The 144,179-nt window shown below is 42.5% G+C and overlaps 3 protein-coding genes across 4 annotated transcripts; 1 reads left to right on the top strand and 2 right to left on the bottom strand.

The window, feature by feature from the left end:
- Nucleotides 1-3,123: 3,123 nt before the first annotated feature.
- Nucleotides 3,124-17,544, bottom strand: LOC121532958 (alanine aminotransferase 2-like). Its single transcript, XM_041838736.1, has 11 exons — nucleotides 17,440-17,544; nucleotides 14,796-14,885; nucleotides 14,485-14,593; nucleotides 14,165-14,298; nucleotides 13,704-13,947; nucleotides 12,948-13,027; nucleotides 11,132-11,268; nucleotides 10,666-10,840; nucleotides 10,340-10,495; nucleotides 7,963-8,075; nucleotides 3,124-3,384 (listed from the first exon to the last, which is right to left on the bottom strand). The coding sequence occupies exons 1-11, from the start codon at nucleotides 17,542-17,544 to the stop codon at nucleotides 3,285-3,287; spliced, it is 1,443 nt and encodes a 480-aa protein (XP_041694670.1). The 3' UTR covers nucleotides 3,124-3,284.
- Nucleotides 17,545-31,374: 13,830 nt separating this feature from the next.
- On the top strand, nucleotides 31,375-83,185 carry LOC121533858 (cytochrome P450 2J2). 2 transcript variants are annotated; one of them, XM_041840164.2, is made up of 9 exons: nucleotides 31,375-31,683; nucleotides 31,894-32,086; nucleotides 34,174-34,323; nucleotides 34,677-34,837; nucleotides 42,118-42,294; nucleotides 45,702-45,843; nucleotides 46,043-46,230; nucleotides 82,140-82,281; nucleotides 82,584-83,185. In XM_041840164.2, the coding sequence occupies exons 1-9, from the start codon at nucleotides 31,483-31,485 to the stop codon at nucleotides 82,757-82,759; spliced, it is 1,530 nt and encodes a 509-aa protein (XP_041696098.1). In that variant the 5' UTR covers nucleotides 31,375-31,482; the 3' UTR covers nucleotides 82,760-83,185. The 2 variants fall into 2 exon arrangements, with proteins under 2 accessions (XP_041696098.1, XP_041696099.1); XM_041840165.2 differs by having other exon boundaries at nucleotides 31,591-32,086.
- A 3,417-nt stretch (nucleotides 83,186-86,602) lies between these two features.
- Nucleotides 86,603-115,527, bottom strand: LOC121532799. Its single transcript, XM_041838591.2, has 2 exons — nucleotides 114,866-115,527; nucleotides 86,603-87,348 (listed from the first exon to the last, which is right to left on the bottom strand). The coding sequence occupies exons 1-2, from the start codon at nucleotides 115,257-115,259 to the stop codon at nucleotides 87,113-87,115; spliced, it is 630 nt and encodes a 209-aa protein (XP_041694525.1). The 5' UTR covers nucleotides 115,260-115,527; the 3' UTR covers nucleotides 86,603-87,112.
- Between the last annotated feature and the right edge of the window lie 28,652 nt (nucleotides 115,528-144,179).

Below are 144,179 nucleotides of genomic sequence, written 5' to 3'. Positions count from 1 at the left end.
GGAAGGAGGGAATCCCTAACTCCACACAGAATTTACGATCTACAAAATTCCCAGCTGCGCCTGAATCTACTAGTGCCTTATGCTGGGAACGAGGTGCAACCTGTGGAAAACAAACAGGTATAGTTATGTGTACGACAGAAAGCTCTGGGTAAGTGGGGCGCCTACTCACCTGGGAGGACTCCCCAATGTGTGTTCTGCCGTCTCCTCCACCAGGGGACCCTCCCCAGCACCTAGCCGCGGTGTGCCCTCCACGGCCACAGTTGGTGCAGGGGACGGCCCCCCTCGGGCTCCTTCTTCTCCCTCCTCTAGCGCCAGCACCTCCGAAGCTCCATCGGGCTCGGCTCGGAGGCGCTGGAGGGTGGAATGGGCGACCCCCACCTGGGACGTCCGCGGGTAGCGAGCAGGGTGTCCAGCCGAATGGCCATGTCAACCAACTGGTCAAATGAGAGTGTAGTATCCCTGCACGCCAACTCTCTGCGGACGTCCTCCCGGAGGCTGCAACGAAAGTGGTCTATGAGGGCCCGCTCATTCCACCCTGCATCTGCCGCTAGAGTCCGGAACTCCAGCGCAAACTCTTGAGCGCTCCTCATCCCCTGCCGGAGGTAGAATAGACGCTCCCCCGCCGCCTTCCCCTCTGGTGGATGGTCGAAGACCGCACGGAAGCGGCGGGAGAACTCCGCATAGGTGATAGTGGCGGCGTCTATTCTCCTCCATTCGGCGTTGGCCCACTCCAACGCCTTGCCGGTGAGACAGGAGATGAGGGCGGAAACGCTCTCGTGTCCCGAGGGCGCCGGGTGTACGGTGGAAAGGTAGAGTTCCACTTGTAACAGGAACCCCTGACACCCGGCAGCGGTGCCGTCGTACGCCCTCGGGAGCGAGAGCCGAATCCCACTGGGTTCCGGTAGTTGGACGGGCGGGCTGACCGATGGTGATGGTGCGGTAGGTGGGGGGTGTGGGTACCCCGCTGGTCTCCCATCGATGGAGGGTGTTCATCCTCGGTCCAGGGCGTGCCCGATTTGGTTGATCCCATCTTCTTGACCACGAAGGCGCTCCTCCATGATCTCGGTGGGATGCGGGTGCTCCTGCTGATTCCATAAGATGGTGTGTAATTCTGTCAGGAGTGGAGTGTAGTGGGATGTGGAATCACACGCAGGACACAGAGATATAAATCCAAAGGTCTTTAGTGAAGTCCGTAGTACACGCCAAACACGGCAACAGGCCACAGGCGAAAACAAACGCACACTAGACTGACCAAGGTAAATATGCACAACGTGCAGGACTCTCTAATACAACACGAAAATAAGAGAGAACAAAATACAGAGGACCAAACAACCACACGACAGCAGAAACAATTACACACAACACCTGACCTAACACAAGGGAACTAAATAGGGTGCCTAATGAACACTAAACAATAAACAGGTGTGACAAACAGACAAAACCAATCAAACATGAAACATCGAACGGTGGCAGCTAGTACTCCGGAGACGACGACCGCCGAAGCCTGCCTGAACAAGGAGAAGGGGCCGCCTCGGCCGAAACCGTGACAGGGGCTGAAGGTAGTAGGTAGGTTACTCACCGTAGGCAGCCAGCTGCAGGACTAGACCCAGTTTTATCATCTTCCTTCCAGAGTAGGGAGCAGGGTCTGGCCCTGGGGTTTTATACCCTCACCTAACATTGTCCACACACCAGACCTGGGCTCAAATACTATAAGAAATCTTTCAAATACTTTGAGTATTTGCTTTAGCCTGCCGGTAGTGCCAATAGCGCGGGGTTTGCACTTTTGGGACATGTCTATTGGTTCCATTGCAACAAGCAGCCTCAATCAAGCACATCTTAAGTATTTGAAATAGTTTTAAACAGTATTTGAACCCAGGTCTGCCCCATACTTAAATCTGTTCGCTCCCGTCAACTCACACACCCAGCCCTGCCTCCACAACCAGCACACACAGCCCTGCCTCCACAACCAGCACACACAGCCCTGCCTCCACACCCAGCACACACAGCCCTGCCTCCACACACAGCACACACAGCCCTGCCTCCACAACCAGCACACACAGCCCTGCCTCCACACCCAGCACACACAGCCCTGCCTCCACACACAGCACACACAGCCCTGCCTCCACACCCAGCACACACAGCCCTGCCTCCACACACAGCACACACAGCCCTGCCTCCACACCTAGCACACACAGCCCTGCCTCCACACCCAGCACACACAGCCCTGCCTCCACACCCAGCACACACAGCCCTGCCTCCACACACAGCACACACAGCCCTGCCTCCACACCCAGCACACACAGCCCTGCCTCCACACCCAGCACACACAGCCCTGCCTCCACACCCAGCACACACAGCCCTGCCTCCACACCCAGCACACACAGCCCTGCCTCCACACCAGCACACACAGCCCTGCCTCCACACCCAGCACACACAGCCCTGCCTCCACACCAGCACACACAGCCCTGCCTCCACACCCAGCACACACAGCCCTGCCTCCACAGCCCTTTGGGGCAGCCCTTCTAACCTGGGAATCGACGCCCACTGCCCCACCTATGGGAACACTATCATCACTTTTGTTTTGGAAATGTATTGCTGTGTTTCCATTTTCCAAAAATGCATCTCATGCATGTGCATGTGAACCTCAAACACAAAATGTCAAGGCATTTTGTTCTTACACAGTTACTGTTTTGTTAGCAAGTTTATATTTATTGTCATAAGTCTTGCCCTGGAGGCAGCTCTGCAGAGTGGTCACTAGCTCGCACAGCAGTCACTAGCTGGCCAGCCACAAAGTCATAAAATCTGATATTAAACCTAACCCTAACCTTAACCCTTAATCTTAACCACACTGCTAACTAATGCCTAACCCTAACCTGAAATTAATATTGAAAAGCTCATTTTTGCGATATAGCCAATTTTGACTTTGCTCAGTTGACTCATGACAATAATCGTCATCCTGCGTTTTGCTACTCAGAGGCACCTACTGAAACACTGAAGAAGGCTGTTAAGCCAAAACGTCTGTGTATGCTATCTCTGATGCAGTGAAAATAATTGACAAAATAAAAATATGAAGTAAGCTTTATGTGACATCTTTTTAAACTTCATGCACAATAGAGCCCTGACCTATTACATTTTTGTTTACTTCTAGGTTCACCATGGTCAATCATTTATAGGGCCTTTGTCTCTCTCTTTGGTAGATGTCCAGTAGAGTGTGTTCAGAATGTTCAGTTCAGTCCAGTTCCCTGTCCTGGAGAGAGTCTGTGGCAGACTGTGACTGCCGCTCCCTAAGCATGCTGGGAGAACTGGTCCAGGAAGTGCAGGTGGAATGAGCCGAGGCGTGCCAGGACCTTCTCTAGAGTGGCAGAGGGGGTCAGCAGGCAAAGTCTGGGAGGGATGATACACACACACATATATTACATGCACGCACGCATGCACAGACACACATATGTATGTGTACACACACACTACATTTTTATTTACTAAATTCCCTCTCTCTCATACACACACACACTCAGAGGTGTCCTGCACACCAAAAATATGAGAGGGCAAATCTTAGGCAACAAGTTCTCATTTACAACTGCGACCTGGCCAAGATAAAGCAAAGCAGTGCGATAAAAACAACAACACAGAGTTACATATGGGGTAAACAAAACATAAAGTCAGAAATACAACAGAAAATATATATACAGTGTGTGCGAATGTAGTAAGTTATGGAGGTAAGGCAATAAATAGGCCATAGTGCAAAATAGTTACAATTTCGTATTAACACTGGAATGATAGATGTGCAAATAGAGATACTGGGGTGCAAATTAGCAAAATAAATAACAATATGGGGATGAGGTAGTTGGGTGGGCTAATTTCAGAATGGCTGTGTATAGGTGCAGTGATCGGTAAGCTGCTCTGACAACTGACGCTTAAAATTAGTGAGGGAGATAAGAGTCTCCAGCTTCAGAGAATTTTGCAGTTCGTTCCAGTCATTGGCAGCAGAGAACTGGAAGGAATGGCGGCCAAAGGAGGTGTTGGCTTTGGGGATGACCAGTGAGCTAAGATAAGACAGGGATTTGCCTAGCAGTGATTTATAGATGACCTGGAGCCAGTGGGTTTGGCGACGAATATGTAGTGAGGGCCAGCCAACAAGAGCATACAGGTCACAATGGTGGGTAGTATATGTGGCTTTGGTGACAAAACGGATGGCACTGTGATAGACTACATCCAATTTGCTGAGTAGAGTGTTGGAGGCTATTTTGTTAAATGACATCGCTGAAGTCAAGGATCGGTAGGATAGTCAGTTTTACGAGGGCATGTTTGGCAGCATGAGTGAAGGAGGCTTTGTTGCGAAATAGGAAGCCGAATATAGATCTAACTTTTGATTGGAGATGCTTAATGTGAGTCTGGAAGGAGAGTTTACAGTCTAACCAGACACCTACAGTGGGGGAAAAAAGTATTTAGTCAGCCACCAATTGTGCAAGTTCTCCCACTTAAAAAGATGAGAGAGGCCTGTAATTTTCATCATAGGTACACGTCAACTATGACAGACAAATTGAGAAAAAAAAATCCAGAAAATCACATTGTAGGATTTTTAATGAATTTATTTGCAAATTATGGTGGAAAATAAGTATTTGGTCACCTACAAACAAGCAAGATTTCTGTCTCTCACAGACCTGTAACTTCTTCTTTAAGAGGCTCCTCTGTCCTCCACTCGTTACCTGTATTAATGGCACCTGTTTGAACTTGTTATCAGTATAAAAGACACCTGTCCACAACCTCAAACAGTCACACTCCAAACTCCACCATGACCAAGACCAAAGAGCTGTCAAAGGACACCAGAAACAAAATTGTAGACCTGCACCAGGCTGGGAAGACTGAATCTGCAATAGGTAAGCAGCTTGGTTTGAAGAAATCAACTGTGGGAGCAATTATTAGGAAATGGAAGATATACAAGACCACTGATAATCTCCCTCGATCTGGGGCTCCACGCAAGATCTCACCCCGTGGGAGTCAAAATGATCACAAGAACGGTGAGCAAAAATCCCAGAACCACATGGGGGACCTAGTGAATGACCTGCAGAGAGCTGGGACCAAAGTAACAAAGCCTACCATCAGTAACACACTACGCCGCCAGGGACTCAAATCCTGCAGTGCCAGACGTGTCCCCCTGCTTAAGCCAGTACATGTCCAGGCCCATCTGAAGTTTGCTAGAGTGCATTTGGATGATCCAGAAGAGGATTGGGAGAATGTCATATGGTCAGATGAAACCAAAATAGAACTTTTTGGTAAAAACTCAACTCGTCGTGTTTGGAGGACAAATAATGCTGAGTTGCATCCAAAGAACACCATACCTACTGTGAAGCATGGGGGTGGAAACATCATGCTTTGGGGCTGTTTTTCTGTAAAGGGACCAGGACGACTGATCCGTGTAAAGGAAAGAATGAATGGGGACATGTATCGCGAGATTTTGAGTGAAAACCTCCTTCCATCAGCAAGGGCATTGAAGATGAAACGTGGCTGGGTCTTTCAGCATGACAATGATCCCAAACACACCGCCCGGGCAACGAAGGAGTGGCTTCGTAAGAAGCATTTCAAGGTCCTGGAGTGGCCTAGCTAGTCTCCAGATCTCAACCCCATAGAAAATCTTTGGAGGGAGTTGAACGTTTTTGTTGCCCAGCGACAGCCCCAAAACATCACTGCTCTAGAGGATATCTGCATGGAGGAATGGGCCAAAATACCAGCAACAGTGTGTGAAAACCTTGTGAAGACTTACAGAAAACGTTTGACCTGTGTCATTGCCAACAAAGGGTATAAAACAAAGTATTGAGAAACTTTTGTTATTGACCAAATACTTATTTTCCACCATAATTTTCAAATAAATTCATAAAAAATCCTACAATGTGATTTTCTGGATTTTTTTTCTCATTTTGTCTGTCATAGTTGACGTGTACCTATGATGAAAATTACAGGCCTCTCTCATCTTTTTAAGTGGGAGAACTTGCACAATTGGTGGCTGACTAAATACTTTTTTTCCCCACTGTAGGTATTTGTAGTTGTCCACATACTCGACCCGCCGAGAGTAGTGATTCTAGTCGGGTGGGCGGGTGCAAGCAGCGTTCGGTTGAAGAGCATGCATTTAGTTTTACTAGTGTTTAAGAGCAGTTGGAGGCTACGTAAGGAGTGTTGTATGGCGTTGAAGCTCGTTTGGAGGTTTGTTAACACAGTGTCCAATGAAGGGCCAGATGTATACAAAATGGTGTCGTCCGCATAGAGGTGGATCCGAGCGTCACCAGCAGCAAGAGCGACATCATTGATATACACAGAGAATAGAGTCGGCCCGAGAATTGAACCCTATGGCACCCCCATAGAGACTGCCAGAAGTCCAGACAACAGGCCCTCCGATTTCACACATTGAACTTTATCTGAGAAGTAGTTGGTGAACCAGGCGAGGCAGTCATTTTTCTGCATATCGAAGCATACCTCTTGAGCTCTCTGTAGATTTGAGATTCTTCAAATAGCCACCCTTTTCCTTGATGACAGCTTTGCACACTCTTGGCATTCTCTCAACCAGCTTCATGAGATAGTCACCTGGAATGCATTTCAATTAACAGGTGTGCCTTGTTAAAAGTGGAATTGATTTCCTTCTTAATGCGTTTGAGCCAATCAGTTGTGTTGTGACAAGGTAGTGGGGTATACAGAAGATAGCCCTATTTGGTAAAAGACCAAGTCCATATTATGTCAAGAACAGCTCAAATAAGCAAAAATAAACGACAGTCCATCATTACGTTAAGACATGAAGATCAGTCTATACGGAACATTTCAAGAACTTTGAAAGTTTCTTTAAGTGCAGTGGCAAAAACCATCAAGCGCTATGATGAAACTGGCTCTAATGAGGACCGCCACAGGAATGGAAGACCAAGAGTTACCTCTGCTGCAGAGGATAAGTTCATTAGAGTTACCAGCCTCAGAAATTGCAGCACAAATAAATGCTTCACAGAGTTCAAGTCACAGACACATTTCAACATCAACTGTTCAGAGGGGACTGCGTGAATCAAGCCTTCATGGTCGAATTGCTGCAAAGAAACCACTACTAAAGGACACCAATAAGAAGAAGAGACCTGCTTGGGCCAAGAAACATGAGCAATGGACATTAGACCGGTGGAAATGTGTCCTTTGGTCTGGAGTCCAAATTGGAGATTTTTGGTTCCAACCGCCGTGTCTTTGTGAGACGCGGTAAGGGGTGAACGGATTATCTATGCATGTGTAGTTCCCACCGTAAAGCATTGAGGAGGAGGTATTATGGTGTGTGGGTGCTTTGCTGGTGACATTGTCTGTGATTTATTTAGAATTCAAGGCACACTTAATTAGCATGGCTACCACAGCATTCTGCAGCGATATGCCATCGCATCTGATTTGGGCTTAGTGGGACTATCATTTGTTTTTTAACAGGACAATGACCCAACACACCTCCAAGCTGTGTAAGTGCTATTTTACAAAGAAGGAGAGTGATGGATTGCTGCATCAGATGACCTGGCCTCCACAATCCCCCGACCTCAACCCAATTGAGATGTTTTGGGATGAGTCGGACGCAGAGTGAAGGAAAAGCAGCCAACAAGTGCTCAGCATATGTGGGAACTCCTTCAAGAGTGTTGGAAAAGCATTCCAGGTTAAGCTGGTTGAGAGAATGCCAAGAGTGTGCAAAGCTGTCATCAAGGCAAAGGGTGGCAATTTGAAGAATCTCAAATATAACACACAGTATCTTTTGATTTGTTTAACACTGCTTGGTTACTACATGATTCCATTTGTGTTATTTAATAGTTTTGATGTCTTCACAATTATTCTACAATGTAGAAAATAGTAAAAATAAAGAAAAACCCTTGAATGAGTAGGTGTGTCCAAACTTTTGACTGGTACTGTATATAATAATAATTATTATTATATCCCCCCTATGGGCATGACGCCTCTTCACATTACCTGATGTGGTATTTGTCCTCTCTCTGCCCATGCTCACACCCTGCTCCCACACACACACCCTCCTCATCCAGTAGGCTCTGACAGTACAGCACGTCTGCCTCCAGTCCGTCAGACTATAGAGAGAGGGAGGGGAGCGAGAACAGAGAGAGCAGAGAAGGCGCAGAGAGAAGAGTGGGAGCGGAGAGTGAAGAGAGGGAGTAGAGACAGAAGAGAGGGGGCAGAGAGAGGAGAGAGGGAGTGGAGAGAGAAGAGAGGGAGCGGAGAGAGAAGGGAGGGAGCGGACAGAGAAGAGAGGGAGCGGAGAGTGAAGAGAGGGAGCAGAGAGAGGAGAGAGGGAGCGGAGAGAGAAGAGAAGAGAGGGAGCGGAGAGAGAAGAGAGGGAGCGGAGAGTGAAGAGAAGAGAGGGAGCGGAGAGAGAAGAGAGGGAGTGGAGAGAGAAGAGAGGGAGAGAAGAGAGGGAGCAGAGAGAGAGCGGAGAGAGAAGAGAGGGAGCGGAGAGAGAAGAGAGGGAGCGGAGAGCGAAGAGTTGGAGCGGATGGAGAAGAGAGAGAGCGGAGAGTGAAGAGAGGGAGCGGAGAGAGAAGAGAGGGAGTGGAGAGAGAAGAGATGGAGAGAAGAGAGGGAGCAGAGAGAGAGCGGAGAGTGAAGAGAGGGAGCGGAGAGAGAAGAGAGGGAGCGGAGAGAGAAGAGAAGAGAGGGAGCGGAGAGAGAAGAGAAGGAGAGAAGAGAAGGAGCGGAGAGAAGAGAGGGAGTGGAGAGAGTAGAGAGGGAGCGGAGAGAGAAGAGAGGGAGCGGAGAGAAGAAAGGGAGTGGAGAGAGAAGAGAAGGAGCGGAGAGAAAAGAGAGGGAGCGGAGAGTGAAGAGAGGGAGCAGAGAGTGGAGAGAGGGAGCGGAGAGAGAAGAGAGGGAGCGGAAAGAGAAGAGAGGGAGCGGAGAGTGAAGAGAGGGAGCAGAGAGACAAGAGAGGGAGCGAAGAGAGAAGAGAAGAGAGGGAGCGGAGAGAGAAGAGAGGGAGTGGAGAGAGAAGAGAGGGAGAGAAGAGAGGGAGCAGAGAGAGAGCAGAGAGAGAAGAGAGGGAGCGGAGAGAGAAGAGAGGGAGTGGAGAGAGAAGAGAGGGAGAGAAGAGAGGGAGCAGAGAGAGAGCGGAGAGAGAAGAGAGGGAGCGGAGTGTGAAGAGAGGGAGCAGAGTGAAGAGAGGGAGCGGAGAGAGAAGAGAGGGAGCAGAGACAGAAGAGAGGGAGCGGAGAGAGAAGAGAGGGAGCGGAGAGAGAAGAGAGGGAGCGGAGAGAGAAGAGAGGGAGCGGAGAGAGGAGAGAGGGAGCGGAGAGAGAAGAGAGGGAGAGGAGAGAGAAGAGAGGGAGCGGAGAGAGAAGAAAGGGAGCGGAGAGAGAAGAGAGGGAGCGGAGAGAGGGAAGAGGGAGAGGAGAGAGAAGAGAGGGAGCGGAGAGAGAAGAGAGGGAGCGGAGAGAGAAGATGGGGAGCGGAAAGAGAAGAGAGGGAGCGGAGAGTGAAGAGAGGGAGCGGAGAGAGAAGAGAGGGAGCGGAGAGACAAGAGAGGGAGCGGAGAGAGAAGAGAGGGAGCGGAGAGAGAAGAGAGGGAGTGGAGAGTGAAGAGAGGGAGCAGAGAGACAAGAGAGGGAGCGAAGAGAGAAGAGAAGAGAGGGAGCGGAGAGAGAAGAGAGGGAGTGGAGAGAGAAGAGAGGGAGAGAAGAGAGGGAGCAGAGAGAGAGCGGAGAGAGAAGAGAGGGAGTGAAGAGAGAAGAGAGGGAGCGGAAAGAGAAGAGAGGGAGCGGAGAGAGAAGAGAGGGAGCGGAGAGAGAAGAGAGGGAGCGGAGAGAGAAGAGAGGGAGCGGAGAGTGAAGAGAGGGAGCGGAGAGAGAAGAGAGGGAGCGGAGAGAGAAGAGAGGGAGCGGAGAGTGAAGAGAGGGAGCAGAGAGAGAAGAGAGGGAGCAGAGAGACAAAGAGGGAGCGAAGAGAGAAGAGAAGAGAGGGAGCGGAGAGAGAAGAGAGGGAGTGGAGAGAGAAGAGAGGGAGAGAAGAGAGGGAGCAGAGAGAGAGTGGAGAGAGAAGAGAGGGAGCGGAGAGAGAAGAGAGGGAGCGGAGAGAGGAGAGAGGGAGCGGAGACAGAAGAGAGGGAGCGGAGAGAGAAGATAGGGAGCGGAGAGAGAAAAAGAGAAAAGAAAGGAGGAGGTAAATGTAGACTTCTACCTGTAATCAATCACTTTAAGAATAATTTGACACTTGATAAAAGACAGCTAATCTAACATAATTTGACTACCTGCAGGTTAATACTGCAACATTAGTTTTACTAGTGTCATGTGTAGGTCAGAGGTGTAGGGGTGCTACAGAGGGGTATAGAGGAAGTCTGTTTGCCCACCTTGGCCTGTTCCACTACCTCAGGGGGAAGGCTCAGACGGGGGTAGATAAAGATACCTCCCATCACTGGTTGACAGCTCACCCCCGGAAGGCCAATCAGAAACTCCCAAGCCCGCTGAGCATTCTGGGCCAGGGTGATCCGATTGATCAGAATCTCCTTTGGTGGAGACAGAGAGAGCAGTAACTAATACAACACACTTTAACACAGCTAATGTAGAATACTGAACCTGTGTAATGATTACCTCCTTTCTAACGTTTGAGTGAATATGAGACTAAGTATAGGAGACTACTGTGAATGTAATGCAGGAATTCCTTACTCATAAGTACCTGTGTATACTTGTGATGGGAGGGGTCTCCAGGTCTAGGAGGGTTAACCATTATTTCTAGGGCGATCTGTCCTGTGACGGGGGTACTGATGTCAGTACACAGGAGGGTCTCAGCAAACACCATCACTGCTGGGTCCACATTCACCAGCTCCATGTACCCCGCACGCAGCCCACACCTACACACAGCCAGGGGGAACAGGAGGCAAAGGGCATAGGGCACATAGGGGACACAGCAGTTTAACAGGGCAGAAAAGCTACAGTGATTATAAATCATCAGAAGGGTTAGGGTTAGGGTTAGGGTTAGGGTTAGGGTTAGGGTTAGGGTTAGGATTGGGGCTAAGCATTTGCCTTTTGCTTCAACAATTTGTAAACATTTTGGTATTTCATTTAATAATAATCTCCATTGGTGACTTTTTGACATGGCAAACTATAGTATGCGGATGAAGTGGATCTACTGTAAGACTCACTCTCCCATGATGCCATTGGATATGGAGTGGAAGGAGGCCAGCTCTACCATCTCAGAGTACTGCTGACCCATCTCAAACAGGACCCTCTTATAGGACACAAACTCCTTGCCCTCCTCATACACACTGTCCTGATACACCTAGACAGAGCAGGAAGGACAAGTAAAGAGATGAAGGCTGGAAAAGTGAGACAGACACTGAAATAGAGAAAAGCCATCAAGCCAATTCTCTCCCACTGCTCTTCCTAACGTGTAACAGGTGTTCAGGCAACTGTAAAGTAGACCTACCAGTTGTTAATTTCATGCACTACCAAACCAAAAGTGTAGTTCAGATATTTGGACACCCTGTGTAATCTGCACCCACAGCCTAAACCCCTTGGGCCTCATTGATAAACCGTGTGTAAATACAAGAAAGACCCCAAAACATGTTTGCGCCAGTTTTCACAGAAAAGTTGGCATTGATAACAAATTTACTTGATGTGACAATGTGCTCACCTTCCCGCAAACTTTAGACCATGCATACACACAGTTTCTAGTGGTTGAAGTATTGCATTGAAAGCAGGCAAGTAGATGAGTATTTTGTGAAAATGGGGCATAGCCTATGATGGACACACTTATTCATAACAATATACAGGTTAATAACAAGATGCAATCATTTGCCATTAGTGAGATGAGAGAAAATCTATTTTGTTTATGTTTGCATTTTAAAATAATTAGAAATATGCATCTACTGTATTTCCTAGGCTATTATTTATTTCATTTCCATGATCATTGCATAATAAATGTGTCACCTTTTCTTTGATGGTTTCATACCCACGAGGTAGCATAGGCCTACAACAAGGATGCCATTCGTCCCATCTCTGGTTTAATTGGACCCACTTCACAGTAGCAAATAGATAAGCTATTTCAAGTATTTTACTTTATGCCATCCGATCCAGAGTGCAGTTTATTAAAGGTAGATCAGACGGTTGTAGGTTACTTCTGTAGCTTACGTCTGAATACTGTCATTTCAAATTTCTCCAGTAAACAATATTGCATTTATACACATAATACATATTTTGATAACCATTGCAGAATAAATTCTTCACCTTTTCCCGAAGTAGCCATAGCCTATAACAAATTACATTTAATTGGGCCTATTAGATCTGCTATTATTTCAAGTATTTTGCTCTATACATCAGAAAGGAGAGCGTGGTTTATAACATACAGTAGTATTTAACAGGTGAAAGTTGATATTTTGCATTGACATGTGTATGGCTACTACTGTAAGTAGACAATGTTTCAGAATTAGCGCACTGCAGCATAGGTTTGAGAAAAAGCAAATGCAAAACATTAGGCCCTATTTAATTCAAACGGCCTGTTTACAGGTCCACAGCAATTTGCAATTGTGGTTGTCTTTCATAAACTTTTTGTCTGTCAGATAGCCTAGGCCTACAGCAAATGTCACTGCAAAAGTTGAACATTCTGCCATCACCTCCAAATAAATGTAGGCTATTTGATCAAGTTCGCTATTGCTATTTCCTTTAGAAAACTGCATCGGCCTAATTCGAATACTTCCAAAGTATACAGCAAATAAGGGCATTATTGTTACCATAAAAGGTGAATGATCTGCGTTTTAATGCTCGTTAACGCGCCACAGTTTCAGGACAGGTCTGATTTATGACAGTAACATGCGTATGTATGGCCTGCACCAAGTTTATAATTCTCAATATTTTTGTACTTGCGCAGTCTTTTCAGAATTGGTGCATACAGATATTTAGTGTGGAATTTACGCAACAGCTATAAATAAACCCCTGATCTCCAATAATTATCAATATCACCTCATTGACCAATAGGAAGAGCCTCTCTTCTGCAGCAAACTGAATCACCCATTCTATAGATTTCCTGCTCTGTACATGACCTGTTAGGAGGGAAAAAGACAGTATGGTGACATAGTGATAATATCATCATAAAGATAAAATGTCACAGCCCTTTTCATGGGCATTTTGCCAATGGAAACACCTGGCTGGCACACAATACCAGGGCCGGCTCCAGGCATAAGGGACATAAGCGGTCGCTTAGGGACCCTGGCCCCCTCCATGGGGCCCTCATTGATTTTGTTAGTCACTCTCACTCAGATATCATGGCATAAGTCATGGCAAAATGTGTAGAACTGCAGGAAATTATCTTTAAAATGGCAAAAATGTATCTCTGCCCCATTGCAAAATGAGTAGAATTGCATCAAATTTGTTATAAAATTGCAAAAAACCTATCTATTTGTAGAACTGCTGAAAACATACTTTAAAACTGCAAAAATGTGTCTAAACCCCATGGCAAAATATATAGAACTACAGGAAATTAACTTTAAAACTTACATTTTTCTCTCCACCGTCAACCAAATCTCGCTTAAGGCCTCCAAAAGGCTAGAGCCGGCCCTGCGTGCTACGATTAAAATGTGATCTATAGAAAGACCTATGGACTCAAGACTTAGTTTAACTAATAGTTTGAAGTTTAACAAAGTGAAGTTAATAGTTTATAATTTAACAAAATCTATTTGAAAGCATTACACACAATGTCATCCAAACTTGACTACAGACCAGTTGGGTTGCCAGGGTTGCTGATGTAGAGCGCCCTGGGCCTGCAGTGCCCTCTAGATGCGGTGAGGGCTCGGTGCAGCTCCTCCGGCTCCAGGGCCCAGCCCTGCTCCTCTCTCAGCTGGTAGGGCACCAGGACAGCCCCTACCTCCTCCAGCAGCATGGGCAGGGTGTGGTGGCAGGGCTGGGGGGTCAACACACCCGTTTGGGACACCCCCTCCCCTCTCACCAACAGTTTTACCATCACCTGAAGAAGGGTCGTGGGGTGGAGGGGGAATTATAAGGGAGTCATACATGCACACCACAAATCTTACTATGCATTATAACTGCATCATAGTGCATTATACCTGCAGGCTGTAAAATCTTACCAATATATATATATTGAAAATAAAAGTCTACAGTAGACATCTGGTTGTTATGGTCGTATAGTTTACAGTGAAGATCTATGGTTGTTATATTCTTACTTTCAGAGCTGTCTGCGAGCCAGCAGAGATGAAGATGTTACGGGGATAGGAGGGCACTCCTCTGTCTCGACCAGTGATGAACTCTGCAACGCTGCGCTGAACATGAGGCAGCCCACAGGAGTCTGTGTATGAACCTATTACAAAACATCTAATTAATCAATCAATCAATCCACCAATCAACCAATCAGATCAATCACTAAAACAAATATAACCTTTTAAACATAATATAAACCAGATGTACCATAAATAGGCCTACTGCTGTATTCACTGCCTAAGTGATGAGATGAGATCAGAGTATGACGCATAAACAACCAACTTACCCACACTGCCCCCATCACACTCTCCCAGCAACCTCTGGGCTCTCTGCCTGACGTCCCCAGGAAGTGTGTCATCATGCAGGAGCTCAGGGTACAGACAGACAGATAGGACCTGAATCACAGACACACCACATCAGACACAGAGCTGAAGACAGAGACTGCAAGATACTTGGTTATAGACAGATATTCACAGCGAGAGCAGAAAAGAGTAAGCGTGAGTGAGCGAGAGTGAGCGAAAGAGATAGAGAGCGCGGAAGAGCGAGAGTGTGCATGAGAGAGAGAGACGTAGAGAGAGAAAGATAGAGAGACCACACCTGTCGCACAAAGGAGATCGGTTTTATCCCGGTCCTGTGGGAGTCACCTGAGCTAATGTCAATAACTTCCTTGAATGGTTTCTGCTCTCCCTGTAGAGAAGACAGAAAGCGGACTTATCTACACTGAACAAAAATATAAACGCAACATGTAAAGTGTTGGTCCCCTGTTTCATGAGCTGAAATAAAAAATGAAATACGCACAATAAGCTCATTTCTTTACATCCCTGTTAGTGAGCATTTCTCCATTGCCAATATAATCCATCCACCTGACACATGTGGCATATCAAGAAGCTGATTAAACAGCATGATCAGTACATTTGTGCACCTTGTGCTGGGGACAATAAAAGGCCACTTTAAAATGTGCAGTTTTGTCACACAACACAATGCCACATATGTCTCAAGTTTTGAGGGAGCATGCAATTGGCATGCTGACTGCAGGAGGGTCCACTAGAGGTGTTGCCAGAGAATTGATGTCGTTTTAGAGAACTTGGCAGTACAACCGGCCTCACAACCGCAGACCAGGCATAACCACGCTAGACGAGGACCTCCACATCCGGCTTATTCACCTGCTAGATCGTCTGAGACCAGCCAACCGGACAGCTGACGCAACTGTGGGTTTGCACAACCGAAGAATTTCTGCACAAACTGTCAAAAAACATCTCTGGGAAGCTCATCTGTGTGCTCGTCGTCCTCACCAGGGTCTTGACCTGACTGCAGTTCGTCGTTGTAAGCGACTTCAGTGGGCAAATGATCACCTTCGATGGCCAATGGTGGCGTTGGGGTTATGGTATGGGCAAGCATAAGCTACGGACAGCGAACACGAGGCAAATTGTAAAAAGGTATTTATGACCATCACATGCATATATGTATTCCCAGTCATGTGAAATCCATAGATTAGGGCCCAATGAATTTATTTCAATTCACTGATTTCCTTATATGAACTGTAACTAAGTAAATTCTTTGAAATTGTTTCATATTGCGTTTATATTTTTGTTCAGTTTACAACAGTTTGACATTACTTATAAATCTATCCTTCAACACTATATATACAGTATAACCATTTTGGAGAATAAAACAAACATTAACAGAAATTAACAACCCACTTCCTGGTTTGATAACATGAAAAAAAGAAAGATATATGGTGTGTGTGTGTGAGAGAGAGAGAGTGTGCGTGTGTGTGTGAGTGTGCGTGTGCATGAGCGTACGTGAGTGTGTGAGCGTGCGTGTGCGTGTGTGTGAGTGTGCGTGTGCGTGAGTGTGTGTGTGCGTGAGCGTGAGCGTACGTGAGTGTGTGAGTGTGCGTGTGTGAGTGTGTGTGTGCGTGAGTGTGCGTGTGCTTGAGTGTGTATGTGTGTGTGTGCCTGAGTGTGCAGGGCCGGCCCCAGGCATAAGCAACATAAGCGGTCGCCTAGGGCCCCTGGCCACTAGGGAGCCCCCAACCCCAACAAAAAAAGAACTCAGTCGGGGTCTCAACTTACTGTTGAGAGTTAGAGTAGTAAGTCACTTTCACTTAGATATCATTAATATGGCATAAGTCATGTCAAAATGGGTAGGAAACTGCAAATTGGTTCTCTCTTCCCCATAACAAAATGAATAGAATTGCATTACGTTTGTTATACAACAGCAACATTTTCTCTCCGCCCCATGGCAAAATGTGAAGAATTGCAGAAAACTTGCTTTCAACTGAAAAATATCAAATTCATTTTCGTCATTTAGCAGACTTACAGTTAGTGAGTGCATAAATGTTTTCATACTGGCCCCGTGGGAAACAAACCCACAACCCTGGCGTTGCAAACGCCATGCTCTACCAACTGAGCTACACGGGGCCCAACACAGTGACACCTCGACATCGCCTAAATAATAACAATGCAGCTGCTGCAAATTCAAGTGTGTGTGTGTGTTTGTCTGGGTGTGTTGTCTGGGTGGGTGGGTGGGTGGGTGGGTGGGTGCGCGTGATGCACATAAAAACAACTTTTGTGGTTAAATTACCATGTAGTGAAAATTATTTTAATGGGTTTCCATCACATTTTCAACTCTACTGATGATTTTGTCACAAAAACTGTTGTGTTAAATAGCAAATGTGCCCAACTCTGGTCTTGGCATGTGTGCTCTAGCCAACCGCTGGCAGATACAATGCGGGTAGACTAGTCTACACGATGAGATTGTTATGGATAAGAGCAAGATTATTTTCATTTCTCAAACGGCAACCAAGCATAGATCATCATGTCACCAGAATAAGACCCTTGATATTTATTGGAAAGGAATATCAAACTCATCACCGTGCACTTTCACCACCCTGTTGAAGTTCATCATAACTTATTTAATCTCTAGCCTAATAAACTGCGTGCTTTCCCGAGTCGTAGTGGGAGGCCCACACAACATATCATCGCGTGATTCCAAGTTTACTTCGATATGATGGTTATTATATCAATATTTGCGCATAAAGGCGTTTCCATCGACCATTTATCGCATAACACAGTTTACAGACACAAACGATTCCACCATGTGGAACAAATAAATAGTTTGTCGAACTTTATGACATTTTACCGACATTTCCTGTTTCAGCCCTGTCGTGATATTTTTAATGCTTCAAGTAATTCATCACTCATTAAATGATTGGATGGAAACCTGGTTAGTGACTCACCTGTTGGAGCAGTGCAGTGATCTGTTCTGAACGTCTCTGTAGCGCCCCCTGTGGTGAGACTCTGATCCCTCTCACCATGGGGTTCACCTCTCTCAGGGAAAACATCTCTCAACAGACAGGACCTCCAAACCCTCAACTAGTCTATGTAGACCTCCAAGCACCCAACTAGCACTGTCTATAGACCACCAAACCCTCAGCTAGCACTGTCTACATAGACCACCAAACACTCAACTAGCACTTTCTACATAGACCACCAAGCACTCAACTAGCACTTTCTACATAGACCACCAAGCACTCAACTAGCACTTTCTACATAGACCACCAAGCACTCAACTAGCACTTTCTACATAGACCACCAAACTTCAACTAGCACAGTCTATAGAGCACCAAACCCTCAACTAGCACTTTATACATAGACCTCCAAGCACTCAACTAGCACTTTCTACATAGACCTCCAAGCACTCAACTAGCACTTTCTACATAGACCACCAAGCGCTCAACTAGCACTTTCTACATAGACCACCAAGCACTCAACTAGCACTTTCTACATTGACAGAAAAAAAAACTCAAGTAGTCTCGCACTGTCTATGTAGACCCCAAAACACTGAACTAGTCTACAACTGTCTGTGTAGTACTCCAAGCACTCAAGTAGCACTGTCTATGTAGACATCCAAGCACCCACTGTCTATAGACTTCCAAACCCTCAACTTGTCTAGAACGGTCTATACAAGCTGAAACCTGGGAGCACAGTGTCTGTGTTTAGTTTCTGGATAATGTTTTATTTTCAAGTCTAATTTTCACTTTAGGATTGAGACATATGTATACAACAACCATATAAAGACATAGCACTTACTCTTGGAAATAATACATTAACCAAGCTCCTTCAGTTAGTTTCAGCTGCAACAGAACCATTTCATTACACCTTGTTTGGAATGATTAATAAGGTTCTGGGTATTTTGGTCATTCTCAGATACATTTTTCCATTATAACACACCTCAGAAACAGCACAGGGGATAGGTTATCCCAATTCAGAGCTATCCCTAGTCTGGTCTTTGGGTGTATGTCTCGGGTCAGTGAGCTCGGGTAGTCTGACAGACTGTCTGGCTGGATGGTTAGCTTCAAAGGTTTTGAAATTTCTGAAAATAATTACCTAGAAGTACACAAACATCTTTAGCATGAAATGAATTGAATGTGGTTTTGGAGGAAGGTCATATGAAACAGAACCTATGTAAAATAATCATATTTCCCCCAAATGAATAGTGAGTTAGCCCATATGCTCTTATACAGTAACATAAGCAAACATATTGCCCCACAGAGTATAGTGTTGTGGGCACACAGAAGGATGGCATAGACAAATATAGACAATAAATTGTCCAAACAGTTCCACAATAATTACAACAGTAAAACATTATCCAACAGATTTTTATTTAACTTTTTGTCAGATACATTGTTGTCTCTTTTCACCATATCACTCCTGTAGATGGGCCTAACCCAGCATTCTGCCTTAATTGACCCTTCACTAAGCCCCACCCCCCTTTGGTACTGTTGCAACCTCTGACAACATTTTCCTGGGAAGACCAATTCCCCCTACTAACCACTGGCGAAATCTCCTCACAATGATCTCAACTGTGTTTTTAATACACAATTAAATTAAACACAGACTACCCCTTGGTAATCAGTAAACTCTCAGGTATGTTGTGGTGGCCTGCCATTACAATAATTTCACGGGAACCTGGTAAAATTATGTATGTAGTGTGGATAGCCACTGAATGGCTTTAAATGAATTGTCTCAAATCATATCCTGATATTGACAGCAGATGGGAGTTGTATTAATAACATGGTTAGTTTAGCTAGCTAACATACAATTAGAGAAAACAAGTTATATTAACCTCTTAAGGATCGGACTCTTTTTTTCAATTTTCGCCTAAAATGACATACCCAAATCTAACTGCCTGTAGCTCAGGACCTGAAGCAAGGATATGCATATTCTTGATACCATTTGAAAGGAAACACTTTGAAGTTTGTGGAAATGTGAAATTAATGTTGGAGAGTATAACACATTAGATCTGGTAAAAGATCATACAAACAAAAAAAACATGCATTTTCTTTTTTGTTCCATCATCTTTGAAATGCAAGAGGGCGGCAGGTATCTTAGTGGGTAAGAGCGTTGTGCCAGTAACCGAAAGGTCGCTGGTTCTAATCCCCGAGCCGACTAGGTGAAAAATCTGTCAATGTGCCCTTAAGCAAGGCACTTAACCCTAATTGCTCATGTAAGTCGCTCTGGATAAGAGTGTCTGCTAAATGACTTAAATGTAAGAGAAAAGCCACAATATAATATTGCAGTTTAGGCGCAATTTAGATTTTGGCCACTAGATAGCAGCAGTGTGTATGCAAAGTTTCAGATTGATCCAGTGAAGGATTGCAATACTGGACTATTTTGTATCAAGTCTGCCCAAATGTGCCGATTTGGTCAATTGATACAAGTACATAAATATAGAGAACATACAAAAATGATATGGTAATACAAAATGTAAGTTTACACACTCCCAGGAATGTCATACATGATGGATCATTAGCTTATACACTAACTTTCACACTCTAGATGGCTGGGCGCGGTGGGTGTGGAGCCAGAGACAGCAAGGATTCAAACTGTAGAACCCAGCTCCTACATTTGAATATAAAATTGATTTTATCAAACAAAACTATGCTACATTTTACCTCTGGCACCCTCAGGATGACAAATCAGAGCAAGATTACTGAATGTAAGTACATTATTTACCTTCAGAGGTGAATGTATAAAACCAGTTGCCATTTTTTGTTGTTGTGCACATTTTTTCAATGTAATAGCTACTGTAAATTGGACCGTGCAGTTAGACTAACAATGATTTAAGCTTTCTGTCCATATCAGACATGTCTATGTCCTGGAAAGTTTGCTCTTACTTACAACAGTCATGCTAATCACATTAGCGCACGCTAGCTCAACCGTTCCTATACGGGATTCCGTAGAGGTTAAAGGTCTGCAACAATTTTTATCTCAATATCAAACAATTTCTGGGTAAAAATGAAGTACCTTACTGGGATTGTTTCAATTAAAATAGTCTAAAATAAACAAAAATAGCTTCTTAGCAAAGAGCAATTTCTCAAGCAAGAATTCCAAGCTTTGAAACTCTTTTTTATTGGTATATTAACCAATTTACTGCCTGGTGATGTCACCAGGCAGGCCAAAACTCTGTCCCACCAAAACAGGCTTACATTTCAGGTGGTCTTTTCAAACAGCTCTTACACTAAAAGGGCACAATTTCACAGTATTTTTCCAACCTCATAGTGTGGAAATATATATAAAACACAGGAAAATCAAGTTGACTGTATTGGGCCTTAAGTGTCTAGCTAGATAGCTAACGTTAGCAACGTTTGGTGGTCAATGAGACTGAGAGCTAGCTAACAAGCTGAGCTAAAGAACAATGTAACAAAGTATAATTTCGGATTCTAAAAATACTCCATCAACAGGCTCTGCATTTCAGTAATCACACTGGTCAAGTACCCCTTGTGCACTGTTCAATTATTTAGCCATCAAAATGTTTTCTTTTTAAAGACAATTATGTTTTGTCACTGGCTTTCATCTGTTTCAAATGTGTGCTTGTCCAAGGTGTCGGACTCGACTACAGTTGCTATCCATTGGAGCGCTGCGATTGGTTGTCCAACATTCTGGGGCGGGGCAATTCTCAGCCACTAGATGAGGATGGCAAAGGGGAGACTCAGCAGCAGAGGGAGGAAGCTCAGTCCCAAAGCTCTGTTACACAGGCTCTTCTCACAGCAGCCGGGGTAAACATTACAGTAGTTACTGATCAGACACCAAAGGCCACGCACGAACAAACTATTTACTTTAGGACAGAGTACAAGCAAAACAAATAATGTTAAATATATACTATGATGATTGATGATATGATGATTTTGTATTGTATATCAGTGTCATAGACCATGACGTGCCCAGCCCATATGGGCTTACAAGACACTAGTCATCAAATACTATGGGATTTGGTGTGGCTGAAGATGACCTTTTTCACCTCAGCAGCGGTCTTCAGTTCCAACACATGACACAACTCTGTCACAGACAATGTCCTCTCCACTATTGCAGGTGTAACATAGTAGTTCATTGGGTTTGTCACCAAATACTGGAACATAAGTGACTAAAAAATTGTTAGTTGTTGCAAATGTCATTCCATGGTGACAACTAAACTTATTTGCAATTAATAAAATTGAGTTTTTTAATGTACCTTATAACTGCATGGTTCCAAGAAAATATACACTCTTACCGTATGTTCTGCATGCACTCATTTGCTTATACTGGCACGGTTGAGGTTCCTCTGAATTTGTGCTGCCTCGCAACCATAGTATTTTCTGATCAGTCACTGATAATACAGACAGTATGGACATTCCTGAATTTGACTGATTTTTTCTTACCATGGGAGGGTGTCTTTGTTGCAGCCTTTAGAGTTTCAGTAGAAGTGCCAGATGAGCGAAAGTATCCCATGTGTAATTAGTCATAGAATGTTTAATTGATTGTGGTTAACTGAAGATCCTAATTCTAATTAAGAGATGACATATGAAAGACCAAATGGAATTAATACTGTATTAAACACATGTATCAGGTTTGACATAGATAACTCGTTTTTTTTTCATTCTTCAATACATTTCTGGGATACTGTAATATACTGTAAGTTTATGTTAATATACTAAATATTTGAAGTACTTGACAGCACAAAAAATAATTAAATTAAATAAATCAATTTATTCATAAATCAATTTATCTGGAGGAAATTCAACACTTGTAGTAGTTTAACATACAGTGCATTCAGAAAGTATTCAGACCCCTTGACTTTTTCCACATTTTGTTACTGTCTACTCCCGCTCCCTCCCTCCCGCGCTCGACGTCGCCGGTCTACTAACCACCGGTCCTGGCAATCCATCACTACGCACACCTGGCAACCTTCATTACGCACACCTGGCAACCCATCACTACGCACACCTGGCAACCTTCATTACGCACACCTGCGCCTCATCATTAGGCACACCTGGACTTTTGGCAAACTCCAAGCGTGCTTTTTACTGGGGAGTGGCTTCCGTCTGGCCACTCTACCATATATGCCTGATTGGTGGAGTTCTGCAGAGATGGTTGTCCTTCTGGAAGGTTCTCCCATCTCCAAAGAGGAACTCTGGAGCTCTGTCAGAGTGACCATCGCGTTCTTGGTCACCTCCCTGAACAAGGCCCTTCTCCCCCGATTGCTCAGTTTGGCCAGGCGACCAGCTCTAGGAAGAGCGTTTTGGTTCCAAACTTCTTCCATTTAAGAATGATGGAGGCCACTGTGTTCTTGGGGACCTTCAATGCTGCAGACATTTTTTGGTACCCTTCCCCAGATCTTTACCTCGACACAATCTTGTCTCGGAGCTCTACGGACAATTCCTTCGACCTCATGGCTTGGTTTTTGCTCTGACATGCACTGTCAACTGTGGGACCTTATATAGACAGGTGTGTGCCTTTCCAAATCATGTACAATCAATTCAATTTACCACAGGTGGACTCCAATCAAGTTGTAGAAACATCTCAAAGATGATTAATGGAAACGGGATGCACCAGAGCTCAATTTCTAGTCTCATTGCAAAGGGTTTGAATACTTATGTAAATAAGGTATTTCTGTTTTTTATTTTTAAAACATTTACATACATTTCTAAAAATCTGTTTTCACTTTGTCATTATGGGGTATTGTGTGTAGATTGATGAGGAAATTTTTTTATTTAATCCATTTTACAATAAGTCAAGGGGCCTGAATACTTTCCGAACAGTATACACCGAGTACACAAAACATTAAGAACACCTGCTCTTTCCATGACATAGACTGACCAGGTGAATCCAGGTGAAAGCTATGATCCCTTATTGATGTAACTTGTTAAATTCACTTCAAGCAGTGTAAATGAAGGGAAAGAGACAGGTTAAAGTATTTTTAAGCCTTGAGACAATTGAAACATGGGTTGTGTATGTGTGCCATTCAGAGGGTGAACGGGCAAGACAAAACATTTAAATGCCTTTGAACGGGGTATGGTAGTAGTTGCCAGGCGCACCGGTTTTCGTCAAGAACTGCAACGCTGCTTGGTTTTTCTTGCTTAACAGTTTCCCGTGTGTATCAAGAATGGTGAGAGAGCCTAAGGACATCCAGCCAAATTGACACAACTGTGGGAAGCATTGGAGTCAACATGGGCCAGCATCCCTATGGAATGCTTTAGACACTTTGTAGTCCATGCCCTGACGTTGTTCTTAATGTTTGTATATCCTGCACTACAGTTCTGCAAGGTTGGGTTTGTATACTTTGAGTCTGATTCTGTTTCATCCTCACAGTAGTAGCAAATCAGCATGTCCGCTGTAAAACATGCAAATAATTAAAGCACACAAAGAAAAAATTATACAACATCCTGAAACAAAGAAAAGTGAAAAAGAATGAAAGTTATGCATGTGCCCACATGATTTAACATTAATATAATTCAAACATTATTATACTTATACTTGAAACATCACTGTAACATTTTGGCCCCAAAGGCCTTCGTCAGAATGAAAGTAATTAGAATGTGTTACCTGTGTGGAGCAGTGCATAGGTGAAAGAGAAAGTCAGGATGAGCCTCATGTTGATAAACAGCCAGGTAAACAGCCAGGTGAATGGCCAGCTAAGCAGGTAGACAGCCAGGTGAACAGTAAAAACGTACAGCTCCTTAGAAAACCTGTTGCCCAGAGAGAGAGTCTGTCAGCTCTTTCAAATGATATGAGGATTGGTGGCTTGGTGATTGGGCAGGCTACTGAAGACATTTTTATTATCAAGAAATTGATTGGCCTGAAACCTCCTTAATTAATTATTTTATCAGCATATCTAACGTCCCCTATTCCCTTATCTCCTATAGTGAGGGAGTGGTATTCTCACTGCAGGTAGTACTATATATACTGAACAAAAATATAAACGCAACATGTAAAGTGTTGGTCCCATGGTCCATGCGCTGAAATAAAAGATCCCATAAATTGTACATATGCACAAAAAGCTTATTTCTCTCAAATGTTGTGCACAAATTTGTTTACATCCCTGTCAGTGAGCATTTCTCCTTTGCCAAGATAATCCATCCACCTGACACGTGTGGCATATCAAGAAGCTGATTAAACAGCATGATCATTACACAGGTGCACCTTGTGCTGGGACAATAAAAGGCCACTCTAAAATGTGCAGTTTTGTCACACAACACAATGCCACGTATGTCTCAAGTTCTGAGGCAGCGTGCAATTGGCATGCTGACTGCAGGAATGTCCACCAGAGCTGTTGCCAGATAATTTACTGTTAATTTCTCTACCATAAGCAGCCTCCAATGTCGTTTTAGAGAATTTGGTAGTACGTCCAACCGGCTTCTCAACCGCAGACCACATGTAACCACGCCAGCCCAGGACCTCCATATCCGGCTTCTTCACCTGCGGGATCATCTGAGACCAGCCACCCGGACAGCTGATAAAACGGAGGAGTATTTATGTCTGTAATAAAGCCTTTTTGTGGGAAAAAACTCATTCTGATTGTCTGATTGCCCTCCCAGGCCCACCCATGGTTGCACCCCTGCCCAGTCATGTGAAATCCATAGATTAGGCTTAGTGAATTTATTTCAATTGACCGATTAAATTGTATGAACTGTAACTCAGTAAAACCGTTGAAATTGTTGCATGTTGCGTTCATATTTTTGTTCATTATAGTTTATACTGTCCACTGTCAAACCAAATGTACAGTTGGCTTGGCAAACTATATCTGCTGGTGCCATTTACCAGCATAACCTTTAATGTATATTTTATTTATGCCAAAAGCATGTGTATGTGTTATTTACGCAAACCTTGCTTTCAAATAATTTTAAAAGCCTGAAAAGGTAGTGGAATGGGATTAGTGTGGTGTGTGAAGAATCCAATACTTTACCTTGTATGTGGTACAAATCACATTATTGTGGAAGCACCTCCTCTAAGAGTATGGATTAGGCTGTTTGAGAAGGTTTGAATCCTAAGAAACCTGCCCACACATTGTTTGAAGTACAATAGACCAACATAGCTACTGTAGTAGGTCAAATCTGTGTGCTGGAAAACCTTGGTAGAGCAAGGGCATTGTGGTGCTCGTGAATTTACTTTACGGCTACAGATCAATGCCTACTTTTCACTTATATATACAGTTGAAGTTGGACGTTTATATACACTTAGGTTGGAGTCATTAAAACTCGTTTTACAAACACTCCACAAATTTCTTGTTAACAAACTATAGTTTTGGCAAGTCGGTTAGGACATCTACTTTGTGCATGACACAAGTAATTTTTCCAACAATTGTTTACAGACAGATTATTTCACTTATAATTCACTGTATCACAATTCCAGTGGGTCAGAAGTTTACATACACTAAGTTGACTGTGCCTTTAAACAGCTTGGAAAATTCCAGAAAATTATGTAATGAGTTTAGAAGCTTCTGATTGGCTAATTGACATCATTTGAGTCAATTGGAGGTGTACCTGTGGATGTATTTCAAGGCCTATCTTCAAACTCAGTGCCTCTTTGCTTGACATCATGGGAAAATCAAAAGAAAACAGCCAAGACCTCAGAAAAAAATTGTAGACCTCCACAAGTCTGGTTCATCCTTGGGAGCAATTTCCAAACTCCTGAAGGTACCACGTTCATCTGTACAAACAATAGTACGCAAGTATACACACCATGGGACCACGCAGCCGTCATACCGCTCAGGAAGGAGACGTTCTGTCTCCTAGAGATGAACGTACTTTGGTGCAAAAAGTGCAAATCAATCCCAGAACAACAGCAAAGGACCTTGTGAAGATGCTGGAGGAAACAGGTACAAAAGTATCTATATCCACAGTAAAACAGGTTCTATATCAACATAACCTGAAAGGTCGCTCAGCAAGGAAGAAGCCACTGCTCCAAAACAGCCATAAAAAAGCCAGACTACAGTTTGCAACTGCACATGGGGACAAAGATCATACTTTTTGGAGATATGTCCTCTGGTGTGATGAAACAAAAATAGAACTGTTTGGCCATAATGACCATCGTTATGTTTGGAGGAAAAAGGGGGACGCTTGAACGCCGAAGAAAACCATCCCAACCGTGAAGCACGGGGGTGGCAGCATCATGCTGTGGGGGTGCTTTGCTGCAGGAGGGACTGGTGCACTTCACAAAATAGATGGCATCATGAGGAAGGAAAATTATGTGGATATATTGAAGCAACATCTCAAGACATCAGTAAGGAAGTTAAAGCTTTGTCGCAAATGGCTCTTCCAAATGGACAATGACCCCAAGCATACTTCCAAAGTTGTGGCAAAATGGCTTAAGGACAACAAAGTCAAGGTATTGGAGTGGCCATCACAAAGCCCTGACCTCAATCCTATAGAATATTTGTGGGCAGACCTGAAAAAGCAAGGAGGCCTACAAACCTGACTCAGTTACACCAGCTCTGTCAGGAGGAATGGGCCAAAATTTACCCAACTTATTGTGGGAAGCTTGTGGAAGGCTACCCGAAATGTTTGACCCAAGTTAAACAATTTAAAGGCAATGCTACCAAATACTAATTGAGTGTATGTAAAGTTCTGACCCACTAGATTTTTATTTGGATTTCATGTAATGGACATACACAAAATAGTCCAAATTGGTGAAGTGGAATGAAAAAAATTACTTGTTTCAGAATATTCTACAAAATATAGAATGGAAAAGTGGTGCGTGCATATGTATTCACCCCCTTTGCTATGAAGCCCCTAAATAAGATCTGTTGCGAGATCCCAATTACCTTCAGAAGTCACATAATTAGTTAGATTGCACACAGGTGGACTTTATTTAACTAACTTCCACCTGTTTGCATTCTAAGTGTCACATGATCTGTCACATGATCTCAGTATATATACACCTGTTCTGAAAGGCCCCAGAGTCTGCAATACCACTAAGCAAGAGGCACCACCAAGCAAGCGGCACCGTGAAGAGTTGTGGAGAAGTACAGATCAGGGTTGGGTTATAAAAAAATATCAGAAACTTTTAACATCCCACGGAGCGGTACACTCCACAGAGCTGGGCTTTACGGAAGAGTGGCCGGAAAAAAGCCATTGCTTAAAGAAAAAAATAAGCAAACACATTTGGTGTTCGCCAAAAGGCATGTGGGAGACTCCCCAAACATATTGAAGAAGGTACTTTGGTCAGATGAGACTAAAATTGAGCTTGTTGGCCATCAAGGAAAACACTATGTCTAGTGCAAATCCAACACCTCTCATCACCCCGAGAACACCATCCCCAAAGTGAAGCATGGTGGTGGCAGCATCATGCGGTGGGGATGGTTTTAATCGGCAGGGACTGGGAAACTGGTCAGACTTGAAGGAATGATGGTTGGCGCTAAATACAGGGAAAGTCTTGAGGGAAACCTGTTTCAGTCTTCCAGAGATTTGAGACTGGGACGGAGGTTCACCTTCCAGCAGGACAATGACCCTAAGCATACTGTTAAAGCAACACTCGAGTGGTTTAAGGGGAACATTTAAATGTCTTGGAATGGCCTAGTCAAAGCCCAGACCTCAATCCAATTGAGAATCTGTGGTATGACTTAAAGATTGCTGTACACCAGCGGAACCGATCCAATTTGAAGGAGCTGGAGCAGTTTTGCCTTGAAGAATGGGCAAAAATCCCAGTGGCTAGATGTGCCAGGCTTATAGAGACATACCCCAAGAGACTTGCAGCTGTAATTGCTGCAAAAGATGGCTTTATAAAGTATTTACTTTAGGGGGGTGAATAGTTATGCACGCTTAAGTTTTCTTTTCTTTTTTTTCACAAGAAAATATATTTTGCATTTTCAAAGTGGTAGGCATGTTGTGTAAATCAAATGATGCAAAATCAATTTTAATTCCAGGTTGTAAGGCAACAAAATAGGAAAATTGCCAAAGAGGGTTAATACTTTTGCAAGCCAATGTATAAATATATATATATATATATATATATACATACATTTTATATTTTACCCCCTTTTTTCAATACGATCTTGTCTCATCGCTGCAACTCCCCAACAGGCTCAGGAGAGGCGAAGGTCAAGTCATGACCCACAAAACCGCACTCCTTAACTCGGAAGCCAGCTGCACCAATGTGTCAGAGGAAACACCATTCAACTGACAACTGAAGTCAGCCTGCAGGTGCCCGCCCCACCTCAAGGAGTCACTAGAGCGCAATGAGCCAAGTAAAGCCCCCCCCCCCAGCCAAACCCAAACCCAGCCGACGCTGGGCCAATTTTGCGTCGCCCTATAGGACTCCCCGTCACGGCCGGTTGTGACACAGCCTGGAATCAAACCCGGGTCTGTAGTGACACCTCAAGCACTGCAATGCAGTGCCTTAGACCGCTGCGCCACTCAGGAGGCCCATTGTTTTTTTTGTTTAGTTTAATTATTTGTTTCCTGATTTCCGTTAGATTGAATATCCTGCATTATTTTATAAGATGCATAATTCGGGATCATCATGTTATACGGAGATTCAGGAATGAGTCTCTAGTGACCTCTAATGGTGAGGGCACACAGGTCAATGACCAAATCAGTTCACAGCACCTCATCTTTGCATGAACCTACTGAGACCATGGTCCTTTATGGTGAGATCTGTTCATTAATTATCTGAAATCTTTAAAAATATATTGTGCAAGGAGCAGCATGACTTGTTTACAGGGACGGCTTGTTCAATAGGGCGATATGGGCGACGCACTGCCAAACGGGAAAAGGAAGGGATTTTTTTTCTAATCAATTATATCACGGCAACAGCAGTTATCAGTGTTCACGTCTGATCTGCCAGCCACTAAATGTCAAATCAGGCTAAAGTCGTGCTTCAAATGGCCCCGCCCGTTTTTTGGGCGATTTCAGTCAGGTTGAAAATCGCCCAGAAGTCTCTCATAGCCTGTCATGTAAAATCTATTTTTTTCACATTTCAAAGCTTTCAATACATTCTCTGTGGGTGTCTGTGGGCATGCACTTACGCGCTTTCGTCATACGTGACGTAACGTTGAACGTAACTAAGACAATGGCGGCTAGCAGCGTCTATGTTGCGACCTGCAGTGTGGCGTTATTTTATGTTTTTAATTTGTAGACTTAGTTTACAAACATTCTGCAAACATTCTGCTTTGGACTGATCTTCGGTTTTGGACTGATCTTGTTGATCGTGTACATACCCGCTACGAACGGACTAAATAATGAAAACGCTGCTGGCAGCGGAATCCCAATACAGCTGGGAGACTTGGCTGGATGACAGAGTCCCGGACAGAGAGGTGGAGCCGGCCGGCTTCACCCTGGTCAGAGCGGACCGCGATCCTGGTAAGAGAGCGACTCTGTACCCCGACATTGAACTGCTTTCTGTGTCATTGAACCTTACTATTGTTGATAAAACAAGTTTACTGGAGAACGGAGACCAAGTAGAGACTTTTGGACAAGGTGGATAATTGTATAATATAAGGCAGTTTATTCAGAGGTAAAGATATCTGGAATCGCGTGCACGGACCCGTTCGTCAAACTCGTAGGGAGTTTATCAGAAGAGCCCCTAAACATTGTGTGCTGACATTTTATACAATAAAATGAAGTAGGTTGAATCTAGTAGTTCTGATCTTCTGATTGGTCCTGATGAGTTGGGCGAGGTCACCTCCAGGCTAGTGTCACTGTTGCATTGGCTCTGAGTCGGGTTCTCTGTCTTCAGATGTTCAGCCTAAGAGAAGAGGATTTGTGTGTGTGTGTGTGTGTGTTTGTTATCAGTGTGTGTGTGTGTGTGTGTGTGTGTGTGTGTGTGTTTGTTATCAGTGATGATGTGTGTGTGTGTGTGTTTATCAGTGATGATGTGTGTGTGTGTGTGTGTGTGTGTGGGTGTGTGGGTGTGTGTGTGTGTGTCCTCAGGGCAAGAACTCGTGAGTTGGAAGAACTGAGAGACCTATGGCGTGGGTGTTATCCTTAGCCACCTGCTGACAAGGCTGACAAGATAGGACTCTTGTTCATTGTATTGAATACAAAGGCCCAACACAAAATGGGTCATGCACAAGATTTTAGTCAGACCAAGCTATAACATTATATATTTACTACGACAGTACATTCAACCAAAAGCTAATATAACAAAGGCATCAGAGATTATTTATAATCTGTCACAGAAACTGGAATCCATCTCCCCAGATCAGTCAATAAATGCTTCTGGTATTGACTTATATGCTGCCCCTGTCTTCATGTTGTTGCTGGACATATCTTTTTTAAAATGTGTGTAGGTCACCTAAATCATCAGAAAAATTGCCCCTCCTGAGAATTTTTTCAGGAGCCGCCACTGCTTGTTTATCTGAAAATATCTGATGTTGTGTACAGACTGGGTGTAGAAGAGATGTGTAACAGGCATGATACTTCACCACCACTAGAGAGCACTATGTTATTACAGTAATATCCTGGAGTTCAATCAGCCATCTCCATCTCTCAGGCACGCCTAAAGACACACCTCTTCACCATGGCCTAAATCCCCCCCACACACACACACATACACATACACACATACACACACACACACACACGCACACACACATACACACCACCTAGGAAAAGTAAAGGAAATATGGTAAAGGTAAAAAGTTTATATAAGGGTTATGGTAAAGTAAAGGTAAAGTAAGATTGCTAAGGACTTAAAGAATTAAAGCTAAAACTGATTTAATCTACATCAGTTGAGAGATGTTGCCACAGAAGCTATGGGAGAAATGCTGTGTAGTCATTATGTAATCCTTTTCCCGGGGGAGAGAAAAAAAACTCTGCACAAAGGAGAAGGGTATGAACTCTGGGTTGTTACGTTAGTAGGTCACACCAAGTCACATGGGCAAGCATGAATACACACGACTGTGGTTATCATGACATTACCTTGGAAGCAGAGCGATAGGGAGCAGGTTACAGAGAAACCACTAGCACTTCATTCCTATGTTAAGTTTCTGTGTGCTTTTTTGAGTCAGTGGCACTTGCAGTAAGATGAGCAAATTACTGCACTCTTCTATCTTGGAATGGCTGGACATTAAGACTAGTTTGATTTTCCTCTGTGTTTTTTTGGTACTTGCCGACCTCCTGAAAAACAAAACTCCAAAGAATTTTCCTCCTGGACCTTGGTCATGGCCTTTCATTGGCAACATGTTTCAATTTGATCCTGCTAAGATACACCTTCAGTTGGAAGAAGTGGGTTTACTCAACGCTAGCTCGAGTGCCAGTCTGTTAGTGCTATCATCCCAACTCCTTGTCACACATTGTCATGCCAAAAAATAGTTTGGCTTGACAATGAGCAATGGCGTTGGTAAGAGCATAATCAGATCTGGGACCAGGCTAACTAAATGCTATTTTTGAGTAAACAATTTGACAAACTGTATTTTTGTATAATTCTTCTTGTAGTGTGCAAAAAAATATGGAAAGATTTTCAGCCTTCGAATTCCTTCAACAAACCAAGGGCCAAAGTGGGTTGTTCTGAGTGGATATGAGATGGTGAAAGAGGCCTTGGTCAACCATGGTGACAGTTTTTCAGATCGGCCCTCCCTTCCCTTATTAGAAGATATATATTCTGGAAGTCAAGCATCGGGAAGTAAAGGTAATTAGGTGAAGCGTTTTACACTGCCAATACTGCATACTATGATGATTCAATTATGGTGCTGGATGACTTGTTTTCACTGGAAAGGCAGGACATTGTCCTTATCTTACAGTGCAGTGGGGAGAACAAGTATTTGATACACTGCCGATTTTGCAGGTTTTCCTACTTACAAAGCATGTAGAGGTCTGTAATTTCTATCATAGGTACACTTCAAAAATCCAGAAAATCACATTGTATGATTTTTAAGTAATTAATTTGCATTTTTTTGCATGACATAAGTATTTGATACATCAGAAAAGCAGAACTTAATATTTGGTACAGAAACCTTTGTTTGCAATTACAGAGATCATACGTTTCCTGTAGGTCTTGACCAGGTTTGCACACATTGCAGCAGGGATTTTGGCCCACTCCTCCATACAGACCTTCTCCAGATCCTTCAGGTTTCGGGGCTGTCGCTGGGCAATATGGACTTTCAGCTTCCTCCAAAGATTTTCTATTGGGTTCAGGTCTGGAGACTGGCTAGGCCACTCCAGGACCTTGAGATGCTTCTTACGGAGCCACTCCTTAGTTGCCCTGGCTGTGTGTTTCGGGTCGTTGTCTTGCTGGAAGACCCAGCCACGACCCATCTTCAATGCTCTTACTGAGGGAAGGAGGTTGTTGGCCAAGATCTCGCGATACATGGCCCCATCCATCCTCCCCTCAATACGGTGCAGTCGTCCTGTCCCCTTTGCAGAAAAGCATCCCCAAATAATGATGTTTCCACCTCCATGCTTCACGGTTGGGATGGTGTTCTTGGGGTTGTACTCATCCTTCTTCTTCCTCCAAACACGGCGAGTGGAGTTTAGACCAAAAAGCTCTATTTTTGTCTCATCAGACCACATGACCTTCTCCCATTCCTCCTCTGGATCATCCAGATGGTCATTGGCAAACTTCAGACGGGCCTGGACATGCGCTGGCTTGAGCAGGGGGACCTTGCCTGCGCTGCAGGATTTTAATCCATGACGGCGTAGTGTGGTACTAATGGTTTTCTTTGAGACAGTGGTCCCAGCTCACTTCAGGTCATTGACCAGGTCCTGCCGTGTAGTTCTGGGCTGATCCCTCACCTTCCTCATGATCATTGATGCCCCACAAGGTGAGATCTTGCATGGAGCCCCAGACAGAGGGTGATTGACCGTAATCTTGAACTTCTTCCATTTTCTAATAATTGCGCCAACAGTTGTTGCCTTCTCACCAAGCTGCTTGCCTATTGTCCTGTAGCCCATCCCAGCCTTGTGCAGGTCTACAATTTTATCCCTGATGTCCTTACACAGCTCTCAGGTCTTGGCCATTGTGGAGAGGTTGGATTCTGTTTGATTGAGTGTGTGGACAGGTGTCCTTTATGCAGGTAACGAATTCAAACAGGTGCAGTAAATACAGGTAATGAGTGGAAAACAGGAGGGCTTCTTAAAGAAAAACGAACAGGTCTGTGAGAGCCGGAATTCTTACTGGTTGGTAGGTGATCAAATACTTATGTCATGCAATAAAATGAAAATGAATTACTTAAAAGTCATACAATGTGATTTTCTGGATTTTTGTTTTTAGATTCCGTCTCTCACAGTTGAAGTGTACCTATGATAAAAATTACAGACCTCTACATGCTTTGTAAGTAGGAAAACCTGCAAAATCGGCAGTGTATCAAATACTTGTTCTCCCCACTGTATGTCTATTGACTGATAATTGATAACTGATCATATTGGTAATAATGTAATATTGTGGAAATAGTAAATCCTTGAACCTTTGAGTGTATTAGAGTGTCAGTCCTTAAATAAGAAGTTTGGGGGTTGGATCCCCAGTCTAGTCATACCAAAGGCAAAACATTTGACCTGATGCCTATTTTCTTGGATTGGGGTAAGGAGCCTGCGACAACTAGAATCCTATCCAGGGGGTGTAGCTACTTGAACATCAAGCTGCCTCATGCTACAGAAACAGGGGATGGGGCGTTCTGGCTCAGACAAGGATATTTGTCCAAGGCGTTCTTACTTACCTTTGAGTGTATGGTACAAGGTTTTGATTCTTCACTGATCACTGAAAATGTTTCATACACTTAGGTGTGATTATGTCGAATGGGTATACATGGAAGCAACAGAGGAGGTTTGCTCTCTCTACACTGAGGAACTTTGGACTGGGCAAGAAGAGTCTGGAGCCATCCATCCAGATTGAAGCGCAGTGTTTGAATGAAGCCTTTCAGAGTGAACAAGGTTCTTGATATGGTTACAGTTCAATTCAAATATTATTGTCCCTGCAAGGAAATTCATATACTTTTCAAAACAGATGAGTATACACTACACTGACATTGTTACTGTTAAGTTTACACTTGAGAGGCCTCTGGTTTGGATGTAACAGACACACAGCGATAAATAATGTATTGATTTTTATGGTGACAGATTCTGTTGAGGTCTGGACAAAACTGTATAAACTGTGGTGCTTACCCAGAAACATTTTTGCAGACTGAAGTTCAGTGTAAGGATATGGCTCACACGCAAACAAATAATGTTTGTTCTTACTTAGTCTTTGATTTTGGGGTGAGCCATGTTGCTTTTGTCCCATGCAGGGAAACCCTTCAACCCCCAGATGCTGATTAACAATGCTGTCTCCAATGTGATCTGCTGTCTTGTGTTTGGTGACCGCTTTGAATACAGCGACGACCAATTCCAAACCCTCCTGAAGACTATCAATGAGACTATATATTTGGAAGGAGGCGTTTGGGCTGGAGTAAGTCTCTCTCTCTCTCTCTCGCGCGCTCTCTCACTCTCCTTTTTTGTTTCATTTATTTATATTATATTTAGAATGATCAGTAGATCTGACTGAACTAGACAGGACTTCATATTAGCATTGACCCTAGAAGAGGACTGGCAAACCCTCTGAGCCGGTGTTGTGTCGAGTAAACGCTGCTAATTATGCTGTGAAACCAAGGAGTCCGCTTATACTGTACTTTGATTATACGTTTTATTTATATCACAAGATTTCAGCATACGTTTACAGACGTCTGCATTATCTGGAGAACAGTGTCCCAAAATAATATGTCTGTTCTGATCTTCTTTGTCTCAAACCAGTACTTATAATCTTTACCAGGATATGTGTGGTTTCCCATACTGACCAATCACCTGTCTCCACACAACAGACTTCCTCTGTTCTATGGGGTGTCCCTCTAAAACTGCTCCCCCTAAAACTGAATAAACATCCTCTCAGGTTCCACTTTGAAAACATTAGCAAAGTCATAATCCCTCAGACACTACATATTTCCCCCCTTCGAGACAAATTAAGTCTCGAAAACAAACAGAATAGGATTATGACAAGTAACAATTTATCTTATTGAGTATCTTTAACAATAAACCAAAAACAAATTTTTCTATGGAGTGTAAATACATTTCTATGAAATATGAACAAATCTCTATGGAGTGTGAATACATTTCTATGAAACATGAACAAATCTCTATGGAGTCCTTCTTTCCAATCAAGACAGTAAAATTCTCTCACGGCCCCTCTGCCCCAGGCAACCACCTAAGTACTCCAGATCAATTCATAAATCTTTATCAATGCATTTGAAACTATGATGCAACTAAATACACATGAAAGCATCAGCAAACAAAATACTATCAAAAATGTCCACACTCAGGCTGGTCGACCCATCGGACCCTAATGTGGATTCTCTCTATCCCTGCCTAGACCCAATATCCCTAAGCATCCACGAAATAAACAAAAACATCTGAGATCCCCACATGTACCCAATAACAGCAAATATCATTCTACAAAAATTAATACAGAAAGAATATGACACAAATTATGTATTACACATGCAAATATGTCTATATATCTTTGCAGACACTGGAATGTAGTCCACTACACTTCATCTCCTCAGCAGTGTCGACTTCCAATGCATCGTTGATGATGGAATCGGAACATTTCCACACCTTCCTTGTTCCATCTCCTCCAGTCCCTTCATATTATCCTTTCATATTGTCCTTGTTTGAGCATTTGCATCCCCTCTACATATTACCCCATATGCTTCTGGAAGAAAAGAAAAGACCAAACAGTATATTTTGCAAAACAACACATTCAAATTAAAACATCAATATCAACTAAGAATATAAAAATTATATATAAAATGAATCACATTCTATTTCCCCCCTTTGATTCATAACAAAATACTAAAATCACACTAATATTAAAAAACATTTGAAAAATGATCAGATAATCAAAATGGATATTTATCCATCAATACTCCATCCAGTCCCACTTGTCCATCTTCATCCAGATCAGTAACAGTCAACAACGGCATCTGAGTGTTGTCTCCAGGCATCACAACTCCAACCCATCTCAATATCATAGCCTTCGCAAAAGTCAGTAACAAAGTACAAAAGCAAAACATCACAAACAGTGCTATCAGAGCTGCCACTAAAATCTGAACCATCACTGCTCCCACTGGGCCTAACTGATCTTGCAACCAAGTCTTCGCTGACCATCCAGCTCCTTCAGATCTACCAAACTCATCCCTTATATTCTTCAATGCATCTATAACACTAGTGATATTATCGGAACTATCTGGGATCAAAGTATAACAATCATCCCCCGTCAAATTCATAGCCAAACATAAGCCACCTTGTTTTGCTAAAATATAGTCAAGAGCCATGTCATATTTCAACAGCGTCAGTCTGTGACTTCTTTGTGTATTCGACAGAAGGTTAAACCCTCTTATCGATTCATTTGCAAAACCCTGCAAAGTATAGGTAATATTATCAATATGATCTGCCAAAAATGTTACACCATACCATGGAAAAAGTCCCAGTCCCCACTTCTCTCCTAGACTTATCCTCCAATGGTAGGCTTCCAGACTATGAAATTCCGCCATATCCCTTTTCACCCTATTTCCAAACCTAGACTCAGATTTATCTGTGTCCGGTGCTTCCCCTCTTTCAATGGTAAAAACCTCATATGGAAGCTTCAATGTCGACATGTAACAACATCCTGTCCATCCATAGGGTAAGAATATATATGCTTTATCACCACAAACCCACCAAATATCTCTAAAATCCCCAATAGTCACATTACCATTCAAAACTTCTCTCCACATGAGAGGAATCTCACCTCTACACATTCCTTCTCTCACATCTACAAGGAAGATGAGCTGTATCACTCATCCTGATCCTAATAACAGTCTTTTCCTCTAAAATTGGTGCTGGAGCGATTGGCTCACTTGTAATCAAATGTGATATATTTATAGCTTAAATAACTGTCAATGTTGAAGGAGTTAAATTGCTTCTCACTGTTGTTATAATAGGCTGAAGTGTTGATGTCATTGTTGTTAATTCATCCATTCTCCCTAAGGCTTTGAACTCTTGACTTGTATTTCCATCTATCACCACTAGTGTCACTACATTAACTCTCAGTCCTAACTCTAATCCCTCACTTTCAAACTGTTGATTATATAAAATACACTTATAATCACCTTGATCTTCCTGCTGGGAATTGTAAATATAGATACCGCAATCACCCTCAATCTTCATTCTTCTCTCATCATTCAGCAACGCATACTTTCTCAATGCAACTGCTCCCAACAGATCTAAACTCCTGCCATATCTATCTTCCCACTGAACTCTAAATTTCCCTTCACCACTGTTCTCTCTCTCTTACTACTAACATTGAAGCTTAGCTGACTGTCCTAGAGTTCCTTCAACCCTAGTTTTCTTAACTTTTTTAATCTGACTTTTCATTTCACTGATTTATTCACAAAATCCCTTTCCCTCTAATTTTTCAAAAACCATTTCACTGATTTATCCACAAAATCCCTTCCCACTAATTTTAGGATATGTGATCGGGAAGTCCCCACCTGCTTATGACTTCTTTACACACAGACTTGGCAAACGACTGAGCATCGTTTAGCCTTATTTGACATCTTATGCACCTCTTGGTGTATGAATATAACCAAGAATAACAGTCACACCCTGTAAACATAATTTTTCAGACAGATTGTCCTCCTTCCTCTCCAATTCTTTCACAGTCCAGAAACTATCTATGGATATGAAACAACTGGAACCGCCATTGGTGGCTGATACAATTGCGGTTGGAACTGGTCCTGTTGAAGCTGTGGCAGTGATTGTTGACCTGGTGCACCCTGATTCTGCATAACCAAAGCTTGTTTCTTCTCCTTCTCATTCTCCACCAGTTGTATTTGATTGAGTTTTCTGAGAGTTTCTTGGTCCTGTTCTTTCTGGTTGTGTTCCTTTTTCCTGTACAGATCCACTTGATGGGCTATATGATCTCTATAGACGCCTTTTGTCATGCTTCCAAGTCCAACCACCTCTGCCAGTTTGCTCCTTACTGGTGAGGGCAGTCCCATCTGCAGTTTAGCTCTCAAAATTGACTGCTCAATTTGACTCACATCTGGATCATTTCCAGTAATATTTCTCCACACTTGATGGACTCTTGACACATAGGCTCTCGGATTTTCTTGTTGTCCTAGTGGGTCAATCAGAATGTTATCAGGATGCACATTTGTTGGAAACGTATCTTTCAGTGCTCTCCACAGACGATTCCTACTTGCAGCCAACAATTCAGGGTCGTTCACTGCAGTCCCCACATATCTATTGAGTCCCGCTCTCTGAAAAATGTCTTCCATACCTGGAATCCCAAGGAGATTAGCCAAAAGTCTCTTAATGTCTCCTATAGCAGACTGTGTTCGCACCCTAATTTCTTCCAATTTTGAAATCCAAGGATAGGCTCCATCTTGAAGAGTAGGCAGCTTCTCAAGTATATCTGACATATCGGTATTTTGCAAAGGCTTATATTCTAAGTTTTGACCTCGAATGATCACTGGCATCATCTTCTTACTGGTGCTCCCTTGTCTTGGCCTTAATGTATACCTCTTCTCCAATTCTTGGGATCCTTTTTTCAGCTGTTTTTTCCTCTCTTCTTCTGTATCTTCAGCTTCTTGAGTTGTTGTTCCAGTTCTCGTTGTCTCTTCTAAATTATTCCCCTTATCCAGGCATAATACACATCAGTCCATATCTCTTTCTATTTCTTCTTTGTTAATCATTGTAGAATAAAATCCTCTTGAACATAAAGCACCTGTAATCTCCAAATCTTCATTGCTGTCTTCATCTTCCATCAGGGATCGAATCTCTAGTATCCTTCTTCCTTCCTCTCTTGCCAACTTCCTTCTAATCACAGAGTCATATCCACCCATGATCTCTTCTCAATCACTCTGATCATCATCATCATCATCTTCTTCATCTTCATCTTCAAGTTCCATCTTCCTTAACCTCATTCCACTCTTAGTTTCCAGACCTCTCGGTTTTCTTCCTACTTTTGGAGTTTTCTTTATCGTCGTTTCTGCTTCTCCTCTCTCTATTATTCAATCACTTTCATCATGTTGATGACGTCAGGGTTAAGATTCCCTCCCACTAGCTATGGTTGTTCAATATCAGGCCAACTTTTATTCCCTTTTCCAGATAACCTTTAGTTAATGGTATTGCAAGGTTTACTATTTTCAACTATATCAACAGGTGTAATTACTTTCATAGTTCTGAAGTCCTTTTTCCCCCTTGTAACAACTATTTTATATTCCTTTATTGTGAATTATTTTTATTTTTAGACTATATAGCCTATAGTTCCCTTTTTTTCTTCTTCCCCAAATTAATTAATTCATCAATTAATTTATTCATCAATTAATTTATCTGTTCATTTTATTTTATTTTACCAAATTATTGATTAGTGGCAATCTTACCACATCCAATCAGGAAAGTAAATGAAAGTAGTCAACTTCAGAGCAATCCAAAAAATAAAGACCTCTAATCATACAACACTACAGTACTCATAAACCCCATTGCTTAATAAGCACCCAATTACCTTAATTTTACAGAATAATGTCAGTACTCGATTCCCCCCATATCTAATCAAACCCACTCATGCACAAAAACTCCAATATGCAATTCTTATTTTCATCAATTGATCAGTCCTTTGCCAAGTCCTTGTCAAATTGTCATAACATCAAATATGCTAGGCACACAAAATATCCTGTCTGGGAAGGTAGGTTTTTGTAAATAGAACAGTACTAGCCTTGATTTTGACTTGATCCTGTTGCAGCAGACTCTGTCGCGTCATGTACACATCAGCACTTCCGCTCTCTCTCTCTCTCTCTCTCTCTCTCTCTTCTCCTCTTATCGTCTCTCATTTCACAAAAGAACAAAGAAACAGACAAGAATTTAGTAGTTTATGCACTCACTGAGTTATTACAAGCATTCAATATTCCTCTAGTCACATTCGCGCTAAGAATTAACTCAGGAATCGTATAAATAGCTCAACAAAATTTTTATTTTATTTATTTATTTAATTATTTTTATTTTTAATCCGTCAACATCTCTCTCTCATTTATCAATTCAATAGGTCTCAAGAAAAACAGTTTCATCGTCAAACAACAGCCGATGTAACAACCAGAATACACCATTAGACTCTAAATGTTCTCTCTCTTTGTCTGCTCTCCCCGCAGAGGAGGAGTGATATATTTACCCCTACGTAACTCTAGTCATAAAATCACGCGCATGCGTAGTTCAAACATCAATACGATTTCACAGTGGAAGGAGCTCTCTCCCAGCTCTCTCCAAGCTAGACAACAGAAAGTTAACAGTCCCGCTATACCTCCTCTCTTTTACCCCTCATAGACAAACAATAACACTCAACAGAGCTCACAAACCATAGGACACAAATCCCACACTATTCTAAACACAGTTTTGGAGGCTCGATCCATTCCTATGGACCTCCAAGGTAACAATGTAGCACGCAGCATGTATCATTTAGCATGTAGCATGTAGCATGTATCATTTTACCTCCGCTGCGCCGTAAAATTCCTTTGTTCTCTAAATTTTTGCTACCACGAGTTCCCGCGGAAATCCAATGAGCGGTCACATCAACCAAATGATTCGTCAACCACATGTTGAGAGGTAACATACAATCGAATATATATACCACAGCCTCAAGCCCCATGGACTTACCTAACTTCACCTAACGTGTTATTAGGATTTTTGGCCCATCCTAGTGATCACCTCCTTTAAGAGGGTTTTTCCATAGATTCGCAACGGTTCTAAGTTGTACACATATACCTAGGCCTTATTCTTTTCAATCTATTCTTCTTGAACTTTATTCAAGCAAAATATCCCTATAGACACTCCCCCCTATTTGCGTCGTTTACCAGCGCAAACAAATTTAGAATTCTTAGTACAGACCCCCATCCCACAGCAATAACAGCAACATCAGCACACACAAGTCCTTTACACGGTACATCTCCCCAGCGCACACACCCATAACCAAGCGAACCAAACCGCACACAAGATTGTGAGAAATCTCACCTTATGAGCCGGCGTCTTGAGCGGGAGTCACTTCGCTGCTCATGAATGTAACACAGGAGAGACGCAGACCACCCCAATCACTCGTCGCCATTTTGTTGTGTCGAGTAAACGCTGCTAATTATGCTGTGAAACCAAGGAGTCCGCTTATACTGTACTTTGATTATAAGTTTTATTTATATCACAAGATTTCAGCATAAGTTTACAGACGTCTGCAGCATCTGGAGAACAGTGTCCCAAAATAATATGTCTGTTCTGATCTTCTTTGTCTCAAACCAGTACTTATAATCTTTACCAGGATATGGGTGGTTTCCCATACTGACCAATCACCTGTCTCCACACAACAGACTTCCTCTGTTCTATGGGGTGTCCCTCTAAAACTGCTCCCCCTAAAACTGAATAAACATCCTCTCAGGTTCCACTTTGAAAACATTAGCAAAGTCATAATCCCTCAGACACTACACCGGCTTCCTCTCTAAGTTTCTTTATAGGTTCCTTCCTTCTAGAGTTTTTCCTGGCCACTGTGCTTCTGCTTCTGCATTGATTGCTCTTTGGGGTTTAGGCTGGATATCTGTAAAGCACTTTGTCACAACTGCTGATGTAAAAAAGGCTTTAGAAATAAATGGGATTGATTGATTTATTGTATATCCGCAGATGTATAACATGATGCCGTGGGTCATGCGTTGGGTTCCTGGTCCTCACAGAAGGATCTTCTCTGGCTGGGAGGAGGTCATCTCCTTTATCAAGATCAGGATTCAGGAGCACAAAAAGGACAACGACACCTCATCACCAAGAGACTTCATCGACTGCTTCCTCAACGAGATAGAGAAGGTGATGATGATGATAATGATGACGATGATGATGATTATCACTAATGTAGTGGTAAAAAAAGTATTTGGGTAAACACTGATTGCCGTTTGCGGTGAATATAGTAATGCTTCCTATATTATTATAGATTCTTTTAAATTATAATTGTATTTTGGTTGTTAGAAAAGACACAAATATACATATACAAAGACAATAGACAACTTAACATTTGACAAATATAGATCCACTAAACTAGACATGACGTTGGCTGGGACTTAATGCCCAACCTTCAACATAGAGAAAAAAGACGAATAAAGACAAAAAACACCAACTCAGACGTACATGAAATTCAACAAACATTAATAACATCACATTTACTCAGACCCACATGCTCCCACCGTATTCATACCCATCCTGTCCGTCTCACAATAACATCCTTTCCCATTTCTCATCATTTGGATATCTCCAGTGCTTGTAACACTTTATGCCATATGGATTCAAATTGCACTATTTTGTTTCTCTCTCTAGCCAACATAAAAAAAATATATTTAACCTCTTAAGGATCGGACCCTTTTTTTCAAATTTCGCCTAAAATGACATACCCAAATCTAACTGCCTGTAGCTCAGGACCTGAAGCAAGGATATGCATATTATTGATACCATTTGAAAGGAAACACTTGGAAGTTTGTGGAAATGTGAAACTTATGTAGGAGAATATAACACATTAGACCTGGTAAAAGATAATACAAACGTCGTTTTTTCTTTGAAATGCAAGAGAAAGGCCACAATATAATATTGAAGTTTAGGCACAATTTAGAATTTGGCCACTAGATGGAAGCAGTGTGCGTGCAAAGTTTCAGATTGATCCAGTGAAGCATTGCAATACTGGACTATTTTGTATCAAGTCTGCCCAAATGTGCTGAATTGGTCAATTGATACATTTTCAATTACATAACTATAGAGAACATATGTAAATTTACACACTCCCAGGAATGTCATACATGATGGATCATTAGCTCATAACCTAACTTTCACACATCTAGAATGCCGGGCGGGGTGGGTGTGGCACCAGAGACAGCAGGGGTTCAAACTGTAGAACCCAGTTCCTACAATTGAATATAAAAAGTAATCAAACAAAACTAAGCTACATTTTATCTCTGGGACCCGTAGGATGACAAATCAGAGCAAGATTACTGAATGTAAGTAGATTATTTACCTTCACAGGTGAATGTATCAAACCAGTTGCGGTGATACGTTTTTTGTTGTTGTGCACTCTCCTCAAACAATAGCATGGTATTTTTTCACTGTAATAGCTACTGTAAATTGGACAGCGCAGTTAGATTAAAAATTATTTAAGCTTTCTGCCCATATAAGACATGTCTACAGTGCCTTGCAAAAGTATTCATCCCCTTGGCGTTTTTCCTATTTTGTTGCATTACAACCTGTAATTTAAATTGATTTTTGTTTGGATTTCATGTAATGGACATACACAAAATAGTCCAAATTGGTGAAGTGAAATGAAAAAAATTACTTGTTTCAAAAAATGCTATAAATAACGGAAAAGTGGTGCGTGAATATGTATTCACCCCCTTTGCTATGAAGCTCCTAAATAAGATCTGGTGCAAGAAGTCACATAAATAGTTAAATAAAGTCCACCTGTGTGCAATCTAAGTGTCACATGATCTGTCACCTGATCTCAGTATATATACACCTGTTCTGAAAGGCCCCAGAGTCTGCAACATCACTAAGCAAGAGGCACCACCAAGCAAGCGGCACCATGAAGGTCAAGGAGCACTCCAAACAGGACAGGGACAAAGTTGTGGAGAAGTACAGATCAGGGTTGGGTTATAAAAAAATATCCGAAACTTTGAACATCCCACGGAGCACTGTTAAATCCATTATTCAAAAATTGAAAGAATATGGCACCACAGCAAACCTGTCAAGAGAGGGCCGCCCACCAAAACGAATTGACCAGGCAAGGAGGGCATTAATCAGAGAGGCAACAAAGAGACCAAAGATAACCCTGAAGGAGCTGCAAAGCTCCACAGCGGAGATTGGAGTATCTGTCCATAGGACCACTTTAAGCCGTACACTCCACAGAGCTGGGCTTTACGGAAGAGTGGCCAGAAAAAAGCCATTGCTCTAAGAAAAAAATAAGCAAACACATTTGGTGTTCGCCAAAAGGCATGTGGGAGACTCCCCAAACATGTGGAAGAAGGTACTCTGGTCAGACGAGACTAAAATTGAGCTTTTTGGCCATCAAGGAAAACGCTATGTCTGGCGCAAACCGAACACCTCTCATCACCCTGAGAACACCATCCCCACAGTGAAGCATGGTGGTGGCAGCATCATGCTGTGGGGATGTTTTTCATCGGCAGGGACTGGGAAACTGGTCAAAATTGAAGGAATGATGGCTGGCACTAAATACAGGGAAATTATTGAGGGAAACCTGTTTCAGTCTTCCAGAGATTTGAGACTGGGATGCAGGACAATGACCCTAAGCATACTGCTAAAGCAACACAAGAGTGGTTTAAGGGGAAACATTTAAATGTCTTGGAATGGCCTAGTCAAAGCCCAGACCTCAATCCAATTGATAATCTATGGTATGACTTAAAGATTGCTGTACACCAGCGGAACCGATCCAACTTGAAGGAGCTGGAGCAGTTTTGCCTTGAAGAATCGGCAAAAATCCCAATATTTTGCATCTTCAAATTGGTAGGCATGTTGTGTAAATCAAATGATACAAACCCCTCAAAAATCCATTTCAATTCCAGGTTGTAAGGCAACAAAATAGGAAAAATGTCAAGGGGGGTGAATACTTTCTCAAGCCACTGTATGTCCTGGAAAGTTTGCTGTTACTTACAACAGTCATGCTAATCACATTAGCGCACATTAGCTCAACATTCCGTATACACGTTAAATAATAATGCATTTGATTCATCCAATGTCTTAACGATAGAGGATCATTTGATTTCCAGTTTTGAAGTAAAACATTTTTTAAATGATCAATGAGAAAAGTATGGTTCAACCCATATTTTCTCCCTATATTTTCAATGCATTTTTCCACAATAGGTGGGTAAACTGTGTTTTCATATGTTTACCCTCCACTACACCACTGATGATGATGATGATGATGATGATATGGGACTGGAGAAGAGTTACACTAGAAAATTGTATTAGAGAGTAATTTTAGATAAGGAAGTAGTTTAAATATTATAATTTGTTTTGGATGCAGGCCGGGCACACTCACTATCCAAATCATGGGGATATAAAGCTTTATTTTTATTGCAGTACATGTCCATATTTCTGTATCACATTTTTTTGACACATTGGTGATTTAGCTACAGCATCGTCAATTAGTTAAATTGTTAAATATTTGATAAAGTATCTAGTATGTTGTTGAGGTTGTTTTGTTGGGTTTTGCTCAACAGTGGGAAGACGACACAAGGGCTGGGTTTAACTTGGAGAACTTGTGTTTCTGCACTCTGGATCTATTTGTGGCTGGGACAGAGACCACCTCTACAACCCTTTATTGGGGCCTTCTCTTTATGATCAACTACCCGGAGATACAAGGTTAGCGCTCCCATCGCCATCACAACGACTTAGTTTGACCCCTGTTGCATTTAATCAGTTAATCAAAGCGATTGATCTTGATTGATTGATAAAAGGTAATGCATAAAGATGTGTGCGAGCATTCGCACACACACACACACAATTAATTTGCATAATGACTTTCTTTGCATTGTCTTTTTATCTTTTATCCCTGATGTAGCCAAGGTGCAGGCAGAGATGGATGCAGTTGTTGGGTCGTCACGGCAGCCCTCCATGGAAGACAGTGACAGCATGCCCTACACAAACGCAGTCATCCATGAGACACAGAGGATGGGGAATATCATACCGCTCAATGTATTCCGCATGGCCACTAAAGACACTGAGGTTGGAGGGTACACCATCCCTAAGGTCAGTCATCTCAGGGACCATCTACTGCAACATTCAAGGATTTGTTCCTCTTAACTAAAATACACCTCAATGTATAGTATGTTGCCACAGTGTTGTGTTCTGTTTGTACATTTAGAAGCCTTAAATGTGCTAGGGAGTAGGGACAATAGGGACACTAACTGATAGGGTCACTTATCATAGGGACTTAAAAGTATAGTGTTTATTCCTTATTATACACCTGGTGGTTCAAGCCCTGAATGCTAATTGGCTGACAGCTGTGGTATATCAGACGGTATACCACGGGTATGACAAAATATGTATTTTTACTGCTCTAATTACGTTGGTAACCAGTTTACTCCGCGTTGTGTCGTGCATAACAAGAGCCCTTAGACATGGTATATTGGCCATATATGTCGTCCACACAGTGACCGTATGTACATATCCCAACTAGAAGCCATGTATTATAGGTAACATCCGCATCAAGCTAAAGGCTAGAGCTGCCGCTTTCAGGAGCGGGATACTAATCCGGACGCTTATAAGAAATCACGCTACACCCTCAGATGAACCATCAAACAGGCAAAGCGTCAATACAGGATTAAGATTAAATCCTACTACACCGGCTCTGACGCTCGTCGGATGTGGCAGGGCTTGAAAACTATTACTGACTACAAAAGTAAACCCAGCCGCAAGCTGCCCAGTGACGCGAGCCTACCAGACAAGCTAAATGCCTTTTATGCTCGCTTTGAGGCAAGCAACACTGAAGCATGCATGAGAGCACCAGCTGTTCCGGACGACTGTGTGACAATGCTCTTGGTAGCCGATGTGAGCAAAACCTTTAAACAGGTCAACATTCACAAAGCCGCGGGGCCAGACAGATTACCAGGACGTGTACTCAAAGTATGCACGGACCAACTGGCAAGTGTCTTCACTGATATTTTCAACCTCTCCCTGACCGAGTCTGTAATACCTACATGTTTCAAGCAGACCACCATAGTCCCTGTGCCCAAGGAAGTGAAGGTAACCTGAGTAAATTATTACAACCCCATAGCACTCACGTTGATTGCAGTGGATTCCTTACCAATTGACCATAGCCACTGCCCAAGCCTGAAGCGGGGTTGTTTCGGACGCATACAGTCCACATTCGAAGTTCCCAAACGGCAAAAACATTAAATGAGATCCAGGGATATGGTGCAACAAGAAGGTTTATTCTTCTTATATCTAACAAAAAAAGATTCTCCAGTCAACTTAAAGCACAGATGACTTGGCATGAAAAATACATAATATGGCCTGTCTGTATGGTCAAAAGTCTATACCGCTCCCACGTCTAGCTAGGACTCCCCTCCCCCCGAAGGCCCAACTTCCTGCCTTTATCCTATCACTAACAAACTTACCACAGTACAATGAATGGGCAAGAGGGGGAGCCAAAAACTAACAACAAAGGAATATATCTCCATTAGGTAAATAAATCATGAAGGTACGTACCTAATATTTCATCATATACTGTACATTCATATTTCATATATTTACACACACGTACATGGAGCTCTGTATGTTCTGTATGTCCAAATCGGCTCTAACATATCGGTCCCTAATTGTTAGCTGCACTGAATGCATAACAATGACTTAATATTCAAAAATAGAGCCAAAACACAAAACATACTATACCAGAGCAGTATTACGGTTCATAGCTATATACAAATATACAAGGTCCCATATAGGACAAGAGTCCATTGATCTCAGTCCCCGATTTGAAGTGTTCAAGTGTTGAACATTAAAAAAAAATTAAGTTTGACGTCCAAAAATGTAAGAGTACATCATCCAAGAATCAGAGGTGCACGTGATTCAAATATGGAGCACTGTGTGTGTGTGTGTGTGTGTGTGTGTGTGTGTGTGTGTGTGTGTGTGTGTGTGTGTGTGTGTGTGTGTGTGTGTGTGTGTGTTTGTCTCAGTCAGCCGCCTCCAGGAGCAGACAGAGTTTATTGATAGGTCTCTGTAAGATGTTGGTCTTGGTCTTAATCATGACGCTCCAGACAAGACCTTTGGCCCCTGGCAAAGCCTCCACCACACGCCCCATTAGCCAAGAGTTCCTTGGGGCTGTGTCATCGACGATGACAACAAGGTCACCAGGACTGAAGTTTCTCTTAGTTTTGTTCCACTTGTTCCGCTCCTGCATAAGTGGAAGATACTCCCTTATCCATCTCTTCCAGAAGAGGTCAGTGATATATTGTAATTGCTTCCATCTCCTTCGTGAGTATAGGTCTCCTCACTAGAATAGTCCTGTTGGCAGGACTGGCTTTGCATTCAGATGAGGCAGATGGTTCGGAGTCAGGAGTTCTAGATCATTAGGGTAATTTGTTACAGTTGTGATTGGTCTGTCGTTCATTATCGCCTCAACTTCACACAAGGCTGCCTGCAAAGCCTCATCATTCAGTACTTGCTCTTTAAGGACTGAATATAGGATCTATATCACCAGTTGGATCAACCTCTCCCATACTCCCCCATGGTGGGCTCCAGAGGAAGGGTTGAATGACCATTACATTGACATTTTAGTCATTTAGCAGACGCTCTTATCCAGAGCGACTTACAGTTAGTGAGTGCATACATTTTTCTTATTTTTTTTATGTCACTCCTTCCTTCAGTAATGCAATTTGAATCTTGTTCTGATCCAGCTCTTTCAGAGCTTCTCCTAGCTCTCTGTGTGTTCCAACAAAGTTGGTGCCATTGTCTGTTCTGATACTTGTTACTGGGCCCCTTCGACAGATGAACCTGCGCAGGGCATTGATGCACAAATCAGTATCCAGATAACTAGCAACTTCTAGATGGACAGCTCGACTCACAAGGCAAGTAAAGATCACACCATACCGCTTCACATGAACGTGGCCTCGCTTCACCTCTATGGGGCTGAAGTAATCTATGCCCACATGGGTGAAAGGCGGAAAATCAGGTGACACCCGATGTTGTGGAAGGTCGGCCATCTTCTGTTCTCCAGCTCTAGCTTAAATCAGCCTGCAGAAGACACAGCTCTTAAGGATCTTCCTTGCTAAGGAGTTGGCACAGGGTATCCAATATCACTGGCGAAGTCTGGAAAGCATGTGACCTCTCCCAGAGTGGCCAACCTGCTCATGGATGTGGAGTAAGATCAGTCTGGAGATGTGGGAGTCTTTGGGCAGGATCATAGGATTTTTTAGTTCCGTAGGCATAGCAGCATTGCTTAACCTTCCTCCCACTCTCAGAATGCCATTGTCAACAATTGGATCAAGCTTAAAGATTGAGCCGCTTCCCTTGGCACATTATCTTCCTTTCACAATGAGTGCAATTACTTGTTTAAAGTGCTGTCTTTGCTCAAATCGAATTATGACCTTTTCGGCTTCATCTAGGTCATCGCCAGACAGACTTTATTTTCCAAACATCAATTTGTTCCTTCAGTGAGTTTGTTCATCTCTGATCTGATCCTGGATCTGTTTTGTGAAAACTTACTTTTTCTGGCTTAACTGTAGAAGTCGTCTCTTCAGTTTCAGCATCCAAGCAGCTGCTTTCTTCAAGCTGTTCCATGTTGAATAGTACTCAATCAGTTTTCTGGTCAGATTATTTTCTTCCACACTTCACGATGACGTCTTTTCTCACATTTACATTTTAGTCATTTAGCAGACGCTCTTATCCAGAGCAACTTACAGTTAGTGCATACATTATTATTATTTTTATTCATACTGGCCCCCCGTGGGAATCAAACCCACAACCCTGGCGTTGCAAACGCCATACTCTACCAACTGAGCTAGATCCCTGCCGGCCATTCCCTCCCCTACCCTGGACGACGCTGGGCCAATTGTGCGCCGCCCCATGGGTCTCCCGGTCGCGGCCAGCCACAACAGAGCCTGGATTCGAACCAGGATCTCTAGTGGCACAGCTAGCACTGCGATGCAGTGCCTTAGACCACTGCGCCACTCGGGAGTTTGTATCTCACCTCTGGATCATCCGGAGGGATGGAGCCAAGCTCCTCGGGACTTTCGGGCCATTGTGTTTCTGCTTTCTCCAGGAATTCTGGTCCTTTAAGCCATCTCTTTGAGTTCAGGAAAGTTTCAACATGTAACCCTCTTGAGTCATCGTCGGCTGGGTTGTGTTTGGAGTTCAAATACCTCCACTGTTTTGCTTTCGATAGGTCACGGATCACAGCAACCCTATTAGCCACAAAGGTATAGAATCTCTTGGTATCGTTGCCATGCCATAACTTTGTTCACTTGCGTCACCAAAGTGATGCAGCTGTGCGGTCTTGACTTGACCAAAGTACTAAGGCATCATGCACCTGTCAATCTGGAATGTGGATAGCTGGTCCAGCTCTGTGAGCCATCTGTTCCATGAAATAGAGTGTTCTTCTGGGATGACTTCATCCCATCCACACTTTAGCTTGCAGGGCTCTTGAAGAATTTGCTTTGCTTTTAATATGAATGGGGCAAGGAAACCTAATGGATCATAAACAGAGCTGACAGTTGAGAGAATACCTCTTCTTGTAAGGGGTCTGTTCTTGATAGTGACACGGAAGGTAAACGCATCACTTTCAATGTTCCATCGGATTCCAAGTGCTCTTTCAACAGGCAGCTTTTCTCTGTCCAGGTCCAGTTCTTTTATCTGCTTGGCTTTGTACCCACCCTGACAGCACACATCTCTGAGGTTTTTTGTGAGAGCTATGGCTTGTTCTTCTGTGGCCACTGATTTGAGGCAGTTGTCGTGACGTGACTTACTTTAATGTATGACTGTTATTTATCGAATCACCTAACTATGTTTAATTGTCACTCGATTAAATTAATAATGTAACAATTAACTCATTAGGAATTTGGGTCACCACGAAATAAGTTGTTTAACGAGTTACCATCTCCCAAATTAAACTCTTAGAATACATATGTGTTATATATATTGATAACAGTCACTTATTAAATAATAAGGTCTAGTGCATTAGTCTCATTCTGAACGTCAAAATCCTTGAACCTGCAAGAACCCTAACCTTATTGATGAACCAGCAATACACAAATTGGCTTAATGATTTATTTACTAACTAACTAAATAATAACACAATACAAACACACACACAAACACACACACACACACACACACACACACACACACACACACACACACACACACACACACACACACACAGGTTATTGATTAGTAACGTAATACAATGGAAACAGATCCCTAGTGGACTGGACTAACAATAGCATGAATGCTTGGGTAGAAGGAGGGTCAGAGTGGAAGGGAGAGACAGAGATTCAAACTATCATGGTTACTTTGGAAACTACGCTCACGGAAATCATAATACTTATGCACACTAATAACGCTCATTCAGATTAGAAATACAACATGTATTTACGTATAGCTGTCCTTGATAGTTGAGTTGATGATGTAGGACTCTGGTTTGCCCATCAGAGATCCCAATGTCCTTGGTAGACTTTCTGGCCGTAGTAGTGGTTAGAATGGATACTTCAGATGTACCAGCGGTTGTCTGAGAGGGATTGTCCTCTCCTTTCGTGTCTTTCGTGAAAGTTATCTAGACGACTATACATGCCAGCTGCAGACTGGTCTAGTGCATTGTCTTCTTCTTCACCTCGTGTAGAGGTTGAGAGTTTCAGAGTTTCTCCATTTCAAACGTCTGGACTAACGTCTCACGTTTTCTGGTCTTTCTGGTCTAAAAAATGTTTTACGTGTAGCTTCAGCTTCACGCTTCTTGGTCTTGTAGAAATTCAACCATTTGCAACATCTGGCTTATACCGAAGTATGCTTGGTCGGTGTGCTTCCTGGTCTGGTAGAAATTCAACCATTTGTAACCTTTAGCTCAAGCTTCACGTCTGCTGGTCTTGTAGAGTGTCAACCATTTTAAGCGGTGTGCTTCCTGGTCTGGTAGAAATTCAAGCATTTGCAACGTTTGGCTCACGCTTCAAGTCTGCTGGTCTTGTAGAGTGTCAACCATTTTAAGCCGTGGGCTTCCAGGTCTGGTAGAAATTCAACTATTTGCAACGTTTAGTTCACGCTTCACGTCTGCTGGTCTGAGGTGAATTTCGTCACAAGGCTTTTTATGCACTCGGGGTAAAAGGGGCGTTCCATCATGTTTGTGCTCATCTAGGCGGGGCCACTGACTGAGAACAAATCAATATGGAAAACAATCTTCTCATCTAGAATGCTAAAATCACATTGTTATCTTCACAAAAGTATTATTATACTTAATCATTCGTTTATACAACAATTAGATGCAAACCTCATAACTGGGAAGTGTACCCCCCAGAGATACAGTTATGTTGTTCCACCATCTTTAATCTTGGGCTCCCGAGTGGCGCAGCGGTCTAAGGTACTGCATCTCAGTGCTTGAGGCGTCACTACAGACCCCTGGTTCGATTCCAGGTTGTATCACAACCGGCCGTGATTGGGAGTCCCATAGGGTGGCGCACAATTGGCCCAGCGTCGTCTGGGTTTGGCCGGTGTAGGCCGTCATTGTAAATAAGAATTTGTTCTTAACTGACTTGCCTAGTTAAATAAATAAATAAAATGACATCACAACATAGTAACGAATTTGACATGATTGTTCTTGAAGTTCCCACCAAGCATTTCCCACATTCTTTTAAGTAGGAATATTGTTTCATTATCCACTTTTGGATGTTGGAGTCTTGGCGGGAAGACTTCCTTTGTTAACAAAGGGGTCCTTTCTCCCAATACTTCATGGCAAGGAAGAGAAAGTCTTCATGGTATTTACGACCAGTCATAAAACTGGCCCCCAGGAAAGGGGGTGTTCAAACCTTTGCCTAGCCGGCATGTTTGATCCTCAACCCATGAGGGCAAGTCATGACAGTCCCCATCTGGTGGTTCAATCTTGGTACTATCATGCGAGTTGCAACCCACCATAAAAATGACCAGGGGATGTCCTGGTTTTGGATCATCGTTGCGGTCCCCCTCTGGTGGTTTACCTTGGGAGGATCTCTGCAAGCTGCAGGCCACCACAAGAATGGCTAGGGGATGTCCTGGTTTGGGATCCCCGTTGCGGTCCTCCTCTGGTGGTTTACCCTGGTAGGCTTTCTTCCAACGGAGCAGTCCACCACAAGAATGGGTAGCGGGCGTCCTGGTTAGCATCGCCGTTCCGGACCCGTTGTCCAGTCGTAATTACATTTCTTTCCCAAATGAGCGTCGTTGTGACACTAACTGATGGTTGTATGGGGAACTTGTTTATGGCTCTATCACTTCTTAAGTGTCAAAGAAAATGAGACAAAATGAATAAAAACAAAAGAGATACAAAATATAGTTACCACACCTTAATCATCTAATTGGACTGTATTCTATATACGTCCACGGTCTTGGCTAAATAACTCTATCATGGCATTGTCTCTAATGCCATGTCTAGGGTTTTCCACTTAGTGGTGTGTTGCTTAGGCACTATCCTAAGTTGATAACTATATGATCTAGTCTACAGTTTGTGAGGCACTAGCTTCGGACAGTCTACAGGGATGACCTATGCACTTCTGGGGAGAAACTGGTGAGTACGGTAGCTGTAGAATCAAAGGCCTCAGGGTACATTTTCAACTTTACCCAGGCTGGTGTTTTGCTCGGACCCTTAAGTGATCTTAGCATAAATCCTCATTACATTTTCCATTGTACATGTGCATTTATGCTTACACAAGCGTGCATGCCAAGGGAAAGAAAACCAAGTATCCTAGTAGGCTGCAACCTGTTCAGAATGAGTCTGACGTAATCAGATAATTTTCATGTCAATGCCTGGAGGTCAGTAAGAATCGGTGCCGACCTCAAGCTATACAGTGGGGGAAAAAAGTATTTAGTCAGCCACCAATTGTGCAAGTTCTCCCACTTAAAAAGATGAGAGAGGCCTGTAATTTTCACCATATGTACACGTCAACTATGACAGACAAATTGAGATTTTTTTTCTCCAGAAAATCACATTGTAGGATTTTTTATGAATTTATTTGCAAATTATGGTGGAAAATAAGTATTTGGTCACCTACAAACAAGCAAGATTTCTGGCTCTCACAGACCTGTAACTTCTTCTTTAAGAGGCTCCTCTGTCCTCCACTCGTTGCCTGTATTAATGGCACCTGTTTGAACTTGTTATCAGTATAAAAGACACCTGTCCACAACCTCAAACAGTCACACTCCAAACTCCACTATGGCTAAGACCAAAGAGCTGTCAAAGGACACCAGAAACAAAATTGTAGACCTGCACCAGGCTGGGAAGACTGAATCTGCAATAGGTAAGCAGCTTGGTTTGAAGAAATCAACTGTGGGAGCAATTATTAGGAAATGGAAGACATACAAGACCACTGATAATCTACCTCGATCTGGGGCTCCACGCAAGATCTCACCCCGTGGGGTCAAAATGATCACAAGAACGGTGAGCAAAAATCCCAGAACCACACGGGGGGACCTAGAGAATGATCTGCAGAGAGCTGGGACCAAAGTAACAAAGCCTACCATCAGTAACACACTACGCCGCCAGGGACTCAAATCCTGCAGTGCAAGACGTGTCCCCCTGCTTAAGCCAGTACATGTCCAGGCCCATCTGCAGTTTGCTAGAGTGCATTTGGATGATCCAGAAGAGGATTGGGAGAATGTCATATGGTCAGATGAAACCAAAATAGAACTTTTTGGTAAAAACTCAACTCGTCGTGTTTGGAGGACAAAGAATGCTGAGTTGCATCCAAAGAACACCATGCCTACTGTGAAGCATGGGGGTGGAAACAATATGCTTTTGGGCTGTTTTTCTGCAAAGGGACCAGGACGACTGATCCGTGTAAAGGAAAGAATGAATGGGGCCATGTATCGTGAGATTTTGAGTGAAAACCTCCTTCCATCAGCAAGGGCATTGAAGATGAAACGTGGCTGGGTCTTTCAGCATGACAATGATCCCAAACACACCGCCCGGGCAACGAAGGAGTGGCTTCGTAAGAAGCATTTCAAGGTCCTGGAGTGGCCTAGCCAGTCTCCAGATCTCAACCCCATAGAAAATCTTTGGAGGGAGTTGAAAGTCTGTGTTGCCCAGCGACAGCCCCAAAACATCACTGCTCTAGAGGAGATCTGCATGGAGGAATGGGCCAAAATACCAGCAACAGTGTGTGAAAACCTTGTGAAGACTTACAGAAAACGTTTGACCTGTGTCATTGCCAACAAAGGGTATATAACAAAGTATTTAGAAACTTTTGTTATTGACCAAATACTTATTTTCCACCATCATTTGCAAATAAATTCACAAAAAATGCTACAATGTGATTTTCTGGATTTTTTTTTCTCATTTTGTCTGTCATAGTTGACGTGTACCTATGATGAAAATTACAGGCCTCTCTCATCTTTTTAAGTGGGAGAACTTGCACAATTGGTGGCTGACTAAATACTTTTTTTCCCCACTGTATGCCAAGGGGACCTGTAGTGGTTTTACTCCAGGTCAATGTGTTTTACACCATTGTAGTGACGATAGGTATGAAGGAGTCTATTTCATAGCTATGTTATCCACGGAGGAGCTAACCTCACGACGGAAGTACTCTACAACCACTGAATCAGTCGTACGCGGTGTGATCATGGTTCATGACTTCTAATGACTTTCCTCCTGAATGGAGGGTTCTATATATTAGTGGCATGTGTGTTAACCATCAGAAGAGTGTTTTGGGAGATTCCCTTCCACGTGTTGGAATCTGAGCGACTACTAACTCCTCTGTCGACTTGTTAGGTCTCTAACCTTCTTACTGATTGTGGCTGGACTGACTGTTGCTGGCATTGGTACTGGTACTCAAGGGGACCAGCTATCCTACCGATGTACTCTGAAATGTTATCCTACCGGAATACCTGATTAGAGCATTTTACTAGTTGCATTGTAGTTGAACTACACATGGAAAGGAATGATTATCGTTGCCATTTGTTTTGGAGGTGGAAAGTCCTCTGGACTTCTTTTATTACCAGTGTGGTACACCTAAGTCATATCTCAGATGTGTTCTAAGGTTATCTCCGTCAAGGTGGTTATCCTCTCCTCTATGTTGTCATGGGGAAGTTTACAACTAGATTTGTTTCCTGCTCTGGCTGTCTCGTATAGTGTTGCACATAGTCTCGACCCCCCTACCGGCCTCGACGAGGCTCATCATGGGTCTGGGCTTGTATTCCTCCCCTTTGTGTCTTGGGACCACCCCCACCAGTGGTGGGTGTTGGTGTCCGAGGCACAAACAAAAAGGTTGGACCCTTTGTACGAGTTGTCAGCAGCCGCGTAGTTAGTAGATTGGCTGTAGCCATTCAACCAAATCTCCAGGTGTTTGTGCTTGAAAACGCTCAGTGGCTGTCATGGCCTGTCAGTCACCACAGCGTCCGCGTGTGGCAACCATTCCAATACCTGCGAACTGAGACGAGGATATCTTTCTGCGATATGGCACAGTGTTTCACCAGTGGGAATCATCGGGTCAGTTGCGGGACTGACGCCGTTCGATTCCTTGTAAGGGGTTTCAGTCCCCCTCAAAGCGGAAAATGTATCATCGGAAGCAGAGTACACTCTGCACGTCGATGCTTTTATTCCTGAGACGGCCGCAGTGCTTGCGGAAGTGTCCGTAGGACAAGAGAAGTTAATCTCAGCTACAGTATCGCATGACTCCAAGGAGGAGGGAAGTGGCTCATTCACAGAGACTGCTAGCTTGAAATCATGAAAGGTTTGCTGATTGAATGTGACGAGATATCGTAATATCTCCTTGGGTCAGATGCTTCACAGAGAAGTGTCGAGACATCTTTTTCGAAAGGGGTTCTTTTGATAGATGCTCTTTGTGGATGATTCTGTCATAGTCAGCGGTAGGAGACGACAGTATGGTCAGTGTAGACGGCACGGTTGCCTGTGACCATACTTGGTTGGTCTTCCAATCCATCAGTGGGATCAACCGATCCATAAAGTCTACTCCGAGTTGCAGGGGTTCACTTTCGAGGTTGGTAACATACACAGGGTGAACAAGCGATACGTCTTGGAAGTGTAGTTTCAGCATGAGTCGCATTGTGAGAGGCGAGGTAGTCTGGGTGAAACCTCGAAGTGAAGTATTGCATCGTTCCGTTCTCAACAAACGTTTAGCTGGGTTCAAAGCACTTTTTTGATCATTGAACAACGTTTGAGAAATGAGCGATATTGTCAAGCCGGATCAATTAGCGCACAGGTTAAGCAGTCCTCCAGGACTGTTTCCAGGTATGGGCTGTTTGAGTCGTGTTTTGTGTTCATATATTTTGTGGTTGCTCGAAACAATGTGATGTGTCATTTCTGTTCATGGTGGAAACAGATGGACTTATCGAGTTTCGAGTGGAATTGGCTCTTGTGATGTGTTTTACCTTTTTCTTCGCAACATTTGTATCAGAGACTATAGACAAAGCTTGTGGGCTTGTGTCTTGATCGAGCGGGCCCTGGATAGGGTCTCGATAGGGTCTCGAAGTAATTTGACTGTTAACGTCCTTGCTAAGGGTGTTAATTCTGGCGGACCTGTTGTCCAGCAATTCCATGTCTAGTCATAGTGACTTGTCTTTTTCCTGTATTGGCGTATGCTTCGGTCATCATTGAACCCTTTTTCACCCTTGTTACCCTTGTGCTCTGACACTTTGGGTGGATTGGGTGCAGGAACGTAGCGATCCGGTGGATTGTAGCAGTAGTCGTTTTGCTGGCGACGTACTTTACAGTTATTTCGACCATGCTGTTTTTTTTTTTGGTGGGGGGGTATTAGTATCGTGGTTTCGTGGTAGAAACCGTTGTTGTACGTCATCTCAACGCTTCAATACCTGATAATGCACCCTCTAACTGGAGTGAGCGCTCCTGTTCAAACTCCAAAATTGAGATGTCAGGGTTCTTAACGCTGCACACTTTTGATGCCTCAAAAGCTGTGCTCGCAAGCTCTCTGAGTTCTGAGATTGGCAAACCAATGTGGGCTGTAGGGCCCAGGTAGGTAATGAAGTTGGGATACATGTTTGACAGAAATATTGTTTTGAATGGTAAAAGCTCTTCCATTCCTGTTTCAGTGAGTAGGCCAAAGTAAGTTGAACGAAGCTTATGATAGTAAGCTTGTGGGTGTTCATTCCGAGCTTGCTTGACAGTGTTACCCAGCGAGCTGTCGTGTTTACGAGTCGCAGAACCACTGAATTCTACTTTCAAGGCGGTGGCAAGTTTAGCGTAGTCGTTTTGCACGTGTTGCTGTTGTAGACGAATTAACCTTGTCACATGTCTATTCGATGTTCATTTCAACAAGTAAAGCCTGTCAGCACCCGTAGCGTTCGGGTAGCCATCCAAGGCGTCCTCTATGTCTGCTAGGATCATCTCAGTGTCGTGTGGCTTACCTGGAACAGGGTCAAAGGTTTGGATGTTTTTGACGAGTTTGACAAGGCGTTCGGTGCCAAGTGCGCGGGGAGGGTTGGCTTCATACTGTGGGGAATTGTGGTCCGAAAGGCCAAGAGGAGAAGTGAAGCTTTGACTTTGTTGGCGAGGAGGCGCCTTATTACCCTGTGCCGAATGGCCAAGAGGGGAAGACTGAGGGACATCTGCGAGATTCAAAGTCTGAAAGCTTCTGTCATCTTCACTCCTTTGTTTACCGAGCTCCGGTTGCGAGCTTGGTTGCGTAACTGTTCTGGAATTCCTCCAGATGGTACCTAAGGGTGATATTCTGCTGCATAGCAGAGTCCACTTGGGTGCTTAGAGTACTTATTTCAGACATGTGAGTTTCGCACTTGCTCCGTTCGGCCTCATACTTATCTGACATGGTTTGCAGGTAGAGGACTTGAGTACGGAGCGAGAGATTCAGTGATGAGATTTCCTCCGCTTGCTTAGAAATCAATATTTTCATCTTCATCACCTGAGTTCTCACATCATTCATTTGGTCAGCGACTTCAATGACTTTCGCTGATTTGTTATCCAACTTGGTCATTGTGTTCATGAACTGATCGTCTTTGGTGTGCAGCATTTGGACTAGAATATTATTGCTTTGGGTAACGTTCATCAAAACTGCATGTATGTTATCAAATTGCACGCTCCTGTTTGTAGATAACTCGTCAGATTTATCTAGTTTGGCGTGGACTTCGTCGTATTTAGTTTTGGCTAAATCGAGTTGTTCCTGTAGAAGACGATTTTGTTCCTGTAGAAGACGATTTTGTTGAAGAGTTTGTGCTCGTTCGTTTTTGCAATAACTTTTAATTCTTCAGTTTTCAAACGAAGTTCCTCGGTTAACAGAATGTTTTCCTCATCTGCTTTTGTCATTAGTTTCCCGGTTCTGTCCACCTGTCCCTTCATATCAACCATTTCTTGCTCGTGCTTCAGCTGTGCACTGCAGTATTGGACCGATGCCAATCTCTGATGGCGATACATCAGGGCTAAACTGGAGAGAACCTTTACAAGGCCTGCGCCCGATGGTTGATTTTGGAGAGCGTTTGTCGCAATTTCTACTGTTTTCCTGCTAATGGCATAGTTAGGGTTGGTATCACTGCCGAGGTCAGCGATCAATCCTTTTATGGGTGAGGGTTCACTAATTAGCGGGGGAGTGGGGACTACCCTCTCCAATAGCTTGCAATTCTTTTTTTTTTAATACGTTAATTTTTTTTGTGGGGGGGGGGGGAGTTTTGAGTTGTTGGAAGCTGCAATTTTTTTTTACATCTATTTATAGACATTAATGAACCATCACTACTGCATCAGTACTGTGGGGGTTGGCTTCAATGAGCTTGCAAAAGCAAATTGAATTGATTAATCAATGATAATGATTAATCATACCTGTATAGGCTATCTGGGAATTAAACTTGAATTAACCTGAAAGCGTTGCTTTATCTAGGTTAATATGGAAACATTTAAAATTATCTAATTTGTTTAACCAAATCAATTTGGATCTTATCCAAATGATCAACCTGAAAAGGTATGTTCGGCAATTTAACTTATTAAATTGAATGAGACAATGATATCCAATGAGTTGAGATTTGCTGGATATCATAAATGTAGCCCGTAGCTACACTACAATAAGACGTTTTGCCTCAGATAGAACATTTATTTTTGTGGTCCTCTGTAGCTCAATTGGTAGAGCATGGCGCTTGTAACGCCAGGGTAGTGGGTTTGATCCCCGGGACCACCCATACGTAAAAATGTATGCACACGTGACTGTAAGTCGCTTTGGATAAAAGCGTCAGCGAAATGGCATATTATATTATTATTAAAACAATATCCTTGCGCTTCTTCACCACTAGGGGTCACTGATCGCAGAAAGCTGAACCTGAATGGGAGTACAAAGGTGCGGGACTTCCATCGGCCAAGACGGGGATTTCAACGTGACACAGGAAAAACACAATGGCTGCTCTCCCTTTGTTAGCTTAGCATCTAGTGCACAGCTAAAGTTTATTATATTTGTTTAAGCACACAACAGGATCCCATACACTACGGGAAGGGGTTTATCAGTGACGTCTCACATTCAAACCCATTCGGCATTCTCTTTGCTAGCACTATATTACCGGAACGCGCTGTAACATAAGAGATACGCCTGTGGCCTACCCACGCTACCAAAGCGCGATAGGCATATAGATAATGGCCCGGTCAACAAATATATCTATCCAAATTTCTATCATTGCTGGCCCTATGTCCTCGCTCTAGAAATTAATACTGACCGAGTCAACTCGCTCCTGAGACGCGAGAGACAGAAGAAATAGTACAAGTTTGGCCCAACGAGACAATATCTGAGAATACCTCAATCGGCCGGCCCAATACAGTGCGGAAAAAGTATTTAGTCAGCCACCAATTGTGCTAGTTCTCCCACTTAAAAAGATGAGAGAGGCCTGTAATTTTCATCATAGGTACACGTCAACTATGACAGACAAAATGAGAAAAAAATTCCAGAAAATCACATTGTAGGATTTTTAATGAATTTATTTGCAAATTATGGTGGAAAATAAGTATTTGGTCAATAACAAAAGTTTCTCAATACTTTGTTATATACCCTTTGTTGGCAATGACACAGGTCAAACGTTTTCTGTAAGTCTTCACAAGGTTTTCACACACTGTTGCTGGTATTTTGGCCCATTCCTCCATGCAGATCTCCTCTAGAGCAGTGATGTTTTGGGGCTGTCGCTGGGCAACACAGACTTTCAACTCTCTCCAAAGATTTTCTATGGGGTTGAGATCTGGAGACTGGCTAGGCCACTCCAGGACCTTGAAATGCTTCTTACGAAGCCACTCCTTCGTTGCCCGGGCGGTGTGTTTGGGATCATTGTCATGCTGAAAGACCCAGCCACGTTTCATCTTCAATGCCATTGCTGATGGAAGGAGGTTTTCACTCAAAATCTCACGATACATGGCCCCATTCATTCTTTCCTTTACACGGATCAGTCGTCCTGGTCCCTTTGCAGAAAAACAGCCCCAAAGCATGATGTTTCCACCCCCATGCTTCACAGTAGGTATGGTGTTCTTTGGATGCAACTCAGCATTCTTTGTCCTCCAAACACGACGAGTTGAGTTTTTACCAAAAAGTTATATTTTCGTTTCATCTGACCATATGACATTCTCCCAATCCTCTTCTGGATCATCCAAATGCACTCTAGCAAACTTCAGACGGGCCTGGACATGTACTGGCTTAAGCAGGGGGACACGTCTGGCACTGCAGGATTTGAGTCCCTGGCGGCGTAGTGTGTTACTGATGGTAGGCTTTGTTACTTTGGTCCCAGCTCTCTGCAGGTCATTCACTAGGTCCCCCCGTGTGGTTCTGGGATTTTTGCTCACCGTTCTTGTGATCATTTTGACCCCACGGGGTGAGATCTTGCGTGGAGCCCCAGATCGAGGGAGATTATCAGTGGTCTTGTATGTCTTCCATTTCCTAATAATTGCTCCCACAGTTGATTTCTTCAAACCAAGCTGCTTACCTATTGCAGATTCAGTCTTCCCAGCCTGGTGCAGGTCTACAATTTTGTTTCTGGTGTCCTTTGACAGCTCTTTGGTCTTGGCCATAGTGGAGTTTGGAGTGTGACTGTTTGAGGTTGTGGACAGGTGTCTTTTATACTGATAACAAGTTCAAACAGGTGCCATTAATACAGGTAACGAGTGGAGGACAGAGGAGCCTCTTAAAGAAGAAGTTACAGGTCTGTGAGAGCCAGAAATCTTGCTTGTTTGTAGGTGACCAAATACTTATTTTCCACCATAATTTGCAAATAAATTCATTAAAAATCCTACAATGTGATTTTCTGGATTTTTTTTCCTCGATTTGTCTGTCATAGTTGATGTGTACCTATGATGAAAATTACAGGCCTCTCTAATCTTTTTAAGTGGGAGAACTTGCACAATTGGTGGCTGACTAAATACTTTTTTTCCCCACTCTATGTCCTGGCTCGTAGCATTCAGTAATTCACTCTACACACTGACTTTTCGTCAGATATACAACACCGGAGGCAACCTCTAGCATCTTCTTCAAATGGAAACACTCACACCTCAACAAATCCTGCCTACTGGTTTATAACGTAACCTGGGTGTATAACTTAATGTGCTGCACAATTCATATAGACCAAATTCAACAGTAAAGCCTAATTCTATCTTAGATTCCTCGCACTGGGGCTCCAATATGTTTGTATTCCTCGCACTGGGGCACCAATATGTCGTGGCGTGACTTACTTTAATGTATGACTGTTATTTATAGAATTACCTAACTATGTTTAATTGTCACTCAATTAAATTAATAATGTAACAATTAACTCATTAGGAATTTGGGGCACCACGTAATAAGTTGTTTAACGAGTTACCATCTCCCAAATTAAACTCTTAGAAGATATATGTTACAGTTGAAGTCGGAAGTTTACATAAACTTAGGTTGGAGTCATTAAAATTTGTTTCTCAACCACTCCACAAATTTATTTTTTAACAAACTATAGTTTTGGCAAGTCGGTTAGGACATCTACTTTGTGCATGACACAAGTAATTTTTCCAACAATTGTTTAAAGACAGATTATTTCACCTATAATTCACTGTATCACAATTCCAGTGGGTCAGAAGTTTACATACACTAAGTAGACTGTGTCTTTAAACAGCTTGGAAAATTCCAGAAAATTATGTCATGGCTTTAGAAGCTTCTGATAGGCTAATTGACATCATTTGAGTCAATTGGAGGTGTATAGAATTCGGCAAGAGCACATTGCCATGATGGCAGACAGCGAAGGAATGTTCCATCAAGTACGTGTCCATGAAGATGACTTAGACTTCCTGCGATTCCTATGGTGTCCAGATGGTGATGCTAACAAAAGATTGGAGGAGTACAAAATGACGGTACATATTTTCTGTGCTATATCCTCTCCAAGTTGCACAAACTTTGCACTGCAAAAGACGGCAGAAGACAACTGTGAGAAGTACGATGAAGAGGTGATTCAAGTCAAGTCCAACTTCTATGTTGATGACTGCTTCAAATCAGTGCCCACAGAAGAACAAGTCATAGCTCTCAATAAAAACCTCAGAGAAGTGTGCTCTCAGGGTGGGTTCAAGTTGACCAAGTGCGTCAGCAACAGCCGCGCTGTGCTGGCTTCTATCCCTGATGAACACAAAGCCAAGCAGATAAAATAACTGGACCTGGACAGAGAAAAGCTGCCTGTTGAATGAGCGCTTGGAATCCGATGGAACATTGAAAGTGATGCGTTTACTTTCCGAGTCACTATCAAGAACAGACCCCTTACAAGAAGAGGTATTCTCTCAACTGTCAGCTCTGTTTATGATCCATTAGGTTAACTCGCCCCATTCATATTAAAAGCAAAGCACATTCTTGAAGAGCTCTGCAAGCTAAAGTGTGGATGGGACGAAGTCATCCCGAAGAACACTCTATTTCAAGGAAGAGATGGCTCTCAGAGCTGGACCAGCTGTCCAGATTCCAGATTGACAGGTGCATGATGCCTAAGAACGTTGGTCAAGTCAAGACCTCACAGCTGCATCACAGCTGCATCACTTCTGTGACGCAAGTGAACAAGGTTATGGCACAGCAAGTTACCTTAGGTTCACAAATGGTATGGAAAAGGTCCACATCTCATTAATTCTGGGGAAATTAAGGGTGACTTCACTCAAGCAGATGATGATCCCCAGACTGGAACTTGCTGCGGCAACATTGGCGGTGCGAGTCGACAGGATGTTAAAGGTTGGAGCTCCAGATTGAACTCGAGGAGTCAACTGTCTGGACAGACAGTTAGTCTGTGCTAAAATATATCTGCAACTATACCAAGAGATTCCATACATTTGTGGCTAATAGGGTTGCTGTGATCCGTGACCTATCGAAAGCAAAACAGTGGAGGTATTTGAACTCCAAACACAACCCAGCCGACGATGCCTCAAGAGGGTAACATGTTGAAACTTTCCTGAACTCAAAGAGATGGCTCAAAGTACCAGAATTCCTGGAGAAAGAAGAAACACAATGGCCCGAAAGTTCCCGAGGAGCTTGGCTCCATCCCTCCGGATGATCCAGAGGTGAGAAAAGACGTAATCATGAACAGTACAAGTGTGGAAAAGAAGAATCCGACCAGAAAACTGATTGAGTACTATTCAACATTGAACAGCTTGAAGAAAGCAGTTGCCTGGATGCTGAAACTGAAGAGACAACTTCTACAGTTAAGCCAGAGAAGGAAAGTTCTCACACAAACTGATCCAGGATCAGATCAGAGATGAACAAACTCACTGAATGAACAAATTGACATGTTCAAACTGACGTTTGGAAAATAAAGTCTGTCTGTGGATGACCTAGATGAAGCCAAAAAGGTCATCATTCTGTCACGCCCTGGCTCTGGGGACTCTAGTATGTTGAGCCAGGGTGTGAGTTTTCATTTGTTTATGTTCTAGTTGTTGTATATCTATGTTGGCCAGGGTGGCTCCCAATCAGAGACGGCTGTAGCTCGTTGTCTCTGATTGGGAGTCATACTTAGGTAGCCGTTAGGCATTCATTATTTGTGGTTTCTTGTTCTTATTTGGTTTGTGTTAAACCGTAGACATCACGTTATCGTCTGTTGTTTTGATCGTGTGATCATTCTCTAATAAATATGTTCACCCTCAACGCTGCACCTTGGTCCTCCTCTCTGGTAGACGATCGTGACAGAAGAAACCACCAAGATGTGACCAAGCAGCGTGTCCAGGAGCCATCGCCAGGGAGATCTCTAGCAGATCTCCTTCGCCTCCTCGACTGGGTCAAGCCGAGTGAGGAAGAGAAGGGCTTGACATTGTGGCAGAAGGGCGAAAGGCTGGCGAGGGACATGGAGACCTGGTCCACGGGTAGGAGAGACGCCCCGACATTTTTTAGGGGGGGGCTAACGCCGTGGACGACGGGCCAGCAGGAGACCGCGGCAGAGCGGCCCAGCGGATTGGCAGAGGAGGCCGCCAGGTTACGGGGGCCACTGGTCGAAGAGGGGGTGGAAGATGTAGAGGCACGGCGAGAGGTACTGGCGTGTGTTGCCAGTCCGGTCCGGCCTGTTCCTGATCCCCACGTAGGGCCAGTGGTGTGTGTTCCCAGTACGGTCCGGCCTGTTCCTGCCACTCGCACCAAGTCTACGGTGCGCATCGCCAGCTCGGCCCGGCCCATTCCTGCTCCCCGCACCAAGTCAGTGGTGCGTTTCGTCAGCCCTGTCCGGCCCGTTCCTGCTCTCCGCACCAAGTCTGTGGTGCGCGTCGCCAGCCCAGTCCGGCCCATTCCTGCTCCCCGCACCAAGTCTGTGGTGCGTTTCGTCAGCCCTGTCCGGCCCCTTCCTGCTCCCCGCACCAAGTCAGTGGTGCGTTTCGTCAGCCCGGCTCGGCCCGCCCCTGCTCCCCACACCAAGCTAGTGGTGTGCGTCGTCAGTCCGGCACGGCCCGTGCCTGTTCCACCGGTGGCGGGTCCGGCACCGGTCAGGTGCTGCGTCACGCCGGAGCTAGAGCAATCCGCTCCACCAGTGTTCAGTTCAGCTCTGGTCAGCAGGGCCAGACCGGACCAGGGGTACTTTGGGGGGTTAGAGAAGGAGTGGGGGTCATGTCCGGAGCCGGATCCGCCGCCGAGGTGGAGTGCCAACCCGGTCCCTCCCCTGTTGTATTTGGTTGGCGCGGTCGGAGTCCGCGCCTTTAGGGGGGGGTACTGTCACGCCCTGGCTCTGGGGACTCTAGTATGTTGAGCCAGGGTGTGAGTTTTCATTTGTTTATGTTCTAGTTGTTGTATATCTATGTTGGCCAGGGTGGCTCCCAATCAGAGACGGCTGTAGCTCGTTGTCTCTGATTGGGAGTCATACTTAGGTAGCCGTTAGGCATTCATTATTTGTCGTTTCTTGTTCTTATTTGGTTTGTGTTAAACCATAGACATCACGTTATCGTCTGTTGTTTTGATCGTGTGATCATTCTCTAATAAATATGTTCACCCTCAACGCTGCGCCTTGGTCCTCCTCTCTGGTAGACGATCGTGACACATTCGATTTGAGCAAAGACAGCACTTTAAACAAGAAATTGCACTCATTGTGAAAGGAAGACAATGTGCCAAGGGAAGCGGCTCAATCTTTAAGCTTGATCCAATTGTTGACAATGGCATTCTGAGAGTGGGAGGAAGGTTAAGCAAAGCTGCTATGCCTACAGAACTAAAGAATCCTATGATCCTGCCCAAAGACTCCCACATCTCCAGACTGATCTTACTCTACATCCATGAGAAGGTTGGCCACTCTGAGAGAGGTCACATGCTTTCCAGACTTCGCCAGCGATATTGGATACCCTGTGCCAACTCCTTAGCAAGGAAGATCCTTAAGAGCTGTGTCTTCTGCAGGCAGATGCAAGCTAGAGCTGGAGAACAGAAGATGGCCGACCTTCCACAACATCGGGTGTCACCTGATTTGCCGCCTTTCACCCATGTGGGCATAGATTACTTCGGCCCCATAGAGGTGAAGTGAGGCCGCGTTCATGTGAAGCAGTATGGTGTGATCTTTACTTGCCTTGTGAGTCGAGCTGTCCATCTAGATGTTGCTAGTTATCTGGATACTGATTCGTGCATCAATGCCCTGCGCAGGTTCATCTATCGAAGGGGCCTAGTAACAAGTATCAGAAACAGACAATGGCACCAACTTTGTTGGAACACACAGAGAGCTAGGAGAAGCTCTGAATGAGCTGGATCACAACAAGATTCAACATGCATTACTGAAGGAAGGAGTGACATGGTCATTCAACCCTTCCTCTGGAGCCCACCATGGGGGAGTATGGAAGAGGTTGATCCGACTTGTGAAAAATATCCTCTATTCAGTCCTTAAAGAGCAAGTACTGGATGATGAGGCTTTGCAGACTTGTGTGAAATTGAGGCGATCATGAACGACAGACCAATCACAACTGTAAGAACGACCCTAATGATCTATAACCCCTAACTCCGAACCATCTGCTTCATCTGAAAGCAAAGCCAGTCCTGCCACCAGGACTATTCTAGAGAGGAGAACTATACTCACGAAGGAGATGGAAGCAAGTACAATATATCACTGACCTCTTCTGGAAGAGATGGATAAGGGAGTATCTTCCACTTATGCAGGAGCGGAACAAGTGGAACAAAACTAAGAGAAACTTCAGTCCTGGTGACCTTGTTGTCTTCGTCGATGACACAGCCCCAAGGAACTCTTGGCTAATGGGGCGTGTGGTGGAGGCTTTGCCAGGGGCCAAAGGTCTTGTCCGGAGCGTCATGGTTAAGACCAAGACCAACATCTTACAGAGACCTATCAATAAATTCTGCCTGCTGCTGGAGGCGGCTGACTGAGATACACACACACACACACACACACAAACAGTGCTCCATCTTTGAATCACGTGCACCTCTGATTCTTGGATGTCGTACTTGTACATTTCTGGACGTCAAACTTGACATTTTTTGGGACTGAGATCAATGGACTCTTGTCCTATATGGGACCTTGTATATTTGTATATAGCTATGAACCGTAATACTGCTCTGGTATAGTATGTTTTGTGTGTTGACTCTATTTTTGAATATTAAGTCATTGTTATGCATTCAGTGCAGTTAACAATTAGGGGCCGATATGTTAGAGCCGATTTGGACATACAGAACATACAGAGCTCCATGTACGTGTGTGTAAATATATGAAATATGAATGTATATGATGAAATATTAGGTGCGTACCTTTATGATTTATTTACCTGATTGAGATATTCCTTTTTCATTAGTTTAACTTAGTTTTTGGCTCCCCCTCTTGCCCATTCATTGTACTGTGGTAAGTGTGTTGGTAATAGGATAAAGGCAGGAAGTTGGGCAAGGGAGTCCTAGCTAGAAGCGGGAGCGGTATAGTCTTTTGACCATACAGACAGGCCATACTATGTATTTTTCATGTCAAATAATCGATGCTTTAAGTTGATTGGAGAATCGTTGTTTGTTAGATATGAGAAGAATAAACATTGTTGTTGCACCATATCATTTACATTTACATTTTAGTCATTTAGCAGACGCTCTTATCCAGAGCGACTTACAGGAGCAATTAGGGTTAAGTGCCTTGCTCAAGGGCACATTTACGTCATTTAGCAGACGCTCTTATCCAGAGCGACTTACAAATTGGTGCATTCACCCTATAGCCAGTGGGATAACCACTTTCCAATTTTTTTATTTTATTTTTATTTTATTTTTTTTGGGGGGGGGGGGGTAGAAGGATTACTTTATCCTATCCCAGGTATTCCTTAAAGAGGTGGGGTTTCAAATGTCTCCGGAAGGTGGTGAGTGACTCCGCTGTCCTGGCGTCGTGAGGGAGCTTGTTCCACCATTGGGGTGCCAGAGCAGCGAACAGTTTTGACTGGGCTGAGCGGGAACTATGCTTCCGCAGAGGAAGGGGAGCCAGCAGGCCATATCCCTGGATCTCATTGAATGTTTTTTTCCCATTATAGGTTTTGTCCCCTTTAATTAAATTTAAACACACAGTGCTCCCGAGTGGCGCAGCGGTCTAAGGCACTGCATCTCAGTTCTTGAGGCGTCACTACAGACCCCCTGGTTCGATTCCAGGCTAAATCACAACTGGCCTTGATTGGGAGTCCCATAGGGCGGCGCACAATTGGCCCAGAGTTGGCCGGTTGAGGCCGTCATTGTAAATAAGAATTTGTTCTTAACTGACTTGCCTAGTAAAATAAAGGTAATACAATCTTTAGATCCTTTAGTATAGTTCCATTGATGCATTGTATTTCTACGTTAGGCCTAATATTATACATTTGATTAGGCTACATTGTGCATAGGATCTCAGTGTTGCCCAAACTCAAACTTCTTTATAGTTTTCACAGCGCTGTGTTTTGAATTCCATTCCCAAGTTTATCAAACATTCCAATTATAAGCACATTTGCGCTTCCATAATATGCTTGATGAAACGATTGCATTGAACAGGGCAGCTCATTCATTCGCAGTGGTTACTCACGGCTAGCGAATTCTAGGAGTTCAAGTCCTTCCAAGCGAGCTGTCGTTGTGGTTCGAATGCAATGTTAAATATTACAATATCCAGCTTGTGTCGGTACCTGAGCTTTCCTTCTGATAGTAATCCTTCACGGAGTCTTTTGACTTGAATGTAGTGGCTTCCTTACCAATTGACCATAGCCACTGCCCAAGCCTAAAGCGGGGTCGTTTCGGACGCATACAGTCCACATTCGAAGTTCCTAAACGGCAAAAACATTCAATGAGATCCAGGAATATGGTGCAACAACAAGGACCGCTCATTCATTCACATTGGTTACTCACTGCTAGTGAATTCTAGGAGTCTCAAGTCCTTCCAAGCGAGCTCTGCTTTCGGTCCGAATGCAATGGTAAATATAACAATATCCAGCGTGTATCCGTAACGGAGTTTTCCTTCCGATAGTAAACCTTCACAGAGTCTTTTGACTTGAATGTTTTTTATGGCTTTGTTGTCTGTTGTTGTAAAACCATTTGTAGTAGGGTCTTTGGAACTGCACCTAGTCATGCAAACTCCACAGGTGATAGTTCAGGTTCCTCAAAGACCTCAGGATCCTAGTTCTCAAAATAGGAGTTCATTCCATCTTCTTGGTTTAGTATTTGGGCTGCCACGGCATGGGATTGAGAAGTTGACTTTGAAAGGCTAGTCATGGCTCACATCAACAGCATCTTCCCGGATACCCTAGACCCACTCCAATGTGCATACTGCCCCAACAGATCCACAGATGACTCAATCTCAATCACACTCCACACTGCCCTTTCCCACCTGGACAAAAAGGAACACCTATGTGTATATTCGGTATACATATCCCGAAAGAAATGATCTCATTCCAATACATTTTTATAAAAAGTTAGCAAAAAGATCTTGCTACCATGGAAGGGTAAATACCTGTCTATTTGTAGAAAAATCACACTGATTAACTGTTTAGTAATATACCAGTTTACCCATTTGCTTATGGTCTTGCCTACAGCTAGCGAACAGTTTTTTAAATTATATTAGAAAAAAATATTCAATTTTATTTGGAACGGCAAGCCAGACAAAATGAAACGGGTCTATTTATATAATGAATATGAATTCGGAGGGCAGAAATTATTAAATATTAAAAAATTAGACCTTTCACTAGAGGGTTCAGTCATACAAAAGTTATACTTAAATCCGAACAGGTTCTCTAGCAAATTAGTAATAATGTCTCACCCTATGTTCAAGAATGGCCTTTTTCCCTTTATTCAGATTACAACCTCTCACTTTCAGTTATTTGAAAAGGAAATAATCTCCCAAATATCACTATTTCTAAAACAAGCCATAGAAAGTTGATTGCAATTTAAATTTTATCCACCAGAAACGACTGAACAAATAATACAACAAATACTGTGGTTAAACTCAAATTTACTATTTGATAAAAAACCACTATTTTTTTAGAAAAAAAAAGGTGTAATCTTTGTAAATGATATCATAGGCAGGACTGGTGGAGTTATGTCGCACATGCAGCTAACAAAAACATATGGCAATGTCTGCTCTACCCAAAATTACAACCAACTAATTTTAGCATTAACGCAAAAATGGAAGAGGAAAGTGGAAGAGGGAAAAAGTAAGGAACTTGTCTGTCGGCCCTGCATTAAAAACCATAATTGGTTAAAGAAAATTGTGATAAATAAAAAGTATACCAGTTTCGTTTATGCACCAAAAAATTGACAGCCTTGCCATATAGATTAAAAAAGAGTTGGGAAGAAATGTTTGACGTGCCGATTCCATATGAACTGATACGCAAAACGACGCCGGATTCCAATTTTTTTTAAAATCAAATTCTTGCAACCAATAGAATATTATTTACAGTGAGGGAAAAAAGTATTTGGTCCCCTGCTGATTTTGTACGTTTGCCCACTGACAAAGAAATGATCAGTCTATAATTTTAATGGTAGGTTTATTTGAACAGTGAGAGACAGAATAACAACAAAAACATCCAGAAAAACGCATGTCAAAAATGTTATCAATTGATTTGCATTTTAATGAGGGAAATAAGTATTTGACCCCCTCTCAATCAGCCATTTTTCTGGATCCCAGGTGTCTTTTATACAGGTAACGAAATGAGATTAGGCGCACACTCTTAAAGGGAGTGCTCCTAATCTCAGTTTGTTACCTGTATAAAAGACACCTGTCCACAGAAGCAATCAATCAATCAGATTCCAAACTCTCCACCATGGCCAAGACCAAAGAGCTCTCCAAGGATGTCAGGGACAAGATTGTAGACCTACACAAGGCTGGAATGGGCTACAAGACCATCGCCAAGCAGCTTGGTGAGAAGTTGACAACAGTTGGTGCGATTATTCGCAAATGGAAGAAACACAAAAGACCTGTCAATCTCCCTCGGCCTGGGGCTCCATGCAAGATCTCACCTCGTGGAGTTGCAATGATCATGAGAACGGTGAGGAATCAGCCCAGAACTACACGGGAGGATCTTGTCAATGATCTCAAGGCAGCTGGGACCATAGTCACAAAGAAAACAATTGGTAACACATTACGCCGTGAAGGACTGAAATCATGCAGCGCCCGCAAGGTCCCCCTGCTCAAGAAAGCACATATACATGCCCATCTGAAGTTTGCCAATGAACATCTGAATGATTCAGAGGAGAACTGGGTGAAATTGTTGTGGTCAGATGAGACCAAAATCGAGCTCTTTGGCATCAACTCAACTCGCCGTGTTTGGAGGAGGAGGAATGCTGCCTATGACCCCAAGAACACCATCCCCACCGTCAAACATGGAGGTGGAAACATTATGCTTTGGGGGTGTTTTTCTGCTAAGGGGACAGGACAACTTCACCGCATCAAAGGGACGATGGACGGGGCCATGTACCGTTATATCTTGGGTGAGAACCTCCTTCCCTCAGCCAGGGCATTGAAAATGGGTCGTGGATGGGTATTCCAGCATGACAATGACCCAAAACACATGGCCAAGGCAACAAAGGAGTGGCTCAAGAAGGAGAACATTAAGGTCCTGGAGTGGCCTAGCCAGTCTCCAGACATTAATCCCATAGAAAATCTGTGGAGGGAGCTGAAGGTTCGAGTTGCCAAACGTCAGCCTCGAAACCTTAATGACTTGGCGAAGATCTGCAAAGAGGAGTGGAACAAAATCCCCCCTGAGATGTGTGCAAACCTGGTGGCCAACTACAAGAAACGTCTGACCTCTGTGATTGCCAACAAGGGTTTTGCCACCAAGTACTAAGTCATGTTTTGCAGAGGGGTCAAATACTTATTTCCCTCATTAAAAAGCAAATCAATTTATAACATTTTTGACATGCTTTTTTCTGGATTTTTTTGTTGTTATTCTGTCTCTCACGGTTCAAAATTATAGACTGATCATTTCTTTGTCAGTGGGCAAACGTACAAAATCAGCAGGGGATCAAATACTTTTTTCCCTCACTGTATTTTGGGGATGCAACCTTCCCAGCTCTGCAGATTTTGCTGCGAAGAGACAGAATCATTAGATCATTTGTTTTGGTACTTTCCATATGTAGCTTGTTTTTGGTCACAGGTCCAGGAATGGCTGAATAATTGCAATATCTACCTGGAGCTAACCCTGCAAATAGCACTACTGGCATAGTCATAGTCAATTGATCAATAATATAATAATACTTTTAGCAAAAATGTTTATTTTCAATTTACAATCTGAAGAAACAATGAGAATAGAAAGGTTCAGAAAATGTGTGAAACATCACAGCACAGTTGAAAAATATATGGCAAATAGAAATCCAATATGGATGGTGTTAAGAGACAGATGGGAGGGGTTGAATGGAACTGAAGGATGGGACTAATAACAACTAATAGCAACAAGATAACTAATGTAAAACATACTGTGTCCGTAAAACGTACAGTACCAGTGAAAAGTTTGGACACACCTACTCATTCCAGGGTTTTTCTTTATTTTTACTATTTTCTCAATTTTAGAATAATAGTGAAGACATCAAAACTATGAAATAACACATATGGAATCATGTAGTAACCAAAAAAGTGTTAAACAAATGAAAATATATTTTATATCATTCAAATAGCCACCCTTTGCCTTGATGACAGCTTTGCACACTCTTAGCATTCTCTCAACCAGCTTCACCTGGAATGCTTTTCCAACAGTCTTGAAGGAGTTCCCACATATTCTGAGCACTTGTTGGCTGCTTCTCCTTCACTCTGCAGTCCGACTCATCCCAAACCATCTCAGTTGGGTTGAGGTCGGGGAATTTTGGAGGCCAGGCAATCTGATGCAGCACTCCATCAATCTCCTTCTTGGTAAAATAGCCATTACACCGCCTGGAGGTGTGTTGGGTCATTGTCCTGTTGAAAAACAATGATAGTCCCACTAAGCCCAAACCAGATGGGATGGCGTATCACTGCAGAATGCTGTGGTAGCCATCCTGATTAAGTGTGCCTTGAATTCTAAATAAATCACAGACAGTGTCACCAGCAAAGCACCCCCACAACATAACATGCTTTACGGAGGGAAATACACATGCGGAGATCATCCGTTCACCCACAACGCGTCTAACAAAGCCACAGCGTTTGGCCCCAAAAATCTCAAATTTGGACTCCAGACCAAAGGACACATTTCCATCAGTCTAATGTCCATTGCTCGTGTTTCTTATCCCAAGCAAGCCTCTTCTTCTTATTGGTGTCCTTTAGTAGTGGTTTCTTTGCAGCAATTCGACCATGAAGGCCTGATTCACACAGTCTCCTCTGAACAGTTGATGTTGAGATGTGTCTGTTACTTTAACTTTGTGAAGCATTTATTTGGGCTGCAATTTCTGAGGCAGTTAACTCTAATGAACTTTTCCTCTGCAGCAGAGGTAACTCTGGGTCTTCCATTCCTGTGGCGGTCCTCATGAGACCCAGTTTCATCATAGCGCTTGATGGTTTTTGTGACTGCACTTGAAGAAACTTTCAAAGTTCTTGACATTTTCCGTATTGACTGACCTTCGTGTCTTAAAGTAATGATGGACTGTTGTTTCTCTTTGCTTATTTGAGCTGTTCTTGCCATAATATGGACTTGGTCTTTTACCACACTCAGTTTCCTTGATGGCCAAAAAGCTCAATTTTAGTCTCATCTGACCAGAGTACCTTCTTCCATATGTTTGGGGAGTCTCCCACATGCCTTTTGGCGAACACCAAATGTGTTTGCTTATTTCATCTTTAAGCAATGGCTTTTTTCTCGCCACTCTTCCGTAAAGCCCAGCTCTGTGGAGTGTACGGCTTAAAGTGGTCCTATGGACAGATACTCCAATCTCCACTGTGGAGCTTTGCAGCTCCTTCAGGGTTATCTTTGGTCTCTTTGTTGCCTCTCTGATTAATGCCCTCCTTGCCTGGTCCATGAGTTTTGGTGGGCGGCCCTCTCTTGACAGGTTTGTTGTGGTGCCGTATTCTTTCCATTTTTTAATAATGGATTTAATGGTGCTCCGTGGGATGTTCAAAGTTTCTGATATTTTTTTATAACCCAACCCTGATCTGTACTTCTCCACAACTTTGTCCCTGACCTGTTTGGAGAGCTCCTTGGTCTTCATGGTGCTGCTTGCTTGGTGGTGCCCCTTGCTTAGTGGTGTTGCAGACTCGGGGGCCTTTCAGAACAGGTGTATATATACTGAGATCATGTGACACTTAGATTGCACACAGGTGGACTTTATTTAACTAATTATGTGACTTCTGAAGGTAATTGGTTGCACCAGATCTTATTTAGGGGCTTCATAGCAAAGGGTAAAAATATACAGTGGGGAGAACAAGTATTTGATACACTGCCGATTTTGCAGGTTTTCCTACTTACAAATCATGTTGAGGTCTGTAATTTTTATCATAGGTACACTTCAACTGTGAGAGACGGAATCTAAAACAAAAATCCAGAAAATCACATTGTATGATTTTTAAGTGATTAATTTGCATTTTATTGCATGACATAAGTATTTGATACATCAGAAAAGCATAACTTAATATTTGGTACAGAAACCTTTGTTTGCAATTACAAAGATCATACGTTTCCTGTAGGTCTTGACCAGGTTTGCACACACTGCAGCAGGGATTTTGGCCCACTCCTCCATACAGACTTTCTCCAGATCCTTCAGGTTTTGAGGCTGTCGCTGGGCAATACGGACTTTCAGCTCCCTCCAAAGATTTTCTATTGGGTTTACGTCTGGAGACTGGCTAGGCCACTCCAGGACCTTGAGATGCTTCTTACGGAGCCACTCCTTAGTTGCCCTGGCTGTGTGTTTCGGGTCGTTGTCATGCTGGAAGACCCAGCCACGACCCATCTTCAATGCTCTTACTGAGGGAAGGAGGTTGTTGGCCAAGATCTCGCGATACATGGCCCCATCCATCCTCCCCTCAATACGGTGCAGTTGTCCTGTCCCCTTTGCAGAAAAGCATCCCCAAAGAATGATGTTTCCACCTCCATGCTTCACGGTTGGGATGGTGTTCTTGGGGTTGTACTCATCCTTCTTCTTCCTCCAAACACGGCGAGTGGAGTTTAGACCAAAAAGCTCTATTTTTGTCTCATCAGACCACATGACCTTCTCCCATTCCTCCTCTGGATCATCCAGATGGTCATTGGCAAACTTCAGACGGGCCTGGACATGCGCTGGCTTGAGCAGGGGGACCTTGCGTGCGCTGCAGGATTGTAATCCATGACGGCTTAGTGTGTTACTAATGGTTTTCTTTGAGGCTGTGGTCCCAGCTCTCTTCAGGTCATTGACCAGGTCCTGCCGTGTAGTTCTGGGCTGATCCCTCACCTTCCTCATGATCATTGATGCCCCACGAGGTGAGATCTTGCATGGAGCCCCAGACCGAGGGTGATTGACCGTCATCTTGAACTTCTTCCATTTTCTAATAATTGCGCCAACAGTTGTTGCCTTCTCACCAAGCTGCTTGCCTATTGTCCTGTAGCCCATCCCAGCCTTGTGCAGGTCTACAATTTTATCCTTGATGTCCTTACACAGCTCTCTGGTCTTGGCCATTGTGGAGAGGTTGGAGTCTGTTTGATTGAGTGTGTGGACAGGTGTCTTTTATACAGGTAACGAGTTCAAACAGGTGCAGTTAATACAGGTAATGAGTGGAGAACAGGTGGGCTTCTTAAAGAAAAACGAACAGGTCTGTGAGAGCCGGAATTCTTACTGGTTGGTAGGTGATCAAATACTTATGTCATGCAATAAAATGCAAATTAATTACTTAAAAATCATACAATGTGATTTTCTGGATTTTTGTTTTAGATTCCGTCTCTCACAGTTGAAGTGTACCTATGATAAAAATTACAGACCTCTACATGCTTTGTAAGTAGGAAAACCTGCAAAACCGGCAGTGTATCAAATACTTGTTCTCCCCACTGTATATGCACGCACCACTTTTCCATTATTACTTTTTTTGAATTTTTTGAAAGAAGTAATATTTTTCATTTCACTTCACCAATTTGGACTATTTTGTGTATGTCCATTTACATGAAATCCCCCCAAAAAACATTTAAATTACAGGTTATAATGCAACAAAATAGGAAAAAATGCCAAGGGGGATGAATACTTTTGCAAGGCACTGTACATGGACACACTTCTTCTTATTATCAATTTCTTTCAACCAATCATCAGTCATTTCTGTCAGTGCAGTACATGTTGAGTGCCCTTCTCTATAAGCATGCTGAAAGTCTGTTGTTAATTTGTTTACAGAGAAATAGCATTGTATTTGGTCAAACACAATTTTTTCCAACAGTTTACTAAGAGCTGGCAGCAAGCTGATAGGTTTGCTGTTAGAACCAGTAAAGGCCGCTTTACCACTCTTGGAATGACTTTGGCTTCCCTTCAGGAAGGACAAAGACTTTCCTCTAGACTCAGATTAAAGATACTGTATGACAGATAGGAGTGGCCATAGAGTCAGCTACCATTCTCAGTAGCTCTCCTTCTAAGTTATCAATGCCAGGAGGTTTGTCATTATTGATTGATAACAATCACTTTTCCACCTATCCCACACTAACTTTACAAAAATCAAAGTTGCAATGCTTTTCTTTCATTATTTGTTTTTTTATGCATGAGTACGATGGCTCACTGTTCATTGCTGTCATTTCCTGCCTAATTTTGCCCACTTTGCCAATGAAGTAATCATTAAAATAATTGGGAACATCAAATGGTTTTGTGATGAATAAGCCATCTGATTTGATGAAAGATGGAGTTGAATTTGTCTTTTTGCCCATAATTTAATTTAAAATACTCCAAAGTCCCATCATTCTTTATATCATTGATCTTGGATTCATTATACAGTTTCTTATTCTTCTTGTTGAGTTTAGTCACATCATTTCTCAATTTGCAGTAAGTCAGTCAGTCAGATGTGCAGCCAGACTTATTAACCACTCCTTTTGCCCCATTTCTTTCAACCATACAGTTTTTCAATTCCTCATCAATCCATGGAGCCTTAACAGTTCTAACAGTCAGTTTCTTAACAGGCGCATGCTTATCAATAATTGGAAGAAGCAATTTCATAAATTCATCAAGTGCAGCATCTGGATGCTCCATATTAATCACATCAGACCAACAAATATTTTTAACATCACCCACCTAATAGTCACAGCAAAATCTTATACACAAATATTTTTTACATCATCCACATATGAGTCACAGCAAAATCTTTTGGATGATCTCTTATACACTATTTTAGGTCCAGCTTTTGGAACTTTGGCTTTCCTGGATATAGCCACTATATTGTGATCACTGCATCCAATGGGTACGGATACAGCTTTAGAACAAAGTTCTACAGTATTAGTAAAAATGTGATCAATACATATGGATGATCTTGTTCCTGTAGTGTTTGTAAACACCCTGGTCAGTTGATTAATAACCTGAACCAGATTACAGGCACTGGTTACAGTGACAAGCTTCCTCTTGAGCGGACAGCTTGATGAAAACCAATCAATATTCAGGTCCCCAAGAAAGTAGACCTCTCTGTTTACATCACATACACTAGCAAGCATTTCATACATATTATTTATATACTGACCGTTAGCACTTGGTGGCCTATAGCAACACCCCAAAAGAAAAGGCTTTAGATGGGTCAGGTGAACCTGCAGCCACAACATTTCTTTTTGTCATTTTTTAAGCAGACGCTAAAAAAATGTGCATACATTTCTTTTTTCACACTTCAATAACACTTGACATAAGATCTTCTCTAAGCATTACAGGGACATGGCTCTGACTATATACAGCAACACCTCCCCCATAAGAACGAACGACAGGGTCGCGTCTGTAAATTTCAAACTAATTGAATGAACGACTGGTCGTGTCTCTAGTAACCAACCGATGAGAAAGTATGAATTTACATATAAAAATATAAAGAAATATAAAAATGTAAAAGTATTTATACCAGTAAATGTGTACTTTCATGTTTTTTTATTTGGCAACTGTGGTATAAGCGGGATAAACACCTTTGTTCTGTACATTACCTTGGAAAAATGAACTCAGCTGGGTCATCCATTATTTCGAAGGTAATGTACAGAACATCGGCATTTATGCCTTAGTTATCCACCTAATTTTCAAACGCTTTTAAAACATGGAAGCCAAACGCGGAAACTATGAATACAACTTCCCCCACGCATTGTCATAGAAATCCCTGCATTAGCATGTTTCTGTTAGCTGATACATCATGACAAAATACACTATATTACTGTCCTGCTAGTGTGCCTGGACCTTGTAGGCTAAACTGCAGAGAAAAAACCCATAACTGATCCAAATGGTTGTTCCAATCAGGCAACCTAGATGCACTTATTTCTAAATATAGATTCAAAACGCCAGGCTTTTGAGTGGCTATTCAATTGACATAGGCTATTCGCTGCAGTTTAATGCCTAGACCTTACAAAAAAAGATAGCAGTTTTGAAACTGTTGTATTTTGGACGCAGTAATTGCATATGAACTGCAGTGTACTGCAGTTGAACTGCTGTTATACTGCGCTGTAACTGCATTACTGCAGTAAATAAAACAGTGTTATTTTGGACACAGTATTTTCAGCATACTGCAGTTATACTGCACTCTAACTGCAATCTTTTTTAGTAAGGGAGAGTTTTGTACTCACTTGAAAACAATAATAACATTCTTCATTACATTGTGTTGTTGTAGCCTAGTTAGGATACATTTCTTGTCCCCAAAAAACTGAAACAATATGGTAGCTTTTTGAGCTGCCTACCAAGGGACTGGGAAGGAGCGCACTCTGGGCTGCATCGGGAGCACACATAGTGTAGGCTACCTATTGTTTCGTTTTCTGATCAACTTTTTATTATTTCGCTGTGTAAATTGACTGGACATAGTCACTGCAGTATTAAGCCTGACACTGAGTTTATGAATTATGGGCTAATATGCATAGCCTACTCTTCTAATTTAGGATATAGGCTACATCTCAAGCCTGTCTGTCTTCATTGTTCTGTTGCGCAATTATGCATTTTATTTAGCCTACTGATAGCCTATTGGAGGAGAGATGCACGCTTGCTCTTGCTTGCTGAATGTAAAATAGGCTAGGAAAGGAGAAGCCCATATTTTCCAATAGTAGGCCTATCTTAACACCGGGTTACATCCTGACAAAATAGGCCTACACCATATGAGTGTCCTGCTAATGTACCTTTCTGGGCCGTCTAAACTGTCTAGAACAGACTTAAACGGATCCAAATGGTTGCATAATCAGGCCCAGGCTGTTGGCCTATGCAGTTATTTCAGCATGAAACAAAACAGGACATGTGAGCGGTTATTCAAATTAGCCTACATCACTGCAGTTTACAGCCTATGGACAATAATTGCGTATTCACTTGATAACAATAACTAATTCCTCATTGCACTGTTTTGTTGTAGCCCATTATATAATACTTTTCTTGTCTAAAAACGTAGGCCTAATCAATAGTGGAGCTTTGCGTGCCTGGGGGCCACAGAGCGCATCCTGGAGGAATGCACTACAGATCTGCCATTTGATAATCTGTTAACTTATTCTTCTTGAACTTTGACAGATAAATATTTAGCTTATAGCCCTAATATTTAGCTAATGGATGGCCTAATATCTAGCAAATATTTAGCTTCTTACTTTGGCTACACATCACTAGCCTCTCTCAGCGGTTCCCTTGCACAACAGGCTATAGGCTACACAAGCCTCTCCGAAATAGGCCATTCCTCTTCTCGTGAAATCCCAGGAAAAGCTATAGGCTACAAAAGCGATAGGACATTTATTTATACTAGGCCTAATAGCCTATTCGGGGAAAGAAGCAGGCTTGCTCTTGCTAATTCCTGATGGTAAAACAGGCCTACAGCATAGAAAATGCATGTCGGGGAAAGTTGAGGAGAGAAAGTGCACAGGAGGTTGGTGAGGAGAGAAGGTGCACAGGAGGTTGGTGGCACCCTAATTGGGGAGGACGAGCACATGGTAATGGCTGGAGTGGAGTTAGCGGAATGGTATCAAATACATCAAACACATGGTTTGATGCCCTTCCATTTGTGCCGTTCCAGCCATTATTATGAGCTGTCCTCCCCTCAGCAGCCTCCACTGCGATTGGTGTGATCATTTTGGCAGGTTATGATAATATTGTTGCGCGGATGCATTGCAAATAGTTGCACAGGACATACAGAGATGATCACAGTGAAAAAGAAGACCCAAAGGATTTTAGGACTGTAGAACGATAAACTATAAACTTTCCTCTAGTGTGGATGCTCAACAATGTTTTATAGTTATGTAGCCTATAGTTTATCATTACATTTATCGTTAGGCTATAGTTATTGGCTTGGTGGATGGCCTGGGCCTTAACTCCACCATAACACAACTAATATTACTACCACAACAGACCTAGCCTACTAGTAGGTCTAGCTAATGTTAGCGAACTTGAATTAAATAAAAAATGTAATTACACTTATACACTTACACTTGTTTACATGACTTTTATACTCTATAAATTGACTTAAATAATTTACTCTGGCAAGTTTGCCACCAGAGCGCTGCAGTAGGGAAGTAAAGAAGAAGTCGATTCCATCACTTCCGTTGTTTGACTGTGCCCATAGCAACGTTCGAAAATGAGATACCACAGTGTTGTTGAATACTTGTTTCTGATTGGCTAGAAGGGCATTCTAGAATGGGCATTAAAATCAGATAATGGGACAGTTGGAAAAAAGATATTGGGACAGTTGGAAAAGATATTGGGACAGTTGGAAAAGATATCGGGACAGTTGGAAAATATTTCAGGACACTTTGAAATCATGACGCAATATGCGCCTACACATACCGGTACATTTGTGCTTGAGTATTGTTTTCTTTGGCAACTGTGGTATAAGTGGGATAAACACCTCCGTTCTGTACATTACATTGGGAAAATGAACACCGCAAAGTGACTCTGCAGTGTTGTCCATTATTTCCAAGGTAATATACAGAATGTCTGCGTTTATCCCTTACTTATTTCAACTATACATAAAGCTTTGTTGCCATAACACTGTGTACACTGTGTACATTGTGTACTAGTTGTATCTAATAAATAATACAGTGAGTTGATGAGATCATGTCTGTTCTGTTGTCCCCTCAGAACACCATTGTGCTTGGTACCCTCCAGTCTGTCCTGTTTGATGAGTCTCAGTGGGAGACCCCTCACACCTTCAACCCTGCCCACTTCCTGGATCAGGAGGGCAAGTTCAGGAAGAGAGATGCATTCCTTCCATTCTCTTTAGGTAATACTGTGCTACATTTATCCTTCCATTATCTTTAGGTAATACGGTACTACATCGCTTCCATGTCATTTGACCCCAGATTGGTGCCAAATGATTGCTACCCTATCGGAAATTGCGCATGCACAACTAATCTTCCTTACATAGTAATACTTTACTTGGTTTAACTGAAGTTGAATCATTGACTTAAAGTTTAATCATTGACTTGCCTATATAGCTAGAGTATGTTGGTGCTAGCATAGTTACTGTTCTATACTTTACAGTGTGAGTTAGAAAAGGTGTTCTGTGATTGGTTCTCTCCCCAGGTAAGAGGGTGTGTCCTGGGGAGCAGCTGGCCAAGATGGAACTTTTCCTGTTCTTCACCTCCCTGCTGCAGAGGTTCACCTTCTCCTGTCCTCCAGGGGTGGAACCCAGCCTGGACTTTAAGATGGGGTCTACACACAGTCCCAAGCCCTACCAGCTGTGTGCAACACTTCGATGAGGCCCCACAGCTGTCCCATACATCATGTTGCAGGGGTGTCAAACTCAATTCCTGGAGGGCCAAGTGCCTGCAGGTTTTCTCTCCTCCCTTGTCCTTGATTGATCAACTATAGTCATTGATTATTAGGAACTCCCTTCACCTGGTTGTCTGACAGGAATTGAAAGGAAATAGCAAAAACCAAAGCATAATTCTTTCATCGCACCAAACAACTGAAAGAGCTACAGATGGAGAAAACACACTTATGTAATGATAATAGTACTAATAATATTATGTAATGACACTGCATATACCACTAATAGCCAACATATCAAGGTCTCAAACCATGTTTTGTAGTCCTAGATTGAACTTGAAGAAGAAGGGAAGATTAGATTGATAATGCAGTAGTGTTTTAGGCCCCATTTTGTAGGCCCGCGGACCCCAAAAAAAACAAAAAAAAATTATATTTTTTTGAACTCAGTCGGTGTCTCAACTTACTGTTGAGAGTTAGAATAATAGAATACACAAGGTTCAATTTCGAAATTTGGTTGTGCATCAGCACTCACAATTAGCCAATGTCAGCAAAAAAAAAATGAATTGGTAAGTTAGTGTGGCGGACAGCTATCTAAACTTGTAGTAAGCATGGTCGAATTACCGACTGGGGTGGGGCCCATTGATCGATCATCAGTTATCATATTAAAAGCTGCAAACATTTGCCTCCACCCTATGGCAAAATGTGTAGAATTACATGAAATGAGTTATAAAATTGCAAAATCTTCTCTCCTCCCCATGGCAAAATATGTAGAATTGCAGCAAACTTGCTTTAAAACGGCAAAATGTTTTCTGCGCCCAATGGCAAAATGTGCAGAATTGCAGGAAAATAACTCTAAAATGTATTTATTTTCTCTTCACTGTCACGAGTGGGACATAAAATTGTTTTCTGCGAAAGGTGTGTGTGTGGGGGGGGTTATGAGTTTTTTTGTGGCTCCCACCCCCAGCAAAGTTGCCCATTCCTGATATACAATATAAACAAACTGCATGTCTTTCATGTATCTGACATACATTTTGGTCATTTAGCAGACGCTCTTATCCAGAGCAACTTACAGGAGCAATAATGGTTAAGTGCTTTACTCAATGGCACATCAACAGATTGTTCACCTAGTCAGCTCAGGGATTCGAGCCAGTGATCTTTCGGGGACTGACTGACCCAACGCTCTTAACCGCTAGGCTACCTGCCGCCATACATGGATGTTTTTGACCCCTGGTCTGGTGGATTGTAATTTCTTACGGACTTTTTTATTTCTTCCAAGGCAATATATAAGTACAGGTAATATCATAATTTTGGAGAACAAGCTATTTAAATACACTAATCAGGATCCAAGGCAGGTTGGATAAAAGTCTGCAATGTTAATGTGGGCTAATTGTGGTCTCCTCCCTGCTGCCTTCAAGCTGGATTGAATTGAAGACTTACAAGGTACTGTTAATTGGCTATCCCTTATTAGTGTTAGACCCGACTTCATATATTTTAATGAGTTTGGATAAATAATTGTCTATTCTCAATGTCACAGTGCAACACAGTAAAGATGACTGTTGCTGTGAGTGAATATTATGATTTTAAAACACTGACATTACCAATTCCCGAACCCTTTCCAATAAAACCCTGAACTGCAAACCTAAAGCTGATTAAGAAATAAAAAACTATTATGTTTTGAATAGAGCAGGGTTGAGCAACTTTGATGGGGATGGGGAACACAAAAAATCTGAACTCACCGCAGAGAACATTTAAAAGTTTTAGAGTACATTTTGTGCAATTCTACACATTTTGCCATGATGTGTAGAGAAAATGTTGCTGTTTTAAAGCTAGTTTGCTGCAATTCTACACATTTTGCCATGGGGCGGAGAGGAAGATGAGCAGTTTTACAGCTAATTTCCTGCAATGAGAAATGTTTGTAGTTGTTAATATGATATTTATTACCTACTTACATTTTGGAAGCTAATAGATTGCATTTAGTTATAAATATGAGACATAATAATTGCAATCAGAAGCTACTATTTACATGTACATTTGATTGGTAACAGAATAAATAGCAATAGAATAACTGCAGAATAAATAATGCTGTAATTGAAAATTGTACACCCAAGGTAGGCTACTGCCCCATTAATATCTAGAATAGATTGTGTACCCTATGTGTGATTCTCACCAAATATATTGTCTTCTCACACTATTCAAACCCCACAATTGATAAACAGCTTATGGAGCTCTCTTAGCCTATAGATCACATATTGCAAACAAATAATCTGAACTAAAAACTCAACCCATTTTGGAATTTCTGTGCGTCCTTGACAATCGCTAATTAAAATCCAAAAACCGGTTCTGCGAACCTGCACATCATCATCTTCTCTCTTTTGTGGCACCAATGTGAGGGGTTATGGCAGGGGAAATGGTGTTGCAGTAGTCTAGTGTGTTGTGCAGGAATAATGACAAGCGAACCTGGGGAGCTTTGTGTTCACATTGCCCTAAAAAAGGGAACCGGACCGCGGAATTCAAGCGAACCGAACTCAGACCACCTCTCGAGAAGGTCTCAGTTGGGTTCGCTTCAGGAGTTCTTTTGAGGGGTCTGTGTTCCTTTGGAGTGTTCACACTGCACAAAAAAATTAAGCGAATGGCACTGAGTTCACAAACATTGGCTGAAAGGGACCAAGTGTGAAAACGCCCTTAGAGATCATTGTGTACGTTTTCTGAACTATCTGTAACTTGTGAAATCTCTTAACTCCGGAAATGTAAAATAAAGGACAAATGTAAACGTAATCAAGAAGAAACTGACAAGGACTACTTCTAGGTTGTTTTTGGTCTTTATTGTTGCTCAGCTTTTTGGACATACTGGAAACCACAGACTGGAAGCAGAGGGGACTTAGTGGTGAGGAAAGAGTTGATCAAAAGCCTGGTGAAAGTTGAGCTTGTGCTTGATGTGCAGAGAATTTTCTTGCAACAACGGTAAATGTAGAAATAGAATGAATAGAAAGGACTACTGTATTATGCTCTATTAATCATGAAATGCAATCCATGCATGGCATTTCTATCTGTGACATTATGCAGCATCACTGTGCATTGGAGAAGTTACTGTAAATCCACCATGATTTCCCCCACTGCATCTAACCAATAGAGGGCGCGTACAGTAAAGCAGTAGAATAGGAGAGAGAACCCCCTTCGCTTTGAGGACACCTTGGCAGCATGGTACACACCACACACACATAACAGCAACAGCTCTTAGCCCTTAGTAGTGAGGTAATACAGAATGAAAGGCTTCAAATATCATTGGGTGCATTTGGGACGTTCCCATTGCTATACTTAATATTTAAAAATATATCAGAACTGTAAGCTCTTGCTGAGATTGAAGATTGAAGTCACAAGGAGCATTTAGAAAGACACAGTACGAGTAGAAGTTATTAATCTGAAATATTTAACACGTGAAATAAATAATAATAAAAAATGTGTGTGAAATACGCATGCACATCTTCATCATGTGTTTTTTGTGTAATATAAATAGCAGTTTCCATAGAATGAAATGACCTTGGTTTCACCAGTCGTGTGTTACAACGTCAAGAGAAAAAACAAATATTGTCTCACCCTCATATTGTACCTGGAACGTTATGATCACATCTTGCTCATAGCACATAGAACTGTATGTGGACAATGAAGAGGATAGGAGCTAAATTGAATTGATAATCACTGCACTTCAACCACTACACTGTACATTTAAGACTGTGTGTGTGTGTGTGTGTGTGTGTGTGTGTGTGTGTGTGTGTGTGTGTGTGTGTGTGTGTGTGTGTGTGTGTGTGTGTGTGTGTGTGTGTGTGTGTGTGTGTGTGTGTGTGTGTGTGTGTGTGTGTGTGTGAACGAGAGAGGGGTCACAGTCAAATATTTGGATCACATTTAGAGAGTGCAATGTGTATAGGCAAGGGCTTACCAAGAACAAGCCACAATGATGAGTGACAGGATGGTGAAATTCAGAAAAGGTATCCGTCCACTCCAACACTGTACTGCCATTTTAAATCCAACTGTTAGTTATTCCTCTGAGAAAAACTAACTGTTTCAGATCATCGTCACGGTAATGATAAATCCAGTTCAATGTCAAACTTTTGCATCCAGTGCTGCAAAATGTTCCATCTCCTTTGTTTTAAGACTTTTCAATACTTTTTGTCCTCATGTTAACAACCTCTCATGACAAACATCAGATGATCCCACTGCTGTACTGTAATGGACAGTGGATATCGGTTTGTGATAGACTAGGTTGCCCCATTTATGAAGGAAACCCAAGCAAACTGTCTGTTTCCTTTCTCTCTTATCCAATATCAGATAACGGTTCTGTCCAAGGTTTAGGTCCCAGTGTGTGTATCCCGGGGCAGCTGTAACGTCTCGTCTATGGTCACTATGAGTTCTTCTGGTTGGGCCGTCGCCCCCAGGCAGTTACTGTGGTTACAGGTAATGTAGTTCATCTCCGCCGACCGTGGCCTTTCGCTCATCTCACTCATCTCGTTCACACTGTTGGTTATACAGTTTATGTCACTCTTACTCCTGTTGGTCACTCTGCAGCCACCAAACAACCTGCAGTCTAGAGAGGAGACAGAGAGAGAGACAACATTTCTCAAGCCCTGTTTATACCTGGTTCTAACATGCGTCCTTTGTCCTGATCTTATCCACATTCTGATTGTTCCCACATTTTCAGACATGCGTCTACACATGCTATTAAAATGTGTCTCATCCGTCCACTGTGTCCGCATTGTAACCAGATATCCTGGTCCCTTCCTTTATGTCAATTATTTGAAAGATATTATTTCAAAATAATATGGATTTATTTATGTATAAATATCCGCACCCCCAACCCACCGTGGATTTTTTCACATTTTGTTTCGTTACAAAGTGGGATGGAAATTAATTTATTTGAGATATGTTTGTCACTGATACAAAATACTCAATAATGTCAAAGTGAAAAGAAAATTCTATAAATGTTTACAGATTCATAAAAAATAAATAACTAAAATGTATTGGTGATATACTGTACATATTTAACCCCTTTGTTATGGAAAACATAAATTAGTTCAGGAGTAAAAAATTGCTTAACGAATCACATAATAAGTTGCATAGATTCACTCTGTGTGCAATAATAGGGGTTAATATGGTTTTTGAATGACTACCCTGTCTCTGTACCCCACACACACAATTATACAGTATGTAAGGCCCTCAGTCTAGCATTGATTTTCAAGCACAAATTCAAGCACAAAGACCAGGGAGCTTTTCCAAAGAAGGGCACCTATTGGTAGATGGGTAAAAAAAAATATGGAAAAAAAAGCTGACAGTTAATAACCCTTTGAGCATGGTGAAGTTATTAAGTAAGCTTTGGATGGTGTATCAATACACACAGTCCCTACAAAGATACAGGCGTCCTTCCAAACTGAGTTGCCAGAGAGGAAGGAAACAACTCAGGGATTTCTCCATGAGGCCAATGGTGATTTTAAAACAGTTACAGAGTTTAATGGCTGTGATAGGAAAAAACTGAGGATGGATCAACAACATTGTAGTTACTCTACAACACTAACCTTAATGACAGAGTGAAAAGAAGGAAGCATGTACAGAATAACAAATATTCCAAAACATGCATCCTGTTTGCAATAAGGCACTAAAATAATACTGCAAAAAATGTGGCGAATGAATAAACTTTTTTTCCTGAATTCAAAGTGTTATGTTTGGGGATGGGGGGGTGAATCCTTATCTAATCAAGACATACTAGTGTTTAATGTTTTATTCATTTTTAAAGAATGTTAGAATTTTTCATCCACTTTGACATTACATAGTATTTTGTATAGATCATCGACCAAAAAAAAAGACAATTAAATCCATCGTAATCCCACTTTGTAACAATAAAATGAGAAGAAATCTAAGGGGGTGAATAGTTATGATAGGCACTGTACTGCTCACACTGCAGGCTAATGGCTACCACCCACAACAAACACACACAGACTACATGAGGAGGACAGGACAATAGGACATGCCTGCAGCTGAATGTGAATGTGAGAAAGCCTTATATTCATGACATTCAAAAGAACAAGACTGCAAACTTCATTTGACATAGAGTTATGATGGCTTCAGTATCCGTAATTCCATTAGAGGCAAAACAGCATCAAATTGGGTACGACCCAAATGGCACCCTATTCCTTATAAAGTGCACTACTTTTGACCAAAAAGTAGTGCACTATGTAGGGAATAGGGTGCCATTTGGGACGCAGAGATACAATTGTTTCTGGGGAAACGTCTCACCCGCCTGCCTGCCGTTCGCACACACCACACACCACACACCACCCCCATCATGTAGGGGAGAGATTTTGATTGGGAGACATCAATCATTGGGGTGTCAGATAGGGAGCTGGAATTAAGGCAGACAGACAATGGAAAGAGCAGACAGAAGGATGAGTGTATGGTGAAATTGTGTTCTTCTACGCGGTCCCACACACTTGAACATGCATGTACACATGCACACGCACCACACACACACACACACGCACGCACACACACACACGTCTGATATACTGTTAGGATGTGCTGTAGGGTATTTGCCCTTGCTTTAGCATACCCAGCAAACCGGGAACGTTCCCAGAACATTAATTACGATTCTCATTAAGTTCTAGATAGGGTTTTATCTAGGATTTGGATGATAACATCCCATTTAACATTTTAAATGAAATATCCTTGGAATGTTCTCCTAACATTCACTAAAATGTTGTGCACAACATTTAACAAGCACCATAGAACATTCCATAAAAGGTTCTCATTAAGTTTCCAGGTAATGTAATATCACAATTTAGCAGTAATGTTTTCCCAGCAAACCAAAATTGGTTCCATTAAAGTTCCCAGAACATTCGCTAGGTTGCAGCAAATGTTTTCATAACACAAAAACTGTCCAGTCGTGCTGATGATTATAAAATATTTGTATAAAACATTCGCCTGATGTTGCAAGTAGAGTCTGTTCTTTAAAGGTTCCCAGAATGTTTCATTAGGTTGTGAGTACAGTTTGGTGGAAACATTTTGGGTACATCACAAAAGATTCAAAAGATATGTTCTCAATACACAAAAACTGTCCAGTTGTGCGGGTGATTATACAATGTTTCTTTTAGGGTGCAAAAAAACATTCACCTAATGCTACAAGAACGTTCACAGAACACGTTCTTTTGTGTTCTTTAAAAGTTCCTAAAACATTTATTTAGGTTGTGGAAACATTGTGGGGATACGAAAAGAGAACTGTCCAGTTGTGCTGACATTCAGATAATGTTTGAATCAGTGTAGGGGCAGCGATAGCTTATCTTGAGGCTGTATGGTAGACGTGCATCACTCACTCTAGTTAAACGACCACAGACTCAGACATAGTAAAAAAGTAAAAAAGTAAATAACTTTATTCCACAGGATTCCAGTATGTAAAGGTATCCACAGCTTTTAAGGTAAACTCAAGGTAAATATCTTCAGGTAAGTACAATTATTTCCACAAAGAGGACACGGTATGGGTCCCCAGCCTACAACTGACAAAAAGTGACAGTTACAACTAGCATTCGAACATGTAAAACCCAAGAGCCCAAATTAGAGGTAGCACCAGCCGTTGCATCATCTCTTAAAGTGACAGTATCCAATTACAAAAAAGCATGAGACAACTGAAATAATTTAGCCTATTGTAACAAAAAAATGTAATGAAGTAAACCAATACATTTATCTTATACTACAAAGTTAGGAAAAATCCTAAATTGGCTCCTACAATTAGGATGCACAAAAGATTCCTTTGATGTTGCAAGAATGTTGACAGAACAGCCTTTCTGAGTTCTTTAAAGGTTCCCAGAACATTTAATTAGGTTGTGAGAACAGTGTAGGTACATTCAAAGAGATAGGTTCCCAAAACACAAAATATGCTCAGTTGTGATGATTTTCACACAATGTTTATGTTAGGTTGAACAGGACATTCCAATATTGTTGTAAGAATGTTGACAGAACACCTGGTCTAAGTTCTTTAAAGGTTCCCAGAACATTTCATTAAGTTATGGGAGTTGTCTGGGATGTTGCAAGAATATTCTTGTGATATTCACGAAGGCTGGACAGAACATTCCCACCATGTTGCATCATGTTCCACAATTTCCAAATAAGTACATTTTTATGACGTTCATAGCATGTTTGGTTTAGGTTTAATATAATATTCAAATCAAATCAAATGTAATTGGTCACATGCGCCGAATACAACAGGTGTAGTCTTTACTGTGAAGTGTTTACTTACGAGCCCATAAAAAGTAAGACAAATATTTGCTCAAAAATAAATAAATAGTAACACAATAAAATAACAATAATGAGGCCATATACAAGGATGACCAGTACCGAGTCAATGTGCAGGGGTACGAGGTATTGGTCTTCACAAAGTTCGCTGCTTCAGTGTTATGAGATTATTTTGTCAGATGGTACTATGGTATACTGAAGTATAATTACAAGCATTCCATGAGTGTCAAAGGCTTTTATTGACAATTACATTAAGTTTATGCAAAGAGTCAATATTTGCAGTGTTGACCCTTCTTTTTCAAGACCTCTGCAATCCGCCCTGGCATGCTGTCAATTAACTTCTGGGCCACATCCTGACTGATGGCAGCCCATTCTTGCATAATCAATGCTTGGAGTTTGTCAGAATTTGCGGGTTTTGGTTTGTCCACCCGCCTCTTGAGGATTGACCACAAGTTCTCAATGGGATTAAGGTCTGGGGAGTTTCCTGGCAATGGACCCAAAATGTTGATGTTTTGTTCCCCAAGCCACTTAGTTATCACTTTTGCCTTATGGCAAGGTGCTCCATCATGCTGGAAAAGGCATTGGTCGTCACCAAACTGTTATTGGATGGTTGGGAGAAGTTGCATTCGGAGGATTTGTTGGTACCATTCTTTATTCATGGCTGTGTTCTTAGGCAAAATTGTGAGTGAGCCCACTCCCTTGGCTGAGAAGCAACCCCACACATGAATGGTCTCAGGATGCTTTACTGTTGGCATGACACAGGACTGATGGTAGAGCTCACCTTGTCTTCTCCGGACAAGGTGTTTTCCGGATGCCCCAAACAATCGGAAAGGGGATTCATCAGAGAAAATGACTTTACCCCAGTCCTCAGCAATCCAATCCCTGTACCTTTTGCAGAATATCAGTCTGTCCCTGATGCCAGGCCATCCTCCAAACATCTTCACCTCACTGTGCGTGCAGATGCACTCACACCTGCCTGCTGCCATTCCTGAGCAAGCTCTGCACTGGTGGTGCCCCGATCCCGCAGCTGAATCAACTTTAGGAGACGGTCCTGGTGCTTGCTGGACTTTCTTGGGCGCCCTGAAGCCTTCTTCACAACAATTGAACCTCTGTCCTTGAAGTTCTTGATGATCCGATAAATGGTTGATTTAGGTGCAATCTTACTTGTAGCAATATCCTTGCCTGTGAAGCCCTTTTTGTGCAAAGCAATGATGACGGCACGTGTTTCCTTGCAGGTAACCATGGTTAATAGAGGAAGAACAATGATTTCAAGCACCACCCTCCTTTTAAAGCTTCCAGTCTGTTATTCTAACTCAATCAGCATGACAGAGTGATCTCCAGCCTTGTCCTTGTCAACACTCTCACCTGTGTTAACAAGAGAATCACTGACATGATGTCAGTTGGTCCTTTTATGGCAGGGTTGAAATGCAGTGGAAATGTTTTTTGGGATTAAGTTCTTTTTCATGGCAAAGAGGGATTTTGCAATTAATTACAATTCATCTGATCACTCTTCATGACATTCTGGAGTACATGCAAATTGACATCATCAAAACTGAGGCAGCAGACTTTGTGAAAATTAATATTTGGGGGTCAATGTAAATAGTCCGGGTAGCCATTTGATTAACTGTTCAGCAGTCTATGGCTTGGGGGAAGGAGCAGTTCAGGAGCCTTTTGGTCCCAGACTTGGCGCTCTGGTACCGCTTGCCATGCGGTAGCAGAGTGAACAGTCTGTGACTTGGGTGGCTAGATTCTTTGACAATTTTTAGGGCCTTCCTCTGACACCGCATGGTATAGAGGTCCTAGATGGCAGGGAGTTCGGCCCCAGTCATGTACTGGGCCGTACGCACTACCCTCTGTAGCGCCTTGCGGTTGGATACCGAGCAGTTGCCATACCAAGTAGTGATGCAGCCAGTCAAGATGCTCTCAATGGTGCAGCTGTAGATCTTTGAGGATCTGAGGGCCCATGCAAAATCTTTTCAGCTTCCTGAGGGGGAAGAGGCGTTGTCGTGCCCTCTTCACAACTGTGTTTGTGTGTTTGGACCATGATAGGTCCTTAGTGATGTGGACACAGAGGAACTTGAAACTCTCGACCCGTTCCACTACAGCCATATCGATGTATTTGTAATTGTATTTATTAAGGATCCCCATAAGCTGTTGCCAAGGCAGCAGCTACTCTTCCTGGGGTCCAGCAACATTAAGCAGTTATATACAGTGGGGAAAAAAAGTATTTAGTCAGCCACCAATTGTGCAAGTTCTCCCACTTAAAAAGATGAGAGAGGCCTGTAATTTTCATCATAGGTACACATCAACTATGACAGACAAAATGAGAAAAAAAATCTAGAAAATCACATTGTAGGATTTTTAATGAATTTATTTGCAAATTATGGTGGAAAATAAGTATTTGGTCAATAACAAAAGTTTCTCAATACTTTGTTATATACCCTTTGTTGGCAATGACACAGGTCAAACGTTTTCTGTAAGTCTTCACAAGGTTTTCACACACTGTTGCTGGTATTTTGGCCCATTCCTCCATGCAGATCTCCTCTAGAGCAGTGATGTTTTGGGGCTGTCGCTGGGCAACACGGACTTTCAACTCCCTCCAAAGATTTTCTATGGGGTTGAGATCTGGAGACTGGCTAGGCCACTCCAGGACCTTGAAATGCTTCTTACGAAGCCACTCCTTCGTTGCCTGGGCGGTGTGTTTGGGATCATTGTCATGCTGAAAGACCGAGCCACGTTTCATCTTCAATGCCCTTGCTGATGGAAGGAGGTTTTCACTCGAAATCTCACGATACATGGCCCCATTCATTCTTTCCTTTACACGGATCAGTCGTCCTGGTCCCTTTGCAGAAAAACAGCCCCAAAGCATGATGTTTCCACCCCCATGCTTCACAGTAGGTATGGTGTTCTTTGGATGCAACTCAGAATTCTTTGTCCTCCAAACACGACGACTTGAGTTTTTACCCAAAAGTTCTATTTTGGTTTCATCTGACCATATGACATTCTCCCAATCCTCTTCTGGATCATCCAAATGCACTCTAGCAAACTTCAGACGGGCCTGGACATGTACTGGCTTAAGCAGGGGGACACGTCTGTCACTGCAGGATTTGAGTCCCTGGCGGCGTAGTGTGTTACTGATGGTAGGCTTTGTTACTTTGGTCCCAGCTCTCTGCAGGTCATTCACTAGGTCCCCCCGTGTGGTTTTGGGATTTTTGCTCACCATTCTTGTGATCATTTTGACCCCACGGGGTGAGATCTTGCGTGGAGTCCCAGATCGAGGGAGATTATCAGTGGTCTTGTATGTCTTCCATTTCCTAATAATTGCTCCCACAGTTGATTTATTCAAACCAAGCTGCTTACCTATTGCAGATTCAGTCTTCCCAGCCTGGTGCAGGTCTACAATTTTGTTTCTGGTGTCCTTTGACAGCTCTTTGGTCTTGGCCATAGTGGAGTTTGGAGTGTGACTGTTTGAGGTTGTGGACAGGTGTCTTTTATACTGATAACAAGTTCAAACAGGTGCCATTAATACAGGTAACGCAGTGGAGGACAGAGGAGCCTCTTAAAGAAGAAGTTACAGGTCTGTGAGAGCCAGAAATCTTGCTTGTTTGTAGGTGACCAAATACTTATTTTCCACCATAATTTGCAAATAAATTCATAAAAAATCCTACAATGTGATTGTCTGGAAAAAATGTTCTCAATTTGTCTGTCATAGTTGACGTGTACCTATGATGAAAATTACAGGCCTCTCTCATCTTTTTAAGTGGGAGAACTTGCACAATTGGTGGCTGACTAAATACTTTTTTCCCCCACTGTACAATAACAAATATTACATGACATTACATTTCACAACACTTTTCACAACACATTAAGATGTGAATGGGTGCGTGTTCGGCCCTCTGTTTCTTGTAGTACATGATAAGGTCCTTTGTCTTGCCCACGTTCAGGGAGAGGTTGTTATCCTGACACCACACTGCCAGGTCTCTGACCTCCTCCCTATAGGCTGTCTCATTGTCATCGGTGATCAGGCCTACCACCGTCGTGTCGTCAGCAAACTTAATGATGGTGTTGGAGTCATGTGCGGCCACTTAGAGTGGCGCAGTGGTCTAAGGCACTGCATCGCAGTGCTAGCTGTGCCACTAGAGATCCTGGTTCAAATCCAGGCTCTGTCGTAGCCGGCCGCGACCGGGAGACCCATGGGGCGGCGCACAATTGGCCCAGCGTTGTCCAGGGTAGGGGAGGGAATGGCCAGCAGGGATGTAGCTCAGTTGGTAGAGCGTGGCGTTTGCAACGCCAGGGTTGTGGGTTTGATTCCCACGGTGGGGCCAGTATAAAAAATTAATAAAAAATAATAATATTGTAAGTCGCTCTGGATAAGAGCGTCTGCTAAATGACTAAAATGTAATGTAAAATGTGAACAGGGAGTACAGCAGGGAACTGAGAACGCAGCCCTGAGGGGCCCCCGTGTTGTGGGTCAGCATGGCAGATGTGTTGTTGCCTACCCTCACCACCTGGGGGTGGCCCGTCAGGAAGTCCAGGATCCAGTTGCAGAGGGAAATGTTCAGTCCCAGGCTCCTTAGCTAAGTGATGAGCTTGGAGGGCACTATGGTGTTGAACGCTGAGCTGTAGTCAATTAACAGAATTCTCACGTAGGTGTTCTAAGTTGACAAATGGAATTGTTTTAAGATGGTCATACTATGGATAATTTAGATATTTGATTTTGAATTTCAGGACCTCTTCAGGTATGTATATATTTTTTTGGGATTAAATATTGAATTTGGCCTTTACTACTATAGCCCAGAGAAATGCATTGAATAACACATTCATAGATGGCAAAGAAAAATATAAATCTTAAGAAACAAGGTTTTGAAGTGTTTGTCCTATATCTAGGAGATATAAGAAAGCTCAGAAAATATATTTTGTTATTTTTACACATATTTAACCTGTTTTTGGGGTGACTCAAAACTACCGTCATACTTTCCATTCATTTTTTTTTTACCTGTACCGGTTACCTTCAGACGAGTCCTGTGACACTTTTTTGTAGGTCAAGCCATTTGGACGCTACAGACGTTTTAGTGATATGACCGATGTCTCATGGTCTGACAAACACCACTCTGGCTCTGCCACCTTTCACCGCAGATGCGGAAGTGCAACATCGGCGGATACGGTGGATTGAGATGCATCCAATGCAAAAAGAAAGATATCTCTAGCTTAAATTGACAGATTATTTTTTTGCATCAATCAACTCTAGGGGGTTAAAGGTCTTACTCACATTGGCTACTGAAACCGTTATCATACAGTCATCCTGAACAGCTGGTGCTCTCACACATAGTTCAGTATTGCGTGCCTCAAAACGTTCATATATCATCTGGTACGCTGGCGTTACTGGGCAGCTCTCGGCTGGGTTTCCCTTTATAATATGTGATAGTTTGCCAGCCCAGCCACATCCGACGAGCGTCAGAGCCGGTGTAGTAGGATTCGATCTTAGTCCTGTATTGATGCTTTGCCTGTTTGATGGTTCGTCGGAGGGCGTAGCGGGACTTCTTATAAGCTTCCGGATTAGCGTCCTGCTCCTTGACAGCGGCAGCTCTAGCCTTTAGCTCAGTGCGGATGTTGCCTGTAATCCATGGCTTCTGGTTGGGATATGTACTTACGGTCACTGTGTGGACGACGTCGCCGATGCACTTAATCGTTATGTAGCGCAGCCTTTCTCAAAACCCAGACCGCGGACCGGTGCCGGCCCGTGGAGGAATGGGTGTCAGTCCGCGGCATATTTGTCTTGAATATGATTATTTATTTTTGTCCGCGGCATGTTTGACTTGATTAAATGTTATTTATACGCCTATTTGTGCAATGAGCTGAACTATGCATGCTGGCGTAAACAAATTGTGTTGCCATGACAAAGTACAGCTTCATCACAGACAGAAGGGGAAACCCTGACACATCACAGGGGCTATAAAGTTGAAGCATCCGTTTTAGAATGTTTTCTCACCACCAAATATGGCTGTGAGAGGAAGTCCAGTTGCGGGTAGTGGGAGAGGATGGAACTAGGTGAAACTGGGCCGATATTCTGCTAACTTTCTCATCGATTAAACATCTGATCTCAAAAATGTATATTCCCAAAACTAAAATCTGTTACGAACACAGAGCACTATGGTTTATAAACTTGACACTTTGCCAAAAAATGTGTTGTTTAGAAGGAGTGCAAGGTCGAATTGAGTTTGTGTACACACACACTTCACAGAGGAGGCGTTCCCTAACGGAAATATGCAAATACATGCTACAACACGCCAATAGGATCTCTCTAGCTCGTGCTTGGTTTTGCCCAACTCCTTGCTTGTTCTGCCCACTATGCTTCATTTGCTCCCACTGTAAACGACAAAAATTAACTATCTTGGGTTAGTTATAAATGTCTTTGGCTACACCAAACGCACACACAAGCTAGCCCTGCTGCGCAGCCTGCATGCTGTCTCGCGCTCCCTGTTAGCTAACCAAACAGCCATTAGCCATGTCTTGCTCTAAACAGAAGCGACTAGATTCATATTTTAATGTGAAAGAAGTGGACCCAACAAATGAACCTGAGGCAAAAAATGATTGCCCATTCACTCGTAAGTACGATCCTTTGTTTCAAATAGCAGCTTCCTGCCAAAACCGGTCTGTGTGATATGTCAGACTTGCCTCAGCAATGATGGGTCGTCACTAGTTATCACAGCCACAAAGTCAGAAGGCCCGCCTACTCGACAAATCTGATGAGGGAGTGTGATGACGCGTATGCCGGTTTACAGTTTGTGGGAACCGACCAATCAGATGTGGGAGTGGGATGACACGTATGCCAACTGGCTTGCAAGGGCAGACAAGAGACATGCATTTATTTCATCTATTGATCCATCAATGATTTGGTTATTTATTAGTAAAAACCAACCGTTATAAATGTGAAGTGTTAATCGGATGTTTTATTCAAACTCATCTTGCAAGCTCATCATGATGTTTGCCCTTACTCATAGTTACTTGTCTTAACCCAAAATAGGTTTGCTCCAATATCTGCATTGTTTTTAAAATGGCATCCACACAAACAAATTGACACATCTTGAGTTAATTTTCTTCCTTTTCAAAATCCACAAGTAATCCACAAGTTAAACATACACAGTTTCACAGAAATTTTCACAGACATCGCCTGATTTATTTTGCTGATTTAAGATGGAAACTTCAACCTTGTTACTTTATTTGGCACCTATGCACTTACTATAGTCATGTATTTATTTAACTTTACATACAGTGTCTTCAGAAAGTATTCATACCCCTTGACTTATAGGTTGTGTTACAGCCTGAATTCAAAATATATTAAATATATGTTTTTCTCACCCATCTACACACTATACCCCACAATGACAAAGTGAAAACATGTTTTTAGAAATGTTTGCAAATGTATTGAAAATTAAATACAGAAATATCTCATTTGGATAAGTATTCACACCCCCGAGTCTATACTTTATAAAAGCACCTTTGGCAGTGAGTCTGTGAACTGTGAGTCTTTCTGGGTAAGTCTCTAAGAGCTTTCCACATCTGGATTGTGCAACATTTGCCCATTATTCTTTTCAACATTCTTCAGATTGGTTGTTGATCATTTTCAAGTAGATTTAAGTCAAAACTGTAACTCGGCCACTCCAAAACTTTCACTGCCTTGGTAAGCAACTCTAGTGTAGATTTGGCCTTGTGTTTTAGAAAGGTGAATTGATCTCCCAGTGTTTTGTGGAAAGCAGACTGAACCAGGTTTTCCTCTAGGATTTTGCCTGTGCTGAGCTTCATTCCATTTCTTTTTTATCCTGAAAAACTCCCCGGTCCTTAAGGATTACATGCTTACCCATAACATGATGCAGCCACCACTATGCTTGAAAATATGAGAGTGGTACTCAGTAATGTGTTGTACTGGATTTGCCCCAAACATAACACTTTGTATTCAGGACTAAATGTGAATTGCTTTGCCACAGTTGTTGCAGTATTACTTTATTGCCTTGTTGCAAACAGGATGCATGTTTTGGAATATTTGTATTCTGTACAAGCTTCCTTCTTTTCACGTGTCAATTAGGTTAGTATTGTGGAGTAACTACAATGTTGTTGCTCCATCCTCAGTTTTTCCTATCACAGCCATTAAACTCTGTAACTGTATTAAATTCACCATTGGCCTCATGGTGGAATCCCTGAGCGGTTTCCTTCCTCTCTGGCAACTGTGTTAGGAAGGACGCCTGTATCTTTGTAGTGACTTGGTGTATTGATACACCATCCAATGTGTAATTAATAACAGCATGCTCAAACTGATATTCTGCTTCTTTTTTTTTTTTACCCATCTACCAATAGGTGCCCTTCTTTGCAAGGCTTTGGAAAACAGTGAAGGCTCATCAGAGGAGGAAGGGGAGGACCATCCTCCTCAGTCAATTTCATAAAAATTAAAATAGTTTTTTGTTTTTTTAGATAAAACTATGCTAAATATATTCACATCACCAAATAATTGATTAAACCTCGCTGTTTTGCAATGAAGGTCTACAGTAGACTCAACAGCACTCTGTAGGGTAGCACCATGGTGTAGCTACATTTCCGTCCTCCTCTGAGTACATTGACTTCAGTATGAAACCTAAGAGCCTCATGGTGTTCACCCCCTTCCATAGACTTACACAGTAATTATGACAACTTCCGGAGGACGTCTTACAACCTATCAGAGCTCTTGTAGCATGAACTGACATGTTGTCCACCCAATCAAAGTATCAGAGAATTAATCTAGTACTGAAAGCATAAGCTACAACTAGCTAGCACTGCAGTGCATAGAATGTGGCGAGTAGTTGACTGAAAGAGAGAGAAACACAATAGTTGAACAGTTTTGAACAAATTAATATCTTTAAAAATGAAGGAGACGCAAGAGAGAGAGAGATACTATATTTCATTGTATTTTTTTCACTTAGCTAGTGAATGCAGCTAGCTAGTTTAGCCTACTCAATCACCTGGCTCAAACAGATTCTATGTTAGCTAGCTGGCTATGGCTATCCAACACTGGAACTCTTCCAAGTCAAGGTAAGCTTTTGGTTTTATTAATTTATTGCCACCGGGGCCCGCCGGTGTAACTGCTAAACTTCTTGCTGACTGTACACTGTACTGCATGATTGTAATGGATTTACTAATTGTAATGGATTTTATTTCAGGAATAAGGCCTGTTTTTCTTTTGAAGCCAGAAGGAGGCTAGTATCAGCTACATTTATGCCTTTACTAGACTATGGGGATATTTTATATATGAATGCTTCCGCTCAGTGTTTGAGATCAATTGACACTCTTTATCATGGTACTTTGAGATTTATTTTAAACTGCAAAACCCTTACGCACCACTGTACTTTGTATACCAGGGTTGGCTGGCCTTCTCTAGTCACTCGTAGGCTCAGTCACTGGTATACTTTTATTTACAAAGCCATTTTGGGTTTACTACCTTTTTATTTGGGCATTTTTATTGTTCAGAAATGTGGTGGGTACTCTCTTCGTTCACTGGACTTTATCCTGCTAACTGTTCCAAATGTCCGAACTGAATTTGGTAAAAGGTCTTTTATGTACTCTGCGCCATCGTCTTGGAACACCTTACAAAATAATTTTAAACTGGAAGAACTTGTCCCGATTGGTGTTTTTAAATCTCTGATGAAGAATTTTGAGGCTGATTCCCTGACCTGTCAATGTTTTTAATTTGCTGTTTTTGATATTGTTATACTCTTATGAATTCATGAATGGTTTTTACTAGATTACTTGTAGTTTTTATGTTGTCTGTCTGTAATTTTTTGTAATGACTTGGTGCTGCCTATCTTGGCCAGGACGCTCTTGAAAAAGAGATTTTAAATCTCAATGAGCCCTTCCTGGTTAAATAAAGGTTAAATAAATAAATAAAAAATAATGCATTAGTTCTAGTAGCTATGTTGACTATGATGTTAGCTAATATGGTGACAATGATGTAGGCTGTGTGTAGTGGTTAGCGGTTATGATATGAAGGTTTGGCTTGGAAAGTTTTTTTTGCCTGGTCACAAACAGCTGCTATGTTGTGCACTGAAGTCCACAAGCGAAGGGAAAACGTGAGAGGAGGAGAGCGTGTAGATGTGAGAAGGAATTAGTATGTGGCTGTTACGAAAGTGAACTGTGTTTGCATGTAATCAGGGGTGTATTCATTCCGCCAATTCTGTTGAAAAACGTTTCTTAAATGGAAGCAAACGGAACGAAACAGGGATAAACATACTTGAATTTGTCCAATAGAAACTCTTGTTTTCAACTGTTGGACTAACGATTACACTCTAGATCAACTAGAAGCAGGCAAGTGTGTGCAAGGCGGTATTGAATGTGTCACTGTCACCTGTCATTGTTCTCTAGACCTGTGCACCTATGTTGTAAACTTTCATTCATAGGCTAGGTTGTAGCAAGCTCATGATGGGTATAGGGAAAATTAAAGTATCATGTTGTAGCCTAAACCTATCGATGTTACAATAAGCTGGGTGAATTGAATATGAATGACAGTCATCCAATATGCTGTAATAGCAATAAAAAAAAATTCCTCCCTCATCTTAAACGTCACCGACCGCCACTGTTGGTCTTTGTGGTTGAATCTGTGTTTGAAATTCACAGCTCGACTGAGGGACCTTACAGATAATTGTATGTGTGGGGTACAGAGTTAAACACTATTATTTCTGAGTGAGTCCATGCAACTTATTATGTGACTTGTTAAGCAAATGTTTACTCCTGAACTTTAGTCTCTGAACTTATTTAGGCTTGCCATAACAAAGGGGTTGATACTTATTGACATTTCAGCTTTTCATTTTCAATTAATTTGTAAAAAATTCGAAAAACATAATTCCACTTTGACATTATGGGGTATTGTGTGTAGGCCAGTGACAAAAAAAACAGACAATTCTATCCATTTTAAATTCAGGCTGTAACACAACAAAATGTGGAAAATGTCAAGGAGGAGTGGTCCTCTGTAGCTCAGCTGGTAGAGCACGGCGCTTGTAACGCCAAGGTAGTGGGTTCGATCCCCGGGACCACCCATACACAAAAAAAAAAAAAAATGTATGCACGCATGACTGTAAGTCGCTTTGGATAAAAGCGTCTGCTAAATGGCATATTATTATTATTATATTATAAGGAGTGTGAATTCTTTCTGAAGGCACTGTAGCCTTGCATTCTACTTTTTTGGTATGTTGTGCCAGTTTCCATCTCTTCCAAGGCACAATCATTTCACAGACAACGAGAGTTACTGAAGGCTTTATACTTACTCTCTCAGTTCTTGAGGATAAACTATCGGAGCTGTCCTGTGACCAAGGCCTGCACGCTCGTTTTAATGAGATGCGCCTTTCCACATTCTGGCTGTTCAGCAGCAGAGAATACCCGCAACTCAGCGAGATGGCAGTGAAGACGTCAATCTCCTTTCATTCTACCTACTTATGAGAGACCAGCTTCTCCTCTCTTGTTGCAACAAAATCGAAATATCGCAGCCGACTGGCTGTTGAAAACACCTTGACAGTGTCCCTCTCCTCCTTTCCTCTGAGGTTTGACATGTTTCTGTCATTTACAGACATAAAGCCCCTGAAGAAAGCCCATACAGACAGACAAACAGACAGCCCCTGAAGACAGCCCATGAAGAAAGCACAGAGAGAGACACTGCCCATGAGTATAACGCAGACAGACAGACAGACAGACAAACAAACAAAAAGACAGACAGGCAGACAGACAGACAGATAGACAGGCAAACCATGAAGGCAGCTATGTAAATACATAATTCATTAACTTAGTGTAAAGTAAAGAATTCATGAAATAACATGTGTTTTTATAAAGAAAAAGCAATTGTCAATTATCTTTTACCAAAGCGGTCCCCAGAGGAAGTAGGTGGTAGGCCGTAGCAAGCTATCTGCTTTAGTTTTCGAGATGATTGATCTCTGTCGAGGGAGGAGCTGGATTTTACATATTGTGCATATTTATTTCTTCTGAACACATTTCTGTTTGTTGGCAATGTCAATTATTGCACATCTTTTCAAAATACTTACTTTTATGTTTGCTAGCCGAGTACTAAACTGTAAACCAATCAAAGCTTGTGTACTATCCACGGTACTATCTCTGCTGATCACGTCTGCCAATCACTTTATCCGTATCTAAGATACAGTAGTAGACAGCTGATATCATCTTGAGCGAGATCTCCGTCTGACAAACTGCTATCAGGTAAAGTATTTTGTATTTATTTGGAATCGAACTATTTAGTTATAGAAACGTGATACCATCAATGCAAGCTGTAAAATGACTCCCAACTTAGAACACAGCAACCTTAGTAATGTAGCTACCTTGCTAATTAGCTAGTTAGTTACAACAAGTAGAACAATTGCAAGCTAACAGGAGCAGATAGCTTTATCACTAGCTAGCATGTCATTCTGGGACAAATAGCTTTCAGTTTATTCCAAGTAAAAATATTTAGGACAAGAAGAGTAAATCTAATCAGTAATAGTGTGTGGGTAAAATCACTGGCGAAGCCAAGCCAGGAAAAGAAGCAATATAGCTACCTATGTGTTGTGATAATTGCGTTGTTTGCTCTATAACCTGTTAGTTCATATGCCTTTGCCACCGTCATACTGTATATAGGCCTAAGGCTGAGACAATAAGAAGACACAGTGGCAGAATAAATTCTACCACACCTTTGTTTCATCACAAAACCGGAGAGCAACATCTGTCTGGTGGAGTCGATAAAGCATATTGCATGTTACATGACCTACAGGATGGTCAATCAAGTTCATGTTTCCGACATTTTCAGACGACTAAACGAACACCGGAGAGTTACCCCAAGTCACAAAGAAAACAGGAGCTGCCTCCACTATTCCAGCACCATTTCAACTTCAACATTTCAACATCATCAAATCACCTATGCTTAGTCTAATACAGTGATAACCAAAAGGTTACCAAAACAATTTGGTCCAATCAACGTAAGCTAAAAATCATATGGCTGTCCATGGTACTGATTTCTGTGTGTGTGTGTGTGTGTGTGTGTGTGTGTGTGTGTGTGTGTGTGTGTGTGTGTGTGTGTGTGTGTGTGTGTGTGTGTGTGTGTGTGTGTGTGTGTGTGTGTGTGTGTGTGTGTGTGTGTGTGTGTGTGTCTGTGTGTGCGTTAGTAGAAAAGAAAACATGTTGGCTCACCCTACTTGTAGAGAAACGCCAATGTCATCCTCCTCTCTTTCATCTTGCCGAAACGGTCTATGACTCTGTCATACAGTACACGCTTTTAGTTTTTGTTGTCCTAGGCTACCTGGCTAAAATGCTTGCTCGCTAGCCCAACTTCCTTTCATGGGCAACGATTAGCCATCTGGTTAACATTAGCCTACTACATCTAGCTACATATTGAACTTCCATCCTCTCAGACCAGAGGCAGAATGTATGAATTTATGGTTGGATCAGACACCCACTGGGGAGCCAGGCCCAGCCAATCAGAATGAGTTTTTCCCCACTAAAGGGCTTTATTACAGGCAGAAATACTCCTCCGTTTCATCAGCTGTCCGGGTGGCTGGTCTCAGAAGATCCCGCAGGTGAAGAAGCCGGATGTGGATGTCCTGGGCTGGCGTGGTTACACGTGGTCTGCGGTTGTGAGGCCGGTTGGACGTACTGCCAAATTCTCTAAAACGGCGTTGGAGGTGGCTTATGGTAGAGAAATGAACATTCAATTATCTGGCAACAGCTCTGGTGGACATTCCTGCAGTCACCATGCCAATTGCATGCTCCCTCAAAACTTGAGACATCTGTGGCATTGTGTTGTGTGACGAAACTGCACATTTTCGAGTGGCCTTTTATTGTCCCCAGCACAAGGTGCACCTGTGTAATCATCATGCTGTTTAATCAGCTTCTTGAATTGCCACACCTGTCAGGTGGATGGATTATCTTGGCAAAGGAGAAATGCTCACTAACAGGGATGTCACCTGACAGGTGTGGCACCTCCAGGCTGTGTAAGGGCTATTTGACCAAGAAGGAGAGTGATGGAGTGCTGCATCAGATGACCTGGCCTCCACAATCCCCCGACCTCAACAAAATTGAGATGGTTTGGGATGAGACGGACCGCAGAGTGAAGGAAAAGCAGCCAACAAGTGCTCAGCATACAGTGGGGCAAAAAAGTATTTAGTCAGCCACCAATTGTGCAAGTTCTCCCACTTAAAAAGATGAGAGAGGCCTGTACATTTCATCATAGGTACACGTCAACTATGACAGACAAAATGAGAAAGAAAATCCAGAAAATCACATTGTAGGATTTTTTATGAATTTATTTGCAAATTATGGTGGAAAATAAGTATTTGGTCAATAACAAAAGTTTCTCAATACTTTGTTATATACCCTTTGTTGGCAATGACACAGGTCAAATGTTTTCTGTATGTCTTCACAAGGTTTTCATACACTGTTGCTGGTATTTTGGCCCATTCCTCCATGCAGATCTCCTCTAGAGCAGTGATGTTTTGGGGCTGTCGCTGGGCAACACGGACTTTCAACTCCCCTCCAAAGATTTTCTATGGGGTTGAGATCTGGAGACTGGCTAGGCCACTCCAGGACCTTGAAATGCTTCTTACGAAGCCACTCCTTCGTTGCCCGGGCGGTGTGTTTGGGATCATTGTCATGCTGAAAGACCCAGCCACGTTTCATCTTCAATGCCCTTGCTGATGGAAGGAGGTTTTCACTCAAAATCTCACGATACATGGCCCCATTCATTCTTTCCTTTACACGAATCAGTCGTCCTGGTCCTTTGCAGAAAAACAGCCCCAAAGCATGATGTTTCCACCCCCATGCTTCACAGTAGGTATGGTGTTCTTTGGATGCAACTCAGCATTCTTTGTCCTCCAAACACGACGAGTTGAGTTTTTACCAAAAAGTTCTATTTTGGTTTCATCTGACCATATGACATTCTCCCAATCCTCTTCTGGATCATCCAAATGCACTCTAGCAAACTTCAGACGGGCCTGGAAATGTACTGGCTTAAGCAGGGGGACACGCTCTGGCACTGCATGATTTGAGTCCCTGGCGGCGTAGTGTGTTACTGATGGTAGGCATTGTTACTTTGGTCCCAGCTCTCTGCAGGTCATTCACTAGGTCCCCCGTGTGGTTCTGGGATTTTTGCTCACCGTTCTTGTGATCATTTTGACCCCACAGGGTGAGATCTTGCGTGGAGCCCCAGATCGAGGGAGATTATCAGTGGTCTTGTATGTCTTCCATTTCCTAATATTTGCTCCCACAGTTGATTTCTTCAAACCAAGCTGCTTACCTATTGCAGATTCAGTCTTCCCAGCCTGGTGCAGGTCTACAATTTTGTTTCTGGTGTCCTTTGACAGCTCTTTGGTCTTGGCCATAGTGGAGTTTGGAGTGTGACTGTTTGAGGTTGTGGACAGGTGTCTTTTATACTGATAACAAGTTCAAACAGGTGCCATTAATACAGGTAACGAGTGGAGGACAGAAGAGCCTCTTAAAGAAGAAGTTACAGGTCTATGAGAGCCAGAAATCTTGCTTGTTTGTAGGTGACCAAATACTTATTTTCCACCATAATTTGCAAATAAATTCATAAAAAATCCTACAATGTGATTTTCTGGAATTTGTTTTCTCAATTTGTCTGTCATAGTTGAGGTGTACCTATGATGAAAATTACAGGCCTCTCTCATCTTTTTAAGTGGGAGAACTTGCACAATTGGTGGCTGACTAAATACTTTTTTTCCCCACTGTATGTGGGAACTCCTTCAAGACTGTTGGAAAAGCATTCCAGGTGAAGCTGGTTGAGAGAATGCCAAGAGTGTGCAAAGCTGTCATCAAGGCAAAGGGTGGCTATTTGAAGAATCTCAAATATAAAATATATTTTGATTTGTTTAACACTTTTTTGGTTGCTACCTGATTCCATATGTGTTATTTCATAGTTTTGATGTCTTCACTATTATTCTACAATGTAGAAAATAGTAAAAATAAAGAAAAACCCTTGAATGAGTAGGTGTTCTAAAACTTTTGACTGGTAGTGTATATACAGTGGGGAGAACAAGTATTTGATACACTGCCGATTTTGCAGGTTTTCCTACTTACAAAGCATGTAGAGGTCTGTAATTTTTATTATAGGTACACTTCAACTGTGAGAGACGGAATCTAAAACAAAAATCCAGAAAATCACATTGTATGATTTTTAAGTAATTAATTTGCATTTTATTGCATGACATAAGTATTTGATCAACTACCAACCAGTAAGAATTCCGGCTCTCACAGACCTGTTCGTTTTTCTTTAAGAAACCCTCCTGTTCTCCACTCATTACCTGTATTAACTGCACCTGTTTGAACTCGATACCTATATAAAAGACACCTGTCCACACACTCAATCAAACAGACTCCAACCTCTCCACAATGGCCAAGACCCGAGAGCTGTGTAAGGACATCAGGGATAAAATTGTAGACCTGCACAAGGCTGGGATGGGCTACAGGACAATAGGCAAGCAGCTTGGTGAGAAGGCAACAACTGTTGGCGCAATTATTAGAAAATGGAAGAAGTTCAAGATGACGGTCAATCACCCTCTGTCTGGGGCTCCATGCAAGATCTCACCTCGTGGGGCATCAATGATCATGAGGAAGGTGAGGGATCAGCCCAGAACTACACAGCAGGACCTGGTCAATGACCTGAAGAGAGCTGGGACCACAGTCTCAAAGAAAACCATTAGTAACACACTACGCCGTCATGGATTAAAATCCTGCAGCGCACACAAGGTCCCCCTGCTCAAGCCAGCGCATGTCCAGGCCCATCTGAAGTTTGCCAATGACCATCTGGATGATCCAGAGGAGGAATGGGAGAAGGTCATGTGGTCTGATGAGACAAAAATATAGCTTTTTGGTCTAAACTCCACTCGCCGTGTTTGGAGGAAGAAGAAGGATGAGTACAACCCCAAGAACACCATCCCAACCGTGAAGCATGGAGGTGGAAACATCATTCCTTGGGGATGCTTTTCTGCAAAGGGGACAGGACGACTGCACCGTATTGAGGGGAGGATGGATGGGGCCATGTATCGTGAGATCTTGGCCAACAACCTCCTTCCCTCAGTAAGAGCATTGAAGATGGGTCGTGTCTGGGTCTTCCAGCATGACAACGACCCGAAACACACAGCCAGGGCAACTAAGGAGTGGCTCCGTAAGAAGCATCTCAAGTTCCTGGAGTGGCCTAGCCAGTCTCCAGACCTGAACCCAATAGAAAATATTTGGAGGGAGCTGAATGTCTGTATTGCCCAGCGACAGCCCCGAAACCTGAAGGATCTGGAGAAGGTCTGTATGGAGGAGTAGGCCAAAATCCCTGCTGCAGTGTGTGCAAACCTGGTCAAGACCTACAGGAACAAACAAATGTTTCTAAATGTTTCTATACCAAATATTAAGTTCTGCTTTTCTGATGTATCAAATACTTATGTCATGCAATAAAATGCAAATTAATTACTTAAAAATCATACAATGTGATTTTCTGGATTTTTGTTTTAGATTCCGTCTCTCACAGTTGAAGTGTACCTATGATAAAAAAATTACAGACCTCTACATGCTTTGTAAGTAGGAAAACCTGCAAAATTGGCAGTGTATCAAATACTTGTTCTCCCCACTGTATATTTTTTACTTTTCTGGGATCTTTTATTTCAGCTCATGAAACATGGGACCAATACTTTACATTTTGCGTTCATATTTTTGCACAGTATATATTGCAATATGCTTCCTTGACTAGACTACTGACATTACACAAAATTCAAAAGGCAGTAAAGCACAATTCCGCATATGACCAAATTCAGCGTTTTTGCTTACCGTTTCATAAACATCTTTGGGCTTTTACGAAGAAAAAAACATGTAGGCTATTAGGATTATATGTTTATATTCGTAGCTACATCCATCGTAACAAGAAATCGATGACAGTGGTATTATGTCAACTCGTTGTATTTTTTCCCAATTGTTATGACTGATTGGTGGCTCAGTCCGCTAGGACTGTTGGCTCATAGTTCAATATTTGTGAGATATATTTTTTTCCTTCCAAATCCTTTATTTACAATATCAATCCCATGCCCACACACTTCTAATTCTGAAAAGTGAAAGCATACCTGTGAGAGGGGTCGCCCTGGTAGTAGTTATAGGTTTTTATACAGTACCCAAGACCAATGTGTGAGTTAAAAAATAGTTTGAAAAAGAGCTACTGCATAAATACCGCAATGCGGGTTGGATTGAATTGAGTCCCTAATCTTCATTTTCAAGGTGGTGATTGTACTTTTCTTCCCAACACAATACCGCAATAAATGTAAGTCCACATTTCAAAAACAAATTGGGCACCCCATGGGTGATTCTAACTTACACCGCATGTGGCGATAGATGTAAGGAACTCATCACCTTAACACAGTGAGCTGACTGTCCAGAACCATGTTTGCTCACGATGCACATAATGTTATTGTCAGAGTGTGCCAGTGGACTTCTGGTAAGTATGCTTTAGTGAGAAAGTGTTGGGATCAGGTACAACTACGTTTACCCACCCCCAAGATTAATATTTATGAGCAATACCCCACACCCACAACTTCTCACCTGAATGCATTTTTTTGTTGTTGAATAGGTTGGGCAAAGGCTGCAATTGGGGTTGACAGTTATCCTTTAAAGGAAGCTCTATCCAACTAAAATCACATTGTATAAGACTTTCAACCCGTGATGAAGAAAGAAAATCCTAAAATACTGTGTTACAAGTACACAGCATATGAAGAGGATGGGAACATTTTAAGAACTCCGAAGTTCTGTTTTGTGTCCTGATTGACCATAGTTAGACTGGAAAAGACCCTGTTCTACCACATCAGGTGGTGCGGTGGGTTAGTGGTCTGGGTGCAAAGCTGAAGATTGCAGGTTCAAGCCCACATGTTCTTTATCCATGTTTCTTTTGAAAACGACTCTGAAATTGAGGCTCAGATATAATTTACGTAAAGAAAGGAAGTCTTTATTTCATCCAGATGTATAAATCCAGTCTGAAATGCAGAGTTCAGACTAACTGTAAACAATAAAACATTGTGTAAAAATTGATTGTTCAACTTTCAAAAACGCACCCAATATAATTCCTACTTTATGATGCTTGATATGGTCCCCCGTGTCATATTTTTCATGATCTGAAAAACAAAAGTGATCCTAGATCAGCACGCATGGTCTTGGATATCTTGTAATGTAAATATGGGCCCAGATGTACGCAGCATATAAAGAGGATGGGTGAAGTGAGGGTGAATAACCCAGTTACCAGTATTTCCCTGGGTTAGCTACTGTATGTCTAAGAAGGCTAAAAATGCAGCATTGAATTACTGATTGACCATACTGCCATGGCTATATACTGAAAATAATGATATAGGTGAGCTTCCCAGGTTGCGCAGAGAATAAAAGACCTGGCTTGGGAACCAAGCATTGCGTGTTCAAACCCCACATGTGCAAATTGTCAACATAACATAAAGATGTGTTTGTTTGATTAAATGCTATTAATTAATGTGCAGTTCGTCAACATAAGAAGTGTAAAAAAATATTGGTTTGTATGATTAAATGCTATGAACTAAATAAAAATGCCATGTGTCTCAATATCCCCTACAATACAGTCCTCTAATGAAAATTGCCATTATATCTGGAAAGTAACATGAGAGGAATGTATTCCAATCTGCTTTAAGGAGCTATTAATTTGCATGATGAGAATGTTGTGGTAATATTAGGTAAAACTTAAATATAAACTTTTCAAAATGTTCTGAGTACCTCCAAGACAATGTAAAATGTATATTCCGCATACATCAATGGAATATTATGTTAAAACTTAAAAGAAATATGCTATGAACGTCATAAAATTGTGTAACATTGTGGGAATGTTCTTGCAACATCCCAGACAATTCCCATAACTTAATTAAATGTTCTGGGAACCTTTAAAGAACTTAGACCAGGTGTTCTATCAACATTCTTACAACATTATAGGAATGTCCTGTGCAACCTAACTTAAACATTGCATCAATGTCATCACAACTGAGCGTATTTTGTGTTTTAGGAACATATCTCTTGTACTGTACCCACACTGTTCCCACAACTTAATTACATGTAATGGGAACCTTTAAAGAACTCAGAAAGGCTGTTCTGTCAACATTCTTGCAACATCAAAGGTATGTTTTGTGCACCCTGATACAAACATTATCTCAATATCAGCACTGTGTTTTGGGATATCCCCACAATGTTCCCACAACCTAAAGACACATTCTGGGAACCTTTAAAGAACTGACGAAATGTGTTCTGGGAACTATCTTGCAACATCAGGTTAATGTTTTTTGCACCATAAAATAAACATTGAAGAATAATCCGCACAGCTGGACAGTTTTTGTGTTTTGGGAACATATATTTTGTGATGTCCCCATAATGTTCCAACCAGCCTATTCCCACAACCTAATGAAACATTTGGGAACCTTTAAAGAACAGATTAAATATGTTCTAGGAACATTCTTGCAACATCAGGCAAATGTTTTATACAAACATTCTATAGTCATCAGCACGACTGGACAGTTTTTCTGTTATGAGAACATTTGCTCGACCTAACGAATGTTCTGGGAACTTTGACAGAACCAATTTTGGTTTGCATGGGAGGGGATATTTTCTTACAAAATAAATGACAAAGCTCTACTCATTGGTATGTTCTGTTGAGATATTGCTGAGGGCTGTGTGGTGTTTTATAAGTAATCACAGCAGACCATAAGTGGCTGCTCAGTTTGCCTTCTATATCAAATTATGTAGTTAATTAAGTAATTAGTCAAACAACATCATCAACAGTCTATTTTGCAAATACTTGTGGTTAGCTACAGTATATGTTTATGTCACCACATGTACCACATGAGCCTAAGCTCTAGTCTCTGGCAATAAAGGACTAGGATGGAAATGACCAAGGAAAAGACAATAAACATACTCTCCTATTGCGCTATTGCTAATCCATATTTAAGTTGAAAGATTATTATCCAAATAAAATAATATGTTGCCAATTTTATCTAGATCTGTATGTTTGAAAGTTCTGAAAGCCTTGTGTCTTCTTGCCCAATATGTGGTGCATTGCTTTGGAATATCCTCACATTGTTCCAGAACCCAGGGACAGAGAGCCTTTTCATGCTGCTCCGGAGATGTTAGAAACAGCTGTCACAACAGCCTCACCGCCGCACAATCTTCACATGTAAACCTTAGGAACATAACCCAAACACACCCAGACGAAGCAGAGGAAGGGAAGGGGGAAGGGTAGAGGGAGGGATAGAGGGAGGGGTAGCTAGAGAGATAGATAGATAGATAGAGAGAGAGAGAGAGAGAGAGAGAGAGAGAGAGAGAGAGAGAGAGAGAGAGAGAGAGAGAGAGGTGAATCTCTGGGGCATGGTAAGTGCTTCAGTAAGACACTCGCTGTTCCACGTCGCCATTTCTACCTGGTTCACTGCCTACAGAGAACGTGTGTGTGTGTGTACAGTCGTGGTCAAAAGTTTTGAGAATGACACAAGTATTGGTCTTCACAAAGTTCGCTGCTTCAGTGTTTTTAGATATTTTTGTCAGATGTTACTATGGTATACTGAAGTATAATTACAAGCATTCCATAAGTGTCAAAGGCTTTTATTGACAATTACATTAAGTTTATGCAAAGAGTCAATATTTGCTGTGTTGACCCTTCTTTTTCAAGACCTCTGAAATCCGCCCTGGCATTGTGTCAATTAACTTCTGGGCCACATCCTGACTGATGGCAGCCCATTCTTGCATAATCAATGCTTGGAGTTTGTCAGAATTTGTGGGTTTTTGTTTGTCCACCTGCCTCCTGAGGATTGACCACAAGTTCTCAATGGGATTAAGGTCTGGGGAGTTTCCTGGCCATGGACCCAAAATGTCGATGTTTTGTTCCCCGAGCCACTTAGTTATCACTTTTGCCTTATGGCAAGGTGCTCCATCATGCTGGAAAAGGCATTGTTCATCACCAAACTGTTCTTGGATGGTTGGGAGAAGTTGCTCTCGGGGGATGTGTTGGTACCATTCTTTATTCATGGCTGTGTTCTTAGGCAAAATTGTGAGTGAGCCCACTCCCTTGGCTGAGAAGCAACCCCACACATGAATGGTTTCAGGATGCTTTACTGTTGGTATAACATAGGACTGATGGTAGCGCTCACCTTGTCTTCTCCGGACAAGCTTTTTTCCGGATGCCCCAAACAATCGGAAAGGGGATTCATCAGAGAAAATGACTTTACCCCAGTCCTCAGCAGTCCAATCCCTGTACCTTTTGCAGAATATCAGTCTGTCCCTGATGTTTTTCCTGGAGTGAAGTGGCTTCCTCACTGCCCTTCTTGACACCAGGCCATCCTCCAAACATCTTCACCTCACTGTGCGGGCAGATGCACTCACATCTGCCTGCTGCCATTCCTGAGCAAGCTCTGCCTCGATCCCGCAGCTGATTCAACTTTAGGAGACGGTCATGGCCCTTGCTGGACTTTCTTGGGCGCCCTGAAGCCTTCTTCACAACAATTGAACCTCTCTCCTTGAAGTTCTTGATGATACGATAAATGGTTGATTTAGGTGCAATCTTACTAGCAGAAATATCTTTGCCTGTAAAGCTGTTTTTGTGCAAAGCAATGATGACGGCACGTGTTTCCTTGCAGATAACCATGGTTAACAGAGGAAGAACAATGATTTCAAGCACCACCCTCCTTTTAAAGCTTCCAGTTTGTTATTCTAACTCAATCAGATCTCCAGCTTTGTCCTCGTCAACACTCTCACCTGTGTTAACGAGAGAATCACTGACATGATGTCAGCTGGTCCTTTTGTGGCAGGGTTGAAATGCAGTGGAAATGTTTTGGGGGATTAAGTTCATTTTCATGGCAAAGAGGGACTTTGCAATTAATTGCAATTCATCTGATCACTCTTCATAATATTCTGGAGTATATGCAAATTGCCATCATAAAAACTGAGGCAGCAGAATGTGTCATTCTCAAAACTTTTGACCACGACTGTATATAGTGGCTTGGCTGGTCTAGCAGTAATAAGGCAGCTTCAGGTTCCTACCCGGCCTACTGCCCTTCAACACAACCTCTGTCTTTTCCCCACTGTCATCCTCTATCTATCGGTTCGATAAAGTCAGAAAAGACCTTAAAGATATATTTTAAATAAATAAATAAATCTTGCAATAAATTATGGCATGATATGTTATCAAACACACAAATATTGTTGACACAGGGGACAGTAAGGATAAGATGTCCGTCCATCTGTCCGTCAGTCTGTCTATTTTTCTCCCATAAAGGTCAAACATTATGTTGTCTTCCTCTTCAAAATCATTTTCTGAATTGAACAATTAATCTATGAGGGAAAACTCTGTTTTTCACCAAGGTCAAACTCCCCAGTATCTAAAGTAAGGCTGAGGCGGTAAAGGCTGCGCTGTACAGGCCATTAGAATAAACGACATTCTATCGCTGGTAGAAAGAGCATTATTATCGGATTCAATTATGTGGAAATTGCTGTTTAAAAAGAGCATGTACTTTATATCTGCGCATTGACCAATTGAAAAGAGAATTACCTTTATAAACAGTGCAATATTGCATCCTAAACTAACACTATCACAATATTAACTAATGTGTGTTTCAGTTCCAACTTTTTCATTCGTCAAAGCACTGAAGCTGAGGTCCAAAAGTTGCAAACTAATGATAGCCCCTAATATGCTGACCAGCCCGACACACGTCCCCCTCACATGATGACTCACTCACACACACACGCGCACACACACACATCTTATCAGAGCACTAACTATTGACACATACCTACAAACTCTGTAACCAGATCCTTGACCAGGTGTCCCACTATAGCATATACCACCGCAACCACCACTAGCGCCGCGCAAACAAGGTAGAGCACGGCCTTGGGCAGCGGGATGGAGTCCCGGGCTGGCGTCCTGTTGTCCGTATACAAAAGGTCACTCTCCGAGTACTGAAAGATATGTTCCATCCCAGAGGTGTGATTCGAGTTCAGCGGCGGGTGACTGGCGCTTATCCCGCTCAGGTCCGGCTCCAGAGCAGTCACCATGGTGGTGGTGGCCACCTCCGCTTCGTAGATGAGGCCCTGATGGACCAAGCCAGACGTCTTGTTGATCAGAGGCAGGATCTGAGAGAGGAAATAGCTCCAGTCTTTGATTGCACTTGTGTTGCATAGAAACATGATGTCTACTAAATATCACTGCGAGGGGTCCGGCAGCAACAACAACGTGTGTGTGTCCATCAATACCGCGTAATGACAGCCAGGTCACCAAGACACAAAAATCAAATGCGAAAAAAATAATCACGAAATAAACTCCACTCAACTGATCAAACTTCTTGCTGTCTTTAGTGAAGACAGATGTGGTTGTTTTGTAATAAATCCAATAGATTTCCTTCTTCTGATGTGTCAGTCACTAGAGGCACGTTGAGCTCGAGGGTCCATCATTGGTCACGACCGTCACAGTCAGAGGAGTCGACTGAATTATTTAAGAGAACTGATGTACCCAAAAAATAAAATAGCCTTATATTCTACATTTAGCCTATAAAAGCGATTGTTAAAGTTTTCAGATCCAATAAAAAACGTATTCATTTAGCATGCACTGGTGAAAAGGCGAATTATACAAATTAGGTAAATAGTAATTTATTTTATTTCCTTACATATGTCAAATGTCTTCGGTCGTTTGCAATTAATTCCATAAGAACTCCCTTGACTGACTGACTGACTGATAGGAAAGATGCGGTGTCATCATCAGGTAGATTACTTTGATTTCCATGCAGAGAAACCTTTTTCAGAATTTACCTCACGACCTCAACCAACACGCGTGAAATAACATTTGTATGCAAGAGCGACTGAAAGTACGTGATATAACCTACTGTGTGACTGCAGTGCGGAGTTCTCCGTTTCGCGCGTTAAACTACGGTTCTGTTTTGAACACTGAACAAGATTCGATCTGGAAAAAGTCACGGTGACATGTATGCGATAGCCTCGCTCCTCCTGCTCTTCCACCAAGGTGGTCAGTCACCGGTACAGGACAAGGTAAGTAATGCCATGGTGTTGGGCTGGCAGGGTTGCACTATAGCCAGCCATGACTCGATATCCCGGTTCCGTATGAAGAGACGCGGCTGAGCGCTGTCCAGTGCTGAAGTGAGAGAGCGATGTTGCAGAGGGGTTGAAAATCTTCTGATTTGCTCTCTCTCTGTCCACTTCAGATGTGTCCATGACTCCATGTCCTTACACAGCGCATACACAGCTGGATAAAGAGGTGGGCCTTCCACGAAAAGTGTGCCTTTGATATTTTAAGTAGAAGTTGTGTACCCATATTGATTTTTTAAAGTTTGTTATAGTAAATGAAGTTCCCTTTAATATAGGCCACATGGATAATTCAATAAATCTGATTTCTAATATTAATAGACTTGCTAAAGTGCGAAAATTCAGCATTTTGGCATGTCTCTCCATTCACCCTCTGTGACTTCTAGGAAGATTTTAACCCACTTAACCCCCAAAATTCTCCAAGTTTTCACAATCATTGTAAAGCCCTAGTTATTTTGTTGCTTTGACAAAGTAATTTCTGAAGATTATTATTTATTTCATGTGATTAGTGATTAATTTACGTCTGAACTCTCCTTTTAATATGGTGAATAATAATGATAATTAAAACACATTTTTCAAAATAAAAGATTGAACATCTAATAGTCAAATCATAGTGTAAAAGCAGGTGAGCTGGTTCTACTCTTTTTGGCCATTTTCTGGTGTTTTGTGGTGAAAGCTGAGTGGGTCAATTATGAAGTCAACCCTGTTACCCATAAATAGATAGACTAGAAATTTTTTAAGAAAATAATATTTTTTGTGAAGCTTGCATTCAATTGCCACTCCCTGTTGCACACAACAAGCTTCCATTCCCCCTGTCACAAGAGTATTTATGGCTGATTTAAGATACAATCGTCAAACCTGTTATAGCCAACCCTGTTACTTAATTTGGCACTTATAGGCACTTACTATAGTATATATTTTTTTGTAACCTCTTGAGGTGGTAAAATGTGTTTTCTATTAAGTTGAGCTCCTTATGACAGAATGTTAAAATTAGGTGAAACCAAAAGTTTGTTTTGACCAAGTTACACTTCTCAAAAGGCGTGGAATGACCAAGGTGATAATAAGTTGATTTGGTCATGTTGCCTCTACTTTCTTGGGGGTTAACCACTTTTTAATAGGCCTTTACACGGAGCCTGTGTGGGTATTTTGAAGGGCAGAGTTGTAGCATATGAAGGGTGATTGTGGAAATGTGGAAATGCCATCAGGTAAACTGTTTTATATTTCCTAAAACATGATGCGTGTTATATTTCAGTGAGTGATTAGTCACCGTCGCTCTCTCGTGCTCATGCTGTCCTATATGTGCAACCAACTACCAAGCAAACACAATGACGAGGCAACACTTTCTTACTCACACGGGCGGCGTGCTCTGCTCCGCAATCACGTAACGAGATGAGATATCCTCTGGCTAGTAGATCAGGTGAGAGGGGACAGGGTACACATACACACACAGACACACACACACACATACACATACACACACTTATTTCTCATTAGAAAAAAACTAAAACACTGAGGTGAATATATGGTTCAGCCCAATATGGATGAGCTCTAAAAACAACTTCTAACCATACACTTCTCAACTATTGATCTTCCCCATCAGATAAAACAAACTAATGATGTTAGGAATATATTTTATTGCGCCTTAACTCCAGACCAAGAGCATATCAAGTATGTTTAGATCAGTGAATAGCCTTGATTGGATGACTGAGAGTCAGAGAACCAAGTTTGTTTTATATCGTTTTAGGAAGTTTAAGTACTGAATGAATGATGCACTGTGTTGAAAAACAATGGTGCAAGGCAAGCAAACACATCAACCTTTGTTCCTCCCTACCAGGGAAGAACAGCAGTTAAATGGCCATCACAAAATGGAGGCTTGGGCTGAAAATTACCTTCCTACTGTTTATCTCAGCTTCTCTACAAACACACACTTTAGCACACACACACACAGCGAGAGATAGAGATGATAGATAGATAGATAGATAGATAGATAGATAGATAGATAGATAGATAGATAGATAGATAGATAGATAGATAGATAGATAGATAGATAGATAGATAGATAGATAGATAGATAGATAGATAGATAGATAGATAGATAGATAGATAGATAGATAGATAGATAGATAGATAGATAGATAGATAGATAGATAGATAGATAGATAGATAGATAGATAGATAGATAGATAGATAGATAGATAGATAGATAGAGTGCTGTTGTTGAAATGTTGCAGGGATTCATCTTGGTCCGAGGCTGTGCAGGGTGCTGGGGTGTGTGTGTCCGTGCATGCCTTATGTGTGTGTGTGTATGTGCGACTGTGCGTGTGCATAACCGTGCATGTACACACACACACACCCTGACCATGTCTATGACCTCAGACGTCCTAGCTCATTGTCCCATCTTTTTAATTTCCTTTTGTCCCCACAGGTCATTGAGCCATTGGACATCTCTGGCTTGTCAATTATCTTTGTTGATATTTAGTTTAGGTCTACCTCTGTGGCTGGGATGACCCTGGTTCCTCTATTCCGCCACACACACACACACACACACACACACACACACACACACACACACACACACACACACACACACACACACACACACACACACACACACACACACACACACACACACACACACACACACACACACACACACACACACACACACACACACACACACACACAGACACCCTTCTTCTCTTCCTAGGGAAGATGAACTAGACTCAATTAAGATCACATCAGTGCTTTCAAAGAGTGGCTCCTGTCACTCCAGAAGAACCCATTGGAGTCGCTGATCCCTAAACACATCATGGAACAGAATAGGGCAGATTGAGTCATTCTCTGTGTCATCACATTATTGAATAGAGTTACAGCCAACTGTTCCAAAGAAGTTTGGAGGGAGAGAGGGAGAGAGAGAGAGAGAGAGAGAGAGAGAGAGAGAGAGAGAGAGAGAGAGAGAGAGAGAGAGAGAGAGAGAGAGAGAGAGAGAGAGAGAGAGAGAGAGAGAGAGAGAGAGAGAGAGAATGAAGGAAGGAAGGAAGGAAGGAGATTCTGGATGACATCTTCTGTCCATCATCTGTCTAGTTAAGGCATGATGCATATGCTGATACATACAGTAGATGTCCATGAGAAGACAGCAATTATCTGTTCAGATTGAAAGTAAACAGAGCTAAAATGGGTTTGTTTGCATATGTTCCAGTTATTCTGCACACTGTAGGACCTCTTTTAGAGGCAAGAAGAAAGATGTTGACCTTAGTGTTACCACAGAGACAGACAAGCACTCCTGTGATGATCCTCTTCAAATGAAAGAAGAATGACTTGTCTTTGATGGGTTATCTGTTCTAGAGACTTAAAAGAGAATGGTGGTCTTTGATAGACCTCTGATTCCATTCCTATTTCAGTCTCATTTTTAATTCTGATTTGTTTTGTTTGTTAGGACAATACTTACCTAGTAAAGCCGAGAAGATACAAAACTTTCACCACGATATTTGACCAAATAAGGCATCCCAGATATGACAGATGGGGCAGAGATATTTAGGAAATAAACACAAAACAGGATTATTCCTGTACTGTATATCTCTAGCTATGCGTAAAACCCTAACCCCACTACCAGCATCATCAGTCATACAAATCAAATACTATCTGAACCCAGTCATACAGTCGCTGCAGCCAGCCTAATCATGCAGTCATACAGTCACAGGGCTGCAGCCAGCCTAATCATGTAGTCATACAGTCACAGGGCTGCAGCCAGCCTAATCATATAGTCATACAGTCACAGTGCTGCAGCCAGCCTAATCATATAGTCATACAGTCACAGGGTTGCAGCCAGCCTAATCATATAGTCATACAGTCACAGGGCTGCAGCCAGCCTAATCATGTAGTCATACAGTCACAGGGCTGCAGCCAGCCTAATCATATAGTCATACAGTCACAGTGCTGCAGCCAGCCTAATCATATAGTCATACAGTCACAGTGCTGTGGCCAGCCTAATCATATAGTCATACAGTCACAGTGCTGTAGCCAGCCTAATCATATAGTCATACAGTCACAGTGCCTTAACACTCATCCTGATCTATTACAGGGTCAGATTAAAGCTTCTCACTTTCTTATCAAAGCAACAATTACTTATAATATATTTCCTGCTAAGGGGAGTTATTTTGGGATGATAATATGCAGGGAATATGCAAGAGAGAGAGGGAGAGATGGACAGGGTTTATGCAAAAACAAAATATAAATCCTCTAAAAAGTGTGCTGCTAATTTGTCACCCAGGCTTTGCTCTCCTCAGAAAGCGCTGTGCTCAGGTGCATGACTGAGATAAGATAACACACCTTGAACTAACACAACAGATCTACTGGATCAGAGTTACTACGGTTGGATTTGATGGTAAGAGTAAGTGACAAGTGCACCAGTAGAAAACTGATATTCTTGTCATGTTCACAGCAACGTGTCATGATGCACTGATGCACATTTTATCTGATATATTAAATAATGCCATCCCCGTATTTCCCAGGATAGGACTTTTAGATTCAGCGTAAGTGAACTATGCATTTAATCATGGTTTTCAAAAACAACAGTGACGGAGTATGCAAGAAAGAGAGGAGAGAAAGAGAGAGAGAGAGAGGAGAGAGAGAGAGAGAAAGATGGAGAGAGAGGAGGGGAGAGAAAAACAGACAAAGCGAGAGGGGGAGGGGAGGGGGAGGGAGAGAGGGGCGAGAGAGAGAGAGAGAGAGAGAGAGAGTGGGGGGAGGGAGGGAGGGAGGGAGGGAGGGAGGGAGGGAGGGAGGGAGGGAGGGAGGGAGGGAGGGAGAGAGAGAGAGAGGAGGAGAGAGGGGGAAAGAGAGAGATCGAGAGGGTGGGAAGAGAGAGAGAGAGAGAGAGAGAGAGAGAGAGAGAGAGAGAGAGAGAGAGAGAGAGAGAGAGAGAGAGAGAGCACCATCACAGCTAAGATTCAGAAGGCGGCAGAAAGAGCAGGAGGCTGGTGGCACCTTAATTGGGGAGGACGGGCTCATAGTAATGGCTGGAACGGAATAAATGTAATGGTATCGAATTCATGTGTTTGATACCATTCAATTCACTCCATTCCAGCCATTATTATGAGCCGTCCTTCCCTCAGCAGCTGTGCTGTGCTGTGCTGTGTGTGTGTGTGGCTTATCTGACTGCCTGATGAAAATAACCCTTCCATCCTCTATCCTCGTGTAATTTAATCAGATATGAACATGCAGCCAGACAAATACTTGATTCCACCTCTCTACTCATCCATTTGTTTCCCTCTGTCCCTCATTCCATTCTCTTCCTTCTCCCCATCCCCTCCTCTCTGAATTAAGCTCTCTCTTGTGTCACCCATCCCTCATTCTCTTGTTTCATACACGGGCTGTATGGATAGAAAGTCATTTTCTGCGGCTATGACCACTGGGGTGGAAGCAGTCTCTCTCTCGTGTCCGATCGTAATCCTCTGTAGGACTTAGGCCCTGAGAGTGGATTCGCTTTCAATAGCAGCCACCGCAGATCTTTATCAAAGAATACCCTCGCTGCCTTGTTCATGGCTGACCCAGAAAATAGAAAAGATGTTGGAGTCAGGCCTACTGTTTCAGTGCAATTCAGTCTGTTACTGTTTTAAAATGTAAAGTACAACTGAAACACAGTAATTGAATGATTTGCATCTAGACATCCCTGATCTTCATCAAGAGAAAGCAAACACTCTTTCAAAATAAGTTTTAAAAAAGTATGTTCTTCATCTGTCATAAACAGTGCGGATTTAGCCTTTCTACAGAATCAGGGAATCATCGCCACCTTCTAATTAAAATCAGTAACATTGTTAGTCAACCGTCTGTCTTTCTGTCCCCACAGCAAGGCAACACAGTCAGGAGGTACAGTATATTCCTACATTCACTGCGGTTCTTGTTTTTGACCAGTTACATTAAGATGAGAGTGAATGAAATCCCAGCTGTCTCCATCCTCTATGTCTAAACCAGGTAAATGAATCCTAAAGCTATCTGAACACACGATCACTGCAGACCAATTAGAACACATGACACTAATGATCCTTCCTCCTCTGTTACAATCAGATCAGCCATAGATCACCTGACAGATCACCTGACATACCAGGCTAGGAAAAGGGTTGCATCACAAATAGCACCCTATTCCCTATATGGTGCATTACTTTTGACCAGGGCCCAGTGCACTACAGTTGAAGTCGGAAGTTTACATACACCTTAGCCAAATACACTTAAACTCAGTTTTTCACAATTCCTGACATTTAATCCTAGAAGAAATTCCCTGTTTTAGGTCAGTTAGGATCACTACTTTATTTTAAGAATGTGAAATGTCAGAATAATAGTAGAAAGAATTATTTATTTCAGCTTTTATCTCTTTCATCCCATTCCCAGTGGATCAGAAGTTTACATACACTCAATTAGTATTTGGTAGCATTGCCTTTAAATTGTTTAACTGACGTTTCGGGTAGCCTTCCACAAGCTTCCCACAATAAGTTGGGTGAATTTTGGCCCATTCCCCCTGAATGAGCTGTTGTAACTGAGTCAGGTTTGTAGGCCTCCTTGCTCGCACACGCTTTTTCAGTTCTGCCCACACATTTTCTATAGGATTGAGGTCAGGGCTTTGTGATGGCCACTCCAATACCTTGACTTTGTTGTCCTTAAGCCATTTTGCCACAACTTTGGAAGTATGCTTGGGGTCATTGTTCATTTGGAAGACCCATTTGCGACCAAGCTTTAACTTCCTGACTGATGTCTTGAGATTTTGCTTAAATATATCCACATAATTTTCCTTCCTCATGATGCCATCTATTTTCTGAAGTGCACCAGTCCCTCCTGCAGCAAAGCACCCCCACAGCATGATGCTGCCACCCCCATACTTCAAGGTTGGGATGGTGTTCTTCTGCTTGCAAGTACCCCCTTTTTCCTCCAAACATAACGATGGTCATTATGGCCAAACAGTTATATTTTTGTTTCATCAGACCAGAGGATATTTCTCCAAAAGTACAATCTTTGTCCCCATGTGCAGTTGCAAACCGTAGTCTGGCTTTTTTATGGGTCCTTTGCTGTTGTTCTGGGATTGATTTGCACTTTTCACACCAAAGTACGTTCATCTCTAGGAGACAGAATGCGTCTCCTTCCTGAGTGGTATGATGGCTGCGTGGTCCCATGGTGTTTATACTTGTGTACTATTGTTTGTACAGATGAACGTGGTACCTTCAGGCGTTTGGAAATTGCTCCCAAGGATGAACCAGACTTGTGGAGGTCTACAATTTTCTTTCTGAGGTTAGCTGATAACTTTTGATTTTCCCATGATGTCAAGCAAAGAGGCACTGAGGTTGAAGGTAGGCCTTGAAATACATCCACAGGTACACCTCCAATTGACTCAAATGATGTCAATTAGCCTATCAGAAGCTTCTAAAGCCATGACATCATTTTCTGGAATTTTCCAAGCTCTTCAAAGGCACAGTCAATTTAGTGTATGTAAACTTCTGACCTACTGGAATTGTGATACAGTGAATTATAAGTGAAATAATCTGTCTGTAAACAATTGTTGGAAAAATTACTTGTGTCATGCACAAAGTAGATGTCCTAACCGACTTGCCAAAACTATAGTTTGTTAACAAGACATTTGTGGAGTGGTTGAAAAACAAGTTTTAATGACTCCAACCTAAGTTTATGTAAACTTCCGATTTCAACTGTATGTAGGGAATAGGGTGCCATTTGGGATGCATTCCGGACTAACCTGTAAAACCCCAAACTAAAGATGAGATGGATTAAAACCCAAATGCAAAGTGCCTGGTAATCTGGCTGGATCATGACGGAGCTCCAGCCCACCTGATAAAAAGCTGCCATCCAATGTTTTTGTTCAGAGTCATGTCCTTTTATCACAAATATATCACACATACACCCGTGCGCACGCTTGCTGGCGCACGCACACACACACACACACACACACACTATCTATGAAGACCGTTATCATAAATGATCTTCCCCTCTGGTTCTCTATTGTGGATTTATGGATACTATGTTGTGCGACTCTGATAAATTTCATTGGCTGTTCCTCCTCACCAAGGTTATGTGACAGTTAAATTCCTGACCAGTCAGAAAGGAGCGCAGGGAATCAACTCCTTTTTTATTTTTTTTATTGAACCCTTATTTTACCAGGTAAGTTGACTGAGAACACATTCTCATTTACAGCAACGACCTGGAGAATAGTTACAGGGCAGAGGAAGGGGGATGAATGAGCCAATTGGAAGCTCCTATAAACGTTAATCAAAGAACTTTGTGAGGAAGTGATGATAAATACTTTTTTTGGAACCACAGCAAAGTATGAGAAATACTGATATCAGTTTTTAAACAGTAAGTACAGTATGTCAAAACAACACTAATACTAGTGTTGCTAGTCATCCTGTTGAGTAGGTGTGTGGCACAACCACTAGTGTAGTGTTGGATGAAGGTCAGGTCAGGACTTCAGACACCTTTATAGCTAAAGCAGTATAGAATTAAAAACAAAAAAATAAGTTTGAAGTGAGAGTAGGCATTGGTCTGAAGCCGAAAAAAAGAAAGGAAATTCACATGAGCACCACAATGCCTATTCCACCCATGCTCTACCAAGGTTACACGGGGCCCCGTGTAGCTCAGTTGGTAGAGCATGGCGCTTGCAACGCCAGGGTTGTGGGTTCGATTCCCATGGGGGGCCAGTATGAGAAGAAAAAAACGTATGCACTCACTAACTGTAAGTCGCTCTGGATAAGAGTGTCTGCTAAAATGACTAAAATGTAAAAATGTTTTCCAACACACAGCTTTTGTCACACCCTGGCTCTGGGACTCTGTTATGTTGAGCCAGGGTGTGTTGTTTCTTTGTGTTTTGTGTGCTAGGGTGATAGTCTAGTTTTGCATTTCTATGTTGGCCAGGGTGGCTCCCAATCAGAGACGGCTGTAGCTCGTTATCTCTGATTGGGAGCCATACTTAGGTAGCCGTTTGGCATTCATTTGGTGTGGTTTCTTGTTCCGTGTTGGTTTGTGTATGTAACCAAGGACGTCACGTTATCGTTTTGTTCGTGTGATCATTATTTAAATAAATATGTTTGCATTCCACGCTGCGCCTTGGTCCTCCTCTCTTCCCGACGATCGTGACAGAAGAAACCACCAAAACTGGACCAAGCAGCGTGTCCAGGAGCCATCGCCAGGGGAATCTCTAGCGGATCTCCTGTGCCACCTCGACTGGGTCAAGCCGTGTGAGGAGGAGAGAGGCTGGAGTTGGAAGCAGAAGAGCGAGAGTTGGGCGAGAACTATGGAGGCCTGGTCCACGGGGAGGAGAGACACCCAGAAAAATGTTAGGGGGGGGCTCACGCCGTGGACGACGGGGCAGCAGGAGGCCGCGATAGAGCGGTTAGTAGAGGAGGCCGCCAGGTTACGGGGGCCACTGGTCACAAAAGGGGAAGAAAGTGTAGAGGCACGGCGAGAGGTACTGGGGTGTGTTACCAGTCCGGTCCGGCCCGTTCCTGATCCCCGCGTGAGGGCCAGTGGTGTGTGTCCCCAGTACGGTCCGGCCTGTTCCTGTCCCTCGCACCGAGCCTGTGGTGCGCGTCGCCAGCCTGGTTCGGCCCGTCCCTGCTCCCCGCACCAAGCCAATGGTGCGCGTCGTCAGCCCGGTCCGGCCTGTTCCTGCTCCCGCAGCAAGCCAGTGGTGCGCCCGTCAGCCGGTTCGCCCGTCCCTGCTCCCCGCCCAAGCCAATGGTGCGCGTCGTCAGCCCGGCACAGCCCGTGCCTGTTCCACCGGTGCCTGGTCGGCACAGGTCAGCTGCTCCACTCGGAGCTAGAGCAATCCGCTCCACCAGTGTTCAGTCCAGCTCCGGCCAGCAGGGCCAGACCGGACCAGGGGCACTTTGGGGGGGTTGGTTGGAGGGTGGGGGTCAAGCCCGGAGCGGAACTGCCTCCGAGGAGGAATGCCCACCCGGCCCTCCCCTGTTCGGTTTATGTTTGGTGCGGTCGCAGTCCGCGCCTTTGGGGGTACTGTCACGCCCTGGCTCTGGGACTCTGTTATGTTGAGCCAGGTGTGTTGTTTCTTTGTGTTTTGTGTGCTAGGGTGATAGTCTAGTTTTGCATTTCTATGTTGGCCAGGGTGGCTCCCAATCAGAGACGGCTGTAGCTCGTTATCTCTGATTGGGAGCCATACTTAGGTAGCCGTTTGGCATTCATTTGGTGTGGTTTCTTGTTCCGTGTTGGTTTGTGTATGTAACCAAGGACGTCACGTTATCGTTTTGTTCGTGTGATCATTATTTAAATAAATATGTTCGCATTCCACGCTGCGCCTTGGTCCTCCTCTCTTCCCGACGATCGTGACAGCTTTGACCTACTACAGTAGCTATGTTGGTCTATTGTTCTTCAAATAATGTGTAGGCAGGTTGCTTAGGATTGAAACCTTCTCAAACAGCCTAATCCATACTCTTAGAGGAGGTGCTTCCACAATAATGTGATTTGTACCACATACAAGGTAAAGTATTGGATTCTTCACACACCACAGTAAGACATCCTATTACGCTACCTTTCATGCTTTTTTTTAAATTAAATAAAAGCAAGCTTTGCTTTTATACTTACAAGACCATCAGGCTTGGTTGAGCTGTTTTGTCTTGTAATGTGGTGCATGCCTGTATTTCATTGAACTTTTATTTTAGGAATACATGTCATTGAAAAAAATATATCATAATTACATCCTTTTTTGTTCAGTAGGTGCCCAACATAACAAAAGGTGGTGGTGTGTTGACAGAGTAGCTCAGATAGATACAGCCCGTCTGCATTCCTAATTTCTGTAACTGTGTAATATTAACATAAGCTCAGAACCACTTGTGTTCCAAACATGGTCCTGTTTTATCAATTGCTGTGCTGATCAATGGACAGTTCATTACCTCTGTCAAAATAATATGTAGCTTCAAGTTATGTTTGGATTTGTATTTATTTTTGCAATAAAGATGGTGACACAACAATAATACACATTCACAATAGGCCTATATCAAAAAATACATACAGCCAAATGATATATATATATATATATATATAGATAGATACACTATATATACAAAAGTATGTGGACACCGCTTCAAATTAGTGGATTCGGCAATTCAGCCACACCCGTTGCTGACAGGTGTATAAAATCAAGCTCACAGCCATGCAATCTCCATAGACAAACATTGGCAGTAGAATGACCTTATTGAAGAGCTCAGTGACATTCATGTGGTCCTCTGTAGCTCAGCTGGTAGAGCACGGCGCTTGTAACACCAAGGTAGTGGGTTCGATCCCCGGGACCACCCATACACAAAAATGTATGCACGCACGACTGTAAGTCGTTTTGGATAAAAGCGTCTGCTAAATGGCATATTATTATTATTATTCAACGTGGCACCGTCATAGGATTCCACCTTTCCAACAAGTCAGTTTGTCAAATTTCTGCCATGCTAAAGCTGCCCCATTCAACTGTAAGTGCTGTTATTATGAAGTGGAAACGTCTAGGAGCAACAACGGCTCAGCCGCAAAGTGCTAGGCCACACAAGCTCACAGAACGGGACCGCCGAGTGCTGAAGCGCGTAGTGTGTAAAAATTGTCTGTCCTCAGTTGCAACACTCACTACTGAGTTCCAAACTGCCTCTGGAAGCAACGTCAGCACAATAACTGTTCGTCGGGAGCTTCAGGAAATGGGTTTCTATGACAGAGCAGCCGCACACAAGCATAAGATCACCATGTGCAGTGCCAAGCGTCGGCTAGAGTGGTGTAAAGCTCGCCGCCATTGGACTCTGGAGCAGTGGAAATGCGATCTCTGGAATGGTGAATCACGCTTCACCATCTGGCAGTCCGATGGACTAATCTGGGTTTGGTGGATGTCAGGAGAACGCTACCTGCCCAAATGCATAGTGCCAACTGTAAAGTTTGGTGGATGAGAAATAATGGTCTGGGCTGTTTATCATGGTTTGGACTAGGCCCCTTAGTTCCAGTGAAGGGAAATCTTAACGCGACAGTATACAATGACATTCTAGATTATTCTGTGCTTCCAACTTTGTGGCAACAGTTTGGGGAAAGACCTTTCCTGTTCCAGCATGACAATGCTCCCGTGCATAAAGCGAGGTCCATACAGAAGTGGTTTGTCGAGATCGGTGTGGAAGAACTTGACTGGCCTGCACAGAGCCCTGACCTTAACCCCATCGAACACCTTTGGGATGAATTGTAACGCAGACTGCGAGCCAGGCCTAATCGCCCAACATCAGTGCCCGACCTCACTAATGCTCTTGTGGCTGAATGGAAGCAAGTCCCAGCAGCAATGTTCCAACATCTGTTGGAAAGCCTTCCCAGAAGAGTGGAGGCTGTTATAGCAGCATATTAATGCCCATGATTTTGGAATTAGCAGGTGTCCACATACTTTTGGTCATGTAGTGTATATACCGGTCTACATAATCTTAATAGTGGGACACTGTAAATTCCATTATCCCTCTGAAGAGTATGAATTTGGCTGTTTGAGAAGGTTTGAATCCTAAGCAACCTGCCTACACATAGTTTGAAGTAAAATGCCAACATAACCTTGGTAGTGCATGGGGGAAATAGGTGGTGCTCATGTGAATTTCCTTTCTTTTTCGGCTTCAGACCAATGCCTATTCTCACTTAAAACGTATTTTCTTGTTTTTAATTTCCATGGTTTTTACACCAGAAGGTGGTTATTCAACATTATTATACAACTTTATAATACAGCTTAACACATTCCCTCCTAGTGAACCCTCACAATGTTGTGAGTTTTATTTATTGATAAGATCCCAGCTCATAATCCTACTGATCATTGGTTAAAGCAAATTGGCGAGAGCAAGGAAACAAAGACTGAAGCAAATATTTACTATGTGATTACACAATGTAGCTGGCTAGATGACTACAGGAGAGAGAAATATGGATGAGCTGTTCTCAATAGAAGGGTTCTTAAATATTCTCTCTCGCCAAGGTGACGTGTAAACATGAATATGTCATAGTCATCCACCTCGGTGGAAACGACTTGGGACACACAAAGGGGACAGCCCGTGTGCGTCAGATGCAAGCTGATTTGGAGGTAGTCATCCAAATGTTCCCTGGGACAACGGTGGTCTACTCTAACATTACACAGTGGAGGAGTTGGATGTTCCAGTGTGAGGAGGACATCAACAAGCACATAGAGATGGCCCAGCGCTCTGTCAACCAGCTGGTGTTTTCATTTCTCCATGACAGGCGTATGCCCACAATCCGCCACTCTGCCATAAAGCACTGTGTCCCTGGGCAGTACCGTAGGGATGGCGTGAATCTCACGGATGAGTTCAACGACCTCTTCCTTGAGTGTCTAGGAGCTAGGCCCGTATCCACAAAGCGTCTCAGAGTAGACAGTTCGTCATAAGTGCTGAGCATAGAGACATTTTACTCCTACTCTTATGGGTAAAATGAAAAGCTATGCATGAAGCTTCTTTAGTCATAAGAATCCCACCTAGTCAACAGATATTTAGACCTCATGCGCTGTCCTTACCAGTTAAGAGTTACCAGCAGGTGTCTTGATAATAGAAAAGGGTAGTGAGTCAGTGGTTCCTGCCCCATAGACAGGCAACTGCTTTGGAGTTGAAAGAATGTTTTGATGTTTCTATATGATCAACCATAAATAATCTAGACCTACATGCAACAGTATCTGTTGCGCTTTTGCCATTGATTTCACATGAGGCCTAATTCACATGATATACTGTATGCCTAAATACTTATAACCAGTAGGCTAATCAATAATCACATATTTTTCTTTAAATTATTTCATTAACCTACATTAATGTTATTTCAAGCAGAATATCACGTTGTTAAAAAATATGCCTAAACTGGTCATGCCTATAAGTGGGCAATTGAAAGCATTTAATTGTGTTGGGTAATATAGACTTTTCAAACGTTTGATACAACATTATCTGCAAGTAACTACGATGCCAAAGCGATTTAGAGTTAGGGGTTAGTTTTAAGGTTAGGGTTAGGAGTTATGTTAAAGGGTTAAGGAAGGGTTAGCTAACATGCTAAGTAGTTGCAAAGTAGCTAAAAAGTAGTAAGTAGTTGCAAAGTTGGTAATTAGCTAAAATGCTAAAGTTGTCCATGATGAGATTGGAACACTCAAACTTTGGGTTGCTAGACCTTCGCGTTATACGCCCATCCTTCCACCCTGACCAAACACCCTTGTTTTTGCCTTAAGTAACCTTCTGTCTTACGTAACCATAACAAACGTAACATATCATACTATTTTTCATGTCCCGGATTTACATTTACATTTCTGGTGTATCAGACCAGGCCGGCACACAGCATGTCTCCCAAGCAATGATTCGGGTGTTGTTGTCTTACCCTGGTGCACCGTGTGCAGCCCCCTGACTACTTTTTACTTGTGCATGGCGACTTCAGAAAAGTAAATTGACACTGTGTTGATCAGTCAGCACACATTTGGATTACAAGAATGACAAGATGGCAGGAGAGGGAGTTTACGCTGGAGCTGGAATGTATTCTACACATGTTTGAAACAGTGATTCTGTCAGTCGAGTCTGGTAAATTGATGCTAGCATGCACAACTGAGGTTCTGTTTACATGTGCGTTTGGGGTTCAACCATTTACTATATTTGTATTTACTAAGGATCCCTACTCTTCCTGGGGTCCAGCAACATTAAGGTAGTTATATACAATTTAAAATATTACATGACATTACATTTCATAACACTTTTCACAACACATTAAGTGTGTTCCCTCAGGCCACTACTCTACTACCACATATCTACAATACAAACTCAATGTGTACGTGTGTGTAGAATGTGTGTCTTATCATGTGTATGTGTAAGCGTGTCTGTGTGTCTCTTCACAGTCCCCGCTGTTCCATAAAGTTTAAATCAGATTCTATTGCTTGCATCACTTACCTGATGTGGAATAGAGTTCCATGTAGCCATGGCTCTACATAATACTGTGCCCATCCCATAGTCTGTTCTTGACTTGGGGATTTCAGTTCATAACTAGTTTACTGATTCTTAACTAAACAATTTGTTTTCTCGGCTATGGTTTGTGTGTTCTTGGTTGTTCTTAGTCGAGAAAATGTAGCATAGCTAACTGCAGTGTTTGTCCTGTCTGAAATCTGGAAAGCTCATATTACTGTAGCTTGGTCTGTGCAATGCAAATTAACGTGAGCAGTATAGCAGTTTCCCAAAGTTTGGTGGTTTTAAACTTAACGTAACATTAGCCAACTATGTTTTGTGTAAGAAAGTATGATATATTGTGGTGCATGAACTGGCCATACACGTTAGCTAACGTTACCTAGCTAGCTAACGTTAACTGGCTATAATAGCAGCCAACGACATTTACTAGCTTGTTTGTGCATATTTATTTGTGCTCCAATTACACACACGTGTCTAGATCAACAGTTTACACATGATGACTTCAGCCTTATATGAAAAACCTTACTTGGCAAAATATAGCTAGCTAGCTCTCCTCGCTTGTTGGTTAGCTATCAAGCCAACGTTAGCTCTCATCTGACTGGTATAACTTGCTACCGAGCTAATCAAAACAAAACCCACATTCATTGTCTAGCTACCTTTATTTACCTGTTCGTTAGCTAGCTAGCTTTCAGCTGACTGGTTTTAGCTAGCTACAGAGGCTAGCTGCTGGACTTTGTACAAGCAAGCTAACGTTAGCTAGGTAACGTTAGCTAGCTAGATACCTAGCTAATCAAAATGTATTTTTTGCAATTATTGATTAACCTCAGCTTGAATACCACCATATAGCTAGCTACAGTATATACCGTAGCCTAGGTTTGTTCGCATACACTTCTTATTGACTGGCAGCATGGTGCAAGCAGCTGTGTTGTTGCCGAGCCCACTGACCCGGTGTTATAGTAAGATTCGGCTAAAAAAGATGTTAGCATTGTCAGAAATGCTACAAAAAGGTAGAACATCGTTGTTTCTTAATGGACGGAAATGTGCACGTGAGAGCAATAAATTATATATTTTATAAAAAATATGTTGAACCTACAAAGTTAGTCAATCCGGAATGTTTTAAGTCCAATGGTCACTTTATGGACGCTATAGTCTCGTTTTAATCGGGTGTCTATAATTTGAGCTAGGTAGCCGCAAGAAATACTCTTAAAACTCAATTGCGAACGACCCTGTTAAAACATCTGGTATGTAGCTCTCGGTAACGGACATACAGCTCATGACGAGTGGGAATGTGTTGTGTACCTCCAATTAAGTTGATATGTGACCTTTCATCGAGATTCATCGAGATTCGTGTCATATTGGCTTAGATATTATGGTAGGGAGATTTTAATTTAAAACACTGAGCTTCAACCAATGCCTACTATAGTCGTGACTATAATAGAGTGGAATGCAGTGCAAATAGTTTGGGTAGACATTAGCTGTTCAGGAGTCTTATGGCTTGGGGGTAGAAGCTGTTGAGAAGTATTTTGGACCTAGACTTGGCACTCCGGTACCGCTTGCCGTGCGGTAGCAGAGAGAACAGTCTGGAAAGTTTGCTGTTACTTACAACAGTCATGCTAATCACATTAGCGCATGTTAGCTCAACCGTCCTGTATACGGGACACCGATCCCGTAGAGGTTAATTGGGAAAGATGGGCTCGTGGTAATGGCTGGAGCAGAATATGTCGAATGGTATCAAATACATCAAACACATGGTTTCCATGTGTTTGATGCCATTCCATTTGCTCCGTTCCGGTCAATATTATGAGCCGTCCTCCCCTCAGCAGCTTCCTGTGAGCAGGATGTACAAAACAGATGGCCTGGGACATGGACATATCATGGATTTTTGCGGTTTGAAAACATCTGAGAAACGTTTACTTTGGTGTGTAGTAAGTTAAAAGTATTTTTCTAAGCTGTGAATCACATTACGCTGCTATCTCTAGACACCCCAGACAATGTTTAGACTAGAGCACCAAGACAGGAGATATCTTATCCAGAGCAACTTACATTATTATTTTAATTTTATTTTTCATACTGGCCCCCCGTGGGAATCGAACCCACAACCCTGGCGTTGCAAACACCATGCTCTACATCCCTGCCGGCCATTCCCTCCCCTACCCTGGACGACGCTGGGCCAATTGTGCGCCGCCCCATGGGTCTCCCGGTCATGGCCGGCTACGACAGAGCCTGGATTCGAACCAGGATCTCTAGTGGCACAGCTAGCACTGCGATGCAGTGCCTTAGACCACTGCGCCACTCGGGAGACTATCTTCTGTGGCCCAAATGGCACCCTACTCCCTATATAGTGCACTATTTTTGACCAGAGCCCTATGGGACTAGGAAGAGTAGCTGCTGCTCCAACAACAGCTAAAGGGGATCTGAATAAAATAAACACACAAAAAATAGGGTGCAATTTGGGACATACAGTAGCCCAGGTATTTTGGAGGAAGTAAATAAGACGCTTCAGCCGTATTGATTTTGCTTCAATTAAATGGAATTGGTCTGATACACTTCTCTATTCTCCATGAGGCCCTCCATCAAACGGATCACTTCACTATCCTCCATGAGGCACTCGATCAAACTGATCACCACTATTCTCCATGAGGCCCTCCATCATTCCCCCTTCTATCTGTCCCTGCTCTGTCCCTGGACACACACACTGATTCGGTCTCAGCTGATAGTAATGTCACAGTCACACTGATCAATACCACATTAATGCACACACACACACACAATACCACATTAATGCACACCCCTTGCACACACGCACACATGCGCACACACATGCACACACATACACACAATACTCCTCCTACAATTGTGTATGTGGTGTACACCCCAATCAGATTACCTCTGACTTGACGCAAACACAGGGAGTAGAGAAGGTTAAACAAGAAATATTGAAGAAGCACTAATCTGGGGAAATGATTGTACCTATGGTGGGCCCGCTGCCTCATTTAGTATGTAAATTGAAAGTCATAAATCCAGAGTCAGGGTTGGTAGGATCCTCTTAAGTTTGGGATAATTGAGTGCCCTGTCCTGTCCTGACTCCGAGTGTACTGCTCAAAGTGCCAAGGGGTTTGTGTGTGCGTGCGTACATGCGTGTGTGTGTGCTTGCGGTGGGTGGTGAGTGGAAGATAATAGATCCACCTGCCAGGTGTGACATATCAAGAAGCTGATTAAACAGCATGATCATTACACAGGTGCACCTTGTGCTGGGGACAATAAAAGGCCACTTTAAAATGTGCAGTTTTGTCACACAACACAATGCCACAGATGTCTCAAGTTTTGAGGGAGCGTGCAATTGGCATGCTGACTGCAGGAATGTCCACCAGAGCTGTTGCCAAATAATTAAATGTTTATTTCTCTACCATAAACCACCTCCAACGTCGTTTTACAGAATGTGGCAGTACATCCAACTGGCCTCACAACCGTGGACCACGTGTAACCACGCCAGCCCAGGACCTCCACATCCGGGTCTCTTCACCAGTGGAATCGTCAGAGGGGGGAGGGGTGCTGAGGAGTATTTCTGTCTGTAATAGAGCCTTTTTGAGGGGAGAAAATCATTCCGATTGGCTCGGCCTGGCTCCCCAGTGGGTCGGCCTGGCTCCCAGGCCCACCCCTGGCTGTGCCCCTGCCCAGTCATGTGAAATCCTTAGATAAGGGCCTAATTAATTTATTTCAATTGAGTGATTTCCGTTTATGAACCGTAACTCAGCAAAATCTTTGAAATTGTTGCATGTTACGTTCATTTTTTGTTCAGTATATGTTTTTTGACATTTTGTTGTGTTAAAGCCTGAATTTAAAATGGATTAAACGTAGATTTGTTGTCACTGGCCTTCACACAATACCCCATAATGTGAAAGTGTTATTATGTTTTTCAATTTTTTTACAAATTAATTAAAAATGAAAAGCTGAAATGTCTTGAGTCAATAAGTATTCAACACCTTTGTTATGGAAAGCCTACATAAGTTCAGGAGTAAAAATGTGCTAAACAAGTCACATAATACTTTTTATGGATTCACTCTGCGTGCAACAACTCCATACCCCACACATACAATTATCTGTAAGGTCCCTCAGTCGAGCAGTGAATTTCAAACACAGATTCAAGCACAAAGACCAGGGGGTTTTCCATTGCCTCGCAAATAATAATAATAATAATAATATGCCATTTAGCAGACGCTTTTATCCAAAGCGACTTACAGTCATGCGTGCATACATATATATTTTTTTTTTTTTGTGTATGGGTGGTCCCGGGGATCGAACCCACTACCTTGGCGTTATAAGCGCCGTGCTCTACCAGCTGAGCTACAGAGGACCAAGAAGGGCAACTGACATTGAATATCACTATGAGAATGCTGAAGTTATTAATTACACTTTGGATGGTGTATCAATACACCCAATCACTACAAAGATACAGGCGTCCTTCCAAACTCAGTTGCTGGAGAGGAAAGAAAACGCTCAGGGATTATACCATGAGGCCAATGGTGACTTTAAAACAGTTACACAGTTTAATGGCTGTGATAGGAGAAAACTGAGGATGGATCAACAACATTGTAATTACTTCACAATACTACCCTAATTGACAGAGTGAAAAGAAGGAAGCCTGTACAGAATAAAAAACATGCATCCTGTTTGCAACAAGGCACTAAAATAATACTGCAAGAAAATGTGGCAAAGCAATTAACTTTTTGTCCTGAAAACAAAGTTTTATGTTTGGGGAAAATCCAATACAACACATTACTGAGTACCACTCTCCATATTTTCAAGCGTAGTGGTGGCTGCATCATGTTATGGGTATGCATACAATCCTTAAGGACTGGGGAGTTTTTCAGGGTAAAAAAGAAACGGAATGGAGTTAAGCACAGGCAAAATCCTAGAGGAAAACCTGGTTCAGTCTGTTTTCCACCAGACGCAGCGAGATGAATTGACCCTTTCAGCATGACAATAACCTAAAACACAAGGCCAGATCTATACTGGAGTAGCTTACCAAGACAGTGAATGTTCCTGTTACAGTTTACTTTAATCTACTTGAAAATATATGGCAAGACCTGAGTATTGTTGTCTAGCAATGATCAACAACCAATTTGACAGAGCTTGAAGAATTTTGAAAATAATAATGGGAAATTGTTGCACACTCCAGGTGTTGAAAGCTCTTAGAGACTTACCCAGAAAGACTCACAGCTGTAATTGCTGCCAAAGGTGCTTTTACAAAGTATTGTCTCAGGGGTGTGAATACTTACAGTATGTAAATGAGATATTTCTGTATTTTATTTTCAATAAATGTGCAAACATTTCTAAAAACATGTTTTCACTTTGTCATTATGGGTTATTGTGTGTAGATGGGTGAGGAAAAAAATATATTTAATCAATTTAGAATTTAGGCTATAACACAATAAATGTGGAATAAGTCAAGGGGTATGAATACTTTCTGAAGGCATTGTAAGGAATTATACCAGCCATGACCGTAAAGCCAATCCACCCACACATAGACCTGCGGAAGGGGCAAAGTTTTAGGGTCAGAATCCTGACTCTGATAAACACCTGTTTATCAGTTTGTAGCTGCTATAAATCACCACTATGCTGTACTGTAATGTTCTATTGTGAGACAGCTTCATGTGGACATAAAGCAAGGCATGGATCTGAGAGAGAGGATACATTTCAGAACTTTATAAGATTACTTTTTAAAAAACTATTTCACTAATACTTTCTTTCTTTTAATAATTCCTTCTTTTAATACTTCCTTCTTTCTTTTCTTCATTCCTTCCTCCGTCTCATCGTCTCTCACCCTTTTAGTACAGTAGGTCGCTGATCTAAGGACAGGATAGTCCCAATCGGTATAAGAACATCACGGCCCCACAACCTGTAGTTACCTAGGTTACCCCATTGGCTCACAGGAAATACTTGACCTGTTAACAACACCATTTTCTTGTTGTCTGAAAAGTACATGTCTAAAGATTACTTTTCCACATTCCCTGCTCCAGAGCGTTCTCACTACTTAGAAAAACGTAATATTGTAGGGCTTCCCTCATGCTGCTTTTCATGACGGTGCTAGCAGCCACATGAGTGAGTAAGTGCTTTTTATTGAATGTAATAAAAAAATGTATTTAACCTTTATTTAACTTGGCAAGTAAATTAAGAACAAATTCTTATTTACAATGACGGCCTACCGAGACGCAAAATGCCTCCTGTGCGGATGTGGGCTGGGATTAAAAATAAAGATGTAGGACAAAACACACATCACGACAAGAGAGACATCACAACACTACATAAAGAGAGACCTAAGACAACAACACAACATGGCAGCAACACAATATGACAATACAACATGGTAGCAACACAACATGACAACAACACAACATGGTAGCAGCACAAACATGATACAAACATTATTGGGCACAGACAACAGCATGAAGAGCAAAAAGGTAGAGACAACAATACATCCCACGAAGCAGCCACAAGTGTCAGAAAGAGTGTCCATGATTTGTATTTGTATTTATTAAGACAGCAGCTACACTTCCTGGGGTCCAGCAATATAAGACAGTTACATACAGTTTAAAATACTACATGACATTACATTTCATAACACCTTACCCAACACATTCAGTGTGTTCTTTGAATGTAGAGATGGAGATAAAACTGTCCAGTTTGAGTGTTTTTTGCAGCTCATTCCAGTCGCTAGCTGCAGCGAACTGAAAAGAGGAGCGACCCAGTGATGTGTGTGCTTTTGAGACCTTTTACAGAATGCGACTGGCAGAACGGGTGTTGTATGTGGAGGATGAGTGTTGCAGTAAGTATCTCAGATAGGGGGGAGTTAGGCCTAAGAGGGTTTTATAAATAATCATCAACCAGTGGGTCTTGCGCCGGGTATACAGAGATGGCCAGTTTACAGACGAGAGGAGTATAGAATGCAGTGACTCTTCTTCCTGAACCACATAACCTTTGTTTTGGAGGTGTTCAGAACAAGGTTAAGGGCAGAGAAAGCTTGCTGGACACTAAGAAAGCTTTGTTGTAGAGCATTTAACACAAGATCCGGGGTAGGGCCAGCTGAATATAAGACTGTTTCATCTGGATGAGAGAGGTTCCTACAGTCCAAAGACCCCTCAGAAACACCAATACCAGAGTTGTGGACTTGAGTCATATGACTTGGACTCAAGTCTGACTCCAGTCACAAATGTGATGACTTGAGACTCGACTTGATAGAAAATAAAATAACTTAAGACTTGAGCCTCGGGACTCGACTTTGACTTGAGACTGATGACTTGAAATTATCTGGCCAGGTTTTGTAATGTTTTGTCACTCATTTTGTGGCACAAAGTCTCTGTGGATTACTCTCCACGCAGCCAGAGACAGTAGCCGCAGCATCGCACATTGCAAAAAAAAAACGTGCAACAGATTGGCTAGGGAAACGCACACTCTGCCCTCTGATTGGACCAGCAAACTGTCAATTAATACAGGTCGGGTGAGCTAGCGCAGTGGTTCTCAAAGTGGAGAAGGTTTGGGATGGGTCACGAGTATGAAACTGAATGGGAATTATTCATACATATTTTAATTGGCTACATATACATACATTTTATATTTTTACCTTTGCCTATTTGATCTGGTTTCTAATATAGGCCTACGGTATTGCACCAAATTGTTGTCAAAAAAACGTATAATCTGTGCTTCCGAACCAACAAGTTGTGCGTCTTGATTGTTGACCAATGACCAGTGATCAACATTAGCACGCAAAGGCGGGTGTGCATATCCAGATTACATGCTGACCAGACCACCCGCATTGCATGCGTGAGCGTTGCAAAATAAGTGTGTACATACATGTTATTCAATAATTTCATCCAAACTGCTCGTGCACTGCAAGTCCCGCCTCTCCCATCTACCCATTGGTTTTTACAAGCATATACCCACGTAGGTGATTGAAAGATGAATGAGGTCCACACTCCAGTCCAGTTGGTGGCGGTAATGCACCTTAAATTTGGTTGCCAACCACCATATAAAATCCACAGAAGAAAAAGAAGAAGAAGAATGAACGAGGAGAGGTTAATCAAAGAAACTTAACTAAAAACTTACTAGGTTTCCCCTTTTATCTGTGGATGAATTGTCGGAGTAGAGAACACACAATTTTGTGTGACTCAAAATGGGTCAAAATTCTACAAAGATCAAGCAAAAAAAAGGACCATATGCATTTCAAGTAAAATAACAATCCATGTTTATCTCCCAGGATAAATTAGCTAGCAACAGCAAGCTTAGCATAATGTCCATTAATGTTTCCTATGTGTTTCAACCTGTCCCCAAATTAATATAAACTCAGCAAAAAAAGAAATGTCTGTGTTTATTTTCAGAAAACTTAACATGTGTAAATATTTGTATGAACATAACAAGATTCAACAACAGAGACATAAACTGAACAAGTTCCACAGACATGTGACTAGCAGAAATTGAATAATGTGTCCCTGAACAAAGGGGGTGTGGCCACCAGCTGCATTAAGTACTGCAGTGTATCTCCTTCTCATGGACTGCAACAGATTTGCCAGTTCTTGCTGTGAGATGTTACCCCACTCTTCCACCAAGGCACCTGCAAGTTCCCGGACATTTCTGGGGGGAATGGCCCTAGCCCTCACCCTCCGATCCAACAGGTCCCAGACGTGCTCAATGGGATTGAGATCCGGGCTCTTCGCTGGCCATGGCAGAACACTGACATTCCTGTCTTGCAGGAAATCACGCACAGAATGAGCAGTATGGCTGGTGGCATTGTCATGCTGGAGGGTCATGTCAGGATGAGCCTGCAGGAAGGGTACCACATGAGGGAGGAGGATGTCTTCCCTGTAACGCACAGCATTGAGAATGACAACAAGCTCAGTCCGATGATGCTGTGACACACCGCCCTAGACCATGACGGACCCTCCACCTCCAAATTGATCCCGCTCCAGAGTACAGGCCTCGGTGTAACGCTCATTCCTTCAACGATAAACGCGAATCCGACCATCACCCCTGGTGAGACAAAACCGCGACCAATAGGTGACGTTGTTGGCAGTGATGTCTGGTGAGGACCTGCCTTACAACAGGCCTACAAGCCCTCATCTCAAGCCTCTCTCAGCCTATTGCGGACAGTCTGAGCACTGATGGAGGGATTGTGCGTTCCTGGTGTAACTCGGGCAGTTGTTGTTGCCATCCTGTACCTGTCCCGCAGGTGTGATGTTCGGATGTACCGATCCTGTGCAGGTGTTGTTACACGTGGTCTGCCACTGCGAGAACGATCAGCTGTCCGTCCTGTCTCCCTGTAGCGCTGTCTTAGGTGTCTCACAGTACGGACATTGCAATTTATTGCCCTGGCCACATCTGCAGTCCTCATGCCTCCTTGCAGCATGCCTAAGGCACGTTCACGCAGATGAGCAGGGACCCTGGGCATCTTTCTTTTGGTGTTTTTCAGAGTCAGTAGAAAGGCCTCTTTAGTGTCCTAAGTTTTCATAACTGTGACCTTAATTGCCTACCGTCTGTAAGCTGTTAGTGTCTTAACGACCGTTCCACAGGTGCATGTTCATTAATTGTTTATGGTTCATTGAACAAGCATGGAAACAGTGTTTAAACCCTTTACAATGAAGATCTGTGAAGTTATTTGGATTTTTATAAATGTTTCTTTTTTTGCTGAGTTTAGTTGTTTCTCAGTTGGTTTTGGTTTTTTAACCTGCGTGTCATGCAGTGGCATGTTTTCATGGATGCCAAGGGAAGCCTGGCTTCCACAAATATTTGACCAATAAAAAAATAACAATGATTAAATAATGTATCTTTCGTCTCTCTGTGTTTTCATAATTTTTCTGTCATTTCGCAAATGGCTAAAATCTCACTGGAGAAATCATTTGAGGGAAACAGAGCACCCCTGTCTCAGAATGTGTAGCCAATGTATCTGATGCTGTTTGGTACAAAAGAGTATGACATTTTGCCGCTGTAGCATTTGATTGATTGATGCCATCAAGCATTTGGCCTCCCTTGATAAAAAAAAAGTATAAAATAATTAGCCAATCAGCATTGAGCTGAGCTCAACTGTGGCGCAGCAAAACACCCCCAAGTCAGTCCAGTTTGGGTTTGGCTTCACACCAATCAAATCACATCCTAAGCAAACGTCATCATTGTCAGAAAAAATGTGTCTGTTTCTGGTCTGCTTGTGTTGATGTCCTGCAGTAGCTACCTTGCTAAATCGGCCCTTTCCTAAGCCATGGATGGAGATGGGGATTTGGACTTGTGGAATCCTCTGTACAGGCCAATGATTATGACGCGATTATGATATAACCATAAATTCATATACAGTGAATTTGGAAACTATTCAGACCCCTTGACCGTCCACACATTTTGTTACATTACAGCCTTATTCTAAAATGGATTAAATTGTTTTCCCCCCTCATCAATCTACACACAATACCCCATAATGACAAAGCAAAAATAGTTGTTTAGAATTTTTTTAAAATTTATTACAAATAAACTGAAATATCACATTTACATAAGTACTCAGACCCTTTACTCAGTACTTTGTTGAAGCACCTTTGGCAGCGATTACAGCCTCAAGTCTTCTTGGGTATGACGCTACAAGCTTGGCACACCTGTATTTGGGGAGTTTCTCCCATTCTTCTCTGCAGATCCTCTCAAGCTCTTTCAGTTTGGATGGGGAACATCGCTGCACAGCTATTTTCAGGTATCTCCAGAGATGTTTAATCGGGTTCAAGTCCGGGCTCTGGCTGGGCCACTCAAGGACATTCAGAGACTTGTCCCGAAGGCACTCCTGCATTGTCTTGGCTGTGTGCTTAGGGTCGTTGTCCTGTTGGAAGATGAACCTTCACCCAAGTCTGAGGTCCTGAGCGCTCTGGAGCAGGTTTTCATCAAGGATCGCTCTGTACTTTGCTCCGTTAATCTTTCCCTTAACCCTGACTAGTCTCACAGACCCTGCCACTGAAAAATATCCCCACAGCATGATGCTGCCACCACCATGCTTCACCGTAAGATGGTGCCTGGTTTCCTCCAGACGTGATGCTTGGCATTCAGGCCAAAGAGATCAATCTTGGTTTAATCAGACCAGAGAATCTTGTTTCTCATGGTCTGAGAGTCTTTTGGTGCCTTTTGGCAAACTCCAAACCGGCTGTCATGTGTATTTTACTGAGGAGTGGCTTTCGTCTGGCCACTCTACCATAAAGGCCTGATTGGTGGAGTGCTGCAGAGATGGTTGTCCTTCTGGAAGGTTCTCCCATCTCCACAGAGGAACTCTGGAGCTCTGTCAGAGTGACCATCGGGTTCTTGGTCACCTCCCTGACCAAGACCCTTCTCCCCTTATTGCTCAGTTTGGCCGGGGGCCAGCTCTAGGAAGAGTCTTGGTGGTTCCAAACTTATTCCATTTAACAATGATGGAGGCCACTGTGTTCTTGGGGAACTTCAATGCTGCAAAACATTTTTGGTATGCTTCCCCAGATCTGTACCTCGACACAATCCTGTCTCGGCGCCTACGGACAATTCCTTCGACCTCATGGCTTGGTTTCTGCTCTGACATGCACTGTCAACTGTGGGACCTTATATAGACAGGTGTGTGCCTTTAAAAAAATATATTTATATACATTTGCAAAAATGTCTAAAAACCTATTTTCGCTTTGTTATTATGGGGTATTGTGTGTAGATTGATGAGGGGAAAAAATATTTAATCAATTTAAGAATAAGGCTGTAACGTAACAAAATGTGTAAAAAGTGAAGGGGTCTGAATACTTTCCGAATACACTGTATTGTGCCAATGGCCTGAGATGATTGAAGTTCAATATGTAGCCTAGATGTAGGCTCACGTTAACTAGCTTAGCTGGTATTAATTTTTGCTAGGTAGCCAATGAAAACTAAAAGCGTACAGAGCCATAGACCGTTTTGCCAACATGAAAGAGAGGAGGATGGCATTGGCGTTCAACTAATCTACAAGTAGGGTGAGTCCAAAAAAAGTGTTTTACTTGAGCATGAAAGCACACACACACACACACACACACATACACACACACATACACATACACACACACACACACACACACACACACACACACACACACACACTGCCACATGATATTTAGCAACATTTGGACTAAATCGTTTTTTGGTATCTTTAAGTTTGTTTTCATTGTATTAAACCATGCATACTATATATAGCCTTGTTGATTTGATGAAGTTTAAATGTGCTGGAATAGCAGAGGCAGTGCTCCTGTCTTTGTGCTAACTTATGGTAACTTTGGTTCTAAATCAGTATTTGTTTAGTAAACTGTCAAAAACATTACCTTGCTTAACCATGCTGCAGGTCATATTACTGTTTGTTACATGCAATATTTGCATTGTGGACTTCACAGGACAGATGTTGCTTTCCGGTTTTGTGATGAAACAAACATATGTGTAGTTGAATTTATTCCGCCATTGTGTGACTGTTGTCTTTTTGTTGTCACAGCCTTGTTGTATGTCACAAAGTTGTATGAACAGATGGATTACAGAGCAAACAACTAAAATATCACAACACAGGCTTTTTTACTGGCTTGACTTGGCTTCCCCAGTTATTTTATCCACGCACCGCTACTGCTGTCATGAACGCCTCTGGTGATGCTGACTCCACGTGCATGCGTCCGCGTGTGCCATTGCACGCATGTTGATTTTGTCCATCCACACCAGATGCGATCAGGGCACGCAGGTTGAAATATCAAAACGAACTCTTAACCAGCTATATTAAATTTGGGACAGGTAGAAACACATATGAAACATTAATGGATATTTAGCTAGCTAGCTTGCTGTTGCTAGCTAATTTGTGCTGGGATATAAACATTGATTTGTTATTTTACCTGTAATGTACAAGGTCCTTTTTTTTGCTGGATCTTTGTAGAATTTTGACCCATTTTGAATCACACAAAATTGTGTGTTATCTACTCCAACAATTAATTCACAAATAAAAGGGGAAACCAAATTAGTTTCTAGTAATCTCTCCTTGTTCAGTCTTCTTCTTCTTCTGTAGATTTTATATGGAGGTTGGCAACCAACTTTAAGGTGC

Source organism: Coregonus clupeaformis, chromosome 20, assembly GCF_020615455.1.
Source record: "Coregonus clupeaformis isolate EN_2021a chromosome 20, ASM2061545v1, whole genome shotgun sequence".
In the NCBI taxonomy this organism is placed as follows: Eukaryota; Metazoa; Chordata; class Actinopteri; order Salmoniformes; family Salmonidae; genus Coregonus; species Coregonus clupeaformis.
Note: the sequence above shows the minus strand (reverse complement) of the source record. Positions and strands in the feature narration are given on the sequence as shown.

What these genes read in the sequence shown, in the direction of transcription:
- LOC121532958 (XM_041838736.1), bottom strand. Translation starts at nt 17,544, where the DNA reads ATGTTTTCCCTGAGAGAGGTGAACCCCATGGTGAGAGGGATCAGAGTC. An exon ending in CCCATCACAAGTATACACAG is followed by an intron (nt 10,496 to 10,665) that starts GTACTTATGAGT and finishes TCTCCACCAAAG; the next exon opens with GAGATTCTGATCAATCGGAT. An exon ending in GAGGACAAATACCACATCAG is followed by an intron (nt 3,385 to 7,962) that starts GTAATGTGAAGA and finishes CATCCCTCCCAG; the next exon opens with ACTTTGCCTGCTGACCCCCT.
- LOC121533858 (XM_041840164.2), top strand. Translation starts at nt 31,483, where the DNA reads ATGAGCAAATTACTGCACTCTTCTATCTTGGAATGGCTGGACATTAAG. An exon ending in TACACCTTCAGTTGGAAGAA is followed by an intron (nt 31,684 to 31,893) that starts GTGGGTTTACTC and finishes TTCTTCTTGTAG; the next exon opens with TGTGCAAAAAAATATGGAAA. An exon ending in AAGGAGGCGTTTGGGCTGGA is followed by an intron (nt 34,838 to 42,117) that starts GTAAGTCTCTCT and finishes GTATATCCGCAG; the next exon opens with ATGTATAACATGATGCCGTG.
- LOC121532799 (XM_041838591.2), bottom strand. Translation starts at nt 115,259, where the DNA reads ATGTTTCTATGCAACACAAGTGCAATCAAAGACTGGAGCTATTTCCTC. An exon ending in TCTGGTTACAGAGTTTGTAG is followed by an intron (nt 87,349 to 114,865) that starts GTATGTGTCAAT and finishes TCTCCTCTCTAG; the next exon opens with ACTGCAGGTTGTTTGGTGGC.